The 112,632-nt window shown below is 30.7% G+C and overlaps 3 protein-coding genes and 1 pseudogene across 3 annotated transcripts; 1 reads left to right on the top strand and 3 right to left on the bottom strand.

Moving 5' to 3' along the window:
* Positions 1 to 764: 764 nt before the first annotated feature.
* On the bottom strand, positions 765 to 61,664 carry LOC142329548 (peptide transporter family 1-like). The gene is made up of 16 exons (XM_075374219.1): positions 61,638 to 61,664; positions 54,151 to 54,256; positions 52,875 to 53,016; positions 46,146 to 46,232; positions 38,873 to 39,147; positions 35,938 to 36,020; positions 34,039 to 34,206; positions 33,354 to 33,602; positions 17,725 to 17,979; positions 16,100 to 16,205; positions 8,932 to 9,301; positions 4,982 to 5,110; positions 4,756 to 4,897; positions 2,379 to 2,507; positions 2,168 to 2,275; positions 765 to 896 (listed from the first exon to the last, which is right to left on the bottom strand). The coding sequence occupies exons 1-16, from the start codon at positions 61,662 to 61,664 to the stop codon at positions 765 to 767; spliced, it is 2,508 nt and encodes an 835-aa protein (XP_075230334.1).
* Positions 61,665 to 75,380: 13,716 nt separating this feature from the next.
* On the bottom strand, positions 75,381 to 84,974 carry LOC142329403 (protein phosphatase inhibitor 2-like). The gene is made up of 4 exons (XM_075373978.1): positions 84,750 to 84,974; positions 81,137 to 81,304; positions 78,003 to 78,100; positions 75,381 to 75,657 (listed from the first exon to the last, which is right to left on the bottom strand). Exons 1-4 carry the CDS (start codon positions 84,851 to 84,853, stop codon positions 75,494 to 75,496), a joined length of 534 nt encoding a protein of 177 aa, XP_075230093.1. The 5' UTR covers positions 84,854 to 84,974; the 3' UTR covers positions 75,381 to 75,493.
* Positions 84,975 to 85,059: 85 nt separating this feature from the next.
* Positions 85,060 to 86,731, top strand: LOC142329402 (AP-1 complex subunit mu-1 pseudogene; annotated as a pseudogene).
* A 5,038-nt stretch (positions 86,732 to 91,769) lies between these two features.
* LOC142329549 (uncharacterized) lies at positions 91,770 to 111,589 on the bottom strand. Its single transcript, XM_075374220.1, has 9 exons — positions 111,142 to 111,589; positions 109,994 to 110,277; positions 108,195 to 108,276; positions 106,322 to 106,578; positions 101,405 to 101,532; positions 99,989 to 100,044; positions 97,612 to 97,735; positions 95,213 to 96,239; positions 91,770 to 91,959 (listed from the first exon to the last, which is right to left on the bottom strand). The coding sequence occupies exons 1-9, from the start codon at positions 111,587 to 111,589 to the stop codon at positions 91,885 to 91,887; spliced, it is 2,481 nt and encodes an 826-aa protein (XP_075230335.1). The 3' UTR covers positions 91,770 to 91,884.
* Between the last annotated feature and the right edge of the window lie 1,043 nt (positions 111,590 to 112,632).

Genomic DNA, 112,632 nt, shown 5'->3' on the forward strand with positions numbered 1-112,632 from the left:
CTCTGTAATTCTGCCCTTTTATTTGTTTGCTGTTTGTTAATGGATATCAATCCAATGCAGTGTTCTATATAATAAAAAAAGATACTGAGCACTGTAAGCGTGCATGCACACGCATGCATACACACACACACACACACACACACACATGCATGCATGCAGAGAGAGAGAGGAGAGTGAGTGTACACTGTGTGTCTGTATGTGTGTATGTGTGTCTCTCTCTCTCTCTCTCTCTCTCTCTCTCTCTCTGTGTGTGTGTGTGTGTGTGTGTGTACACATGCACTGTACTTATATGAATAATATAAGCATATTAGCATGCACAATTCAAACAAGAGATCAAAATGTATGTAATTTTATTTATTTATTTATTAACAATTTGACCATTAATCATTAAGATACTGGATTTCAATTTGACAGATAGTTTTATTACTGTTATATGAGATTCTCATAGAAGAATGAACTATTTTCTCAATCACTTAAATGTAAAAGAATGCATCAAGTTAATGAAAAAGTGCACAGAAATCTAATTGATAAGCTGAAAGAATTTAAAAACGACTACAAACAAATCAACATAAAAAACACAACAATTTAACTTCAAAAAAAAAATTCTTATATGTGTATTATAAACTATGAAACAATAATAAGTATAAAACCAATAACAAAACTTTCCATTTCCCAATGGAAAATTTCTAAGTAGACGTATAAATACATCAACCTCAAAGAAATTTTACAACGTAAAGTTTGATTATTAACTGGTATTACTTGATCTATCCCAGTTTTTGTAGACTGATTTCGCAATCTGTATGAGCAGTTGGTGCATAATGATATCGAGATGCCATTATTATAAAAACAGCCATATCAATAAGCATTAAGACAACAAATAAAAAAAATTCATCAGCCTGTAACAGAAATAAAAAAAGGGACTGCATTAATTAAATGTCATCTAACAAAGTAGATGTAAGAAATAAAACTTATTAGATAATTAGTACTAATAATGTTCATTTTATTGCTTATAATAATTAAACATAAGAGCTAATCTTTTGTTTACAAAAGAAAATATCATTGAAATTGATGTATTAATTACAAAAATATAATTTTTTTATGCTTGAAATTAACAAAATAAAACTGGTCAGCATTTTTAATAAAATTATTTAGAATACATTTACCTCTTCTGATACAGACTTTTGAAAAAACTGCTGGTAATAAAAAGATTAATTTTATAAATGTCAGGTATTTTTCAAAATGAAATAAATACTGTACAATAAAACATACAAGGTGTGTCTATTCAATAATTCAAGTATGTTTCCACCTCTTAGAGTAAGCTGTGAAAACTGATTGTGAGTTCTTGGTATGTGACTCTTGGTAACTGATTGTGAGCTTATATGTGTCTGAAACTGGATGACAAACAACACTCTTGGCAATTCAGTAATTGTGAGGCATTGCTTAGTGCAGTTTTGTTTTTTGTTACGTGCCGAAAAAATGTTAAATTTAAAAGTTGAGCAACATGTTAATTTCAAATTATTGGCAAAATTTCACAAAACAGTGACAGAATGTTTTCAAATGCTTATAAGACTTATATGTCTTATAATGCTTATAATGCATATAAGTGCTTATTAATGCTTATTAATGCTTATTAATGCTTATAATGCTTATTATGCTTATATGTCTTGTTTGTGTTAATGCTTGCATGCGCACGCGCGTGCACGCACTAGTCATTACTTACTTTGTAACAGTTTATCAAACGGATATTATACTACAGACAAGGTTTTGTCTTTTTTTACCTTTAATTTCATCTTTCTCAAATACATGTAGCATGGCTAAGGTTAAGATGAATAATAGTATAATGACATAAATAGATAATATCAATAGAAAGCTGTCAGATCATAGCAATTGTTATGAGGAACATATAACAGCTGTGAAATTGTTTTGTAGCTTAAATAGGAGATAATCGTTTTCATTTGCTCTCATACTATTTGTTTTTCAACAGAGAAAAAGAGAATATCATGTCAAAATCATACAAGATACCCCTTGAATAAATAATAATGTTTTAAATTTGATGTTTCATGTTAATTACTGGTTAATGATTTTTCATTAACAATAATGAAAGTTTGATTTTAACAGTAATGATTCCAATAGCATAATTTAAAAAATTGACTAATAGAAAACTTACCAAATTCTTAAAAAATTTTGCATGAGATATTATGACAACAATCAGATTACCAAAAGCAACTGTCAATAACCAACTTGCTGAGAGTACAGATTTCATGCTACCTGGGGCCTGAAAAAATATTTAAACTTTATTTATTTACATATCTAAATACTGATTAAATTATTTATAATCTTTTTTCATTTTTAAAAAACCTATTTGTTTCTATTATTACCTGAGTAAAAGAAAATTCAATTCCAGTAACAACAAACATTATTTCAGCTACTGTCATCACAGCATATTGAGGAAAAAGCCACAACATATGCACTTTGTTAGGTGGTGAAATCGTTACAAGATTTCCACTCTAAAAAAAAAAAAATAAATAAAATAAGTTTTATGACTACTCTTCATTGTAATTATGTAGTTTTTAAACCTTAATACAATTTTAAAATCCTTTCAACCATTTTTATTGGAGAACTTTTAAATAAATTCACATCTGCCATTGGCTATTTTGATTTCTTAAGACTGATATTTCCCAGTACAATTTTCAGAATTGTAACAAATCATTAGATGCCCGTTTTATAAACACTGATACAGCCAATCTATTGGCTGATACAGCCAATCTATACACAAAAGCAGAAGCAGGCCCAGACAAACAAATTTATACTCAAATACGTTAACTTCTTCACAGTGTAGTCTAGTAATGAGATATTAATATAATTTTTAAGAAACAGAATAATTCATTAAGGAAACAGTAAGTACTATCATTATTGTTAAAAAGTATGTCTAATGTTAATTACACGCTAAAAAATTAAGAACAAATATAACATATTCTTTTCTATACTGGGGATTTGACTGAATGGTTTATACTTCAGATACATTTCTAATAATTTTGAGGGTAAGCTTCTTTATGAAAATATGAAGATTAAGAAAATTCTCTGATGGTTTATTAGTATCTGGGTGGAACACAATTAGTTTTTGCGTAAATTTAACCTGGTCAATACAAAGTCAATCGGTAAGTTATTTCCCCATTCAAGTAAAGATAACCTGATCTCCCAAGAAACTGTAAGAAGAATGGACACAACAGGCCTTGGGGGATAAAATCGTCTTAAAGCGCTCTTTGAAGGAATTTTTGGTCTCATTTTGTGGCCCTTAAACAGTTGATTTTATTTTATTCCTTCTTTTTTAGAACATTCGGGGGGTGTTTTGCTCAATAGATCCCTGGTAAGAATGTGTGGATGTGTGGAGTTAGAATTTAGGCAGAGCTGGTCTAGCCCTAATCATCCCAAATTTTTTTTTGTACATTACAATCTATCTAATTCTATAAGGACAATTCTATGCCCTTTATGAGAAGTAGAATCTGATTTAACAAATGACAGCTTTTACAAAGAAAAGAGGGTAATCAAAAGATTATACGCATCTTTTTTTTATTTCTAAATGCATTTCAGTGCATCATATCAATAAAATGGGTCTTCTCAAATACGACCCGTATTTTTTTATATGTGTACTGTCAAGAAACATCTGGTTAAGAAAATAATAAAGAAACTTCAAACTTGAAACTTCTAGATAAAACTTAAGATATTCTATATAGTCTAATAAAAGATCTAGTAGATCTAGTAAGATCCTTATCGGGTTGAATGAGAAGCTTATAGATCTATTATTTGAAGCAGTATTATGTGTCATTCTTACTCTGTACGTCTGAAGTTCAACCAATGAAATCTTAGCCCCCTTTTACTTCTGTTTTAATCATCCCTTAGCGAGAAAGTTACTTTCTTTCAACCCTGAAGTTGCCATACATTTGTATCAGGGAGAAGATGGATTTGCAGATACTGAGTGTAGATTGATTTCCTCTGTTGACAGAGGAAATCAATGATTTATTATTATTGATGATTACACTAAACATCTTTGTTTGGTATTCTGAAACCACTGAATAATTAAACTGATTTAAGCATTTTAAGAGTTGCTAGACGGTCTCTTAGAACAATTTTATATTATACCAAGATACTTCATCTCCAAACAGATGTCTATAGATGAGGATGGTCAAGAGCGCATCAAACATTTACACGCGCAATGCCTGAAGCTAAGGTTAAACAACCCCCTATAGATACCAGGTTATGTTAAGAAAGTAACCAACCACAGGTTTTCTTCAAATTTTATAAACATTATGGGACAGTTACTGTATGAGGAACTTTTTTGCTATTTATTATTTTTACAAAAAAGCTAATGTGAAATGAGATATTTATTAGATAAAGCTGGACCTTCTATATGAAAACATTATGAATTATGAAATATTTTAATACTATATTTGAATATTCAAACATTAATAATCTATTAATAAATATTTTTAATCAAATCAGACAAAATAACTTTTCTCAATTATGTGATTTTATAGTCTTTTTATAAGTCATAAGCTTCATTAACAATAATCTAAATACTTTTTAAACAGGATACTCTGCAAACTGAAAACATACTCTAAGAAAGAAACATTAAAGATAACAGAAAAAATGCACTTAAAGATAGTAATTTTTAATTTAGCTATAAGAGACTACATATTACCAATAACATAATAATTTATTTCAATTAAAATTTATGAACCACAAAGAATAACTTACAATATGAGTTTTATTTTCATGTATAACTAGTGTATAAACTCCACCAGATCCCATTTCAATGTCATCATCATCATCATCATCATTGTGATTGTCATGACCGTTTCTTACATGTATTTCAGTGCCACCTATATAAATCCGGAAACTGAAATTTAAATTATAGTCTATAATAGAAATTATTTAAAATAATTAATTATTTTTAAAAAATTAAATACCAATGAAAATTTACCTTCCAACTAATCCTGGTATTTCTTTCTGTGGTGTATATATATCACTTTTTGTTAAAACAATTGTAGCAGTTTTTTCATCATCTGTTATTTTCAAATTTCCACGATCTGCTGACAGTTTATAAAGAACACTGAAAAAAAAAAATACAAATGTATTAATAATATACATAAATTTACACTTCATTTTTACACTGTCACATTATCAAACACTATGTTTATGGGTTTTCAAATATTTATAATAATAATGCAAAAAATAAAATAGTAAGCAAATAAAAGCAGGTGAGTATGGATAGAATCCTTAACTTTCAGTTGGTGAGGTGATGTTTCACAGACACATATGGTGAGGTGACATCATTTTGATACCCCTTAATTTTTTGTTACTTTTTACATCATTTTTAAGTAAATTTTTTATTTTAGTTATTGTTAAGTGAATAAAGGTTTTTAAAACCCCTTTAATACTTTAAATCACTTTTTAATACAATAAAATACTTTAAAATAGGAAATAGGAAAATAATTTATTCCATACTTCAATTTCACTTTCATTTTGAATATTACGTCTGTTGCCAACTCATAACATATTATGTGCCACAACACAGATATTTCTTCTCGGTTCTACTTTAGACCATCTAAAATTGGATTTATTCAGATAAACATTTTCATCTACTTTTCCATGTTTATCAATCCCTACATTTTCACCACCTCCTGAAACTTCGACCTCAGAATCTGTGTTATGTTCGCTGACAATACAGTCATTCCATTCAACAGCCTGTTCCTCATTTCCTACAGCAACCACCTCTCAATTTCCATTTCTAACCGATTCTTGATTATAATTTGCACCTTGTTCCCTATTTTGACCTATAATTGGTTCATCAACATCTAAATTCATGGTTTTCTGTCCATACAGTTCATGAAGAATTGCTTCTTCAAAATTTTGATATTCACGTTCATTTTTACACTGGAAAAAATTAATACAATTTGCTAATAAAATTGAAACAACTAGATACAAATAAATTAATATTTAAGCAAAAATCCACATTATTTGATCATTTCACGAAAGGAAACTGTACTTACAGTTGTAAGCACAAAATGGTAAGCACACATCAGTTTGACGTTGGACACTCAATTGAGAAAAAGCAGACAATATAAAAATTCTCAGTGGACTGCAATCTAATTATAACTAAAAAATAACCAATTACTACAAAGCACATTTCATTATATGATCAAGGGTGCGGATAATCACATAGCGACCAGACGCACACTGTCTTTTTGACATCACCTCACCAGTTGAGGGTTAAACAAGATGGAAAAACAGAATTTAACTGGTTTAAAGCTATCAAAGCTTAATTTTGGAGTAAAAGAGGAGGGCAGTAGATCTAAAAGAAATAAGCAGGAAGAGGTAGTATAACGGTGTGATGGAGGAAATGGAAGAAAAGTCAGAATGAAGAAATCATAATAGAAAAATGATTTTGGAGAAGGCAAAGTATATTTAACATACCGATCAGGGAAGGCTTGGAATATGAGAATGAATGAAGTAAATATTACAAAAGTTAGCCGGCAAAGTACTATATATTGGTATAGATGATTAAACTGATTTTTTATTAACACTGGATTACATATTACACCTTCAAAAATTTTATTTGCTGGTGTAGCAAATGTCATACTCCATCTATTACAAAACCTTGAAGAAATTGGCCTGGTAGTTAAAAACAATAGGTTGTCACAAAATTGAAGTATTAAATTTTAGCAGTATAAGTCTTTGTTACACTTAAGCATGCCTGTGTCTGAAGGGTTGATTTGTGTAAACAAACACACACTCACATTTTTAAACAGCATTAATGATAGCTGACATAGGTTTCTTTGCTTGTCTGGGGCTGTTACAAGGTATTATAAGATGTTAGTAATGTGGAGTTACATTACATCATTCATGCAAATGAGGGTAAAGAGAGGGCTGATATTTTGGCTAAGGAAACAAGAACTTTATGTATCGGTCCCGAACCGGTTTGTGGAGTAAGCATAAACTTGGACAGAAGAAAATGAAGTAGTTGGGTTACAAGGAAATAAAAAATACTTTGGAAAGCTCAATCTGAGGAAGAATTTATAAACCTAATACAGACCTTTATTGATACTGAATAGGTAGCAGTCTCGTGAAAATAACTAGTTTTTTACTAAATATATATTTTATGTTAAGGATTAATTAAAAAAATCATAGGACTCTGCAAAGAAAACCCTGTTGATAGATTGTGCCAAAAATCTAAAGACACTGCTTGGTACTTATTTCTAGAAAGATGACTAAACCAAACAAACTAATGAAAGGATTAATGCTAGACTACAAATGAAAGTTACAAAAATACAGATTCTACCGACTTGATAATTCAGTATAAAGTTGCAAGAACTGCGGTTTTAATTTAAAAATACCAGAAATATATTTTTTTAAATTAAAAAAAAATCTGATACTAAAGCAAGTAAACAAGTTTTTCATAATAAAGATTTAAAAAAAAATGGGTTTCTTAATTATGTAGCTCCTTGGATGGTCACGACAAAATCACAAAATTAATTAGAAAGAGATAGAGACGTCACTTGTTATCAGAAAAAATACAAAAGATTAAATTGAAAAGATAACAAATGAACATTAAAGGATAATATAAAAAAATAAATTATTACAATAATTTTTTTTTTGCCTGATAGTACTGCCAGATAAGGTTGAAGCATTTGTATGTTTATGAAAAATTCCATGACCAGATTTGAACCAGGGACCCTCCAGATGAATGGCCAAGATGCTAACACTCTGCCACAGAGATCAGCTAATTAAGGGCACTTGCTCAAAAACATTTTTTTTTAAATGTGTATTCTTTTTCATTTTTAAATTTTCCCGCTTTTTCTGTTTTATTTGATTTATAATGCATGGTATTTGAGAGAAGATTTCTGTTGAAAAAATGTTTTTAATAGTTTTGTATTTATTTTGTGACGATTGAATTTTATAAACGTTTTTTTGTAGTTCGATTTTCTTCCTGCTCACATGCGCTTTATTTTGTCTTGTACAGGCTATGTGTCGTACGTTAGGGTAAACGCGTACTACTGCGGCTGCGGCCACGACCAACCCTGGTCGTCGCTGTACTGAATACGGCCAGACATGCGGCCAGCCGGTGCGGCCAGCAATGTAGTGGCCGCGCCTGGCCGCACCGTCGACCTCACTAACAGTCACGAGATGGATGTCTCCGAGGTAGCCGCTGTTGCGTATCTGTATATTAATCGTGTAAAACGCAAGAGGAAACACTGGGTACATCCTGTTTTACGATCTCGGTTGTCAAAAGGAATGTTTTTCTTCTTTTTTTGCGATCTGCGACAACATGAAAAAGAATTTTCCAATTTTACTAGAATGTCAGTGAAAAGTTTTGATCATTTATTACATAAAATCGGTGATAATATAAGAGGCATAGACACAGCAATGCGCATGCGCATAGGAAATGAAGAAAAACTAATCGTAACTTTGAGGTAAGTTTTATTTTTCATAATAACATGACAATATTACTGAACAGAATAATTCAAAATCGTACACAATATCAATTACAGAACAGTGGCTTTAACCTCTAGTAAAATTTGTCTTATTAGTTTTAAAGTAGTTTTGATAAAGTTAAAATTAGTTTTTATTTGTAAAGTTACCGGTCTTGAGACTCATCAAAACAGGTAATTAAAGGCGACCTTCCTTCATCAAGAACATAGTTACTTTCACTAGAAACCGAAGTGGACGTTAATAATGCCTCAGGAGACTGCTTCGTAGGATACGGTTGAGTCGAATAAACCTTGACTGAATTGACCGATTCGAATTTGAGGTACTAGGGTGGTATGGTATCTGTATCGGCTTGAATAACCCTGCGGAGAAGACGCATTGCAGTTCAGCCTCTTCCAGAACACGTAACTTAAACATCGGAGGAATTTTTTTTTAACTAATGACATCATGAACAATCTATCTTCATCGTTCAATAATTCTCTTTCAAGATTAATTTTAGCTTCCGAAGATTCTTTCAACACTTCCACTAGTTTTTCGCCTGCTTCGTCACGCGGCTTTCTTTTTCTGGCAAGCACCCTTGTCTGGTAAGGTCCCGCAGGTGTATCTTGTGAGTTGTCTGAATCTTGAGGGTCCGGTTCTAAACTAGAGTGAGTTGTGGTCGGTTGATTGGTGGAATTTAAGAAAGATAACAAATTAAAATACACGTAAGGAGTTTTTCTGGCAGCCGCAGAACTACTCTTAACTCCACTTAACCTTCTTTTTTCTCTGTTGTAAGAGTCCTTTATGTTCCGCCACTTGTTCTGTAAACTGATACCTGTAACAAAAGGAACAAATAAAATAGATAAGTTTATTTTAAAGCGATTCTTTTAAGAACATACAAAAATCCACCTTTATAATAATATCATTTTACTCAGAGTTTATTCTTTATAAATTTTCTTGCGAAATTTTGTTAAATTTTTGGCAATAATTATACAAAAAATTCAAATAAAAAATAAAAAAGTGTGTTTTATTCCGATTTTGTAAAAAAGTATTGAAGATATAATTTAAGGATTTCTTCTTTTTTTTTAATTTTACGGACACAAAATACATAGGGGCTAAAACTATCAAATTTATAGAAAAATTTTTAAGCAAGTTATAATACAGTAAGCTATAGTTATAGTTTAAGTACAGTAAGTATAGTAACTTTGTACATTTTTAGTGATCTGTGAATCGCTACATTAATTTTTCAATAAAATTATTCTATCAATACCGAATTACAATTATTGAACTAATTTTACAAATTAATGTTTTTGTTTTCAGGTATCTGGCATCAGGAAACTCATTCGTTGATTTGCACCGTGCTTTTCGCCTTGGAGATACTATTTTTACCAATACCTACGAAAGAGGACCGGTTACGAATAGCAAAAGGGTTCGAATATTCAACAATTTCCCCAACTGCCTCGGCGCAATAGACGGCAAGCACGTAAGAATTATGAAACCACCAAACAGTGCGTCAATTTACTTTAACTATAAAAAATACTTTTCGATCGTATTAATGGCCATTGCTGACTCAAACTATAAGTTTACTTATATAGATGTAGGTTCTTAGGGGAAATATGCCGATTCAACAATATGTGAACAGTCAACTTTTTATAAAAGGTTACTAAATAATCCTGAAAACACGCCGATCTCACATGTAAATCCAACACCTTTGCCGTTTGTATTTGTTGCAGATGATGCGTTTTCTAATTCTCACAGAATTATGCGTTCATATGTTGGCAATCGACTCTATAATGAAAAAGAAATATTTAATTATCGCCTAACTAGAGCTAGACGTTTCGTAGAGCGTACGCTTGGGATAATGGCGAATAAATGGAGGATTTTTCACAGGCCCGTAAATGTAGACGTTGACTTCACTTACATTGTAAAGGCTTGCTGCTTATTATATAACTATGTCAGAAGTAGGGATGGTGTAAGATTTCGGGATACGCTCTGCGGATATCCTACAGTATAATCTACATAATTACAGTATATCCTACAGAATTATCCACAGGATAATTCGCCACAAATACAAACGAACCGGCGTAGATGCACTTCAAATAACAGAAAAATTTTTGCCAGTTACTTTGTAAATGAAGCTGCTCTCGAGTGGCAAAACAGATTTATACGATGAAAAAATATATTTAAAAAAAATAACAAATTGTAAATTTATGAAAATAAACTTATATTCGAATACTCACCTGCTTCGTTTTTCTCCTTTGGTGTTCTGCATTCGCTGCCGCCAAAAACCATTGCTATTTCTTCCCGCATCTTTTTCTTTACATTTTTGTTTGCGTATTCATCAAAAGACAAATCCCGTAAAGCAGGCCTTTCTTTCACCTCGAGAATGAACTTTTCAGTATCGAATTCAACGGATGACGTGATTCAATAGTTTTTAAAAATCACAGCAAGGCGTACTTCACAGATAGCTGTCTGATCGCAAACTGGCCGTCTACCGTGTGCGTTGTCCATAAGATTACATGAAACCTTTGGTCGTAACGACCAGCCGGTCGGTAGTTGGTCGCATAGACAAGGAGTGCGCGTTGATTCATGTTTACTCTATATATTTGTGGCCGCATCCGACCAGCCGCAATCGTGGCCGCAGTAGTGTGCGTTTGCACTTAATGAATTTGCAAAAGTTTGTTGATTTTCGTGGTGATTAATAGTTTTACTGTAGTTTTAGTGCGACACTGCGATTTATTTTGATTTTCTTGTACAGTTTAATTTTTGTTAATGAAATTTATCGGTAAACAAGCCTAGTTTGTTTTTTAAATCGGTGCCTAGAATTAAGAAATTAAACAACCGTAAAAACACTGAAAAGAAAGCGAAGGAAAATGCTGTTTGCAGGATACCTGGTTCCAAAATAAAAGCTGAGGATAACTTAGTAGTGATAATTGTTCTAAAAGCAACGCATCTAAAGACTGCAAATTTTCATGTATATATGGTAATTATGATACTCCTACCAACGACTTTGAGTATGACGTATTCAATTTTGATGACTTCAATAAACTTTTATTAGAAATAAGTATGCGAATTTTGCCAAAGCCCCCTAAAATTTTTGTTAATGAAATAAAAACTTCTTATGGTTTGGCTATTTTGAGAAAGATCAGTATCGTTAATGAGGTGAAGACGTGCTATTTTGGCTGGATATTTCCACTTGTCAACTACTAATGGAGAGTCTACCTATGGTTTGTAGCCACAAACTGATGAAACTGGGTGTAAATATGTTGTACAGACTTGTTCAGCCAAAGAACTTTTAGTTTTTCTCAACAACCAGAAAAGATATTTGATCAATTCTTTTTGTGTTTTTTAAAGAAAACAGATCTCTTTAACGCTATGGAAACTTTCAAACAGCACAATAGAACATTTTAAAAATAATTATTTCTCTTTCGAGGCAGAGGAAAAACACAAGTAATTATGGTACAATTAAAAAAAAAAATGAATCATCGACTAAAATAAAAAATCAAAACCATAGCGTTGAATAAAACCCTGTAAAATATGAAGTAAAAAAAGTCCTATTCAGTTTATTTTCTAGTTTTCTGTAAAAGTGTACAACATAGAAAAATTAACTTAGTACGTATAGGGCAATAGTATGAAAATGCCCTTAACTTAGCAGTTCAGCTAACTTTTAAGTTAACTATTTAATATAATAAAAATAAGTAAACGTTTATTAATTAACCTAAATTTTATTAAATGTTAATTTACATCTAAATTATTCTTTTTTTTTTGTCTTCAGACATTTGACTAGTTTGATGCAGCTCTCCAAGATTACCTATCTAGTGCAAGTCATTTTATTTTAATATACCCCCCTACTACATCCCTAACAATTGCTTTACAAATTTGTTTTCATCATTGCTGTCTGCACAGTTTTTTTCCCATCTACCTACCCCGGTAATATCAAAGCAACTATTCCAGGATGTCTTAAGATGTGGCTTATAAGTCTGTTTCTTCTTTTAGCAAACTCTGTTCTCTTGATTCGAACAGTTTGTGCGTTGTAACTGAGTCTTTTTCGGCGCTATTGAAACGGTGGTTAAGTATATACCTTCCCCAGTTTCTGAATATTTGCTGATTGAGAACTGCTGCAACGGTTTTATGCCATATATATTCAGACACGTCTCCTCTGTTTCACAGAGATTCAGAGTTTCAAGGCGTACAATTTGTTCAAGCACCCACCTCATCGCAGCAAAAGAATGAATGGCAACGACTTCTGGTAGTAGAACCCTGTAACAAGCAAAGGAGTTACCCCCTTAGTCCTGCTTGCGTTCTTTTAAGAATGAGGGCCGTAATTCGTGACTACGTGTTTGATCACAATACTTCACATATTTGATCTAGCAGTGGCGAAGAGCTGCAGTGTGAGACAGTAGAATATAGAAGGTTTCCCGTGGCCCGCTGCAGGTTGTAGTCATATTTGTGGGTTTGCCCAAGAGTCTAAATAGAAGGAAGTTAGTGAGCATTTATATTCGCAGATTGTCAGATTAGGGTATCTCCGGCCATGACAGATACCAAAAAGAGGTAGGCAGGAAGTCTGGCTGGAAAAGGGGACCTGATCTTTTTCCATCGACCTCCTCAGTCTCTGGTAATGAAGACTTGGTGGCAGATGTAACACTTGGCTGTAACACCACATTTCAAAGCTTCTAATCTTTTCTTTTAGGTACTCAAATCGTCCAAGTTTTACATTCAAAAAAGTTATTCTCCAAACATATACTTTCAAAAATGTTTTCCTGATGTAAGCAAATAATATTTCTGACTGAAGGCTCATTTCGCCTATGCTATTTGGCATTTTGTATCAGTACTGCTTCGTTCATCTTCAGTAATTCTGCTTCCCAAATAAAAAAATTCTTCTATCTCCATAGTCTTTTCTCATCCTATAATTATATTTAGTGGCCCTTCTACTTTATTTCTACTACATTTCATTACTTTTGTTTTGTGCTTGTTTATTTTTATGTGCTAGTTCATCTTCAGACTTCATCCATGCCATTCACTGTTTCTTTTAAATTTTTTTACTCTCAGCTAGAATTACTACATCATCAGCAAATCGTAGCATCTCTATCTTTTCACCTTGCACTGTTACTCTGAATCTAAACTGTTCTTTAACATCATTAACTGCTAGTTCTATGTAAAGATTAAAAAGTAACGGGGATAGGGAACATCCTTGTCGGACTCCCTTTCTTATTACGTCTTCTTTCGTATGTTCTTCAATTATTAGTGTTACTGTTTGGTTCCTCTAAATGTTAGCAATTGTTCTTCTATCTGTGTACTTGAATCCTAATTTTTTAAAAATGCTGAACATTTTATTCCAGTCTACATCATAGAATGCCTTTTCTAGGTCTATAAACGCCAAGTATGTTGGTTTGTTTTTCCTTAATCTTCCTTCTACTATTAATCTGAGTGCTAAAATTGCTTCCCTTGTCCCTATACTTTTCGTGAATCCAAATCGGTCTTTTCCTAACACTTCTTCCACTCTCCTCTCAATTCTTCTGTACAGAATTCTAGTTAAGATTTTTGATGCATGGCTAGTTAAGCTAATTGTTCTGTATTCTTCACATTTATCTGCTCCTGCTTTCTTTGGTGTCCTGACAATTACACTCTTTTTGAAGTCTGACAGAACTTCCCCTTTTTCATAAATATTACACACCAGTTTGTATAATTTATCTATCACTTCCTCACCTGCACTGCACAGTAATTCTTTAGGTATCCCGTCTATTCCAGGAGCCTTTCTCACATACAAATCCTTTAATGCTCTATTAGATTCAGATCTCAGTATTGTATCTCCCTTTTCAACCTCTTTGACTTTCTCTTCTTCCTCTGTAACACCAGTTTCTAATTAATTTTCTTCATATAACTCTTCAATATATTCCACCCACCAAACATTTCTTTTGTATTATAAATTGGTGTACCATCTTTATATAACACATTATTTAATTTTAATTTATGTACCACAAAATTCTCTTTTACTTTCCTGTATGATCTGTCTATTTTAACAAGGATCATTTCTCTTTCCACTTCTAAACACTTTTCTTTAATCCACTCTTTTTTCACTAATTTGCACTTCCTGTTTATAGTATTATTTCTTAACTGTCAATAGATCCTTTTACCTTCTTTATCTGTAGCGTTCTTATACTTTCTACGCTCCTCCATCAGCTGCAATATATCCTCTGATATCCAAGATTTTCTACCAGTTCTCTTTGTTTCGTCTAACTTTATTGAAGAAGATTTAAGAATTTTCTTTTTTTTAACATTCTTTTTTAACATTCTCCCATTCTTTTTCTATATTTTCTACCTTATCTTTTTTACTCAGACCTCTTGCGATGTCCTCCACAAAAATCTTCTTTACTTCTTCCTCAAGCTTATCTAAATTCCACTGATTCATCTGACCTCTTTTCTTCAGGTTTTTAAACCCCAATCTACATTCTATTATCAATAAATTACGGTTGCTATCAGTGTGCTCCTGGATATGCTTTGCAGTCAATGAGTTGATTTCTAAATCTTTGCTTAACCATGATATAATCCATCTGATGCCTTGCAGTATCACCTAGCTTTTTTCATTGTATATTCTTTTATTATGATTTTTAAACTGGGGTTGGCAATTACTAACTTATACTTCATGTAAAACTCAGTAAGTCCATCCCCTCTTTCATTTACTACTGTGCAGCACATATTCACCCACAACATTCCCTTCCTTCCCTTTTTCGATGCTTGCATTCTAATCTCCAACTTATATTAAATTTTCATCCCCTCTTATATGTTTAATTTCTTCATATACATACACTACCTCATCATCATCATGGGCATTTGTAGGCATATTAGACTTAACAATCATCATCGGCTTAGGTTTTGATTTTATCCTGATCACAATGATTCTATCGCTAAGCTTTTTGAAATACTGAATTAATTATTCTAAAATCTCCTGACCAAAAGTTGTTTTCCTCTTCCCATCGAACCTCCCTAATTCTTACTACATCTACATGTAACCTACCCATTTCCCTCTTTAAATTTTATAACCTGCCGAACTTTTTTAAACTTCTAACATTTCACCCTCCAACTCATAGAATGTTATTTTTTAATTTTCTGGTGACCACTTCCTTAGCAGTCCCACCCGGAGATCTTAACAGGGACTAGTTTACATCCAGAATATTTTACATGAAAATGCAGAGAGCTACATTTTCTTGAAAAAAATACAGCTATAGTTTTCCATTGCTTTCAGCTGCGTAGTACTCGGAAGATTGAGTGATGCTGATATGGCCGTTTATGTCTTCCTGATCTACGCCCTTAGCAGCTACTGAAAGAGCTTCTGCGCTCTTTCAGGAATCATTCCTTAGTTTGGCTCTCAATAGATATCACTCTGATATGATTGCACCTTCGGTGCAGGTACTCTGTATCACTGAACACTCAAGCCCCCCCCACAAACAATCGGCAAGGTCTCATGATTCATATAGGAGGATCTAAATTATAAAAAGAAAATAATTAAAGTAATAATAATAACAAATAAATAATAAAAATATTAAAGATGGGAAGACAAAAAAAATGACAAACAAAATTACAGTGAACTTTGCAACTTAATATAAACTGAATGCTTACCGTAGCCTTGGATTACCAATTTCAGATTTATGAACATTATCAAATCCAGGTATTTTTTCCACAATTATATTTCCTGGCTCATATTCCTCATCATCATTTTTCATAATAAAGTAGGAAACAGCCTGAAGAAAGAAAACATATTTTACATGTACAATTTTGTTTTATATACTTATCAAATTAACAAACATCAAACATCATCTAACGTAAATTTATCACTTTATTATAATAAATTTTTTAATGATTTTATTTTTCATTAATAATAAAATACATTGCTATCATCAGGGCATTATCATCATCACACTTAAGAACTGCTAGTTGACATGATCAACTGATTTAGATATTGAATACAAGTAAGATAGCTAGTAAAACAGGCATGCTAAATTAAATAATTCATAATTTTCAGAAACAGGAATAAAGAAAAAACCTACTACATACTTTATATCTTTTTTTAAGCACTTTAGACATCCTGTATGATAATTTCCAAACAAAATTATCTTTGTTTAGCTTTGAGCATTTACCTTTAGCTTTTTTGTTTACTTCAAATTATCGTATATGTAGTCACTCATGTATTTGAAATGAGTTACTTGATATCTATTTCAGGAGGATAAACACAGCCATTCTGGAATTACAGTAGCAAAGCAAACATACTACCTCAAATACATCACATAAGAAGTGCTTTTGATGATATTTATTTTATTTCAGCAAATCATTGCTTTACTTTTTCAATAATGCCTTAGAATTAAAAGTTTATCCAAAATATACTATTTTTAAGGCAGCACTTAAAATTTTATTAACAAATTTTCACTTTATATTCTCTGAATGTTCATCATCTCGGTGGTGAATCCACTGAATTCAGCTAAATATTATGCAATATTTAGCTTACTTTAGGAATCCATTCCAAAATTGAATTTTTCTCTTGTACAAATTTTTCTAGTTAATAAACGGGATTTTTAAGAGAAACTTTAATATCAAAAGTAATGTTTATATATTAATGCAACTATTTTTGAGAATATCTTGATTATTTAATGTAATATTCTGTTATCTCTTATTTCATAAATCTATAGATAACAAAATTTTACTGTAATTCAATTACAACCTGTAACTTTTTTATTAGCATATTATTTATCACTCCTGTAATTTACTTTTGTCCAATAGAAAAATTTTTATAGTTGAGTTAACTAATACAATAAAATTATACAGATGAGAGAGGTTGTTCATTAAAAAAACTTATCCCTCTACTCAAGTGGCATTTTAATTTCTGAAGGAAAAGCAGTTTTTGGTGAAGCATATATTTAAGCTGATCAATGAAATATCAGTTAGCAGTAAATTGATATCTTCCCCTTTAGAGTTTTATAGATGTATTTTGCACTAAGTCCAGGCTGAAGACAACCAGTGTATTGTGGATGTGTCTGTGGAAAGAATTACGTATGGACAAACCCAAGAGTTCGTGTCATACAGCAGCACAATAAGCCTGTTGTCTTTAATGTCATGGGTCTCCTAATAACTCCTAAAATATATAAATACCAAAACTATAAGAAGGCATGCATGATGCTGTGTTATATTGTATTGAATATGCCTGTTTGATTTGAATTCATTTAAGGAGCAGTTATTTTAAAAAAGTTATCTCATTAAGATACAAACCCTAGCATCAATAGTTGTAATATTGCCAGTCCAAGGTAGTAATCCGGGACACTGAGAAGAATTTGCAGTAGCAGTAACAGTAAGTGAAGAAGCAGGCAAATGAAGACTTTGAAAAGCCTGCAATGTTTCAACTTCTGCAAACAACTGCAATTTATTTTCACCTGTAACTACAGACTCCAAGTTTACACTGCAGTTTAAACCATTAAATATCCGTAGCTGACTTTCACCCATATGTGGAACAACAGCATATGATCCCTGCATAAAAAATTAAATGAATAACTATAATCTATTTCTGTATGATTTATAAAGATACTATGAGAAATATGGTATATGTTTTGAAATCTACATAATTCATATTTGAATTTTACTACTTGAATAAAACATATATATATGTTTCATATATATTTCTGCAACCCTCACAAAAAATTATAATTAATAAAAAATTGTTTGTGTATCTTTAGTATATTTTTTAAATTTAAAAAAAAAAAGTTAATTTTTATTAAACAATAACGGAATTATTTCAATCATGAACGAGGATGTGGCATCTCACGAAAGTACTTTTATGAAAAATTAAGATATGTCTTATCTCAATATTCTGTACTAGGTGGTTTATTTAATAGAATTTAAATTTATTTAACTGTACAGAAGAATAATATGAATCATAAAAAGATTAAGTTCAGTAAAATAATATACACAGGGAGTCAAAAATATAGAAACCCCTCAATAACTTTAAAACCATTCCAGGTAAAATAGTGTAACTTTCAGGATAAGGTGAAGGTCAACTACTTTACCTTTTGACAACAAATAAAATTTTAACCCCTTGGGAAGTGGCCCAGGGGTTGTAACTCAAATATTTTAAATGAGAACACCCTTTTTGTGATACATTGATAATTTAAGAAACTTTTATCACAAAATGAATTTGATAAAATTTGATTAAATGGATATTATTGAATAAATTTAGCATAACATTTGCTTAGTTACTTTTATTTACTTAAAATTTCATTTTAATAAATGTTCAAAATGTCCTGTTTTTTGGCAGTGTGCCAGTCAGTTGTAAAAGGATGACACTGCATTATTCAGTGATTCCCTACCAATATTTTTTTGCTGATTTTCAAATTCTATTTTGTAAATCATCGATAACTTGGGGCTTTTTATGATACGTTTTTTAAGTGGCCCCATAGAAAGGAATCTTGATTGTGACAAGTCAGATGATCTCATTGGACATTCTATTTCACCCCTTTGGCCAATCCATATTTCAGAAAAAAAATTAATTTAAAATTTCATGTACCTGAATACTGAAATGAGGAAGGAAAACATCTCGTTAAAACTAATGTTTTGAATTTGGGGCCAACAACGTTTTGAATGTTTGGAATGATATGGCCAAGAAGGAAAGGCTCATATTTTACTGCATTTAAATTTCCATCAACAAATATAGAAGCTTTCAACTGTCCCTCCAACATTACCTAGCCATACATTTACTTTGACTGGATACTGTATATGTGCACAATACCAGTAGTATGTCACAATACCAATGTGGATAAGTCCAGTATTGACAATTATGGCCACTTACACTGCCATTTCAAAAAAATGTGGCCTCATCACTAAAAAGTACATATGTTGTTTAATAAATCAGGATTTGCAGAAAAATTGTTCATCATAATTTCACACAAGTCTTCAATTGTAGTCATCTTCATAGAGTTCTTGCACTAGCCAAATTTTTAAGAGTTAGAAATTTTCATTTTTTAATGTTAGAATCCTGAACTTTGGCTAATGTTATGTTCTCATCCTGTTGTTCAAGTCGAGGAATGAGGATTCCCAATAAAGTTTTGCATAATCTCTAATGAGTTTTTATTATTTGTTGCAGATTTAGGTCTCTTGTTTTCCCATATAATTAATATTACCTGTTTCTTCAAATGATTGATGGTCTTTGAGCGCTTTTGAAATAGGGTTATGATTATGAAGTGTTGCATTGAACAATTCACCAAGTTCATTATATGACCTAACTATCACCAAAGCCCCTCATCAGTAAAAGTGTGATCCTCTCCTGTTTACAAGTGAAATGTTGATAGCAATGTTAGCAGGCAGCACACAAAAGATTAATTCAGTAAAAAACAATTACAAAAATGGTAAAAAAATGTAAATAACAAAATTGGCTTACAAATATGGTAAAAGCAGATAAAATCAATTAGCCAACTGATCACAATAAATTCTCATAAGAAACTAACAGTGCAGTAATGAAACACTGTAAATACACAACAATGAAGTATGTTTTGCAACAATAGTAAGATACCATCAATGATTAGCTGATCAGTATGATTAGGTGACAATATTTTTATTTATTTACTCTTCTTTTATTAATTTTCTGTGTTAAAAAATAACATTTTTTTAATTTAAAATCTAACTTTTAAAATAAATTTTAACTAAATTAGATTAAATTTTAATTTAATTCAGTTTAATTTTATTATTTGAACTTTGTAAATCTAGTCATTTTCAAAATCAATTTTATCCCACCACCATTTTGAGTTATTTACCTAAAATAAAAAATTGAACCAATGTTTTACTTACACCATTTTTCTTGTTTTAAAAAGACCTTTAAAATGATATTTACACAAAGGATGTTAGCATTTAAGATATTTGAGGTACAACCCCTTGGCCACCCTCCAAGAAGGAGTTGAAATTCTATTTCTGATCAAAGGTAAAGTAGTTGACTGATAGGTTAATCTGAAAAGTTAAGTATTCTATCTAGAACGGTTTTAAAGTTGTTGAGGGATTTCCATACTTTTGACTTGCTCTATATTTACTGCATACATATATATATATATATATATATATATGTCACTTAGCAGGCAAAACCTTTTATGTGTCTTTTTTAAAATTGTTTTGGCCTTTTTCTGACATTTAGTAAGACTTCTTATGTGTTAAACCATGTTTAAAAATGGATAAAAATAATTTTCTAAACCTTCCAAGAGCAAGCTTTCATAACGGTTACTTTGAAAAATGTCTTTCATATTTCACTATTGCTCATTTGAGAATATTTTCATAAAATTGTTGATGTGATGTATTAGCATAAAATTTGTGGTGTGTAAAACCTCCTTTTATGCACCATGCACCTAATGAATTTATAGGTTTTCTGAATTATTGCAGTCTACTAGTGGTAAAGCATCCTATGTGTAAATTATGTATACACACATGAGAAGTAATGTAACATGAGCTAATAAAGAGGCTGTTCAAAAATAGCATAATAACAGTACACTAGACTAACATGACAGTCGGTATTATTATAGTGAAGTTGATCGCATCTTTCAGCTAAATAATGAAGATTGTCAAGCAGATAAACCTACTGACAATGATGAAAAATAAAATAAACATGTAAGACAAAAGGAAACAAGAAAAGCCATCAAAGCGCTAAATAACTTTCCTAAATTTGCCATTGACAGGTTTTTATTTCTAATGTACCATAGGGTTTTAACTTAGTTACCCAATATTTAAATTACAATTACAAAAAAGATCTCACATTGTTCAACACAAAAATATTTCAAGTTGGGGAACCAAAGTTTTAGTCCAATGTTTGCCAAATCGTGTTTCCATCTTTAAAAAGTATTAAGTATTAAAAGTATAATTTTATCATGTCTATTTTGTATCTAGTAATTGACAGTGTATTCTGTGTTGCTGCTCTGATCAATGTTTACCATGAGTTTTTTTCCACAGGTTTCTCTTGATATATAGATATGTGCTCCGTTTTTTAGCAGTGAAGTAGCAATTCCTTGCCACTTCTGACATGATCTTTGTAATGTATTATTATATAACACCTCCTCTATGAAACATGAGACCTTGCCATTGGTGAGGGGGCTTGAGTACTCAGTGATACAGAGTAGCTGGACCGAAGGTGCAACCATATCGGAGAGGTATCTGTTGAGAGCCAGACTAAGGAATGATTCCTGAAAGAGGGCAGCAGCTCTTTCAGTAGTTGTTAGGGGCGTGAGTCAGGACGACTTAAACGGCCATATCAACATCACTCAGTCCTCTGAGTACTGCGCAGCTGAAAGCAATGGAAAACTACAGCTGCTTTTTTCCAAGAAAATGTGGCTCTCTGCATTTTCATATAGCAATGATGGAGGCGCCTTCCTTGGTAAAATATTCCGGAGGTAAACTAGTCCCCCGTTCGGATCTTCGGGTGGGGACTACTAAGGAGGGAGTCACCAGAAAATTAAAAAATAACATTCTACGAGTCGGAGCGTAGAATGTTAGAAGTTTAAAAAAGGTTGGTAGGCTGGAAAATTTAAAAAGAGAAATGAGAAATGGATAGGATAAATGTGGATGTAGTAGGAATTAGTGAGGTTCGGTGGGAAGAGGAAGGCGATTTTTGGTCAGGTGATTTTAAAATAATAAACTCAGATTCAAATAATGGGCAGGCAGGAGTAGGTTTCATAATGAACAAGAAGATAGGGAAGAGAGTAGAATATTTCAAAACGCATAGCAATAGAATCATTGTAATAAGGATAAAATCAAAACCTAAACTGACAACGATTGTTAACGTCTATATGCCTACAAGCACCCATGATGATGATGAGGTAGAGTGTGTATATGAAGAGATTGATGAAGCAATTAAACACGTAAAAGGAGATGAAAATTTAATAATAGTTTGAGATTGGAATGCAAGCATTGGAAAGGGCAAGGAAGGAAATATAGTAGGTGAATACGGGCTGGGCAAAAGAAATGAAAGAGGGGACAGACTTATAGAGTTTTGCACAAAGTATAATTTAGTAATTGCCAACACCCAATTTAAAAATCATAATAGAAGAATATACACTTGGAAAAAGCCAGGCGATACTGCAAGGTATCAGATAGATTATATCATGGTTAAGCAAAGATTTAGGAATCAACTCATTGACTCCAAAACTTATCCTGGAGCAGACATTGATAGCGACCATAATTTGGTGATAATGAAATGTAAATTGGGATTTAAAAACCTGAAGAAAAGGTGTCAGATGAATCGGTGGAATTTAGAGAAGCTTGAGGAAGAGGAGGTAAAGAAGATTTTTGAGGAGGACAAGAAAAGTGTTCAGAAGTGGAAAGAGAAATGAACATTGGTAAAATAGACGGAGCATACAGGAAAGTTAAAGAAAATTTTGGGGTACATAAATTAAAATCTAATAATGTGTTAAACAAAGATGGTACACCAATATATAATACGAAAGGTAAAGTCGATAGATGGGTGGAATATATTGAAGAGTTATACGGAGGAAATGAATTAGAAAATGGTGTTACAGAGGAAGAAGAGGAAGTTGAGGAGGATGAAATGGGAGAAGCAATACTGAGATCTGAATTTAAGAGAGCATTAAAAGATTTAAATGGCAGAAAGGCTCCTGGAATAGACGGAATACCTGTAGAATTACTGCGCAGTGCAGGTGAGGAAGCGATTGATAGATTATACAAGCTGGTGTGTAATATTTATGAAAAAGGGGAAGTTCCGTCAGACTTCAAAAAAAGTGTTATAGTCATGATACCAAAGAAAGCAGGGGCAGATAAATGTGAAAAATACAGAACAATTAGTTTAACTAGTCATGCATCAAAAATCTTAACTAGAATTCTATACAGAAGAATTGAGAGGAGAGTGGAAGAAGTGTTAGGAGAAGACCAATTTGGTTTCAGGTAAAGTATAGGGACAAGGGAAGCAATTTTAGGCCTCAGATTAATAGTAGAAGAAAGATTAAAGAAAAACAAACCAACATACTTGGCGTTTATAGACCTAGAAAAGGCATTCGATAACGTAGACTGGAATAAAATGTTCAGAATTTTAAAAAAATTAGGGTTCAAATACAGAGATAGAAGAACAATTGCTAACATGTACAGGAACCATACAGAAACAGTAATAATCGTAGAACATAAGAAAGAAGCCGTAATAACAAAGGGAGTCCGACAAGGATGTTCCCTATCCCTGTTACTTTTTAATCTTTACATGGAACTAGCAGTTAATGATGTTAAAGAACAATTTAGTTTCGGAGTAACAGTACAAGGTGAAAAGATAAAGATGCTATGATTTGCTGATGATATAGTAATTCTAGCCGAGAGTAAAAAGGATTTAGAAGAAACAATGAACGGCATAGATGAAGTCCTACGCAAGAACTATCACATGAAAATAAGCAAGAACAAAATGAAAGTAATGAAGTGTAGTAGAAATAACGAAGATGGATCACTGAATGTAAAAATAGGAAGAAAAAAGATTATGGAGGTAGAAGAATTTTGTTATTTGGGAAGTAGAATTACTAAAGATGGACGAAGCAGGAGCGGTATAAAATGCCGAATAGCACAAGCGAAACGAGCCTTCAGTAAGAAATATAATTTGTTTACATTAAAAATTAATTTAAATGTCAGGAAAAGATTTTTGAAAGTATATGTTTGGAGTGTCGCTTTATATGGAAGTGAAACTTGGACGATCGGAGTATCTGAGAAGAAAAGATTAGAAGCTTTTGAAATGCGGTGCTATAGGAGAATGTTAAAAATCAGATGGGTGGATAAAGTGACAAATGAAGAGGTATTGCGGCAAATGGATGAAGAAAGAAGCATTTGGAAAAATATAGTTAAAAGAAGAGACAGACTTATAGGCCACATACTAAGGCATCCTGGAATAGTCACTTTAATATTGGAAGGACAGGTAGAAGGAAAAAATTGTGTAGGCAGGCCATGTTTGGAATATGTAAAACAAATTGTTAGGGATGTAGGATGTAGGGGGTATACTGAAATGAAACGACTAGCACTAGATAGGGAATCTTGGAGAGCTGCATCAAACCAGTCAAATGACTGAAGACAAAAAAAATAATTATATAACAATCAGAATAAAAGATCTATTTTAATTAATTTAAATTTGGTGTTATTCGAGTTCATTTAATAGTATTAGCTTTTTGAAGAGCTTTTAACGTTAATTTTATTTAAAATAATAAAATTATTTTAAAATTTACGATAATCAATTAAGTGTATTATTCTTTCCCTTGCAAAAACAAACATCATAATTTTAACACAATATCAAACCACCGATTAATGAAGGTGTTAATGTTGGAAAGTAATATTTCTATTAATTTATTGTAATAAGAAATATGAAAGTCATTAGAAATTATTTATAATCATAAGTGAATAATTTTATCACTGTTTACTAACACCAAAGTTTTTAATAAGATACAGTTTAAATAAGTATTTACTTAAAAATAGTTTATTTCAGTTAAAAAAGTGATTTTTCAGACATTTTTATTGATTCATAATTTGTATCATTAGATTTTTTGATGGATCATTTTGACCCAGTGTTGTAGTTGTAGTAGGTGACATGTAACAGTATCTATTATTAACATGCTTTGATTTTTTTATTTAAAAAATGTTATATTTTAATTTTTTTAAATAAAAGTATATTTATTGTATGTTCTGCTTTATTTTAAATAAATTTAAAATAGTTATTTGTGTTTAGATATCAATCATGATATCTTGATAAATATTCACTGATACTCCTACGTAACATTAAAGAGCAAAACTTCTAATGCGACCAAAAAAAAATTAACTTAGGTATTTATTTATTTAAAGAAGTTCATAACACTCAAAAACATATTTAAAATGACGTTAAAATACATACCAGTTCCATAAAACCACACTTCAAAACATCTACATTGTACTATATTAAAGTTATTAACATTAGTTTCTTTTGGTTATCCTGTAAAATTTTGTTTTAATGTGTAGGAGATTTCATCTGCCAAATGACAATATATATTTTATATGCAGTAGCATGTAAATTAATCTAAACACCATTCTGACCCCAAAGGGGAGACACCCACCATATGACGGATTTAAGCGCCACACCACCCCCTCCGTACCTAGCCCTGAGCGGATTTACCGGAGGTCATCTTCAAAGGCCTCAAGACATATTCCACCTTGCCTCAGACAGGATGCCACCAATCCGACTGCAACACGCAATATTCCCATCGGTGTAAGACACCTGTACAGATCCTAATGTTAACAGAAGTTTTAAACAAGACCTTACCGATTCAGCTGATCCACGAAACCCACATAAAGTAGAGCGAGCCCAATACATAATGCCATCGAGCATACAACAACTAAACAACGCAAACACCATTAAAACAATAACCTAAAAACAACAAACTAAATTAATAAACCAAAAACTTATGCTGTAACCCACAACCAAACCAAATCGAAAGAGAAACCGATTGAAACCTAAACAATCACAAAACAACTAATCGACTCAAACAAGAACACAATTCCAGAGACCTCAGCCTGTAACCAGGTAGCTGCAAATCTAAAAATCAATTTTGCTACGCAACATATCCCGCACACGCACATACGCGGGACATTCATCCGATCCACAATCATGTAACACCAACTTCCCAACTCAAGAACAATTAAGTTATTATTTAATAAGTTACAGTAGGGCTCGGTGGCAGCTCATAGCTAAAATTAGTGGGAGTGCTTCTCCAGAAAATTTTTAGCCTTTGTTTTAAAATTATGTAAAAGGAAACAAACATGTATAAAACGAAAATCCAGAAACTTGATAAAATCCTAAAAGGACAAAATCAAACATTTTTTACTTATTTTAAACTAAATTGTTACAGTTCAAGGTTGATCTATTCGTTTAAAAATGAAATTTATTCTTCTTGTTTTGAAAAAAAATGAATACGCTTTAACACATCCAAGAATATGGTACACGTTTTTTATGCACAACACACACGGAGTAAGAAAAAAATTACCTTCCACTAGCACACCAGGAATGGTACTGCAGGAGCAACAGTGCTCTCTCTCCCTCGCAGCCTTGCGTGCAGCTTAATATGTGCGCATGCGCACAACAGCCAAACACCACGCCACTGCAGCTGTGAAGCGCACAGTTCCATACGAAGAGTTTTGTATCTTTTTCATAAACTGGGGGATGGCTACTGACATTAAGCGTAAGGATTTATATATTGTACAAGAAAGAATTAAAGAAAAAAGAACTTATTATATTAAATGTTATCGATAATATCAAGTGGAAATAGGGACTTCTGCAGTTCCACATTGCCTATACGCGAGCCACCACTGGTAGGGCCTCTCTTAACCGAGGTAATTGGGGAGGTTACCGACCCGAATAACAGAATCTGCGGTTAACAGAGACCTTAAGTTTCGTTCTTAAATTCGGGCAACAAACCATATTAATATTGAATTGGTAGCAGAATAAGCCCCTAATTAAAAATGATTATAACAATATTATTATTTACTTTATTTTACTATATTTATAATAATAGAATCAATAGTCGCTAATCACTCCTGCATCAACTCACAAAATCTTAGTTTGATTTTTAACGAAAAAGTTTGTACTGACAAAAGCTTGTCAAAAGTTATCTTAACATGGTCCACAGCAACGCGATCATAACTCTAATTTCGTTACTGTTAAGTCAAGGAAAGGAACATTCTTTCGTTGTTCTAAATAACGGAGCCCTTTGTGAGAAATACAGTATCTTCATCGTAGCTATTTTTTTTCTTTATTAATCGGTTCATCTTCATCACTGGAGATTTCATTAACCTCTTCTATCACAACTTTCACTATCTCGTCATCTTAAATGTTGGTTACCTTGAATCCGATTCTAATCAGTCTTGCACTTCATTTTCCTTTAGATTTTCTCATTCCAGTTTATTTTCTAATTAAGCACAAAACTACTCATTCATTGGCATAGTACATAAAATTTTCTGATTGTTAACCTGTAGAATATCTGCAATTTTCATGGAGTAGACAGCATCTCGACGAATTTTTTTTTTTTAGTTTTGCTGTACGTCAGACTTTTTGTATCTGAGGCGAAATACAGATTTAAATGATTCGTAGTTTAGTGAAAAGATGCCATGCCTGAGCGGGATTCGAGCCTGCAACCGCAAGATAAAAGGACGATACGCTACTCCAACACAACGGCCGGTCATCTCTCACTGTTCTTTATTTAGAAAAAAGTCATACCGGTGCAATTTGTGAATGTCTAGTAATTAATATTTCTTCTACATTCTTATTCATTTCGCTTACAGGAATAGAGAGACATTAATTCAACAAGTGTACATACACATTTTTTTTATTTCTTCATCATGAAACCATGCCCATATTGTCTCTTTAATGAGGTCAATTTTTATGATGCAGTTCATTTTTAAGAGTCGTTTTTTGAGTACCGCCCAAAGATTTTCAATTGGTTTTAAGTCTTGTAAGTGGCCTGACCTCGAGAATACTAATAAGTTTCGTTCTTCAAAACATTTTCCAGTTTTTTGGCAACATGGCTGGCACCAAATATTGTTGTAATACTCCATTATCTTGTGGGAATTTGTTTTGAAGTTGTGTCATAACCTTTTCCTCCAGAATCTTTTTATATCCATCACTTTTCAACATACCATTTACTAGAAGTAATGAACACCTTCAAATGTGAAACAACCCCAAAACATTTTTTTCTGCAGATGTTAACTGATTGTTGGATATGAGCCAATGATGTATTTTCATCTGATGTTTTTCTAATGTATGGACCCTTTCCCCCTGAACATAAAAATGTGACTCGGAAAACATAACATTTTTCTAGTCTTTGTTTCAGTTAGCATATGATTTAGTCCACAAAAGCCTTCTTTTACAATGACTGTTTAAAAGCTACTTTTTCCGGGGCGATGATAACGTTCAACCGTTTTTCGCCCCAAAAAAAAAAAAGCTACTTTTTAGCAGGTCAACAAGCTTCTTCCGTCCAGCTGCAAGAAGTCAGCGTCTAACAATTGTCACATGTAAATCTGTTCCACTGGCTGCTAATTCTCAATTTAAGTCAACAGAAGATAATTTTGGATCAAGTTTACTCTTTTTAACTAATGACCGATCCTCTGTTGGACTAGTTTTTCTTTGGCCACATTTGCCTTAACTTTGAGGTGAAAAGGAACCAGTTTCTTTAAATTATTTTAAAACAGCATTCACTGGCCCTAGACCAACACCACACTCAGAAGCTATTTGCTGTCACACTGGTTGCCCAAAAAAAAAAAAAAATTTTTTCAAATGCTTTCTTAGAGTTATATTCATATAATCAAAACACACTTTACTAGAAATATGAAATTATGATTTTGTAATAAAACATGAAATAAACTTTCACAAAACACTATTGCATGAGAATTGCTAAATAACCTCACATTGCACAAACAACTTAAATGGGTGTGTGTGTGTGTGTGCGCGCGCATATGTTCAAGCAATGTAGCCACAACATAAAAATAAGCAAAAATTTCCTGTGTTTACATTAAAAACTGCACCCTACTGTATATATACATAATGTTTTTAATTTTATTACATAAGCATCATTTGATATAACATACTGCATACTAATATCCCAGTAACAGAAACACATTCCATTCTTAAAAACAAAGTAAAACAACAAAATACCATAAGAACATAGCTCAGAAGACATAAACTACTAAAGATTATTATAAAACAAAATTATGTTACATTCCAGACCAAATTTTCCACTGGCCTTTCTATTAACTCTCCTACCTAGATGAAATCTTTCTATAATACATGCATACTCATCTACAGCTAATATACTTACAAAATATACTGGCACATATATTCGTTGATGGTACATCATCTTATTGTACGGCAAGATGAAGTGAACAACTGATCATCCTTAAATAAAATTCACCACAAATTAAACCTTGTACCCAAATTCAATCACAAACAAATAAATTTTCTTTATCCCAGTCAACATATAAATTAATAAAAACATCCTTTCAAAATATTAGACAACCAACAATGACAGAAATTCTAATTCACAATATCTCAAATCATCCAACTTTACATAAATATCTGCTTTTAGAAGTATGATTTACAAGCATAAGTATCCAACATACCCATGTCACCTGAAGACCACATAATAAAAATAAAAATGTTAAAATATCTAACACATAACGACTGATATAACTATACATTCACTGATACTGTCTTACTGATACTATTCTAAACTTTTCTAATGATTTTGGACACCAAGTTACCTCAAAACAACAGGATTACAAAAATCAGGAAGTTTTTTGATCCATTACAGCACTCCCTCTGTTCATATAATAAAGTCAAAGAGCCAGGAAGTTATCTGTGTATCAGAGGTAAAAGGCACTGTCACAAATGTTAAATTTTTCAGAACCAGTTGAATGATTCTTTTACATGTTATCTTAAATTTTGCACTTTTATCGACATACTCTTCGTAAACTTTTTATATGGTATAGTACATACAGTTTCCACATATCTAACATACATATTTTAGAGGTGGTAATCTTTAAAAATACTGTTTAATTACTGGACTTAGTGCCTTTTACCTCTGTGATAGCGACTGTATAGGAGATTATTATGCAAGCATTATGTCCTATTAGGAAATTAAATTCAGTTTACAACATAAGATAGTTTTATTTGCGTTCCCATTGTTTTATTACACTACAAAATTTTTGCAAAAAAAGTTGAAAAATGTAACATTAAAATATAACATTTTAAAAAATGTAAAAACGTAATACAAAGTACTAAAACTAAAATTTCAATTTTCATCTACATATGATCTACTTCTTCTTAATCTACATAATACGCAAGATTTGTGTTCCTATTGTTTTATTACCACAAAATGTTTGAAGAAAAAAGTAAACAATGAAAAACAATATCAGGTTTTAAAAATAGTAAAACTAAAATTTCAGTCTCTTCATCTCCTGGATAGTCTGCAGCACTCTTTGTGTATCTCAAACTTTTATAGAAGGGATGACACCATGGATAAAACTTCAGCAGGGATAAAATCTGATTGTATTTTTCTGAAGAAATAGGCCTTTTTTTTTTCTTTTTCCTGTTTAGCCTCCGGTAACTACCGTTTTAGATAATTCTTCAGAGGATGAATGAGGATGATATGTATGAGTGTAAATGAAGTGTAGTCTTGTACATTCTCAGTTCGACCATTCCTGAGATGTGTGGTTAATTGAAACCCAACCACCAAAGAACACCGGTATCCACGATCTAGTATTCAAATCCGTGTAAAATGAAGAAATAGGCCTAGATTCTTTAGCATTTACTTTCAGAGTTTGTGGAAATTCAAAAGCTTTTCAAGTATTTCTCTTTAAATCTACTTCCTTAAAATCATTTTCTGAAGAAATTTTGTAATAAAGATGGCTAGTATTTTCTTGTATCACTTGGAGATGAATACATTATGACAGTTGACGTTTTTCCTTACATCCATTTTTCTGTACACTGTAGGAGAATCTCCTTCACTGTACAAAGACTTAAAAGTTTTTGAAGTCCGGTAATACCATGTTGTGTACAGTGAATTTTTTGGCATTTGGCTAATAGCACTTTGCCAATTGCAAGTTGTTAATATGGTTAAATGTGGAAATGTTTTTGTTTTGTGTTCAACCAGAGCATGGACTGTGTCTGCTTCCATGTGCGTATGACCTCACAGTAGAAATTTATGATTAATTTCTTTAACCTGACTGTATTTATTTAGAATCCAAAAATAATACAAGATAACAGACATATTTATTCTGCCCAAAACAGTTGTCCGTCCAAATAGTTATTTTGTTCGTCACTGAATTTGGAATAACAGTATCTGCCCATTTAAGTATAGCAGAGGCAATCTCATTTCCTCCACATCCTGCCTTTGGCTCATTACACATAATACATTGTGCTGAGCCATCAGATGAATCGTACAATGTAAAGTTGAACGTCCACAACTTTCTTCGGTAGAAACTTTCACTATTTGATAACATTGGTGTTGCAAAACACTTCTGAAGATCAGCAGTTATTACTTTATGGCTAGAGTTTTTCTTTGAATCAGCAGTATCACTAGATTTTTCTTCATATTGGGTTTTTGTCTCTTGGAAATGATCATTATAATTTGATGTGATTTTCTCTTTTTGTTCTTCAGATAAATTACATTTCAACTGAGCAATGTACGAATCACATACATCGCAGGTATCACTTTCAACAGCTTTAAAAGACAAATAGAATTTTTTATTAAAAATATCAGAGTATAGCCATTTTTTTTCTAATACACAGTGGTCTTATATTATGTCAACTATTCCTCCTTCTCGTCTTTTCTTGATTGCATTAATAACTTTATTTTACACACAGAGTATGTTTAAAAACATTGTTTGGCAGATCCTAACTTTTTGTTTATTTATTACAAAACTGTACACCAAGCTTTGGTTTCTACCTTCCTTTGGCCATAAACGGTATATTTCTTTCACCTCAATACGAACTAATAAATTGTCTTTTTAATATTAACATCTTTCCCTTCATGCCAATATTCCTTAAATTATCTCTATTCTTTTATTTTGTGGAATTTTTTTCCCACATTTAAATTTACAGTTACATGGAGGCTTCATTTTTCTTGCAGCAATGTTCTTCCCTCTTTTGTTAATATACTGCTGCATGTCTCAACTTCCACTTGTTACACATCCATTGTAGTGGCTGACGCTGATGTTTTCTACTTCTGTACTTTCTTCATCTGGGCAGTAGTTTACATATTCATCTCTGACATCGATTTCACTTTTACACAAATATAAATCCTCATTCAAGATATGGTATTTTGTCATGGATAATAGGTCATCAATATCTAAACTTCCATCTTTTTAAACAGGAAGACTTTAGTTTGTCCAAAATTAACATTTTCATTTGGTTTAAAGAAGTTACCATCCATAAAATTAGCATCCATTTCATCTGAAATGATTAAAATAATAATTTTATATTATGTTATAATTTAAAACAATCTTTACAAGTTTGTAAATCTTAACAAAGACTGCAAACAAGATTGACAAGTTTGTAAAACTACAGTAGTTATAGATTACTTATTATGTCTCTTGGTGGTAAATCTGAGCAAAATTATTTTGCATTTCATAACAAAAAAGCTACTGAGAATAAATTCCTTTTAAGTAGTTAACTTGCCTTGTAGTTTTTTATTACTCTGGTCTAGAAAGTCATATTTTTTTAGGTTATGAATTTCATAATACATATTGTTTCACTTAATATTATAAGTTAATTTAAAGCAAAAATACAAAGGTATTTTATTCTTGGTATTTTTAGATATAGTATTATTTTGTACTCTTACCTTTATTTTCCTGTATGTTATCTTTTGTTTCCTCCAAAGCAAGGTTTACAATCATCAATTCACGAGAGATTATGACACTTTTACATAAATTACTTTTTGAATTCATTTTAATGATAGTCATATGATAAAGAAGGGAAGCAAACAAAATGTACATACAAATGTATTCGTAATGTTCACAGACAAGTTGGACATAGTGCTAGCTTATTCTCAGTTTCTGGAGGTAAACAGCTACATGTCCATATAGTGCTCTTTACCTCGCAAGCATGTTGGTACATAGTGCCTTCCGGCTAAATCTGTTATTTTTTAGGCTTAGGACGTAATGCTTTGTATCTCTGAAAAAGTAAAAAAAAATTGCATAGGAAACTGTTAAAACCTTCATTTCATAAAAAAATGGACATAGTGCCGCCTTTTACCTCCAATACACAGATATATTACAATTAATTAAAATTGTAACTTTAATATTACAAACATCCTGCAAATACTATCACATTTCAATATATGGCACAACACTTTTAAAAAGGTGATACTAACCTGAGCTTGGAGACGAAGTTCCACTAATGCAGAAATAAAAAATGCAACAGCTGCTAATATGCCTCCAGCAGACAATTTTTGTAATGGTCTAGTCAAAAGTTGACATCTTGCCAAAAGAGGATAAAGAACAGATTCAAATAGTGGAATAAAAACAAGTATTAATAATGGGTTCATGACTTGCATTTGTTCTGGTTTTAATGTATACCAGCCCAATGTTCCATCCATATTTGTTGCTTGGAATGTCCATCTTGAACCCTAAAAGAAGTATGAGATAATAAAATATTTCTTGTAGACAGTACTCGCATAGCAGAAAAAACCATAAAGCACCATACTACATAATACATAAAAGCTTCATTCATAGCAGAACATGAAAGTTTTTATAACTTTTTTTTCTATGGAGCAGAAACTAAAATCTAACAAAAGTCAAAAATAAGAAATTTTAGAGTAATCAGGTTAACATATAATTATGAATTATAATTATGAATTATTTTTTATATTAAACTACAACCTGATTTTAAAGATGTACAAAAACTTTAAACATTATTCTAAAATGAAATATTTCAGATAATATATGTTATAAATTTTATGAACAAAGCTTGAAATTGAGCTGTTTTGATGCTAAAAAAATGTATATTCAACGTTTACAGGTAAGTGATGTGTGTGATGAATATTACATTATTATCATGCGTACCTGCTGATCAAATAAAGCCCAAAAAACAGGAAGTGGAAGATATAAAAACATCACTTGAAGTAGTGCTTTTGTTTCTTCTATAAGTGTTTTATCAAATTTATCTTCAGCAAAATCTAACCAATGTTCTTTATTTTTATCTTTACTAGCTATTCTCTTTTTCACAGCATACTAAAGAAAAGAAAGAAAAAATATTGGTAAATGCAGAATGAATCAGTTCTAACTAAATAACAAAAATGTTTAGTAACATATACGCAGAAAATCCAATAATATGACTTCCATAATTATTAGAGAGGTGTGTTAAAAATAATTTGCAGGACAAATCAGTCCACCCAAAGTTTTGGATTAATCGCATTGGTTTTTCTCTCTCTCACCTTTATCAGACAACAGTAAAGAGAAAAAATACACACAGCAGAATGCAGAATTCATATTTTATTAGAACAATATAAACTGAGCCTGCCAGTTATATAATATTAACACGCTGATTTCTAGGTTAGTTGGTCTTAGATTCAATTTCTGACAAAGGTCATGGAATTTTTCCACTTATTACTTCACCCATCTCATTTTCATATCTAAAACATACATAAATTAAATTAAATAACCAAAATTAAATTAAAAAATAATTAAATAACTTTATTTTTTATTTTTTTTTAATTTGTCAAGAAGCACTTGCCAATTCCACTTCATCCCAACCATAAAAATGATGATTTTTTTCCTAATACCAATCTTATTTATACCCAGAATAATTTTAGTAGTGTTTTTATGATCATAAAAAATGTTATTTTTTTAAATTTTCAAAAACAGCAAGTAGATAGGAATATGAGTAAGCCCAGTTACCATAGTGGAAATATTTTAAAGAAATTTTAAAGGTTTTTATACAAAAACATTTTTATGCTAAAAAGGGGATTTTAATTTTTAATAAATTTTTTAATGAATGTAAGCAGGTGAAGCCAACAATCCTCTTCAAATGATGAGAAAGCACAGATTCAGTTTCATTCTTGAAGGAATGAAACTGAATCTCATCCTCATTTAAAGAGTATTAAATTAAATATAATACAAATTCTACTTCACATATGTATTAAATATATGCATACTTCATGAAGCTTTTTCAGATAAAATACATAAACTTATCATTTTAAAGAATAAATAATAAAATGATATAGTTTTAGACTTCTCTAATTCATTTCTTAATATGGTGCCTCAATTTCTTTTTCGTACTTGATAATTTTCCATAAAATCAAATCAGTATACTAAAAGGAAATATACTTAGCCTTTGAGTTCATAAAGGCCTTTCACCTGCCACGCACAAAGAACAAGCACAACAACGTGACGCATTTTGAACCTTGAATATCATTCGGTCTACGCTAAAGAAATATACATACACTGAAGAATGTGCAATAATTATTCTATAGTTCTTACTAAAGAACTAAAGAATTAAGTGATAATCATAGACAGAAATTGAGCGTCTTTTGACCCAATAGCATTAACTATGAGATATGTGTTCCTCCCCATAAGAGATTGTACAATTTTATTTTAAATTCAATCCCAAAGCATTTATTAGTGTCATTAACCAATATTTTTCCTAAATTTATAATTGTTGCCCTAATTTATCAGAGTTGTGTGGTACTTAAGAATAAAACTGTTCTATGACACTTAGCTGTAAAAGTGTTAAGTTCATGAAATCATGAAATAAACCTGCCTCCATCAACCTCTTTGATGGAGTGGTAGTCTGTTTTTTCATCCTTCAAACAGAAGTTTCCTAGTTTGAACACCTGTCTGGCATTTTTCAGGCATTATAAATATTTCATATCATACTCTCACAATAAAGCTTATACGGGGAATTAATCATCTAATAAAAAAAAATTAATTAACTATATAACAGTAGAGGATGACCAAACTTACAGTAATGCAACAAATAACTCTTAACACAATATTTTCTTGTGGTTTCTTTATAACATAAATATTTTTGCAAATTCCAAACACACCTATAAAAAAAAATAACTGCTTTTAACAATAATAATATACTATTTTATTCATCTGTACCTAAACATGTAGTCTTATAAACAAGTAAAAAATATTCATCATATAAACAGATTTAACCAAAAATAATACTATAAAATAAATGTTGATAATTTGATCATGCAGTAATTTTTGTTTCAAATACAAAAATTAATAAAATAACATTTTAGTAATTTATTTCATAAAACAATCTTGTTAGAGAAAAAATTACACTAAATCAGTTTTAATAGCCTCCTCAAAAAGCCTCCTCCTCTTTACTACTATCATTCCTGTGAATAATACAAAATCTTTCCAGCAGAAATGATTTCAGACTTTTCTCTCTACCAGAATTTCTTCTCTTTACCAGTTTGGCATAAATACAACCTCTGACTTACGAATTTGGATAATTTTTTTGTGTATTTTTAAAATATTTACCCCACAATATATCCATGCGATTATGAATTTATCCAAAATTTTATAAAAACTATTAATAGATTTGGAGACATATAATGAGTAAACAATTAGAAATTGTTTTATTTAAAAAGCTACCGATAAGATTCATTCTATTTCAAGTGGATTATCAACCAAACAGCTTTTGTAGAACAAAAATACTTTATTAATATACTAACTTGCTGAACTCAAAAACTCAATCCTGAAAGCCAAATGAAGGAATAAAATTCCATATTAAAAACTGACAGAAAAATAGTTGGCCAAAATAAAAACACTGCATCTTAGCTTTGGACAAACATATTAAATATGCTCACAGCAGTTTAAACCAGAAATCACAGAAATCAAGAAAGATACCAAGAAATTCTACAGTGTACAGTCTTTTAAAATTACTTCATTATTACAATTAACCATTGATTTTATACTATTCCTAAATTTTATTATATTTAATTTAAGGCTATTTGAATTAAAATATTGAATTAGTGCGTCTAAGATTCAAGTCGACTTTGCCAAGAGTATATGATTGCTGTCATCCTAACAAATCAATAGACACCATCAGTGAAATTAATTATTTTATGTTTTCCAGTTTAGAAAAGTCAGTAATATATACAAGAAAAATTAACATTGAGAAACATTGTAATTTCATGTCTCTCACTTCCTCAATGTCTCTTAAAAAGTGCCTGATTAGATCTAAAAGTAAATAGTGAATTTCAAAGTTAGAAAACTTAGCCAACAGTAAATAGTGACATCATGTCAAATGCTCTTAACAAATAAACAAAGAAGCCAGATAAATTACTGCAGAATTTTTTTTCTTTTTTAAACATTTTTCAGATATTTAACAATCACCTAAGTAGTATTACGATTTTCCCTGAACCCATTTTGGATCACTTAAACTAAACAATCCTTCTTGAACATCTTAGTAATGTTAAAGTAATATGTCTACAACTTTGTTAATCTCCTTATTGCTCTAATTTTTATCAAATTCAAACTATCCATTTAAATTAAAGGACTAATTTCTCAAATTAATGACTTCAGGCTTCCTAAATTTCATAAACATCTACCTAAGGTGAATGAAAACCCTTTACTTTTTCACAATAAGAAAATTACTATTTTTATGATTTCATTTCCTACATTTTACAAATTATTCAATGTCAAACTTAAAAAGAAAAATTTCTGGTGAAAAGAAAATCACACAATGTGAGAAGTAATCTGTATCATACAAAAAAGGCATAAAATATACCTTGCCTCTAGTTAACAAGTGTTATTGTATTAAAAAAAATACACAAAAAGTTTGCATAAACGTTTTATATGAAATGTTTACACTAAACATTTGATTAATTATACAGTTAAATATATGAATTAATAACATGATTAATACTGCACAAACTTAATTTATTAGATTAATAAATTATGTTTTACATTACTAAAGCTGGTAAAGAGAAGTGAATAACTACTTCAGTAACAAGCAGTCCCTCTGAGAATTGATGATTATCTATTTCTATTCTCTGCCTTTCTTTATCCTTCATCCCTTCTTCCTTTGATAGTTGTCACTAGAACTGTGACAGCTGCTGATCCGGTTTCACCTATGGCACCTTCCTTAATTCCTCGTTATTAAAATAGTTGCTTCTTTAATGTGCTCAGTAGGGTGGCAGATATGCCTTACTAGGAACTGAAGAAACAAGTGTTTTTTGTGTAACTATGGTTACAACGAACATAATACTAAACTGTAACCAAAACCATAGGTATGTTGACATACTAAGCAAATCCATCGATTGTTTACACACCAGCACTACTCATAATGAAATGATAACAATCAATAAACATGTTTGCCAACATAAGTAGGCCTTTTTCAGAGGCCAATTTTTTACCCCCTCAACTACACACATTAATAACGATAAGTATAGTAGTCGGCGGGGTCGTCCCTGCGGGAGCCTAGGCTCTTTGTGGGGTCGGCGCTGTCGATTAGAGGCCAAAGGCGTAAAGACCGAGTCCCGGTTCCCTGCTGAGGCGCTGGGGAACGGCATAGCCGGACCTTGGCTCTAAAGCGGGGGATTAGAGGCAGGCAATGTAAAACAAAAGATCCGAGACCGGGGAGGCCAACCTGCCGTGCCGGACGTATAGCCGGCGGGTGGGGGACACCTCCTTTGAGAGTAAAAGGACACTCTCCCCGACTGAGTATACTTAATTGGATATCCGGTCGAGGAGAGTAGGGGAGAAAAAAAAAAAGTATAGTAGCCTCTAACTGGTGTATATATGTGGGTGGGTGGGTGTGTTACTTAACTATATGAAAAAATTTCTATATTTATAAAATCAGCAAACTATGCACATCTAGCTGTGGACACTTTTTGACATATATACTAGTTAAATCAAACAAGATATTTCTAAAACTTACATAATGCAAGTATCATAAGAACTGCTGGTGCACCAAATGCTAAAGGAAAGCAAAAATCTTCCCCAAAACATGAAAAATCTCTTCTAAGCCACGGGATAAGTAATGTTGAAATCAATCCACCAGCATTAAGAGTAAAATAAAAAATGCTGAAAAACTGTTGTAGTTGTTTCTCTTGTTGTGGTAACATAAATTGATCACCACCAAATGCTGACACACAAGGTTTTATTCCACCTGTACCAATTGCTATAAACATCATTCCAACTAAACTCATACCTCTGAAAAGAAATTTACATGAATCATAAATATCATTAAACAATAAATAGTAATAAAACATAACAATAAAATGAATGGTTTATAGTTAAAAACCATGTTAATACAGTCTAAATTGTATTTTTAAATTATAATAAACGAATACATGAAAGGATTCCAGAACAAATCCCTTCCCAAAAAAAGAGTAGTAAAATAATAAGAAGACAGAAGAGAAAAACACTCAGAATGAAAAAAGGAGAAAAACATTAAAAGAAAAAAAAATAAAGCTAAATGAAAGTTTGTGAAAGCAGCCCTCTGCTGGTCAAAATAAAGAGAAAACAAAGATAAATTAAAATATTTCTTACGTAATGACAAACATATTATTTAGACATTTGTTTTACAAGCAAAAACGATTTGTAACACTAGTCAACACAAAATTTGTATTAACATGTTACACAACTTTTTTCACTGTAATTGGGTGCTGATTTCAAATATGCTACTGAAATTATGTTACCACATAAAAAATTTACATACATTATAAATTTGAAAAATGTTTTATAATAAACTCATTTTGATCAACTGCTGGTTACAATTACGAATAGTTTCTGTATTTTTACTTTTAAACAATGTGCATATAAGCTTAATAAAGAAAAAAGAAAAAATATATATATACACTATCATGAGAAATAGACACGCACAAACATGTCTGTGTGACGGCAATATATAGATATCTGTTGTTGCCTACTTCAGAGCTTAAAATCTTATTCAGTCTAGTTTCACTTGTTTATACTGTGTGTTGTGTTCACAGAGTTAATAGTGTTTACTATATTTTCTATCAGTTCTTTATAATACAAGTGATTTTTCTTGTTTTTATTTGCTATAACATGGCTTCTGCAAAAGTTTGTGGATGTTCAAATCATCCAGACAGTTTTTGTTATGTCTGTGGTAAAATTACACCTAAATCTCAAAGAACAGCTAATAAATTTCATTTTGATTGTACATTCAGAAATCAAAATAAAATCTGAGTGCCTCATGTTATTTGCACATATCATGCTCAGTAAGTAACTGAATGGTTGAAGGGAAAATGACAAGCCATGCTATTTGCTGTACCGATGCTTTGATGAGAACCTAAGGACCACTTCACCGACTGCTACATCTGTGTGACAAATATATTTGGATTTTCATTCAAAAATAGAAAGTTCATAAATTATGCAGATGTATTCTCTGCTCTAAAGCTGGTACCACATGGAGAGGAGTTACCGGTACCTGTACCACCATCTAATCTGACATCGCTAGAAGAACAATCTGAAAATAAAGCAGATGATGTAGAGGATGTTGAAGAATTTCTTCCTCTATCTGATGAGAAATCAACTTATTTAATTCAACAACATGAACTTAGTGATTTAGTTTGCGATTTAAAGTTATCAAAGCAGCAAGCTGAACTTCTGGGGTGTAATTCCGCAATCTTTCAGCGGAAAAAACAAAAGTTACTATGTTTAGAACACAAAGTAAAACTTTCAACTTATTTTATTATGAAAAATTTATTGCACGTTTGTACTGATGTCGGTGGCCTGATGAAAGAGCTTGGAGTTCATCATATTCCTGAAGAATGGTGTCTTTTTATCGACTCTTCTAAAGTTAACATGTGTTCCGTTCCACATCAAGCCGTCTGCTGCTGCGATCTAGTGGGTGCTAGCCCTCATCGGAAAGTTAAGTTCGTACTAGTATTCTGTGTCAGAATCCGATCCAGAGCGGTCGTATGCACTTTCAGTCCGGATGGACATGTTCGGATGAACGATTAGTTTTTTTAGTATAAGTTATATGTTATTAAGTTTAATTATATGTGTAAAGTTATGTATTAAATGTTCAATTACACGCACGTTATCATTAAATGTCAAGATGACAATTCATTAAATCATTATTCAACAAGCAACAAGGCGTTGTCTTCATTCATCACCTATGAATATACAGTCCAACCTCACTCTAAAATCTACCACACGTTTCATGGTTCTCACAGGCAGGATCTAAGAACATGAAAGCAGTTTTATTGCATAATGGTAAAACAGCCATCCATTCCATTAGCTCATGCAGTCAGACATTAAAGAAACATATGAATCTATGGCATCAACATTAGAAGCAAAAAAATACAAAGACCATACGTATATGTGGCAAGTTTGTAGTGATCTGAAAGTTGTTGAGTTACTTCTTGGTTTACAAGATGTGTTTATAAAATATTGTTGTTTTCTTTGTCTTTGAGATAGTCACGATACAAAATGTTTAGCAAGTATGAACTGGCCATTGCAGCAGAACTTTCTAGCCGGTGAAAAAAATATAAAACATTTAATTGAGAGTAATAAAATCATATTGCCACCAGCCACTTCACATAAAACTTGAACTCATGGACAATTTGTAGGCACTACACAAAGATAGACTAGTATTTAAGCATTTAAAAATAAGTTCTGAAGTGAGTGATGGTAAGCTCAAGGAGTGTATATTTATCGGTTCACAAATCAAGAAATTGCTGGGTCTCAACTTTTGGTGATAAACATAGCAAATGTGAACTAGCTGCACAGAAGACCTTCAAGATATTGTTGGTGGTTTTTTTAGGCAACAGATAAAATTAAAACTATGTTGTTATGGTTAATAAGCTGAAAACTACAAACATTTAAGATGTAAGATGTCATTAAAAATTCATTTCTTATACTCCCACCTAGACTTTTTTCCCAAAAATTTGAGTTCTGTCAGCAATAACCAAGGAGAGTGTTTCCATCTGGATATTCTGACTGTGGAGCTTCAGTACCAAGGAAGATGGGTTCATGGAATGATGGATAACTATTGTTGATTTTTGTTTAGAGAAACTGATAAAACATTGTATAAGCGTAAAAATTTGTCAGCATATTTTAAAAATTAAAGGTAAGACAATTCCAGTGATTTAAACTATTAGAAACTTTTATTTTAAAATTGTATTAATGTATTTAAATTTGTCTGTCCTTGAATAAGTAACAGTTTAGTTGATTTTTAAACAAAACTTAAATGAATATACATAAATAATATTTTTTTTTAAATATTGATTTCACAATGATTATGCATTTATTGGTAAATAAAGTATATGTCAAAATCATATATATCTAAAAAAAACATGACATAATACAAAAATTCTGGTAACAAAAAACAGTTTTGAATTCCGCACCCCAAAATTGGTTAAAATCACCATGTACAATTACAGACATGAAAAAAATTTTTTTTATTGACCAGTGTAATTACAAGTATTAAGTGAAAATTAAAAAAAGTCTATTACAGAACACAATTACAGCAATGGTTATAGGGTTCTTAAAAATTAATAACTATAAAATCAACAGTAAACTTCACAATAACAATTCCAACAATCTGATGTAGAGGGTATACTGAAATGAAACGACTAGCACTAGATAGGGAATCTTGGAGAGCTGCATCAAACCAGTCAAATGACCGAACACAAAAAGAAAAAAAGATATGAGATACAAGAAACACAAAAATAACTAAATGATATTCTCAATACCAAGCATCACACACCTAGCTGATGAAGAGATGCTTCCATTATGAGTGAAAATGCAAAAATGGGAACCTTCAAAATCATTTTACAAATTCAAATTTATTTTCACTTTTAAACCACAGATTTCAGTAATGTATTTATCACTTTCAATGAAACAGTTTTTTTGCTTATATTATATAATGAATTTAGACTGAAATCAAGGATACATTTTAACATAAATTGCAGATAAAAAGTTCCTCATTCTTTCTAAACGAAAAATTTTTTGACATTCTCTCATTCAGGATTCATTTTGCAAAAAAAAAGAAATTAATTAATTGACATGAATTACAACACATGAATAGAATAACTACCATAGAACACATTTTTATTTGATCTCCAACAGGAGTTTCACTTCCTACTAGTGATATTTTTTTCCATGATCATTCAGTCAGAATATCAGTAAACGAAATATCAATGGAAAAAATAAAATGCTTTTATTTTTTTTTGTAAGTAGGAAAAGTATTTTTATGATAATTTTGAAATTCACTCAACAAAAAACCATTTCAATTATTGCCCAATTTTGATAGCTCATTATACCAGTTCATTTATTTTTGTTTAAGATCAAACATGAACAGCAAAATCAAGCATAATCACCAACATGAATGATGTATTTATCTTAAGTCTGCTGGAGATTATAACTATGTTAACTTGAAAGAGCAGTATCCAGAAAGTAACTTGGTTACAAACATATCATGCAAGTTTTGGGGGTAATGATATTATTATTGTAGCTTGTAGCAAAATAGTGAGACAATACAGGATTATTATTAGTAGAAGAAAGAAGTTTCTATTGTAGAAACTTATTAATTGTAACAGTTTTAAATGTGCGCTGAGTTTGAGAATCCAGCCGATCATTTAGCATGCTCTATGATAAGATTCCTGTTATACAGAAACATTAAAGTAGATATAACAGGTGAAAGTTGTGGGACAATGGTGTGGTATGTTTAGAAAAACAAAGACCGCCTACCATGAAAGATGAACTGCTTAAGAAGATTGACAATATAGTTTGAGAAAAACAGCTTTTCAGAACTTTCTGATAAGTTTCCTCAGATCTGTAGCTTATGAAGAAATCACGTAATACTAGGCTAGCATAAGTTTTGTAGTTAGTGGGTTTTTACACTTCTTTCAAACAGATGGGCTCAGTGTTAACCTCTCTTAAGTATTATAATTCAGTCCTACAAATGGAATAACCACCAAACCTCTATAACTTATTTACATATAAGTCTGCCTTTTTTACATATATATGTTATATAATATTACCTCCATTCTGTACAGGTATCCTCCCCGATTAAACATCTTTCAAACAATCCCAAACAACTTTTTAGAACAATGCTTTATCAGTTTTGGAAAACATTTTTAATCTTCTTCGTTAAAATATATCTGTTCTACCACAATTTGCTATAAATTATGATTATTAATCACAAGTACTATCAATAACTATTATACAAAAGAATGGCAAAAGAGTAAACACTAAGACTTCTCAGTGTAACATTTTTAATAAAATTATCTTAAAATGTAATTTAAGTACTACTGTGATCAAACATTCACAAATTCCACTTCTCAGAAATGAAAATTAAAAATATTTTTTGACCAGAAATACATAATAGGGTAACACAACTTATTAGAGATTTTGTAATACAAGGATATAGTAACATCTATAAAAAATATCAATTTGTTGCCAAATTGAAGACATAACATTAATCTAGCCAAAAATATCACTTATGAAAACTAACAAAATAAACAAGTACCAAAACACCTTAGAAATTTTAACCTTCTCAGTAAAACTGTACACTATACTGTGAATGAAAATTTAATACCCCCTCAGTGGCAAAATTTATTGGTACAAAGAAAAATATTTTAATTTCTTTTTTTACATTATATATGCTGCTATTATGACATAAAAACAGTTTTTGAACCATTACCTTTTTCAGACTGCAAAATACTCAATGTACACTACACTGTACATTTTTAGTCAAACTACACAGGTGTTAAAAAAACTTTTAGAAATAAAAATATATCTAGAAGGTGTACAATAGTTTTCTTGACACAAATTTTCATTTATTACCTAGTAAAAAGAGAATAAAATAATAAATAGTAATTTTATTAAGTACAACATTTCATTATCTTGAGTACAGAGTATAGTCTTAAGGACAGACTATTTCATTATCTTGGGTGACCAACTCTTCACTAAATCCTCTCTTATATTCTTTGAAAAGTACTTTGTCATCAGTAAATGGAGGTTTTGAAAAACAACTTACTCTACCTGAGCCTGAAGAAAAGACCAGTCAAGACTTTAAAATCTGTAGCAAGTGATAATTCATAAAATAATTGTCAAGGTAAAGACAGTGACCTAGTCTACTAAGACTTTTACTGAGCTCTCATACAACAGAAGCCCCCAAATCAAATTGTTTAATTTCATTAAAAGCAAGTTCTGTTGTTCTACCTTAGTATAAATGAAATTGCAGAAAAGACCACTCTTACCACAAAGTAAGAAGTTTTTTATCCCCCAGGATGAGGGCTTCCCCTTAACATGTTATACTGTTTAACACTTATATTACTAGTAAAAGGAATTATATTAACAGATTTTTCTATTACCAATTGTTTGCAACTTCATTTATTTTATTGTACAGAGGTCAAACTTTATGAAATAAGTCAATGATCTGATGATCAGTAACAGCAGCACGAGTATTTTTTATTCATTTCCTTCAGTAGAACAGTTTGTTCCAGGCCTCACTGGACGATTTTCTAAGTTATTAACAAAGTGCAGATTATTTCTTAATTTGAAGAATCTTTCTTTTGACATTCCTAAATCTTGAAAAAGTTCAATTTTAATGTGTGGATCCTAGCAAAGTTCCACTCTGGGATTACACAATGTACCTAATGCAACATGGATGCTGTAAGAGTCTCAATTTCTGCTGCATCACAATATCTATAGCCTATAGAATTTTTCTGTATTGCATACATATTTAGGTTAATGCCTAATTTACAGTGGCAAACCTGTAGCTATAGTATGGTGGCAAATTTAAAAATTATAGAGAAAAATGTACCGAATACTGTACAAACAAGTTCTATTATTGTAATATTCAGACAACTAAAAACAAAGCTATCAGAAATTGTCTGTACAGTATACTGTACAATCCTGGATAATGCTTTACTGAGGAAGTTTAAAAATAATGAAAAAAAGTTTATAAAAAAATGTTAAAACATTAATATCTCCCTAATTAAGTTAATATGTATATGCTCATGCTTCATTGCTGTGTAACAAATAGAACCACAATTTTGTAGACAACATTCATAAAATTTGCAAAGAATTTATTTTAGCTCAATTTTTTTATCAGTAATGTACTAATACTTAATATTTTTATCTAAGTACAAATAAATAATATACAAGATTAATAACCAGTATGTGTAACTACTTTAAAACATAAAATAAAATAAAAATAATATTATACCCACCGTTGTGACAGACTAAATCCCGGAGTTGACGCTACGGACAGGATAGTATTACCAATTGCAAAAACAACTGATAAGTAAAGAATAGTTCTGAAAACAATAATACAAAATATATATATATATATATATAGTGTTTGTTTTATTTTTTATTTCTTATATACTGTTATATACATACACTGTACAGCAATTCCAGCCACAGTGTAATAAATTGGTTGTGATAATAGCATACACTAAGTAATTACCAGAAAAATAAACTATGGATAATTTACACTTCCTTTATTCCTTTAAATTTATATTGAATTAATACATTAAATCACAATAATTTCATACTTAATAATAAGTTCATATTTCATGTGAATTTTAGATAAATTCACATTTATAAATATATGTTATACTGTCTAGCTAGAATAGATAAAATTAGTAACGTTGTTTATTTCATATTTTAAAGGAATGTGAAGTCGTAAGTTATTAATTGCTTAATAATACTTAAACTCACAACTGGTTCATTACTAAAAGTTAAGAAATAAGAAAATGACAGGATATGTTTACATTTTTCAAGAGTATGAAGAAAACATGAATCTGAACATACTGCCTGTCAAAAAAGAGGTTCTTTTTTATAATAACATGAGAATATAATATACAGTACATAAATGTTATATTAATATAAATATAAATATTGTTATACATTTATTATAATACAAGTACATTGTTATAATACAAATGTATACATGTAATTTAATTTTTTTTATAAATATAAAAGTGGTGATCATATATGAATAGTAATACAATAAGAATAATATCACAATGCACAAAATATTAATAACTTTGTAATATACATTAATATATATATATACACACATTTTATTCTTGCACACCTGTGCCTATAATCTATAGAGACTAGGATTTCTTTAAATGTGTTGTTCATGAGGCAGGAGAAGATGGGTCCAATGGTCCAAATAACTATGGTGCCATTGAATAGAAAGTGTAAATAATGTGATAGAATAGTGTAAATAATGATGACATTGCACATTTAGCGACTTATTGCATCTAACATACATACAATGTCTGTGTGTTGTATGTGTGTGTGTTCATGTTGTATGTGTTGTCTGCATATGTGTTTGCTGTGTAGTATACATGTACATGTAAATTTAGCATAATAATTAGTCTGTAGAGTAGAGTTTTAAAAGAGCATATGAGTAAAATATAAATATACAGAATATTATATTAATAATTAACATTTATAAATCATAATTTAAAGCACATTCATAAAATACAATAAATAAATTACAATGATAAGTATAATATTAATTAACAAAATTATTTTAACAATATTCTCAATTAGTAACATGAAGTATTTTTTTTTTATTTTAAATATATAATATTCAATTAATTATCAGACACTGGCAGCAAACAACTTATGTACAGGTCTTCGAAGCTGATCATCAGCAGTCTTTTAATTAATGATTAATTGGTCAAGACCTGGATAAACCTTAGTGATAATTCCAAATTTCCACTGCATTGGTGAACAGTTTTCCTTACAGATTAATACTAAGTCTCCAATAGAAAGATTACGCGAAGGAAAACTTCATTGATTTATTTCTCTCCTGGAGTGTTGGAGATAATAAAGATAGTCCTTGACCATTGTTTTCATATGGATTGGACAAATTTCTGAAGTAAATGCCAATGACCTAGGCAGTTAATTTGAATTTCTTTGTAATCTGGTTCAGGTAAAGACATAAGTGGATAACCAATAAGAAAATGTCCAGGCGATAGTGGTTCTGGGTTCCTATGATTATAGAAACAGTAAAAATAGGATGAGAATTAAGATAGGCTTCAACCTATATTAAAACCAAACCATATACAATTTTTCAAAGTTCAAGATTGTTTATCCTACAACACGATGTAGATGATATTTCACACTTTTAATTGCAATCTCATACAAGCCACCAAAATGGGGCGAACAGAGTGGAATTAATGGCCATGATATGTTTTGTTTGAATGAAAAGACTTGAATGTTTGATTTTAGATTTTCAAAATATAAGAATTAAATAGGAAAAGAATAGAATTAAATATTATTAGAATATTAAAAAATAAAATTATTAGAATATTATTAAATATTATTTTAAATAGGTCATACAAAATATTCCTGGCAGAACGGAAGTTGGAACCATTATCGGAAAAGATTTGGGTAGGAATACCTGTTCATGAAATAAATCTCTTGAGTGTCGCTATGAATGACTGGTCAAATCAGACTAATTCTAAATGAATTGCCTCAGTACAGAGGCATATAAAAAGTGTGATAAGATTTACTTATGGCTTTGGACCACTGCCCACCATGACAAACTGTAAGTGGACCTCCATAGTCAATTGTACAGACAGAGAATAGATAGGAAGGTACTACTCTGAAAGGTGGTAAGTGACCTAATTGTTGCACTTGAGTTTATTAATTCAAGCATTTATTAATGATTGATGAAATCCTTGATTTAGCATTTAAGATTCAGTATTTCTGGCATAATGAATGATGCGTTAATTGTATACCAGAATGTAAAAGACATAAATGTTCAGCAATAATTAATCTATTTATATTTGTCTTTGTGTGTAGGATAATAAGATGTTTAGCTTGATAATATAATAAAGAGTGTTGTACTCTACCTCCGACTTGTAATAGTCCTAAGTCATCCAGAAATGGGTCAAGTGAAATGATTTTACTTTGGTTTTCATTTGATATTTGGATTATACATCTAGTGGCAAAGTATGGGGCAGAAGCGGTTCCATATGTTATAGTTCTAAGTGCAAACAAGAGTCTAACAAGATTGCACAAATGAGAGAATACTAGAAACAACTTCTACATTAGATACAGCAGTAGACAAAATTACATTTTTGTTTAATTGTGAGCAATAGTCATTATTACTAAATTTATCATTAATTAATTTAAAATCAGTTTTATCAGTATGAATGAATGTGTTGTGTCTGTTGACATAAATCGCATAAGTTATTTTAGTAACATTGATTGTTACTATGACCCGGTGAACTGAATCTAAATAAACTTCTTCTATCATCTAGTCATACCCCACTATCACCTCACTAGATCACATCTTGAGTTGTAACTTGGGACCTAGTCTCATCACAAGTGACTACTTAACAGTCATGAAAGGTCTTTTAAGGAGTACTCCACTGGCTGAACCAGGCAACACCAGAGTTCAGAGAAGGCAGTACTTGGATATAGCGAGTAGCCACTTAGAAGATAGCATGCAATCAGAATCACTGGAATGCCTTAACACTGCAAACATGAACAAGAACAATACAAATTCCAAAATCAAACCAAAGCAAATCATCTATATTTTCACATACAATATACATGATGACAAAACCATCTAATAAAAAGTATACTATAATTAACGCTCACACCCCCACCAGTAATAAAAACAAATCTCCAAAAGACTGTAAGGAAACAGAAATGTTCTGGAACATACTCGACCAGACTATAAATAACATCTCTAAAAATCACATTAAACTATTAATAGGAGACTTCAACACTCAACTAGGCAGAGAAAGAAGATACCATGACAGCTCGGAAAATGACCCGCCAAAAAGAGAACAAATAAAAATGGAAGAGACTCATCAATCTCTGCAGAAACCACAACCTAATCTCAAAATTTACTTAATTCAAGAGGAAACTTCAAAAATTCAACCCCGTCTACACTAAAAGAGAATGGCAACTAGATCATGTCTTCATGGACAAACACCACCACAAAGAGATCTACAGTGTAAAAGTTCTCCGAGGAGTACTCACAGGCTCAGATCACTAAATAGTCAAAATTAAAATTAAATTCACTCCCCAAAGAAAGCAACAAAACCAAGCCCCTAAAACTAAAAGAAAAATAGACCCTATCCAATTAATAAAGAATGAAAATTACCAAAAAGCAACCAAAAAAATAACAATCACGGATAAACTTGAAGACCTAGTCAACAATCTTAAACAAATCACAAAAGAATTGGGCCTAATAAAACCCCATAAAAAGCATCAATGGTAGAACAGAAAATGTGATGAAACAGTGGAGAAGCATCATGGTATGGCTATTACACCAACCGCAAAAATCAGAAACATCCTTCAAAAATCTAGTAAAACAAAGAAAAGTGACCACCTGAACCCTAAGGAAAATAAAAAGACAACACCATGAAGACAAACTGAAATCAACAAAAGGAGAATTCAACAAAATGTAATCGAGAGACTACCACAAAACCCTCAAAATACTATTCCAAAAATACAAACCCCCAACCCTACTAATTAAGGATGAAAACCATAATTTGGCTCATAACAATAAAGACAATGCAAAAATTTTAGATTAATCTTTATATTTATTAGGATGGCACAGAAAAAAAATCCTGTCATGCAGCAACACTAATAGAAGATCACACCCTTCTAAAGCAGGGATTGAAATTTGAGTCCTAGCTGGAGCAAGCCAGACCAGTTATTTTGTTGCTGTAGTTCCTCGATATTGTCTATCACCCACCAATCTGTTTTTGGGTTTGAACTTTATCAATCCTTGGACCTCTATGACAGGATTTTTGTACCTCTACTTTTCATCTGATAAGTCCTGTATTCAAATCACAATCAGGCTTGATATTTTTCACGTAATACAAAAATTAATCTGTTTTCAGTGGGTGTAATATAGTAGTTAGCATGTAGTTGCTAACATAAATATATAAACAAACTCTTAAATTGCAAAGAACTGACAGAATTCCTAAACTTCGGCACCACCACCCCAATAACAACATCACCGAAATACATCAACCTTCCTGCTGTAAAAGAAGTCTACCAAGCACTGGGTGAGATGAAAAATTACTAAGAGAAGATCAGACCTTTGTAGAGATTTGGAAACATGCAGGAAGATGACCAAAAAGTGCTCTTCAACAACCTATCAACATCTGGATTAAAGAAGAACTACTGGAACACTAAACGACAACCCCCATCCAGCTCCTACGCAAAAAAGCAGACAAAACAGATCCTAACAACTACAGGGGAATCTCACTCCTAGACAAAACTTACAAGATTCTTTCAACAAGAATCATGCTCATCAGGATCGGTTTACAACTCGAGAAGGAACTAGGAGAATAACAGGGAAGTTTCAGACTCTGGAGGAACTGTCCAGACCAAATCATGAATCTCAAGCTAATAATGGATTACAAGAGAAAAATAAATGATTTTGCCACTACTATTTACTCGGCACTGCCAGGAAATGACATCAACAAAGCTAAATCACAGATATTAGAACCTCAAGACATTGCAAATAAAATTGGCCTCAAAATATCATTCGAAAAGACAGAATTTATGCCCCAAAAATCAATACGATTAAAAGAAGTAAACATAAACGGTAATAAAATCAGAATAGTAACCCGATTTAAATACCTTGGAGAGATAATAACAAACAACCTAAATGAAAAAACCTCGTTCCAAATAAGAAATAACAAACTAGCTAAAGCTCAAAAATTAACCTGTTGATTTACAATAAAAAATGCCGGATGACTATGTCTATCGCTATACTATGTCTACAGTACATAGTATAGGTAAAGAATGCCTATACTCTGCCTATCCAGACGACGAATATAAATGCCTATGAATAAATTCAAAAATAGTACACTGCAACACAGTTACAAAACCGGAAGCCACATATGCAACAGAAACACTCTTCCACCTGAATGAATAATCAAAGAACAACTGACCCAGAAAATCAAAAGAAGAATTGGAAGATCCTGCATCAACAAAAAGTACCAGAAACAGGCAGTGGTGGATCATCTCCAACAAAGTTGTGTACAGAGAGTTACAACCCATTACTGACACCGCATGTAAGAAGAGACTAGGATTCATTCTTTGGCACATCATGAGGATGCAAGATTCGAGACTTCTGAAATAACTAGTACAGTACAATTTCAATTCGAAGAACACCAAAACAGGATGCTGATGGATCAAAGAAATAAGAGAGGATCTGAAGGAAATTGTCCTTAATCAGAAGACACCATAGACAAGATAAAATTAAACAAAAGATTCAAGGATAAAAACAATCACTTCACACTTACAAGAAAGAAACTGACAACATGAACATTTTCAATATCAGAAAAGGGCACGGAGGTCGGAATGTATGAAAAAGTTCTGGGAGGAACAGACCTGAACAGTCCCTTCAAAGAGGCTCGCATAATGGACTGACTAAAGTGAGATCCTGTGCAGTTATAAAAGATGAAAAAAAAGAAGTAATTTATTATAAATTAAAATTTTTACACAAATTTAAAATAAATAAATGAACAATATCTATAGTAAGTAATAAATCAAATAAAACAGATGATGTTCTAATAGACAGATGATTGATTTATAATCAACATATAATCAAGATTCAGGGAAAGAGAAGCCGTAATGATCTCACATGAAAAGAGAATGAAATAAGATATGAGTAGTTTTTCCAGTAACTGGTTGAATGATCTTAGGGACGGATTATTAATATTAGATTATTTTCCTTAACTGACAACCTCATATAAAGAAAAAATATTTTCTGAAAAAAGTACAATTACAGAAAGTATACTCAACTTAATTATTCAAATATTAAAATTACATTACCAGTTGAAATAAAATTAAAATAAAATAATATGTAAAATATTCATGTTATACATCTCATTACAATGAATTGAAAAAAAAAATAACAATGAATATTGGAATTACATTTATTTTACAATTCTCACCTAAATTTTCCAAGAACAGAATCAGCCATTATTGCACCCAATAATGGAAAGAAGTAACAAAACATAGTAAATGCATGATAGATAACTGTAGTGTCATTTGCACTATACTGCAATACACTATGTAGATAAACTGGTAAAATACCTGTTAACAAAAAATAAAAAGTATTTTTTTAAGTATTACAAATTATTAATGATTTACTTCAAAATTAAGAAAACATTATTCTTGCAGAAGGTCTTTACTATTTATAAACTAATTCATAAATGGAGTTACCGATGACAATATTTTTAATGGCACCTTTCTTAAAACAGTTAGCAATCACCTTTAGTAAATTGTCAAATAATAAACTTAATGTACATTGCATATATTTGTTTGCAAGACATTTACCTGAGAACAACCTGCTCCCAGATTTACAGTTCAGTTTTAGGGAGAATCATACATAATATTATCACTACTCTGTTTAGTATTATTCATGATATAATCGTGCATTGAATCCAAATACTGGCAACTTTATTTATAGTCATTGATATCAGTAAAGTGTTTGATTGTGTTTATGATCCCTTATTACCCTCTAAACTTCATTTGACTGAAGTAAGTTAAGTGGTTGAATTTGTGTTTGACAGGCAGCAGTGTGTTTATGCTGATAATTCTTCATAATCTTGGTTGAATGCTGTTATTAAGAGATGTACCGCAATCAGTTTTGGTGCCACTGGTTTCTAATGTTTAAATGAAATATGAATTAATTGTATTTAGATGTTTTATATCTGTCTATGCAAGATCAAAAATAACAAATGCTTGTTGCTAGCCTTGTTGATAGCCTTAACTAAATGAAATAAAACCAAAAAAACGATTAATGGCTATTGTTTATGAGAAACATAAATCTTAATGCTGCCCATAAATAATAAATGGTAAGCAGTTAGTTGACTGATCTTGTAATAAATTTTAACTGAAAATAATTTATTGGACTGGACTGAAAAGGTTAACAAAACTTGCAGAAGGTTCTTTGCTTCACTGGCATTTATTCAATGAAGCAATTAAAACACTTATTACGTTTATATATTAAAGTAATATTTACAAAGATTCTGGTATTCATTTATTTTAATTATTTTTACATGTAAAACATACACTACCCTGATCATTACATTTCAGATAAAAGCAATTAAATAACATGTAAAATTTCATATTACAAACAGGTAAACCTTAAAAATGGGTTTTACAAAGCAAATTAACACAATAATAACAAATTATTATTATAGAACAACATTCAATTGTACTCACTTCGCATTCCATAGTACGAAAACCGCTCACAAAATTCATTACTAACAATAAAAAAGACAGCTTTAGGATATTTATATTCCAATTTATGTTCTCTTGTTTTGCTAACCTAAAAATAAAAACTAAAATAAAATAGCATAAAGTGAAAAGATTTTTTCACATATTAATGCATATATTTAGTAAAATAATTTTACATAATTTATAATTACTGAAATAACAAAACATAGTACATTTTGTTTTCAAAGGAATAATAAAAAAAAAATTGTCGCAAAAAACAATATGTATAGTAGCATAAAACAATGGAGTAATAAGAAACTAATTAGGGGCACAATGAAACTTTGGGAAAATATTTGTTTTGGTTGTAATTTATGAAACCAGAGTTCCAAACCAGAGATGTCAAATAGAGGTGGATTTCTTTTTTTTATTAAGGATTGAAAGTTTTTCATGAATAACTCAAAAACTGTAACCCCTAGGTAATGCCAGTATTTTTTTGAAACCTGCATTAAATTACCAAAAAAACCTTTTTTTGGAACAATTTTCTCCAACCAAAATTGAGTGAATATATAGCCCTTTAAAGTATTTAACCCTCTGAAAAGAGTCACATTTTCACAAATAACCTTTTAACAAAACCTCAGGTCAAAAATATTTCAATATTAAGGGCAGAAGAGTCAAAAAAATAATTTTTCATGATTAAGTCAAAAACTAATAATTTTTGATAATCTATAGGGGGTTTTAAACTTCATGAAATTCCTGTGAAAAACTTTTTTGGATCAACTTTATATGACTAGAATTAACCAAATTCTAACCCTTTGAATTTTTATTCTTTTGAAAAAGTTATATCTTCAAACTAATTTTTTTGCAAATAACATTTTAACAAAATCTCAAATCAAAAGATGTTTCAAATAAAAGTTGTTCAAATGTTTTTAATGACAGATTTCCACTATTGAAAATTATATTGGAATCATCCAGTTAAAGTAAACACAAAAAACTTTGAGTAACTGAATGAAATGGTATGATCTTAATGAGTAATTAACTAAATCAAATGATAATGCAAAAGAAATTCAAGTACTTCATTTTTTGAAGTTCATTGATCATATTTTAAGTTGTTGTAGATAGGGAAAGGATTAGGAATCAAGTTTTCAATGCATTAATGATCAAAATCACCCAATTTTCGGTATATCTAAGTAAATTTTAAAGATAGAAATAAGAGAAAGGATGCAAACTATAAGGAACTGAGCACCCAAAACAACTTTTATTTGAATATATTTTAATCCAAGATTTTATTAAAATGTTATTTTCAAGAGATTAATATGAGGATGTTATGTTTTCAAAGGAATAATAATTCAAAGAGCCAGAAGTCAGTCAATTTTAGTCATATAAAGTCAATCCAAAAACATTTTTGTCAGGAATTTCATGTAGTTTAAAAACCCTTATCAATTACTTAGAATTAATTGGTCAATTATCATAAAAAATTGATTTTTTGACACTTCTGCCCTTAATAAAAAAAACAACCCTACAACCTATCTGACAATTGAAACTCTTCAGCTTTCTGAATTACATGACACAAAAAACATTTTTCTACATAGCACCTCTAATTAGTTCCTTGAAGAAAGTCTATTTTTATGTACTATACATTTTCAGCCAAAAAACTGATTGATCCTCATAGATAATAACACTAACTAAAGACATTAATTTTAAAACTATTTTAGTTATGAATGTTTAACCCTAGACCACTAATGTTCGTAAAATTTATGTGTACAGGTGATGATCAGGCGGATGGAGAGTACTGTGATTCACAGATCACCCCACCCTCCCAGCTATGCTTTGGCAGGTTAGTGTTCTGTAGTGTTTCCATGTTTCAAGTACCTGATGCTGCAATTTGTATTCTTTCATCAATTTGTCCTGAAAGAAGGTACGTAAAACTTGTGTGTAGTTAGTAATTAAGGTGTTTTAGTGTATGTATTATTTACATAGAGTAAATAATACACTGCACTGGTTGAATGTAAATTTTACATAGAGTTAGTATTAACATATAATTTAGTAAAAGTTTTTTTCCTAAATGAGTCAAAATGGAGAAAACTTATGAGCCAGAAGAAATTCTTCAGTTATTAAAAGAACTATCTGCTGAGGTGGAGGAAGGCATGGAAGACATCCTTCCATGAGTACAAGAAGTCCAAGTACAAGAATTGGAGCCTTATGATGACACGGACATGGATCCTGATTACCTATTGGAGGAGGAGGAATTAGAAGATCAAGTTGAGATGGAAATTAAAAACATCGAAGGTGAGCCTGTCCAAAAAAGAAAAAAATCCAAAAGTGAACCAGAATAACAGAATGTTTCAAATGATTTATTGGTTAGTCTGAACGATGATGAACTTATTGGAAAAAATCGCTACATATAGAAGACAACCAGTGGCCCTTGGAGGGGCCAAACCAAGAAACAAAATATTACAATATTTATAATTGACCAGGACCAACCTCTCTAGCTAAAAATGTCGTGGAGCCAAAGAATGCTTCAAGCTTTTTTTAGACGATAAAATAATGGATACGATTGTTCTCCATACAAACGAAGAAATTAGTTTAGAAAGAAATAACTATGCCAACCAAAATAATTCCACTTTGAAGGACACAAACCTGGAAGAAATACATGCACTAAGACTCCTCATTTTATCTGCGGCTTTGAAAGACAACCACCTGACAACAGATACGTTAGTTCATGATTCTTATGGTTCAGGACGCTGTAAAGCAACAATGTCGAAAATGACTGTGTTCATTTCGATGACAAGGATCGAGGCCAGAGAGACAAACACAAAACTCATACCTATTTCATGTATATGGAATATTTTTACAAATAATTGTTGCAAGTCATACACACCAGGGCCGTACCTAACAATAGATGAAAAGTTGGTGGGATTGTGCCTTTGTAAATGTATATCCCGTCAAAACCGAACAGATATATGGCATTAAACTCATTATTATGTGTGAAATTCAATGAAATACATCATTATGAAGTACGCCATATCTCAGAAAAGGTACAGTACCTTCTGAAATTCCAGCGGCAGATTTCTTTGTTGAAAAATTGACAGAATCTGTAAAAGGGAGTCATCGTAACATAACTCTTGACAAGCCTATATGTGGAGAGCTCCAAAAGAAGTCATGCATAAACTGTCTGTAAATAATATCAAATGTTTACTCATTTATTTAATATATTGTAAAAGTTTAATAAAATTGACAATATTTAAGAATGTTTAACGAGAAGTAAAATGTTTTATGTAAAAAGTGTTATGTAAAATGTGGTTCTGGATTTTAATCTAGACACCTGATTATTACTTTTATGTTTTTCTTATCTTATATTATATAATATTATTAATTAATAAATAATATATAGTACAATAACATTAAAAAGTTATTCTGAGAAACCCACTTCTTTAGAATGTACATAAATTTTACATGTAGTTAGTAATTAGGTAGGCATTAATTCATTTAGTGTACTAGGATTAATTAAAGTGGTTCTTTTGTGTGCAAGAAATTAATAAAATTGTGTTTGAAGGATAGGTAATGAGATCTCTCTTGAACACTAAGCCTTTAGTGGGTTCCAAGAACTGGATTTGAGCAAGATTTTACTTCCTTATGTAATAACATATTCATAATGCAATTAAATGAATGTTTAATTTATTTAAAGGCGCATTTAAAGCTGCAAGGTATCATATAGATTATATCATAGTTAAGCAAAGATTTAGAAATCAACTTGTTGACTGCAAAGCTTACTCTGGAGCAGACATTGATAGCGACCATAATTTTAGTGATAATGAAATGTAGATTGGGGTTTAAAAACCTGAAGAAAAGGTATTAGCTGAATCAGAGGAATTTCAAGAAGCTTGAGGAAAAGGAGGTAAAGAAGATTTTTGAGGAGGACATTGCAAGAGGTCTGAGTAAAAAAGATAAGGTAGAAAATCTAGAAGAAGAATGGGAGAATGTTAAAAAGGAAATTCTTAAATCAGCAGAAGCAAACTTAGGCGGAGCAAAGAGAACTGGTAGAAAACCTTGGATTTCAGAGGATATATTGCAGCTGATGGATGAACGTAGAAAATATAAGAATGCTAGTGATGAAGAAAGTAAAAGGAACTATCAACAATTAAGAAATACTATACACAGAAAGTGCAAACTAGCAAAAGAAGAGTAGATTAAAGAAAATTGTTCCGAAGTGGAAAGAGAAATGAACATTGGTAAAATAGACATAGCATATAGGAAAGTTAAGGAAAATTTTGGGGTACATAAATTAAAATCTAATAATATGTTAAACAAAGATGGTACACCAATATATAATACGAAAGGCAAAGTCAATAGGCGGGTGGAATATATTGAAGAATTATACAGAGGAATGAATTAGAAAATGGTGTTATAGAGGAATAAGAGGTAGTCGGAGAGGATGAAAGGGGAGAAACAGTACTGAGATCTGAATTTAAGAGAGCATTAAAAGATTTAAATGGCAGAAAGGCTCCTGGAATAGCCAGAATACCTGTAGAATTACTGCGCAGTGCAGGTGAGGAAGCGATTGATAGATTATACAAACTGGTGTGTAATATTTATGAAAAGGGGGAAGTTCCGTCAGACTTCAAAAAGAGTGTTATAGTCATGATACCAAAGAGAGCAGGAGCAGATAAATGTGAAGAATACAGAACAATTAGCTTAACTAGCCGTGCATCAAAACTCTTAACTAGAATTCTGTACAGAAGAATTGAGAGGAGAGTGGAAGAAGTGTGAGGAGAAGACCAATTTAGTTTCAGGAAAAAGTATAGGTACAAGGTAAGCAATTATAGCGCTCAGAGTAATAGTAGAAGGAAGATTATAGAAAATCAAACCAACATACTTGGCATTTATAGACTTAAAAAGGCATTCGATAACATAGACTGGAATAAAATGTTCAGCATTTTAAAAAAATTAGGATTCAAATACAGAGATAGAAGAACAATTGCTAACATTTACAGGAACCAAACAGAAACAGTAATAATTGAAGAACATAAGAAAGAAGCCGTAATAAGAAAGGGAGTCTGACAAGGATGTTCACTATCCCCGTTACTTTTTAATCTTTACATAGAACTAGCAGTTAATGATATTAAAGAGCAATTTAGATCCGGAGTAACAGTACAAGGTGAAAAGATAAAGATGCTACGATTTGCTGATGATAACGTAATTCTAGCTGAGATTAAAAATGATCTAGAAGGAACAATGAATGGCATGGATGAAGTCCTATGCAAGAACTACTGCATGAAAATAAACAAGAACAAAACAAAAGTAATGAAATGTAGTAGAAATAACGAAGATGGACCACTGAATGTGAAAATAGGAGGAGAAAAGATTATGGAGGTAGAAGAATTTTGTTATTTGGGAAGTAGAATTACTAAAGATGGACAAAGTAGGAGCAATATGAAATGCCAAATAGCACAGGCGAAACGAGCCTTCAGTCGGAAATATAATTTGTTTACATCAGAAATTAATGTAAACATCAGGAAAAGAGTTTTGAAAGTGTATGTTTGGAGCGTAGCTTTATATGGAAGTGAAACTTGGACGATTGGAGTACCTGAGAAGAAAAGATTAGAAGCTTTTGAAATGCGGTGCTATAGGAGAATGTTAAAAATCAAATGTGTGGATAAAGTGACAAATGAAGAGGAGTTGCGGCAAATCGATGAAGAAAGAAGCGTTTGGAAAAATACAGTTAAAAGAAGAGACAGATTTGTAGGCCACATATTAAGACATCCTGGAATAGTCGCTTTAATATTGGAGGGACAGGTAAAAGAAAAAATTGTGCAGGCAGGCAACGTTTGGAATATATAAAACAAATTGTTAGGGATGTAGGATGTAAGGGGTATACCGAAATGAAAAGACTAGCACTAGATAGGGAATCTTGGAGAGCTGCATCAAACCAGTCAAATGACTGAATACAAAAAAATGAATGTTTGTACTACAAATTTAACATATATTTTTATAAATTGTTCGTGATAAATCTGAAAAGGAACTACTAATGAAATAAACTTGATACCCAAATTTTGGCTGATCAGTATACTTTCCCTTCACAGGTATGCTGCTGCACAGCAATAGAGCCATAGTTGGGAAAGTAAAAATGCAACTCAAAAATTGGTTAAACATAGTTTCAATCTTGAAAACGTGCCTGACAGAAATCAATTTCAAAAAGTTTTAATGTTAAAGTAGTCAAGCAATGATGACACATGACTACTTCCAGCAGATCTTTGTAGAAATTAAGCCAGCAAAACAATAATATTTTTATTAGGTTTGCCTCATAGAGGAGAATGCAAAAATTAGATTTTTCACAAACTAAAACCTGCTATGTTAAAAGGACTGACTACTGTCAATGATTTAAGTACTTAATTTGAGCCAGTAAATTAAATCTAATAATTGTCATGGAAAAAAGTCAGTTTCAAGCCAAGGTATCAATTAGTTATTCATATACTAGACTTGGAATAATGAAAACTCATATAATTTCATAAAATCCTTCTTCATTCAAAAAATTATATAATACTTCAGGGCAATAAATAATAGACCTATTAACAATTCATTGTCTTTCTGGAAAATAATATGCATCTTGCCCATCCCTTGGAACAAGCACTCAAAGTTGGTTGTAGTAGAACATTGGATGTTTTTGTATACCTGGATTGACAGTGGAGATACTGCATTTTTTTCATGAAAATATCATTTATACAGGACTATGGTCTCTAAGAGCTGCCTACTAGTGTCCTAGTAGACCTTGTTTTACATCAGACAAGAAGGACACAATTCTTTTTAAAACAGGAGCAATCTACTCAATTTGGAACAGTTAAAGGCAGAAATTACCAGTATCATTCAGAAACAGGAGAAAACTAAGAAAACTTGCTATGTACGTGAAAAAATACATTGATAATTACAGAGAAATGAGAAGACATCATTTCCAACAATTTTATAAGTATACTCTTGCTATACTCAATAAGTATAAGTATACTCAATTTTATACTCTTGCTATACAAATTACTAGAGTTCATTTATAAACTGAATATATTGCTTTACACTAAGTCTAAGCCGTAACAAAAAGGCATAGTAGTCTACAATCTACCACTATATCTTTGTACAACCAGATAATGATTAAATTGTTTGCCAAACTTATGACTTTAGCAGTTGACAACTAGCCATTTACAATATCTGAGAAAGAGAGTTAATACCTAAAAGTAAATAAACAGCAAAATCAATGATCAGTAATAATAATAAACAAAAATATAATTAATGTAAATTCATATTCAACATTCAAATTAAAGGCTGATGTTTGCATTGATGATAAACACACGAGCGCGTGCATGCACATACACACACAAATTAAATTAAAACTAAAAAAATTAATTAAATGAATTATTCATATTGATGACCCATGAACTAAATGAATAAATAAGGTTTTATTGATATATTATAATAATGGGATATCACATAAAAAAGTTATTAAATACCTTAATTGTTCCTTCTTCGTAACTCATGTGGATATAGTTTTGAAAGTACAAAAACAATTACTTTAAAATGTGCATAAACACATTTTATTAATAATTTACACTTAATCTGTACATGGAAAATTAAAACTGATTACACGGGAGGCTAAAATTATTTTAGTTGTGCAATTGGCATAAAACATCTGAGCATAAAATCTTCAACATTTATCTTATCAACAGAATCTTTATTATAACAATTCTGTGTTAATTATACAAGTTCTGAATAAAACTATACAAAAGAGTAATAACAATTTTCTTTACATTCAAGTGATACAGTTTTTAAACGACAGTCCAATGTGTATAATCTGGTAAATTCCCTTAAAATTTATAGTGTCACATAGAATTTTTCTAAATTTTAATTTTATGAGCAAGTGTTTGAATATAATTTCCACATTTTCAACATATGTTTTTCAATTTGTCGCTCTATCTTTTATAAACTGTCTCAAAAATATCTATAAATAGCAAATCATTTTTAGTGTTAATCAGAAATTAAATTAGTAAGCTAATTTCATTACAAAAATAATAAAATAAATATGTCTGTATATCTTTGCATCATGCCAAGTTATTTTTAAAACCGATTTAAAAGATATAGAACAAACAGTGTAAAAATACTTTAATGTACAAATAATAAATTAATATTAAATTTCAATACAACATAAATTATGCAATTATAATTTATTAGATTAATATTCAGGCTTTATGTTGAGGCTCAAGTAGGTAGGTCAATGTATAATTATTTGCTTATAATTTTATTCTGGTCTGACCAGAAATAAAATTACTAGATTAGTTTACCAATTCTTAGTAAACTTGACTTTGTTGTTAAATCTGTTAATGAAAACATTTGCAACTAAATGTAGCATTTATTAAATGTAAATGTAACTAATGTAATATAAATAATAAAAAATTTTTATTCTTCATAAATGCATAATTTATAACAATGAAAATCAAAAGTTTTTATCAATTGATTGACACTGATAATGAGTTATGATTATGATGGTAATTATTTTTGTGTCTGATGGTAGTTTTTATACAATGTGTTATTTTAATTTAATATCATACTCAGCTTAATAATAATGTTCCATCTTTATGTAGTCATGAGGTTTCAGATGTAAACCCAATAAGTTGAAATTTAAAATGCAAGTATTATATGTGATGAAATGAGATTGTTATTAACCTTAAAATTAAACAGTAAAAAAGTTAACATATCAAAATAGCGACTAGGTTAAAATAGTCACTATATCAAAATAACAAAAAAGCAGTTTATAAAATGTATCATATCATAAGTTAAATTCTTTTTTTAATTAAAAAATAAAATTTATATCTGTCAAGTCTGATTTAGTTTCAAAAAAAAAAATCTTATATGTAAACAATATAATATAAAAACACTTTAATGCAAAAATATTATAGTAATTATTTATGTAATTTTTTTTTTTAAACACCCCCAAAGTAACCAGTCCGCGACCCTCTCACAACTCGAGAGTCCTCTATACCATCATCAGGGAGCTCCAACCCCCCCCCCCCACACTTGTGTGTGGGCAGGCTAAAAACATCCTAGGCATAGAGACTATCTCCCTGGCCCTACACGTCGCCATGCTTCGACCCTAGATTTCCTGATTTTTTTTAAGTCTTCCCCATCTGTTTTTCTTCTTTTTTTTTATTATAAAAAATATTATGTATTGCTTTGTTCTAGGTGACAAAACCAGGCAGAAAAGTGGTGGTTTGGTGAACTAAATTTATTTGTAGTGTTATATCTAATAACACTAGTACAATATTTTCTCATAGTAAATAAACTTGTACAATTTTTTTTTTTTTTTAATATTATTCAATCATTTGTAATTAAAACATTTATAACAAAGCATGTTGGAGTATCATGAACGGTTAAGCAGTTCCTTGATATGTGGGAGATTAGTAGTTTAAGACACAGCCAAATAGTTACGTCTTAACGCTAAAACTGCTCCTTAATACTGTCCCCAGTCCCACTCTATTGATGAGCTCTAATTAATAACATAACCTGACCTGGTGATCCAAGGATTTAATAAACTATCAATATATTGACTGCACAAATAAGGGACACAGCTGCTTATAGTCAAGAAGGCATTAGATACCTGTGAACTTCAAGAATATCATACCAATCAATCAATTCATTATGCATTATTTATTGTTATTTTCAAAAGCATTAAGTATTATTCTAATGTACATAATTTAATATATTTTTTTTAAGTAGATGCTTGATTTCCAGATGTTTTAAAATTATTTTAGTGTTATATAAAAAATAATTTGAATAATCCAATAGATAAAATGTGAAAGTTTGTGGCAAGTTCTGTTTGTTTGCAAAAGGATCACCCAAGAACCAACTGATCAATTGCTTTCAGATTTTCAGGATACATTCATGTGATCCGAAGGAAAGTTTTAAACTATAGATTGAAGTCTTAGCTCCCTTCGGGTTAAAGTTTTCCTCGTCAAAATCTGTGTACATTAGTTATTACTATTCTGTATTTTGGAATTTGGTTTCTTTTTCACATATATTTGAAAAGGCTGTGTACTTTAATCTGCTATTTATCAGCATTATTCTTATAACTGTGAGGATAATGAACACAATGGGGATCCAGGGGGCTCCACCCCCTAGCTCGATGGGAAGGGCAAGCCCTGAACGGCTGGTTATTATGAAATAGTAGTGAGTTAAAATTTGTTAATCAATTCAATTAAATAAAAAACAACATATCAGACAGTCTATAAATTGATTTTATATGACAAATAGAAGATTTTATTTATTGTTTAGATTTATAATTTCTCTGAGGCAGTCAGTAACCATTATCAAATTTCAGCTGTTCATTTACTATATTTCCATTATTATTTTTCATTGATATAGATTTAAATTGGTTACTATTAACTTTTAATACTGCCAGTCTCTAACAGAGCTCCAAGAAAAAAAATAAAATCATCATAGCTTCACTTACTATTTCTATATAAAACAGATAGATTTTATGTATCATTTTCAGTTTAATTGCTCATATTACCTGCATGAATAAAGAACTTGGCAAGTATTTTTAACAATTTAGGAAAATATCAAATTAAATCATCAATAAAATAAAAATAGATAGTTATAAAATGTTAAAATTTTATATACATATCTAATTATTCTTTTTGACCTAGAAAAATTCCACTTTGACTGAGTAATTTTTTGTAAAGTGTGCAATTTACATTGTACTAATGTCACAATTAAAGTTTTGTAAAATAATATGATTATAAACTGATTTTTTTTTAGGCATCTGATACTTTCAACTTAATTTGTTTAATACTATTCATTGCTTCTTTCTATTCAATGCTAATAATTTAACCTAAAGATATTTATTATATGATAATACTCAATTATCTGTTTAATGTATTAAACAGATAAGGAACAGACATATAATTAATATTAATATATTTAACAGACAAGGAAGTAAAAATAAATAAAATATAAGAAATCTGATAAATATGAACATATTTTACAATCTGCATTATTTCTGAACTAAATGTTGGGTTAAATTAATACTAGTCTGGAAAAAAGTCAGTATTTAAATACTGTAATTAAACTCAACCTAATAATAGTTATATAAATACATTCAATTAACAAATTTTCTAAAATAAGTTAAATATCGCTATAGTACAAGTCAACGTAGGTAGTATGCATTTAAAATTTATCTTGTAATTCATTCTCATTTTTACTTCCTTTTCAAGATTTTGAAAAGGAAAACAATTTTGAAAATCTGAAAACCAAAAATGGTTTTCAGATTTCAACAGAATATCCATTTTGACTAGTTTTGGCGTGACGTCTGTAATACGTACGTATGTATGAACTTGTATATCTTGCATAACTCAAAAATGATTAGCTGTAGGATGTTGAAATATTGGTTTTAGGACTGTTGTAACTTCTAGTTTTGCACCTCCCCTTTTGGTTGCAATCAACTAAACCAAAAAAGGCCAACATCCAAAGAAATTGGGTTTTGGACATTTTCTTAACTGTCATATATCATATAATGACATATCATTAACTGTCAGAATGATTGCAGAACAGTTGAATTTGAATCATACCACTGTCCAACAAATTTTGACAAACAAATTGGGACGTGAAAAAAGTTTGTGCAAAATTGATCACAAAAAACCTCTCTGTTGAACAGAAATTGTGATCTTGGGCGAATTGAAACCGATCCTGATTTTCTAAAAAAATGTTATTATTGGTGATGATTCTTGGATACTTGAGTATGACCCAGAAACAAAATGTCAGAGAAAGCAGTGGCACACTTCAAACTCACCACGTTGCAAAAAAACAAAAAAGAGCAAATCAAAACCATGCTAATTTGTTTCTTTGATAGTAATGACATTGTCCGTAAGGAGATTTTGCCTAGAGGACAGACTGTAAGTCAATATGATTACCGAGAAATTCTTGAAAAACTGCGGAAAAGAGTTGCCCACGTGAGACCAGCCATCAAAGACAACTGAATGCTGCATCATGACAATGCACCTTGTCACACTGTACTCTCAATTAATGTTTTTGGCAAAGTAAAACATTCCTGCAGTTCCTCAACCACCTTATTCACCTGAATTGAGTCCCTGTAACTTTTCCTGTTCCTGACTTTAAAAAACACCTCAAAGGACACAATTTTATAACATTAAAAAAACATCAAAAAAATCTAACCAACCATCAGAAGGATATTCCAGTTTCTGAGTTCCAACACTATTATGAAGAGTGAGAAAACTATTTGAAGCGTTGCGTGGCTTCCCAAGGAAACTATTTCGAAGGTGATACACGCCATGTATAATTGGATTGTAAATAAAAGGTTTTACTGAACCAATCTCATTATTTTATTTACAGACCTTGTATGTCTCATTCTTAAGAGAGATATAACAGAATTAAATGTTATGAAATAGTATTCACAAATTTATCACCTACAAAAAGAAAATGTATCATCTACAAAAGTTCTGCATATATTCTTCTGTTCTATGGGATGGAACAATATTATTCTGTACCATTAATAAGTTCTGCATCATTACTATCTTCCTTCAAAGCTCACACTTTCTCATTACTATTTTCAAATAAAAGGTTTTTCCTAACTTTTGGAATCGGCAGGACTCCAGTGTGAGGTACAAGTATGATGACTGCCATATAGGATACTTTTCGGGATAAATAATGAATGCTTACATTTAATCAAGTAAATAAAGCAATCAGGAATACAATACTTTTAATAGAAATCCAGTCAAACAAAAATAGCATTTGATATTGAAAATCTTTTGATTCACTCCAAAATACTAAAACTCTTAGTCATCTTTTAGACTGAAAAGTTAGTGAATATTGTAATAGGTAGTTTAGAGTAGTGAGCCTTTTGCACACAAGATAATGTTAGTGACCCAAATCTCAGGATAAATGAAACACAGTAGGTCAGGCCAGAAGTCATTTGAAGCTAATAGATGTGTAAAAAGTGTTGAAATTCTTACACTCAGACGTAAGGTATTGTGCTATGAAGAGAAGTGAACTTTTCGCAAGACTACGGTACATTTTACAATTTTATTTTGATAAAGGCGCAAATGCTGTGCAGGCCCATGAATAAATTTGTGTTGTTTATAGGCAAGATACGTTATAAAAACTCAGACCTGGCATCATCAGTCTGATTTGTTTTGGTCTCTGACTTGCTGAATGGTGTTATCTGTTTCAAAAGAGGCCTGTGAAAACCATGTCACAATTTTCTTACCGGTAATCACAGAATTTCTACAGCAATAGGATATGGTAATGCTGGAAAAATGGCACATCATCGAAAAGACTGGTGCATATGTGGTCCCTATCTTATCTTGATCATCTGTGTTACAGCCTTGTTAAATTTATTTAATTAAAGATGTAATTTTTTTCTTTATGCTTTGGTAAGTTTCTACTTTATTTAGAGGACCTTTTTCATGTAGATCAGGTTGAAGAAAATTAAATATTACAATATTTTAATCAGTTTGTAAGTAAAATTCTCCAATTAAAATATTTTTTTTCTAGTTATAATGAAGTTAAAATATAAATTTCAAAAAATTAATAGACTATTCATTAAATTATCCAATATATTTATCAGACCAAACATTTTGACAACAATAATTTGAATTAAAAAAAAGACTTCATGTTATTTCTATGGTTTGGGTGAAGGATGTGTTTTGTAGCTTTGCAAGGTACAAACCACAAAAGTAAGTACATTACTTTTTTCTAGTAAATAAAAAATTCTGAAATGGATTTAACTCAATATAAAACAAATTATTTCCAACCTTTAACTTGGTACTGGGATGTTTGGTCTTGAAAGAAAAGTAATTGTCTTTGTGATAATTTCTTTGGAAATTGATACCAATCGTAAAATAAAGATGAGTATTCTACATGCTATACGCTATCTTGGCAAAGATAAGTATTCTAAAAAAAAAAAAATGTTAAAAATCACCACTTGGTGTTGGAAAGGACTACCCCGCATTCTTTGGATTTATTATACATATTTACATTCACTGTTTACATCGCTTTATATACTGATAAGTGATCAGAACTAATAATTTTTTTTCTGCTTTATTATACTTTACTGCAGATTACCGTACTATTTCATGAGAGGCAATCTTGGTGTTGGTGATTGCAGGCATAAAACTGACAGATTTATTACATCAGACAGCAGCATTATATAGCTAAGAAATCAGGTAAATTGATAGAATGGCATGGCAAGCCAGATGGTATGAGACAAAGGGTGAGCGTTATATTATGATCTCTTCCCAGATGTTTGTTTGCAGGGTGCCCCTTGGGTTTATCCTAACAAGTATGCGACACAATTTCTTTCTGGTCATGGCGCCTTCCAAGAGAGACTCCAGCGATTTGGCCTGGTGGATTCAGGTGTATGTCCAGATTGTGGACAACTAGATGACACATACCATGTAATTTACAAAGTTGTGTTTACCTTTGCTAAAGTTGTGAAGGTGATCTACGTTAAAGCCCATTAAGGCTTGGTATGGAGGGGGTGGCATGGCGACCAAAACTACCACAAGGAGGGTGTCTTTCCCTACAGAGTCAGGCAGTATAAATCATACAACTCACCGGGTCGGTCTACTGGTGAACTCATCGCAAATCAACAATTTTGATGTCAAGAGTTGTAAGGTTCAAATCCTAGTAAAGGCTACTTTTATACGGGTTTGAATACTAGATCCTGGATACTGGTGTTCTTTGATGGTTGGGTTTCAATTAACCACACATCTCAGGAATGGTCAATCTGAGACTCAAGACTACACTTCATTCATACATATCATCCTTTGCAGTAATACCTTACAGCGGTTCCAGAGGCTAAACAGAAAAAAGGGAGTGTATAAATCAAACAGTAATTTCTAGTATTAAGTCCACTGATATCTTTGCAACTGATTACGAGTTACAATGGAAGGTAAACACCTCTGGGCACACAAATGAAATAGACTCAGGTTTCCATTTACGCCAGGTCAGCTAGACTGAACTGTACGATGGTCATTTAACCATCACAGTATTTTTCCTGATGTGAGAATTATGCAGGTAGTTACGTGGATTTCACCGATCAGCATATTAAAGTTCCTTTTTTAGCATGGAGTTTTTGAGACAGGTTGGCCAGATGTGGTTTGATTAATTCAGACTTGTGTCAAAAGCGTAGAAACATTCATGATGTGCACACCATGTCTTATATGTTTGCCCCAGGTACAAAGCTAAACATACCAAAGTAGTTAGAGAGCTTATGAGTATCAATTTTGTATAAATCATACAAGCAAATGTCTTTCCCTATGCGGTCAGGATGTATAAATCATAAAAGTCACTTGTGTTATAAGCAGGTGAAATTACACAAAACCTGATTTTTTAAATATACTATATATTTATTTTTTGATTTTTTTTACAATACATCTATTATTTCTTAACATAAAAAACTCTAACAAACATTAAATATTACCTGAATAAATAACAACAGTAGAATTATCAGTAGACAATTATAACTATTTTTAAATTATAAAAATAAAATATTTATTTTTTTTAATAAGTTTAAAAAATGTAATCCTACACATATACCAATATACATGCTGTATTCTGGTAATTGTATAAATAATACATGGTAGTACTTACAAAAACATTTGTGAAACAATATATTAAGCAAGAAGCACTTATATTAAAAATATAAAAATTAAAAAACTATTATTAGTAATTATTATTGACAATGAAATAAAGACAAATTCTTGCATAATCATAAAGCACTATTAGTAAAATATATTGATAATTTTTTAAAATTAAGTATTTAATATCCAATGAAACCTATAAAAATTATTATGTATACATAAATTATAGTTTACGTATTAGTAGCATATTGAAATATCAAAAACAAATACTAGTTATTTTAGATAAATTCAATAAACATTCATACATCCATTCATTAAAAATAAACAAGCTGTAAAAAAAAACTGAAGAGATGGGAGTACATCTACAGCATAACTCATAACAGGCAGTATGCATAAAGATGGAAAGTATATTAAGAAAAAGTCTCATCAAAAAAATGACTATTTTCTTAAAAAAAAAAATTAAAAAACAATCCTGTGTTCTTTTAGTTGGCACATATATTTAAAAGTAATTTAAACAGTAATACAAGCTGCAACTACATACAAAGTGAAATCATATAAAAACTATATTTCTAATAAGATTAAATCTTAATGTGTTCAATGCAACAGGATTGTGTGAATTCATTTCTATATCAGTGTTATGTATTAATAATTTCATGCACAGAGCCAACTTATTGCTACTGTATTGGGACTTCTCAATTTTATTAATATTCCCAGTTAATTATTTTTAATGTTCACTTTATCCGGTCGATTGATGGGATTAAAGTGGTTACAAACGAATGGATTATGTGGTAATACAACAAAAAATTTTAATTTAAAAACAAAAACATTAAAATTTAGTAAAAACAAAAAAATATCCCAAGTCTCACTGGAATTTAATTCTAAAAAACTCTGAATGAAAGATTAAACCGATCTGTTAAAAAATGGTTTACTTTTTTTTTTCTTTAAAAAAACAAACTTTCATAGTACAATGTATAAATGTTAAAAATGGTTATGATTTAAATGTTAGAAAAAGTAACAAACTTTTTACAAAAACATTTAATTCACTACTTTGATTTCCAAACAATTTTTAAAATAAAAATTAAAACATACTTTTGCAAAGAAAATATTACATAACAAATATTAGGGTAAAAATTACTATACTAAAGAAGTGTAAATCTTATTAAGATTGAAAAACATACAAAATATTAAATAGGTAATTTTTGTTTTATCAATAGAAGGAAAAAATCAAATTTTTTATTATCCACAACACATCGTCAATAAAAAATTAACAAATGTTAAGTAATTTGTAACTGGCGATACTGAGTTAAATATCTGTTCAATATTTATATTTATAAAATTTGTCCTTGCAGTTAGTTAACAATGCAGTGGTCATGTGGTTCAGCAATGCGTGGTTGGTCGCATGAAGTACTATTATAATCCACAAGAATATTTTTTTTAGTTCTAAATTTTTTTAAAATTAACTTTATCAGAGTTGGGGTTGTGTAAAACAAAGTAAAACACACATTTTTTATATAACTTTCAACTACTGATACTGAAAATTATAACTATTATAGAAAATTGTTTTTAGAAAACAACTGTACTTGTAAACTCCAAAATCTATTAATATTTAGAGCACAAAATAATAATACATATTACATATTTAGAACATAAAACAAATTACAAAAACTATTATTACACATTTACAATAAAAAACAGATCTATGATGAAAAACACTTTGCTGTCATAGTTTTTTATGTAAGTTTAAAATATTTAAGTTGAAAATATTATAATTTACTAAAAATAGGACATGGTATTTACAAAATAAATTTACTTGAAAATTCCAAAATAGATTACATATTTAGAACACAAAGTGACAAACAACATTCTTACATATTTAGAATAAAAATAAAAATCTCTGATGAAAAATGCTTTGCTGTCATAATTTATTCAAGTTTAAAATATTTATGTTGAAAATATAACAATTATTACTAAAAACCAAAAGCAGATATATTTAAATGTGGTGTTTGTGATGTAAATCTAAATACTAGCGGGGATTTTAAATACCAGCAAGTTGGTTCTTTTTTTGCTTACCGATATATAACTCACGTCTATCAAGATGAGACTGAGGACTATGCTCTTCAACAGGATTACTTTCTTCTACTATTTCTATATTTTGAGCTACCTCATAAGCGTTCTCAGTGTCACTGTCCTGAACTGTTTCTTCAACAAAATCCTCCTGAACTTCATCTGGGTCTTCGACGCCAGTTACACTTTCACTGTCACTTTTGGCCTCTTCTAACTGCTGTATCTGTTCCTGATCATGTTCTGACATTTTCAACGCATGTATAACTATTTATACAAAAATAACGAAAAACTGAAAATAACCGATTTGTAAAACCGAGATTCGATTATATAATTGGTAGTGTGGAGTACAATGGTAATCCAAGGGCAAATAAAAAGACTCTGCACTATGTCAGCAAAAATGCTAAAACTGTACTGACACATCTGGTGGATAGTGACGGAAAGGTTGATAACCCTGAAGGTCATATATACTGTCAACTGCTTTACGATTATGCATTTTGTTTTAGTCTTTATACTTTTTAAAATGTCTAAAAAGTGCTCCTTTTATATATATATATATATATATATATATACACACACAAATACAGTACATTCTACTTACTGTGATCAAAATAAATAAAATGTTATCATTCAGTTAATAATCATCATTTATATAAATCCTGATGTAAAGCACTGAAGAACAATACAGATAGGTTGTTTATTGCAACCAACCATTGGGGTTTTTGTCATCACTATTATACCCATTTATTAACTAAATAAAATATATATTTTATATTTGAAGCGAGATTAAAATCTATATTTATCAAATAAATATTTACTACAGAATTTGACCATTCAAAGGTTAATAAAGGTTTATGAAGGTTAGTAACAAATTTTATTTTAGGATACTGTTATTCCCTATGTTCAGTTTTGTAAATTATTCTGTATAAATCGGCAAATCGGTAAATTTGTTTACTGGATATCCTCATTTGATCTTTAAACTACATTTTTGTTAAACCTTCAGTTTATAAGTATAAAAGATGAAGCTTTTGCTAATCGAGCATGAATAGCAATTTTGTAGCTGCCAATGAATGATTAAAACTGATTTAAGAAAATAATTTTTAAGAATTGAAGGAAACAAAGGTCTAAAATTTTGTTAAGATTATCCCCTACAAGGAGTGCAATGCAAATGAAGCTGTGCTTGTTGTTACTATTTTTAAAAATATCAATGTTAAAAGTAGCAGAATATCTTACAAATGCTTAATTGTTTTGTACTTTGATAACATGAATTGAAATAAAAGCGTTTAGCTAAAGTAAAGTGAAAAACTCTACACTGTATCAATGATGTCAATAAAATTACTGAAGGATGACCACTAAAGGTTTTAAGAGTAGTGGGATAATAGGTTGAATCAAAGCATTATCTTTTTAATTTGACAACTCCACAGCACAAGGTGGTATAAGCATAATGATACAATTATTAACATCCATCTGCATGGTAATTGAAGGATATAGTTGAAAATTTTATTAACTTGAAAGAAATTCAATTCACAACTACTAATGAACTGGTTAAAAAAATGAGCAATATGCATACATTCATTTACTTCATTTTAAAATATTTCTCTACACACTATTCTGGACACAATGTTAATATAATTTAAAAAATTAATAAAACATTATGCATTCAACACTTAACTGACCTGGCCCAACTTTAATTACTTAACCCAGCACAAAGAAAAAATGCTGCCTGACCTTTATTAAACAGCATTAGTATTACTTTTGTCTACAATCTGTGATTCAGAAATTTGCCTAGAAAATGCAATAAAATAATTATAATCTGATGCCTATCTTTGGTATTACAATATTTCATCAGTAGAAAAATAACTTTTGAAAATAAAACAGTTTTGATTAGCTGATGTTTATATTACTTCAGTCATATAAATATTATTTATATAAATATTTCATGGAAAGATTCAAAAAGAAATCTTGTGAGCACATTTGCAAAATGACAGTGGCTATAGACAGTACCAATAGGGCAAGTCTATTCAACAATAATTTTTGGGCGGTAGAAGGCAATAAATTAATAAGGTGGTATTGACAGCTTGTAGAGATGTTTATTAATACTCTAAAAAAAGAATTGTTCACTGAAATCTTCCAGTTATATAATTTATTAGAGAAATATTAGTAAATATTAAATCAGTAGTATTTTCAAAAACAATCACAGCTAGCATGGAACAATAACACTGTTACCTTCCACAAAATGAATGTTATGTAAACATTATATATATTCTATTAATTAAGAAGTTATTTCTTTTGTATTAAATAAGAATCTAATTTTATCTAATAAACACACTTTCATATATCACAAAATAATTTTTACAAAATACACTCTGTTAAGCATTAATTATTGACATTGATATTACAAATATTTAATAAATTGAACAGCATAAATTTATTGAACATATTAATTTAAAAAACACATGCACACAACAATCACAAATCTTTTTTATCTTACATTGATCATTAAGTCATTTTTTTTATTATGCGAAAAACATTTAATAATGCATTATTAAGACATTTATTAATATTTATCAACTATGTTTATACCAATAAAAATATTTTTAAATAATTAAAAATCCATATTTACACAAGCAAAACACAAACCACTGCTTATAAAAACACAATATTTACGCACCATGTGTTGTTTTAAATGTATTTATAAATATAGTATTCTTTATTATTAACTAATTAGAAAGCATAACAATATTTCTAAATGTAATCAAATTATTAAATTCATCACAATTGACACATCACAATTTGTACATTACACACACACATGCGCACATGCACACACGCACATACACGATCTGAATTATTTAAAATTGGAATTCATGAGTAACTCCTAATACTGTTTGGGAAATGATATTCATATTCTTATTAACATGAAGAAAAGTTTTCAAAAGGTATTTTTATAATTTTATTTAATAATTTAGTAACTTTTTCTGATTTATTTTCGTATACGCATATCACACATTCTTTCAAAATTAGGCAAACAGACAGACAGGCCATCGATAGATTTTATAAGTTAGATTGCTTTTGCCAAAGCACTCTAGTCTTGCAATACACAATCACAAGTTGAGCAAATTCCATAAAAATAATGCGTACTTAAGTTTATTCTCCAGCGTACTTTTGTTTATTCTCCATGCAAAAAGAAATCTAAATCAGCTGAATAATTTATTTTTACGTCAAAATCAACTGAATTTTAAGTCAAATCAATTAACAATAACTTTGAATACACAGAATGTATTTTCCAATTGTCATTATAAAAAGCTGTTTTACCAGAGAAGCACTTCTTGACAAATATTCCCAATACATAAAATAACCTACTCATGATGTTCAACTAGCATGGGACGCAATTTTTTAGTTTAATAATTAACACATTCATGCAAAAAAAAACACACGCACACGCACACACACACACACATTATAGCCTATAATGGTTTAATAATTTTTTTTTAATTTAAATATTATCTGCCCTATAGTAAATAAAAGTCAACACAGAAATAATAAAATATAATATAATAAATTAAAGTGTACAAAATAAACAATATAAATATTGGGGTTGCATAAATTACACCATTTTCAAAATCACTAATAATAACAAATAAAATGATTCATTATTTATTAGGGCTCGGTTCACTTTCTTTCTCTCCCTCTTGACCATCAGCATCATGATCGTCATCATCATCATCGTCTTCGTCCATTAGCTGCATTGCTAATTTAGCGGCAAAGAATTCATTATAATGAGCCTTTCTTTTCATTTCAAATTCTTTACGTAGAGCTAAACAGAAAATAAATTAAATTAACTTCAGATAAGAGTAAATTTATGAATAAAGAAATTAAACAAATTTAAAAGCGTCTATAAAACGCAAGAAAACATGGACATAACATAAAAGTAAATAAAGAACCTAACAATAGCTAATTTATTCAAAAGCTAATTAGTAAAGAATTTTCCAAAAACAATTTTTCAATTAATAAGAAATAAATTATCAAAATAACTTTATTAATAATGTTTTGTTGCCACATGCATGCAAAGCCTCATATTGGCGAGCACAAAGCTAGCCATTTAGATGTCAGCAGGAGTACAGCATACCTACATGCCTGCAAAACACCACTCCTCACCATTGTGCAGTCAGCTGACCGCACAACACATCCCACCACAGCAGCATGGCGGCCCACCATGCTCTGGCCATCTATATGTATGGTGTCAGTACTGCAAGGGCTAATTCTTTGCCAACCATCACCTTTTCTTTTTCCTGTTTAGTCACCAGTAATTACCGTTCAGGTAATACTTCAGAGGATGATATGTATGAGTGTAAATGAAGCGTAGTCTTGTACAGTCTCAGTTCGACCTTTCCTGAGATGTGTGGTTAATTGAAACCCAACCGCCAAAGAAAATTGGTATCCACGATCTAGTATTCAAATCCACATAAAAATAACTGACTTTACTACGACTTGAATGATGGAACTTTCAACTTCCAAATCAGCTGATTTGGGAAGATGTGTTCATCAATGGACCAACCCGGTGCCAGCCACCACCTGGAGAAGATGAAGATAACAGAAGAAAAACTAAGTTTCCTGGCCCGCCCAGTGTGGGACTTCCTGGCAGATGCCAACATCCTGCTGGAGCAGCATGCCTAGCCAGCCTGCAGAGGGAGCCACTGGACACAGATGCTGCCAGGGAACCCATCAGCAGGAGACATCCCAGCGTGGGATCACTCAGGAGAACTAAACCATCAAAAGACAACAGACACTGACATGACACCATGGAGCTCTGAGGGCCACCACTGCCATGGTGTAGCAAGGACCTGGACTGCCACTGAGAAGAAGCTTGGTCTGATTCCAACAGATGAGTTGCAACTCCCTGACTACAGATAAGTCGACATCACTGGCGACCAGCTTCCAGACCCAACATCCCTTTCTCAGGGCTACCTTGCAAAACACAGAAACTGCACTTTTCAGGGTCACCACTCCAAAAACACGGGGCTAGAGAATTTTTTTGTTTGGCTTTTTGTGGGTAAAAAACACTTTGGCATTATCATTGCCCGAACACACTAATTAAAAATTAACTAAAAATTATGTATTAACTAAAAATTAGTTACATACAAAAAATCTCTAAAAACAATTAAAATACTACATCTTAAGATTAAAAAAATCTGTAGCATATGCTAAGATACAGCAACGAGATGTTGGCAAAGTAAGAAGGCATTTTAATGACAGATTCAAGAGCAACTACATGACTGACAAGACACTCAACCCTGGCAGAAACCACATTGTTTGGGGGGCAATTAAGGATTTTCTCTCAAGGTACCACACTAGATGAAAGTTAGGTACCACTAGAAGACAACGGTTAAGCGATAGGACAATATAACTTGAAGGGCCAGATTTATATTTACCAGGTTTCAGTGCAGGAATCGCTAATGCTTTTGACCAAAAATCTGGAAAAACCTGATTACAAAATATTTTATTGTAGATATACAAAAGATGTAATGCAGTATCCAGGAGATGTGCTAACACCTCCTTTATACTGCACTACATATTGTTAAGGTATCCAGGAGGGGTTAGCCTCCTCCCAATAAAGACCTTCCCATTGTGTACGACCTATCGTTCAATAATCAAAGATCTAAGTACTGCCTCAATTGATCAACTACAGTGCCTCAGGAAGAACATGATGATGGAGCCCCATGAATAGTGATGGGCATTGAAATCACCAATCTCTAAGCAGGACAAAGAAATCTGTAAAAACAGACTGGATAGATCATCCTAACTGATATCAATTTACTTTAAATTTTAAAAAGCATTTACATATCATTATCATATACAATTTTAAATCTGACAAATTTTTCGATTTTGTTACTTTTTACAGTTTGGAGAAAAGAAGAATTTGTTTAGTATGAAAACTGACTAAGACTGAGCTAAGAAAACAGGGAAATGATTGGAGCTACTTCCACTGCCACCAGTGAGAAGAGAATCACAATCATTTTAGCAAATGCTGCACTTCAATAACTAATATTTCATCTATTTGAATGAAAAACATTTTTATTAAAATAATAACAGAAAGTAATAAACTTTACATTTGAGTTGCTACTCCAATGTTACAAAAAAAAAGAAGAATAATTTGTTTACCTCTCTGTTCTGGTGTCTCATCTTCTTCACCATCACTACCAGATGATTCACCACTTAATCTCATTTCCCTAGGCCCTTCATCTGCTGCTAATCTTATCCTATAGAATTCAATATAGTCGTGAATAAAACAATTCTAATAATTAATATAAATAGAAAATTGTCAATATAATAAAAAAATAAATTTTACTTAAAAATAGAAAAACAATTATTTCTTTTAGGCGAAAAATTATAAGCAGTTAACATTAAAAAAAGTAACATGCACATGTTTCATTACAGTAGTGCCTTACAAGTTAAAAATATGCAGAAGTAATGAACCTTTTAATGACATTAAAATTACACCAAGTTTCTTTATCTCAGCTATGCTTAAAAAAGAAATAGCCTTACATCATACTGAAACCTGGTCTATTTTACATTGCTATATGAATTTGAGTAGCCATTTATAAGAAAAGATCATGAAAATCCCCTTTACTTTTTCACTTGGCATTGGAAGTTCCATAGCTTCCTTTAATAATTTTACATAAAAATTCAGCAAATAAATACAGCAGAAAAGAAGTTTATCTCTTCTTTAATTTTTTTAAAAAAATGTTTTGATGGGTTGGTTTCAACATGGCTACTTTAAAAATAGGAAATTTGACTCCAATGAAGTTAATTGTTTTTTCACTTAAATACAGTGACACACAAAATGATCCAATATTTGTTTTGGTAATAATTGTTTAGATTAATAATTATTAAAGTGTTTTATTGTTGGTAGAAGTGACAGCAGTTCATGAATATTAGTTTCTTCTCTTTCTGAATGTGCTGCTTGTATATCGTTCAAAGATGGGTGACAAAGGAAGAATAATCACTGTTGAACAGCGTAAATTAACAGTTGACAACAAACATCAAAGGATGGCATTTTGCTGAACAGGCTGTGAACCAAAACGTATTGTTGAACAATGTTTGGTTTTTAAATGAGGAATTTTCATCTAGACGAGTTTTCAGTTTTGTTTAGACGAGTTTTCATCTAAACAAAATGCATATTTTGTTTAACAAAATATGCATTTTTCGGCTTCTGAAAATCCACATGAGCTTGATGAAAAGGTGCATCATACTCCAAGAATTACAGTATGGACCACTACCTCAAGATGGGATAATGGGCCATTTTTTTAACATACAGTGAACAGTGAATGTTATCTGCATAATGATGTTGCACAAATGTCATTTCAAACCAATTTCCTTATCGTTTTGCGTGTGGACAGATCTGGGCCCCTCAACAATCCTGATTTGAATCCGTGTGATTATTCTCTTTGGGGATTTTTAAGCAAAAAGATTTCCCCTGAACATCCTTATACAGTGATGGAACTGAGAGTGCTGATCATTCAGGCATGCAATGAGATAACCGAGGATAAGTGCCGTCGAGTTATTAACAACATAGGAGAGTTCAATACTAGATGTGATGGTCTTCTTGAACTATGACAAGCAGAATATAATCTCCAGGTATATAATAAACACGTGTTTTAAGTTTCTGTATTGCGATTCAAATAAATATAAATTAACAAAATGAAATATTGCATCATTTTGTGCCCCACTCTGTATCTGGTGGTTTTTCATATACATAATTTCTACAAAAAAAATTATGAAAAAAGATGTAAAGGCAGAATTTTCATTCTGCTGGGAATCTTACTTGTCTGTTAGAAAAACGTGTTAGTGTAGAATATACAGATTACCCTCCATAACTCATTTATTTTCATGGATAACAGTATAAAAAAGCAAATACATGTACAAAGCTAACATTTTTATAAAAAACATTCTTATCTCTCTGTGAACGTTATTGGGCCAATTTGAATTATTTTTTTGCTGATCAAAACATTTTCTTTAATATAGTTTATATAGAAAATCTACCAACAAAAACAGAAAATCTACAATTGGAGATATTGAATACTACCTTTTTTAAATGAACAAAATATCTTTTTTAACTGAACAGAGATAAAACATAATTAATAAACTTTGCAGACTTTTCTTATTTTCTTAAAGTATCAGAGTTCCAATGGAACAAAATGTCAAAATTGCTTTCTTGTTCTAGTAAGTAGAAAGTTCTGAGGTTCAACTCTTGTTTTACACAGATTTAAATACTAGACAGTAGATACCGGAGTACTTTGGTGGTTGAGGTTCATAAATCACATCTCAGGAATGGTCTGCCAGAGTCTATGTAAGACTATTATCTCATTTACATTTCCTACATATCCTCTTCTCATTGGGCTGAGGAGAAGTTGCTTATGCTCACTAGTTGAACAAATTGCAACATACACATTAGAAAAATTATATAAACTTATATACTGATTATTATATAACATTATATATATTGTCATTATATAATAGATTATAAAAATAAAAACTAATTTTGAGATAAAAAAAATAGAAGTGATTAAAGTCATATTAATTATTTAAATATAAACGTGAAATAATATTAAAATAAATACACTAAATAACTTTAACTTTAACTTTTTACTTTTAATTAGACATTTTAGTGGTAGCCACATATACACTGAAGGTCAGGATTGGATAATAAATTGGTCTTGCTGAAAATAATCATGAAAATATCAGTGTAATGATACATTCGTTGTGTTTTCATAAATACATAGTCTTCTCCAGACAGAGAACGGCTTGTTTTTAGAGAGATCACCACTATCATCCTAGGGCTACAATATTTTGAAAATATAGCCAGATAAATCTTAGAAAACCACAGAGGCAAAATAACTTGTGTTATTCATTATGTCAATGCTGTTCACTCAATTGGATAAAGTTACTAGAAACATATACTGTGTATATTAACTCAAAACAGAATGAAGATATCGTTTTAGCCTGTACAGTTCGTACATATACATACCGTACAACTGCAGTATAAACTGTCACCTTAATGTGAAAAAATAACCGAGTTAAACAAAAATGAGTCAGTGAATATGAACATATTCATCCAATAAGCGATTAAACGAATATGCGCGCGTGCACGCACATACACACACACCTATTATCCATTATTAATTTTCAAAGGTCTCAGTACAGGATAAATTAAACAACTTTAAAGACAAATTAAGTTTTCAAAAAAACAATTTATAGTTGTTTAAGTAGATGCAAACATAAATTACATTACTTACTTATCAGCTAAAGCAGCTGCGTCTAGAGCATCACTATCACTTGTTTCTTCTACTGTACGTTCAAATGGTGTAGGAGCTTCATCAATCTTCATGAATCCATAATCTTTGTCAGCTGGATGTAAAGTTGCTATTATATTCATTTCATCCCATTTTGCTGATTTCTTTTTTCTGCAGGCATATAATAAGCATATAAACATACTAGAAATATTAATTTCCTACTTGTATTAAGTTAAACAAAATTATAACATTACCTTTATAATTAGAGAATTAAAAAAAAATAATTCAAAAGTAATATAAAAAAATAATTCAAACCTATAAAGAAATCACTAGAACCATAAAAGACAAATCACAAACATCTCTTTTGGTCCTTAAACAATGTTCATTCTTGCTTTTAAATTATCTTTTATTCATAAACCACATAAATGTTTGCACCTGGTCACAGACAATGCAGAAGAATCTTGTGATTTACAAAATTCTTAATAATTGATTTAATTATCAATTGGCATAACCATACACCCAAGGTAACAAGCATACCATGCTAGGTCTACAAAGAAAAGAGAAATGGTGTTCTGCTGCCTTCATCAATGAGCCAAACATTCACAGTCAACATATTGGTATGATAAAGCCACTAAAATTAAGTTACCCTTAAATAACTCAACAGTTACTCTGCTGAGAACAGGGACCAGATGTACTGGGTGGGCCATAATTATGTATACAATGATGTTTCACAGTTTCATAAAGAAACTAATTTTATTACCAACAACATAATGCAAATAAAATACCATCTCCAACTTTTTTTAATCTCCATTTTCCATGGCGTGGTCTCCACCAATATATCAATAAATCGATACATACCTGAAGATCACACCACCCCTCTCCCCATTCCTAGCCCTGATGACCTAAAGATGAACAGCAACATTGCCACAATCAACTTGACAAGAGCTAACTGTGACAATCAGAATCAGCTCACAGGTATCCTGTGAAATTCTTCTGTGATAGCTGTCCATAGCTCGGCTTAACTGCATATGCAATGTTGATACAGGGTAAATCCATTTGAAGTGATCGAGCGTGATTGTTTGACCAATTAAAACAAAATTTTAACTTACCCACTTGTTTCCTACATGTTTCAGGCAGGACCTAAAAACAATTTTATTTTTATTTTTTATTTCAGTAGTTTACTTGTGGCGGTTACTTTTGTTATGATGCGCATACCTATTTGAGTGGATATTGAGTGGTATCAGTATTCATACCATGAATACTGATTACATTAGGGGTTTCTTGACACAAAGTACATGCAATTACGATGGTTAATTCACAGAACATGGAATTTTGCCTCATCTGTCCAAATGAATGTTCTTCCAAACCTGGATTTCCCTGCAGAAATCTCAGTCACATGTCTGCAAACTGTATGTGCCTATCCAGATCATCACTGTTATAAGGATTTATCAAACAAAGATGAGATAAACCCACTGGGTTGTTCTAGTGGTGAACCTGTCATCACAAATCAGCTGATTTTGAAGTCAAGAGTAAGGTTCAAACAAGTTACTTTTATATGGTTTTGTATACTAGATTGTGGATACTGGTGTTCTTTGGTGGTTGAGTTTCAATTAACCACACATCTCAGGAATGGTCGACCCCAGATGATCACCTTGTAATGCAAGGTGACAATTTTTATTATTAATTTATTTTTATTAATTTTTATGCTCCTTTTTTTATACTACTCACGGGAATTTAGCCTAGAATCAAATTTTCATGAAAATCTATGACAATTTAAGCTGTAACCAAAAATACAAATCGTTAAATATAAATATGCAATTTTCATCATTATAAAATTCATCTATCATTATAGTATCATACTTGTTAAGTAACTTCATACTTCCTTGCTAAGTACAAAACCACTCTATCAGTCAATATAGCAGACTTGTATGTTTAATTTCATACAGCAGCTACATAAATAATAATACAATTGGATCCCCTCACTGAAGTACAGTTTCATTTCATGGTTATAGCAAAATGCTCTTGCCTGGCAGAACCCCACATCTCCTGGAGAATGACCACAACAGTCTTCATGGTTATTGGCAAATCCCACAACTTCATATTGTTTTACAGTAAGCTATTTTAAAACTTATAATCACATCTGCAACTGTAATCACAGCAATAACAAACTGAACATGACATATTGCCTATTAAACTGAACTACTTATTAAACATTGTAGTGATTACCATAAAAGCAAAAGATAAGATATGGTATGTCTTCCATTGATAATAGAAACATATGACCAGAAAATATTAATAAATACTAGATTAAATTTTAAAAAGAACATAAAATCATTCTAATAAAAAAGGCTGCCTGCATGTTAACGAGTAATTTTTTTGGGTAAACGACCAGTTCCTGTTTCTATGAGTGATGGTGCAACTACCATCCATGAGTGTATTACATCCAGGAGATTTAGCATATATACATATCTCCCCTGACATCATCCTGTTGTTTTTGTAAAAGATCCACCAACACAGTGGTGTTGAATATAATGTTTGTGTTTATTTCTTTATACAACCCTGCATTAATATCTATTATTCCAGGGCAAAGCTAACTTAAGTGCAGTTAGTATAACAAATTCCAAAACATATATATTTATGCAGTGATAAGAATAATACATTCCACATTAAGATTAAAAATAAGTTATCAACAATTAATGGGCAATTAATGTTCATCTTAAATATTTAGCTGGTTAATTTATACACTGCTTAAAAATAACTTTTTTCCTAATTAATTAGCTTATTTTAGCGATCATTTGCCAACCATAACAATTATGTATTTTAATCTTTGTGTTTATGGTACAAATAAAATTTTATAAGAACTAACAATGTAAATATATAAAGTAATATTATATTATGAAAAGGTATGTAACTTAAAGACAATCCACTTTTGTTTGTACTATACTGTTTACTGTTAACTGCTTCTGTGGCCAAAATTGGGAACTAACAATGGTTACACTTGTCATACAATTAAAACCATTATTTCTGCACATATAATTGAAAATAATAGAAACATTCATCTTCATTTATAGCCACTAGTTACTATCAGCAAATTTGACTGCAAATTTAGGTTTTGTAGACTTTATATTTATTTTTTGTCTCGAAAACTATAAATTTAACTTTCGTTCAAATTAGCATTGTAACCTATATGTCAATAAGAACCAAGTGACCAAACAAGAAAAACCAGTGTCTGTATGAATCAGAAAAACCTCTCTAGTATTTTCAAAGTCAACATGAATTTCATCAAAGAACTTTTAAGGTAAACTAATGTAAAAATGAACATTTCGTTAAACTAAACTTCGTTACAGAATAAATCTAACCCCAATTTACTATTTTTTTAAACAACGCAAAGAAAGAAACAATTAAATAGTAAATCTACATGTAACTTAAAAATTACGTCTTAAAATATTAACGAATTTAACTTTTTTTATGACATAAAACACAAAATACCAAAATTTTGACAGGACGTAACGGACTTCACAACCAACTTATTGGTTAGGTGAGCAATTTTCTTAACTTTCAGCCACAAGTTCCTTTTGAATTTTCAGTAGAAATTTATGAAAATTACTGGACTTACTTATGCGAACCGTCATGAGCATCAAAACTGGATGATGGTTTTAAAATTCCTCTAACAGTAGATCTCCTGTTACTCTCCATAGTCCCGCTGCAGGTGCTCGCCATATTAGAGGCGGTGGACTCTTGCGTTGGGATTTCATTGTTCTAGGGACAAACGATCAAATTAAAGAGATTAAATATTTTTCACATAATTTCTAAAAGTAAAAAAATATCAAACATTACTACTAATTTACAAAACTTAATAGTGATTATTTTTAATTGCTTTAAAATATTCATTTAACGAATGGTCCATATGTTCGTTACGTCGCTTCTAATTATAGCCGGGTCACTTTGAAGGTATAAGCAAACAATTATGTCTTCATTGTTGTTTATTACTACACCTCCATTTCACATGCACTTATTTTGTCTATATGAATGATTTATTTGCACCTCATGGTATATTTTGATTTATTTTGATCTGTTACAAGTGTACAGTGTAGGTTAGACTAAACTTTGTGCGTGTAAAAATATTTTTACATATATTAACAGCTAACGTTGTAATAATGTCTGCTTCTGCAGTGTATTTTCTGGACGTTAAAGGAAAAGTAATAATATCAAGAAATTATAGAGGTGATATTAATTTATCATTAATTGAAAAATTCATGCCTTTATTGGTTATCAAAGAAGAGGAAGGAATAATCTCGCCATTCGTTCAAATTCCTGAATGTACTTTTGTTTATATTAGGTATAGTAATTTATATATTGTTTTCAGTACTAATAAAAATCCCAATGTTGCCTTATTGTTTATTTTACTATATAAGATAGTACAAGTAATGAAAGAATATTTCAAAGAGCTTGAAGAAGAAAGTATAAAAGATAATTTCGTTCTTATCTATGAACTTTTAGATGAAATAATAGATTTTGGTTACCCACAGACAACTGATACAAAGATTTTACAAGAATATATTACCCAAGAGAGTCATAAACTTGAAATCCAACCTCGGATTCCTATGGCTGTAACTAATGCTATATCATGGCGCAAAGAGGGTATTAAGTATAAAAGAAATGAAATATTTCTTGATATTTTTGAATCTGTTAATGTGCTAACTAATGCAAAGGGCAACATTATAAGAAATGAAATTACTGGTTCTATTCAAATGAAAGTTTACTTATCTGGTATGCCAGAACTACAACTTGTATTAAATGATAGATTTCTTCTTGGAGATGGCACAAACAGCATAAAGTCAAGAACTGTTGTGTTGGAAGATGTTAAATTTCACCAGTGTGTTCGTCTTTCAAAGTTTGAAAATGATCGAACAATTTCTTTTATACCCCCCGATGGTGAATTTGAATTGATGTCTTATCGCATTAATACTTCAACAAAACCACTAATATGGGTAGATTGTACTACTGATTATTATGTTCATAGCAGATTAGAGTATACAATAAAAGCTAAATCTCAATTCAAACATAGGTCTACCGCTAACTATGTTGAAATAATTATACCAGTACCAATTGATGTCGATTCCCCAAAATTTCAAGCTACTATGGGAAAAGTTACTTATGCTCCAGAAGAAAACGCTATCTTGTGGAAAATCAAATCTTTTACTGGAGGTAAAGAATATGTAATGAAAGCACATTTTAATTTACCCAGTATAGAAAGTAAAAATGTTGAATGTAAACGCCCTATTTTAGTAAAATTTGAAATACCATATTTCACTTCTTCTGGGATACAAGCAAATCACCTTAAAGTAACAGAAAAAAGTGGGTATATAGCATCTGCACCATGGGTCCGATATGTAACGCAAAATGGAGAATATCAGATAAGAAGTTATCAGTTGTGATTTGTTTAATTAAAAGTTATTATTTATGTCAATTTCTAACAAGTGCCAAAGAACTAATATTTAAGATTGTAATCAGAACAAGATTATTATAAAAAACTAGATGTACCATTTAATATAAAATCACTATTATAATGCAACAAATAAAAACGTAAAAATTAAATTATTTTGTCAAATACAATAAAAAATTATTATTAAGAAATCTGCTAAAATGGTTGGTAAGGATTTTGTCAGAAAATGTGTTTTTAATTAAATATGTTTTTCCAGTATTAAAACAAAATGTTCACTTATTGTTGAAATATATCTGATCTGTTGTTCTGAAGGAAACTCCTTCCAAAAATACACAATCCCTAAAGTGATTTTAGTGAAATGAAGGTATACATTTTCACTGCCAAGAGAGCATTGCTCTTATATCATTGTATACATTTGCAGACCTACTAGTGAATGTTTACTTTTATAAATGAAGAGTATTTTATTAATTTTGCTCCTGTTGAGGCAGAAAATATTAATTTAGCATTTTATGACAGAAACAGTTTTACTATTGCCTACAAAGGTTTAAATCTGAATAAGTCAAATAATAAAAATAAATAATACTGAACCATTTTATGTTACCTATTTTTCTATAAGATGTATGTGTAAGAATCTTCAAAATACATTCATCATTTATAATTAAAAACAAGCTAACAAAAATAATTCAAACTTGTATCAACTGAAAGGCTGACAATGTATTGATTTAAATCTTACAGTAGTAAATATTGCTTGTACTGTTTCGTTATTTAGAAGGAACAAAAAGTATTTGTTGAATAATTTTGTAAAGATATTGCATACCTTTAATCGATAAAAGTGTGCCTAATTATTTTCTTCTAACAGGTTCTCTGGATTAGTTGCAGATCTACAAATCAAAACTTGTCTTCTTTTCATAAAATTTTAAATAATCTGCCTGTGTAACTCATTTTAATGATTGTTCTAATTTCATTAGTAAAAAAAATAATAAATTCAGGTTTAATATGTTCAGCAAATGTAGATTGTCTTTTTGTTAATCTGTATTCAAGAAACATTAATTTTTTGAATATTTAACAAGCCCTGTTTTGTACATAGGATATATAAATTTTATTTTTGCACAAATTTCTATAATGTGTACTAGTAGTTTATGGTTAAAAAGTAATTTTTACAATGCTTTATCATAAAAATGTGAATGTTGTGTTAAGATTAATTATTACAAAACATAGAATTTATTATAAATTATGTATATATTTTTAATAAGTAATTATTAAATATAATATATATACATACATAAATATAATACATATAATGTATATATTTTTAATAAGTAAAATAATATTTTTTTAGGTTATTTGTTTAGTCATTTTTGGAGCAGTTATTAAAGTAAAATTAATTTATAATAAAATCCTTTTAGTACCTAATTTAGAAGAATAAACTTAATTTGAGAGTGTGAAAAAGAATTTAATTATCAGTTCATTTTTACTAAGGCAGTAAAAATAAGCACAGTGTTTTGTTGATCTGTCTAATTGTTGATCTTTTTACTAATTTCAGTCATTATGCATATATTTTACTTGCAATGCCTGCACTTACCTACAATACACTAATAATAAAATGTACACACTTCTGTCTTTTATTGGATGAACAAAAGACTGGTGTTTAATGCATTCTAGATTAAGGCCTGTTACCAAGTTTTCCGTTCTACCATTAATGTAGTTTGTAATAATTATTGATGTTTTTATACTATTAGGTTAATGATAACTACACTTAGTCTGTGTTAAAAGAATACTTGTTTGCCAATTTCTATTTAACTATTTTACCACATGTGATGCTATTAGATATAAAGAGATGCAAAAATAGGTATCAGATTTGTACAAGGAAGTTTGTAATTGCCTTCCTTTATTTATTAACATTTAAAATTGATTTAATTTTAAAATTATGCCATACTGGAATATTAGATAATTTGTAGCATACAAATTAAAAATGACTATATGAAAATGAATTTAAAAAACTAATCCATATTATTCAGGCAACCAATAATTTAAATAAATTAAAAAACAAAAAATGAGAAATATTCATGAATACATTAAGATTAAATGCAGTGAATACACAATAAATTCTTCAATGGTCAGACAAAGAAAATTCACAGACAGATTTAAGAAACTATTGCTTAAAATATTGCTACAAAATAATAGTGTGCATTGAATTGCATAAGGGTTCAGAAAAAATTTTTAAATAAATATAAGTGGCATTAATGAAATCACAATAATTCAAAATGGATATAAGTACTATCACTATTTAACAAATATTAAAAAATCTGCTGCTTGACAAATGGTATTTTGTGTATGTATATTTGTAGTATTGTATCTTCATCATTCCTTCTGATTTAATACCAATCATGAAACTGATTAATAAGTCGCTAGTTTGATTTTAATTAAGGTGTTTATAACTGTTAAATCCAAAAAAAGATGACTCTAATGATATAAGAAGACAGTTGATGAGAGTAATGTATGAAGATTAAACTGTATAATTAAATTGTGTGAAACCAATGTATAATTAACCATTTATTAGTGAGTTTTGTATTGTATTTAGGAGGGATTAAGAGTTAAGTTTGCCTGGCTTGCCTTTCTTGATTATTTAAGCAATAACATTCTCTTAGAATTACATACAGCCACTTCCTCATTTTATTACAATAAGTTGGTGTAAAGATATATTTGTTGTGAGGTTAGACCTAACAGGAATCTGATTTACACCCAAACAGTTAGAAGATTAAAGATAAAAAAGTGGTAGGATAATAAGAAAGGAAGGTATAAAAAACTGAGAAACCATCATAAATTAAAAACCTCTGAGGATAAATTCAAGAACCTTCTATAAATATTGGGTGCCCAATTACAACCTCCTGGGAAATTAATTGCTTAACATTGAAGTAGTTTGTGTTGCTGATAATGATCAAGTGTGGATTTCCAAGTGGATTACAAAATTAATTAATTACATGATACAAGTCTTGCGCAGTAAAGCAAAAATTCAAACTAGCAACAAGATTATATATATACACGCACACAGATTACATAACTCATAACCATAAATACAATACAAGGATATAGTGATAAAAATTGAAAATTAAATTAATATCAGATAAATTTAGTCACCGATTCCACCCAGAATCACAGGCTAATTAATTAACCTCTTTACATAATCAGTTTTTCTCTTTCAAACAGAAAAAGTCAACAAAAAAATATATAAATATTTTGTTCATAGGCCAGAAGAATGATGTTTCCAAATTAAATATAAATTTGTAATTTTTTTGTAAAGTCTACTTTATTATATTTCTATTATTCACATCATTTCATTATAATGTAATTTAAGTAATATGTCTAACATGGTCTCAAAAAATACAGTGAATTAGATCTTTAATTAAAAAAACTTTTAGTATTGACTTTTTTCCTGAAATAATTTGAGAGATTTTGTATTTCTAGATTGTAGTTTTTTGTACTTTGTAATCATTTCCTGCTTATTATATGGGATATTAATATACTAAATTTTAAAAACAAAGTTACATTTTTTCTAATCTTAACATGGCTCATTTTTATAAAAGTATTTTTGTAATTTAATCAAAGTTTACTGTTCATAAGAAAATTTTTTGAATATACATGTAAATTTTTAATGGTAAATTGCATATTAATTTGCTGATGTTTATTTTTAATTTTATTCATATTTATCTGTTAATTATTAAAATAAAGTTTGCTAAAGATTAATTTCTTAATCTAGAGAAAGTTATATTTATTCATTTATTTTGTGATATTCTTTTCTTTTTTCTTTTCTCTTTTTTCATTATTATGATAATGACTTCTTTTTAACATTAAAATTAAAATGCTTTTAGTTGTGACTTTTAAGGTTGAGTGAGGGGTTTCTTTTATGTTTTTTTAGATTACACAGATGAGCTAAACCTTAGTTGTACCAAAGTAAATAATAACTTTTTATTTCTTTGCAAATATAAAAATATTAACGCAAGCCAAAATTGCATGTTTATACTCCAAGTGTGATTACCTCATTAAAATGTTACTATATTTTTAATGTTTAGTTAAAAATGAACACATTAAGACACTAATGCACAATTTGTAATTCATATTTAGTAAAACAAGTGGTAATAAATTCATGTGAAGAGGATGTCTGTGTAAAGAAGTGCCATTTACAGTTTGTGCCATTTTAAGAGTAAATTTAATATTATGAAGTTAAACATTTTTTTTTCAAAGAAAGCATGTCATCTATAAAAATTAGTAACAAGATATGTGATTTGTCTTGCATTGCTTTTGACATTATAGCTCAAGTGTTGAACTGACATCCATAGGTGCTACCAATGAGCTATAAACAAAGAAATTAATTAAAAGACATAAATTGACAATTTATGTCTAATTTGATTTAATGTGACCTGGTGAGATTGATATTTTATAAATCTTCCAGACTCTCAGAGGATCAAACCCAGAATATTCATTGTAGAAAGTTAATTTATTTTAGATTATATTTTTAATTTATTTTATCTTCAGTATCGAAGGTTAATTAAGATGCTAACACCTGTAGCGATCAAGGTGATCACTTTTTAAATTTTAATTTTAAAATGTATTGTTATACAAATCACATACATATTTTATAGAAATACTTTTTACATTTCATCGTTACTGTGTCTTTTAATTAATGGTTTTCTACACCATTGATTATTGGTAATCTAGCAGAGTAATTGTACATTTTTCTTTTTTCTATTACTAAACTTCCAAAAAACATGGTTTCCTTTATCTCTGGTTAAAAGCCCATTTAATAACTAACATTTAATCATAATAAGAAATAAATATTATATTACATGTCTAAAATAAATCGGTTCTGATAATAGACAATAAAGGATTAACAGCTAAAAGTTATCAAGTCTTATAATTTTGAAGACCAGAATTGAAATAATGCCATACTACAATTGAAATAAATTTATTTAAAAGGAAAAGTAATCAGAATATTTACAGATAACTGTAATTTATAATTTAAACATTACCGTTGCTTTGTTATCCTCTTCATTTTTCATATTTCATTGTACATTCTGAGAAATTATTGCACTTTTTAAATTTAGAGCATTTGTTTACAAAACATTGAATACATTTATTATAAAACAAACAATAATACAGTTAAATATTTCTTCTTTTTTTAAATTATAAACCCTTTATTTTATTTAAATATTAATTTTCATAAAAACAGACATAATATATAATTATATAAAATTCTATATGATTTACAAATTGTTAATTAAAATTATTTTCAATTTTATTTTTAATATTATAAACTCTTTTTTTGCTTTTGCTTTCTGTTTCCATTTTTTTGTTTTTTTGTTTTTAATATTTTTTTATCTACCTGTAAAAACAAAATTAAACATTTATAAAATCACAATTATATTTAAAATACATGTTATACTTAGTTCATATTTAAATGACAAAAACCAAAGCACATTGTAAATACATGGCATATATTTTCAAGCTACATTTTGCTATCGGTAAATACAACATATCTAAGTGAACTGGAATGAAATAAACTAATGAGCCCTTTCTAAACAAATCAACATTAAAAAAAATATGTTTACATATTGCCTCAAACTATTAAAGTGTTTCACAGGATTGTGTTTTGAAGCTATTTTAAAACTTTTTGTGACGAATTAAAATTAAATATTTCACTGCCTCACCCCTGTTTTATCTCCTGATTTGAAATGCATTTTAAGTTATGTTTTCTACAGCTATATTGCTGAAATTATATTCAGATAGTTTGGTTGTTACATAAATGTTGTATTTTTAAAATTATTTCAGTGTTAGTTGTAGCAATAAGAGTAGTACGATTAGATTTGGTATTTCAATCTTGATATGGCATTTTGAAATGCTCCTCTAGATAAGGTTTAAATATATTGTCCCAATACGTAGCAAAATTTGAAAAAACTACTTATGTAAATATGACAGTGGTAAATATGCATATATTACTTTGGCAATACCGATACAACTATACTAACAATTCTGTACTGACAAGTAGTTGTGTTTGTGCTGTAAATGAGGGTAAACAATAGGATAAAGGATTTAGGATCATACCATTAATACAAGCAGTTAACAACTCTTTCTCCAATTTGACCAGATGATTATTAAATATTTTTGGCACAGTCATTTGAAGCAGATTATTCATGGCAGAATTATACATTTGGCTACAAATTTTGGGCGTTATGTGGTGCAAATGCTACCATTATATCTTTGATTTGTATTGTAGGAAAGAATTTGGTTTGAATGATGAATTTGGTGCTCTTGACATACAAGTTGATGAATCCCTTCTTGTTGTAGTAGAAGTTCCCATTGAGCCGTGAAATATTTTTTTATAATTACTTTACTAGTTTTAAATTATTAAAGAAATGTTTGATGGTTTTTGAACAATGGGTTCAATTAGAGAAAATTTTAAAAATTAGTTAGCAAAGATTTTAAGAATAAGAAAAAGGTTCTTTCGATTTTTGTTCTAACGAAAAAATAGTATACTTGTGGTACAATGGCACGACAATAGCATTGCTATTGTGGCTATGATTCTGCTCAAATAGCTATGATTCTGTTGAGCCATTAGCGTCGGTAAATAGACACTGCAAAGAACATAAAATCTTATGTGAACACCACTTGACTTCCTTGTGCACCTATTAAATTACATATACACATTTTTTTAAAATGAAAAGTATATAAAATTTTATTTCATTAATAACTAGTGATATTTTTTTCATAATTTTTTTTTATTGTTAAAATTGAATTACTATTTATCTCAAATTTTTTTACAATCAGAGGTTAATAATTATTAACAAATCAATATATTTAAATTAAAAAAAAGGAGATGAAATTTCATTTGAACCGATATGCCTTTCCCTTATAGGATCCAAATATTTCATTAATTAAAATCTCATTTGTCTATAACTCTGGAACTGATGAAAATAAGTACCGCTTATGATACATCATTAAAAAGCTCTCAATGAGGGCTTATTACTGCAGTTAAGAAAAAGTTCAAAATCCAATTTTTTGGGATTTTGCCCCTATTTGGTTCAGTCGATTGCAATCAAAAGGGCACAGCTAGAAATTACAACAGTCCCAAATCAAAAGATTTCAACATGTTATGACTAATCATTTTTGAGTTATGCAAGATACACACATCACACCGAAACTAGTCAGAATGAATTCAAAGATTGTCAAAATGTATATTTCCATTGAAATATGAAAACCAGAATTTTAAAGAAGATGCAAAATGAAAAACTGCAAATCAAGACCAGACATGACAAAAAAATAATTTGATAAACGGGTTAAGTTTTGTTCTTGATTAAAATTTTGTTTATCTGAGTTGTGAACAGTTTTGATTTCAAATCTTATCTTACAATGCACATATTAAAGAAAGAGATTATTTCGTCCTAGAGCAATCTGCGATATTAAGAGCTTGTTAATATTTCATTTAGTGATAAGGGTGCATAAAGTTATTTTTAATATACCTCTAATTGCAGGGAATGCAAATACTGTGAAATAGTAGTGTTTTTATCCTGAAAGGTGGCACAATTTGTTATGAGTTTATTGAATAGTAACTTTTTGTTATCTCCTGTTTAATAATAGACATGATTACTAAAATTAATAATTGTGATTAATAAGATGTAGGTGAAAGTGTAGCTGTGACTTTCTTCCCAGATTGAGAATAAACATGAATAGCTTTTGTCAACTATGATGGATGTTATATAATGGTTACGGTTCAATATACTGCTGTGAATGGATTATATTTGTATTCCAGACATGAATATTCATAATATAAACACAGGTCACATAATGTCTTCTAATAAAATAATTAATTAATATAATGGATAGCGTTTTAGTTTTGACGAATATACAAGCAGATAAATTGTTTTAAAATGTAGAGTAATGTTTTAAGTACTTTTATCAATCTGTTATTTCATGTAAAATCTGTCAGGTAGATTTTTTTGACTACAACAGCATTAATATAAACAAATAAATATGGTATCGGGTTCGGGTAACAGAGGGTTAACTGATGAATGAGTACCTCACCATAGAAACTATGTGGTTGTGGATAGTTACAAAAAAAGTCATTATTGCAAATCTCCTGACAGGAAATAATCCTATTGAAGCTTACCTCATAATTTATCGGTTCAAACCTTTATAATGAAAATTAACTGAAATTTACTAACTTCAAATTCAGATAGCTAAACAAAAAAAAATTCATATAAGAAGTCATCGATAAGTATGATGAAATCGGGCTGAATTTTTACACAATAAACTTTAATTATCATTCAGTTTCAGAATATAAGGAAATTCACTACTGCTGGAATAAAACTCTGGATTAGTTTTAAAGTACAAATATAAAATTTCCATGTGTTTAGTACGTTCTCACTATGTTTTGTTCACATTCATGTTTATTATCTCTTTCCGTTAAAGGTACAAAAACTTTAACGGTAATGTAATGGCATATTTCTGAATAATTTAATGTAATCTGGACAATTAATTACACAATAAAGTGCTTTTAAACAGTGTGCTTCTAAAATGTTACATCAAATTTCAAATGTTACGTGATACTATAGATTTAAATAATCAAAATTTATACTTACTGTCGGTTGAGAAGCTGTAAATTCTCCTACTAGTATTTCATTAACCGCAGATGTTTTTACATCTGTTATACCATAATCACTATGCGTTTCTGGTGGTGAAGTACTTACAATCGTACCGCTTTTTTCCACATCTTTTGAAGACCACAAAATTAGATTTGGTTGTTCAGGTTCTATTATAGTTGGATGCGATGGTCCCCCGGTTGCTGGCGTAAAACTTTCACCTATTATTACAGAATTAGTACTTCGAAGCGGTTCATAAGATGCCTGTGTTTTTTTGAATTGACAATATTCATAATGTGAACCGCCTGTTGAGCAAGAACATGGACATATTTTACTTCCTCCTACAATGTGTGGACATGTTCCAGAGGGAACACAAGTACAAATTTTTACCGTTTCAGTAGGAGGTTCAGTACTATGAGAACTGCCAAGCTGAGCTTTAGAACTGCCGCTTGATATAGAAGCAGCTCTTGTGGAACTTGTGTCAGATGTGGCTGAAGATTCCTCTTTTTCTAATGTTTGTGGAAGCGCTACAGTTTCTTGTACTTCTGGTTGTGTCACTGAAGAAATTGGTCCTGCTGCTATTGCTGTTCCAAATGTTGTTCCATGAGCCGGTGATATATGTGTTGGCACTGCATGAGATGATGTTACATGCATGGGTGGTGTGTGAGCTGATTGTACATGTGGTGCTATTGCTTTTCCTCCTGATGATTTTTCTTCAATCTCACGTGTTGCTTCCTTCCCACCTGCTCGTGTATGTTCTTCATATTCTTCTACATACTCTTCTCTTTCTTCATTTAAATCTTCTCCATACCTCATTCTATCTGAAGATTTTACCTTTCTTCTAATATGAGCATGCTTCTCAATCGAACTATAACTTTGGTCATCTATCTTTTGTACCTGAGCTCTTGAACTCATAGATTTCAGGTCATAATCTTGTTCGGTTTCAGAACTGTCCATATCTGATGCTGATCTATGATCATCATAACTTACAGGAAATGCTTTTCTATATCCATAATCTGTATCAGGCCTGAAAATAAAATAGCTAACTTTATACACAATAGTATTTATTTTAGTTTGTTAGTGTGATTACTTGTTTTTAATTACTTGATAACAAACATTTCTATAGACGCTAAATTACTTTCTTGTATTATTCTGGTTCACTATACAGAACTTTTTATAAATTTCTTTAATATATTTCTTTTTATACCTCTCATTAAAGTAGTACTCAAAAGAGAATAAAGACAAAAATAATAAAGTTTATATATTAGGATTACTTTACTCTTTTTTGCCTGTTCATCATTTTATTTTTTGAGATTTTTCTGATATTGACATGTGTATATGTCAAATGGAATCAGTAGTACCATTTGAAATGAACATTATTAGTTGATGAATGCAATACTTTCTTTGCTTAGGTAATTATGAATATTTCAAGGTAACCTCTGCTTCATATTATGAATATTTCAAGGTGATCTCTGCTTTATATAAAAGATGTCTGAAAGGGATTCCATCATGGAATATTATTTATTAGGATTTGCAATAGAAGACAGAGACTGTCATGAAGATTCACAACGATTTCAGAAAGATGAAGAAGCATTTTTAAGCATTGTGTGTGTCATATAAACCTAAGACCTTGAAATTAAGCCAGGAATAATGACAAAATTTAATTGCAACTATGGAGAGATTTCAGAAATCAATAGCAGATGGATATGATCTGGTTCTACTGATGGTTAGAATGTATCTATTTATCTAGTTTAAACCAAAACAGATTTTGGTTTATTTGATTAGACAACTGTAGATCCGGGGATTTAATCAGAAGAAAATGTTAGCGGAAGTACATCTTACTTCCTCCAGCAAAACAATTGGGATACCAGCAGTATACAGATAGGTATTTTAAAGATATTCTCTAACTGGCTATAAGACTTCCATCCTTGATGTCGGCAACTTGATGATTAATGTACACAGTTAAATTAATTAAAAGCTGCACAAGAAACTTTTCTAAATTTATATATTGACAGTATGTAAATAACATTTATGTACGAGTTAAAATCTCAGTAGATTAACCGTTAAGCCGTTGCTTAAAGTTTCACTGTATTGCCTGCCGATTCCTGCATTAAATAGAAATATGCACTATACAGAATGGGCACATTATGTTATTTGTTTAAAAACAAAAAAAATGTGTAGGCTATGAATTCAGGTGTTGGAAAATCACTTACAATACTAAAAAATCAGACATACTATAAATTTTATGAAAAATTTTGACCTATTGTTTTTATATAAATATATTAACTTGTAAATTTGAGTAATTTAAGGATGCGCATGCAAAACCAAATCGGTAGTCATAATTGCTGCAGAAGACGTAGCTTCTATTATTGTTATAGACATATATTATGAATTATTACCTGCCATCTTTTAACGGTATTGTTTTATCTACATGAAATGTTCCATAGCAGCACTGGGTCTCTCCACCATCATCTTTCATCATAATAACCACTTTTTCACCTTTCTCATATGGACAAGAATTTCCTGTGACCATCATAGAAATTTTATTGAAAAGAGTTTTTTTAATATATGAAAAAGATAAACATTTAATGAAGTAAATAAATTGTGATATAAGTAAACCGATCACCATCAAATAACTTCTTTAAAAGATGTAGTCACTTGCTTTTATAATGTATGGCATGTGCTTCCAGGTGTCTTTTCAAAATTCTATTATATGTCTCCTTTGCTAATGGAGTTGAAGGTAATAGTAACTACTGTTAATGTTACTTAACTTCATTCGATTAGGAATCTGCTTTAGCATGCAATCGAATGCTTGCTATATTTAAATTGTGTTGTGTTTATTCACCTAATACATTGTTTTTATGAAATTTAGTTCTATTAGTAAATTTCATTTAGTACTAGTATAGTGAGATTAAACCTTTTCTTTGTTACATATAACGTCTACATTTTGAAGTTAATGTCTTTGTGTTTATGTCCTGTTTCAAGGAAGCAATTAGCAAAGATTACTTCTATGATTATATTTGTTGCTTGTAAACGTTTGTCTGGTCTGACTTATGTAGTTTTTTCATTGCTGTTAATGCATTTTAATTTCTGTACTCTTTATCAAGTGTACAATGATTTATGCAGACAGATTACTGTACTGCATCGATAACATTATACTACTACTATAAAAGGGAGACATAAATATTGCTCCTGATGCTTATATACAGATGCGTACATAAATACATTTGTTTCTATCTGAACAATAGAGAGATGGCCTCAGATTTTAATGATATTTTAAGGAGCAAGTAAATGCGATTATTACGCAGTAAGTTTAACAGCTTATCCAACCAAAAGATTAACTAAAATAATTTATAAAAGAATAAAAAAAGAAGGTGAAAGGTATTCAGATGAAAACCAGTCTGGTTTCAGGAAAAGCATGGAAACACTTAGAGAAAGAAGTTTTAGCCCACAGATTAATTTTAGAAGAAAAGTTGATTGAAAATAAAGATATCTCTACACGACAACCATTGTTTAAGATTTTAAGAAAAACTGGGCTGATATTTAAAAAAGTTATTTAAAATTTACACAAGGATCATGTAACCAGAGTATGAAAATCAAGAGATAATTTAAACCTTTCTTAAAGTACATTTAAGTGTATAAAACATAGATTTAGAAATCAAAAGGAATTGTTAAAAATAAATCTGTCAGGCTTATACGGGGACATTGAATGGGTCCATGTTTTGTTACTTACATGCAATAAAACATGTCCGATAAGGAAGCCTTAATATAATACTACCATGGCTTTTGAGATGTGATATTACAGGAAAATATTGATAAAACTGGGTTAATGAAGTACAAAAGAAGAACTTTTAAGATGAATAAATAAACAGATATTTATCTTGTAAAAAGTAGGTTAAGTATTAAGACATACAGGGTAGTGAATTTGGTCCAAAAGAAAGTGTAAGAGGAAAAACAGTAAAGAAATACAAATTCAAATTATCAAACAGATAATTGGGAATACAGGAGGGTAAAGTAAAGTTAAAAGTTTAACACAGAATATAAAGGAACTGCAGTAATATTCAAACAAGTAAGATTTGACAATGTATTTGAACGAGTGATGTAATTAGGAATTTTGATGTAATATTCAATTAGTAACTATTCAAACAAGTGATAAGACAAAAAAAAGAATTTATGTGAATAACTAAACAAAATGCTCTTTTGTGTGTATGTATATATATATATATATATATATATATATATATATATATATATTGTGTGTGTGTGTGTGTGTGTGTGTGTGTGTGCGCACGCATGTGCACATGTTTATCATCTCTTTAAGGTCATGTTATGTTTAATAACAGTTCTATTGAACACTTTTGTTATGATACACTCTGATTATATATACAGCTGAAGAAACCAGTACAAATAATGATAATTTGTATTAAAATTAGTAATGTAATATTAATGTTATCTAGTACATAACAGAAATGTTATATAGATCACGCCTAAAATTTAGTAACAATGATTTTCATAAAAACTTGGTAAATACTGCTTCATTTAATTATAGTAAATGAGGATAAATAAATATCTACTGTATTTGTATTTACCACTGTTGTGGATTAAAGTATGGATGCACATTCACACACAAAACCATATGTAAATAGATACTGTATAACAATAATTTGATTACAATTTAAGAATATTTTTCCCTCAGCTTTGTCAAGGTGAGTTACACATATGTATGAGAGAAAAAGTAAAATAATTAAAATAAAACTTAACATAATTGAGACTCACTGTGTTTAGATTTCCCTCTTGATGACTTTTCTGAACTTGAATCTGTATTTAACTCGCTAAATACAAAAATTGTAAAAATTATATTTCCAATTTAAAAAATATAAGATAAAATATTCATAATAATATAATATATTAGTAAAACTATAAAATAAGAAAAGATAACATAACAGACCAAATAAGATATTAAACTAGTTACTAAAAGATAACACCACACCATTGTTTCACTTAATATTGTAAATGGTAGGAATTCTTCTTGGTAAAAAGTAATTTATTATTTCATTAAATATAATCAAGATAAGTTTCCAGTTTTTTTTTTTACTTCTAACCTTCTTAAACATTACTCTTAGATAAAATTCTCTTTCCAAGTTAATAATAAGTTGTAATTCTTAAATTCATCAGCTTCAAATAAGTTTACTTTCATTGTACAGCTTGTTTATAGTCTTTGTGTCAAACATTTACTGTTTTATTGGATGTTTTACGGATTAAAAGTGTTAAACTTGTTAAATTTTGTATAATTCAATTAATGAATGTGCCTTTAGTCTATTTAATATCCAATATACTGAAAATATTTTAATACTGCAATAATGGTTATCTGCCAAACAATACAAAACACTATTTTTAGCAGTGTTAAAAATTCCATCAATAGAATGGTGACTTGATTATCATGAAACAATTAACCAGTCATTTAGTATCATGAAATATAATTAATCCAGCTAGGCCTCAAACTCTGTTCCTCCTGCGCAGGAATTCAAGCATTCTTTGCCCTCTCTAAATCTTGTGAAGTTCAATGAGTAACAGAATTTGTAATACAAAGAACTTTTTTCACAAAAGCTCACTGGAAAATATTAATCTTTATTGACATCATATAATAATGAAGTGCAAGAATAATAAACAAAGTTTAAACAGTGAAGATCAGGTAATCCTGGGAAAGACCGACCATTTTGGACATCTCTTGTGTGACTAATGAACTGACCAAACTTTTAAGGACTGTCTTAATTTTTGGAAAATTTGTATGATTTTTCCAGATTTCTTCTTTAAAAAATTGTTGTAACCTATCTTGAGTTCAATAAATTTTCATCAGCTGGGTTCCTCAGCCACTTACCAATAAGCAATAAACAGTGTCCGTAAGCAAGCACTGATCAAAAGTGACAAAAGTAAAACAAACTACTGGCCGAAAAAATGCACATTTACTATGTAGTGAATTTTGTTTAATTTTCCTTACAGTATTTTTTATTTTTCTCCAGTAATACAAATTTTAATTTACCTGCTAATGTTTTCTGAATACTACATTTATCAATTAAACTAACATCACATGTAAAAGACCAAAATATAACTAAATACTTTCTTACTATTTTAGAAAAATTTCATTATATATATTTTTTTGAGGTAAAGTTAGTCATAGCAAAGTAACCATACCTTTCACAAATTTCACTTTTCCTCTTCCTGTAAAAACAAGCAATACAAAGTGACCCAGCTATAATCCAACTGGCCAGAAATAATGAAAGAAAAAATGCAAATATGGTTGTTAGTCTGTCTGAAGATAACTGAAATTGTTAATAAAAATGTTATGTATTTTTAATTATCTAAAATTTTGTAGGTTTTATATCAAATTAAAAATAGTTTTACAAGATAAATAAATAGAATGTTATGCCTTAGTTGTTCTTTATATTCTTTTGATCAAATGTTTTTTTCTTTTAATATTTTAAGTTGACATGACTACCTATAGTAATTAATGAATGTCAACTGCATTAAGTAAAATTATTATTGGAATTGTTTGACTACGGTGCTGTACAGAAATTAGTTTATTAAACCTAGCTTCATCTATTGAAATTTTATCCTTACTTCCCAACCTTTAATCTTTAAAATGGTACTTTTGCTGATGTTCAATTCAAATGCTATTACCATCAGATTGTTAGAATCTAGTTTACTGTCTTATCCAGATAATGAAATGTTACTTTTTTTTAAGCAACATACTTTCTATTACATGCATTTGTATGTGAATGAAAGAATATATTTTGGTAATTCTGTTGTAAAATACATGTAATTGCCTGTTGTACATTTAAATTGCCTAATTAAATCAAGAAACGTTAAAAGAATGCCAATGATGAATTAAGAAAACTAGTTATGACACATTGGTTTGCTTGGCATTTCTCCCGCCACCACCCCATTCAGTCACCCTAAAGCATAAGACTGAATGTCTCACATATGGCAACTGAGCCTCAAACAGTTAGCTCTAGGAGCTATGTTAGTATTCTAACATAGCTCCTAGAGCTTATCTAACAGCGTGAATGGACTAAGCGTGGTGCCATACACCATTGGCTTACGTGTCCCAACCGCTCACATGTCATATATTTGCTAAAATGGGTAGGCACACCTCGTCAGCTACTAAAAATATATATGACATCCATAATAAAATTTGTTTCATCTAGGCAGCAATTCGCTGCAATGCCTAGGTCGCTGAATGCCAGCAAATACCTGTCCATTATTTTATAGCACTGAGAGCCATAATAATTGGCTGGTGGTGAGCCATACTCAGGGTTAGCTTCCCATGTGGTAAGTCTTCCCTTAAGCAAAATATGGTTGCCGGTTGAACAAACCAACCACATCTAGGAACTCCCACACGGTCTGACAATGCAGCTCTCGCCACATTGACTCGCTGCTTGTGAGTGGCCAATTTTCCCCTTGACCTTTAAGTTCCAGGGTGGCCTTTCCGGTCACCCCGAAGGGCAGCCTGGAGGTCTTTTTTCAGCTGACTGCTGGACACACAGTCCTCTGCTCTATTAACAAATGCAACTTCAGGTTTCTTAGAGGACTGGCTGGTTCCATGTCCGCCTCTGACCACCTCAGCATACCTACGAGGTTGCATCGGAGCCAGGGTCGGTTTCTGAGTTACAGCTACTTCTGCAAGCTTCGAATCCCTCGGCGAGAGCTGTGAAAGCCGCTCGGAAGAATTCGAGTCCGGGCAATAATCTCCTCTTGGTAGCAGCACTAGTACACTTGGGCGTTCGCTAAATAGGAAGACAAGCCACCCAGTTTTGCCAAAACAACAAGGGCCAAAGGAGCAGAGCTGCCAGGCCTGGCCACGGCTAGCAAATCTTAGCAATAAGTGGGTTCATATCCTCCCGGTTGGTCACCCCTATATCTACCTCTGAACTATCGTTGTCGGGACCAGTGTTCCAGTAAGTCGAAGGATAAGGCTCCCGCCCCCCTCCTCGGGCTAGACTTCTTACCTACCTCACTAACATCTGTCATAGTCTGAGATGCCCTGACCTAACAGTATACGAACAAAATGCTCGCTCTATTCCTTCTAATTAGATGTTGGGCTCAGGTGCACAAGCCCACAAGCGCGACGACTACCCGACTTTTCACCGCGATGAGACGAGTGCTCGAACAAATTCTGCGCCAAAATCTCTGAATCCCCGTGAAAAGGATTATGAATCGTCTATCAATAAGGGCGCAAAATCGTTGTAACAGCTCTCAGATACATGTAACAGATCGTGAACCTGGGGAAGGTACACACTCGACCACCAGCTCAAAAATAGCACTGAAAAAGACTTTATACAACGCAATCTCTGCTCGTGAAAAGAGACCAAAGCCACTTTCTAACAAGTCAGGAAACAGACTCAGCTTAGGCACCCCGAGAACAGCCTGCCAAGCGGCTCTCTTATGACAGGCAGCAGATGATAGAATATATGCGGGTCAAGTGGTCAATCCTCTACGCCATTTTCAGTGCCATTGGAGGAATCACTCGCTCTATCAATGAGATCGACAGCCCGTACGCCAGGGAAGGGCATAGCTCCCTCCTTAACGCTGACCTCTACTTCACCCTCCGGAGAATCTGGAAACGAGTATCCAAGAACTCCTAGGAAGTCGCCACAGATGTTAAAGTGGGGTCACGACCACCAAACCCGCATCTAACTCTGGACAGCACGTGCAATGGCTTTGGCCGGTAACATGATTTTACGAGCTGCCAGTGTTTGCGCTGCAACTTACGCATGAAGTCCTGCCCTAACTTGAGACTGGCTTCCTTGATGGCATGAACATACTCGTTAAGGCGCACCGCTTGATCCTCAGTTCCTCAGCGCGCATGTCATCAACGATAATCCCCGTTACGGGGCGACGCTGGTATCTCCTAGCAGACTTAACTCTTAGCTCTTGTGCACAGCACGCTAAGGTCCGAGGACAACCTCTTTTTCACGGGGTTCCCCCTGCGTTTAACAGACGGCTCCGCGGAAGCAGCGGTCTTGACAGCTCCAGGCACTCTCCGATCAGTGAACTGGCCACTACCTCAGGGTCCGTCCATTGGCCGAGGCCGCCGTAGGATCCTATCGCAGCCAGACTATCAAGATTGGCTGCGATAGGATCCTACGCAGCCAATCTTGATGGTCTGGCCGAATTGTTCAGTCATCAATTCCACCGCCTTTCCTGTGCTCCGTGCGCCATTCCAACCCCTGCAAGGAAGCTGCGCACTCGCGCCGCAGCCTGTCCTGATCCAGGCTCCTTAGGTTATAACGACCCGAATCTGGAGCTCTTATACCGCCTCCGTAAACGAACTCATAGGTTATAAGCTTATGATCGCTCACACTGGCCTCGAGCCAGATAGTCCTACTACTTGTACTCCGCAGCAAGTTGCCCGTCACCAAAGTGACGTCGATGTAACTTTCCCCCAGTTCGGAAGAGAAAGTTGGCTGTTGTTCTGCATCGTTAACCAAGTAGAGGTTCCTGGCTTCAACGAACTGTTTGAGACCAGCGCCTCTGGGGTCAGTGAGTGGGGCCTCACGGCCCTGAGGATTTCGGGCTTCTCTACCCTTATCGCCCTTGGCATATCATATACCAATATATGCGGCCTACGCTCTACCAGCAACTAAGCCTTTAGCTCGTTCTTCTGCAGAACGTCACCCTGCAGCAGTTGCTTCGCCTGCCGCTCACTAACAACTTCCAAGATCACGCCACGGTCCCTTGTTTTAGTGACCTGGGAGACTTGGATCCTTTCTCTCCGCGGGTCCAGAACTTTTTTCGGGTTAGCTCCGTCGCTACCGACGAAGCCCCTGGACCAGGTATTTAAGCGGGACTACCTTAAGCGGACCCGCTTAATTTTTGTCGCCGACGCCTGAACTGGCGGCGGATGACTAATCCGCTTAGGCGTAGCAGCAACTGAGGCAAAAGAGACAGGCTTCCTAACCATCTCTTCCACCCGTTGAATGGATTTCTGGAGTTCGCCCAGAGCCTCACCCATCACTGGTTTGAAACGACGAACTCCCTCCACAACTTAGTCGACCTTCCCTGACAGTCGCGAAACGACTGAATCCAGGGCAAGGTTGGCGCCTTGGAGTCCCTCGCATTTTAATGCCAGACCCGCAACCATCAAATTACAGACGATTAAAAAGTAGTCTGCCGAAACGCCAGTGCCACAAGCAACTCTTTCTTAGAGGAGACTTTGGACCATTTGACCGCATCTCCTCGATACAATCGGATCCGGAGATCACTTGCCTCACAGCAGGCTTCACCCGGAGACCTCCCGCACCGAGCCGATCTCCACATCGCCGTATTCCGCTTTCCCTGACTTCGTGGGGAGCCGCCCTTCGGCCTTGGCTCTCCCTTCACTACCGCGCACTCTCTTGCACAGTTCGTAGCGGAGGTTTCGGCAGGATAATTAATCCACATAACACAATTTCGTCTTTCAACACTTCTACTAAACAATCAGCAAAAATAATGTATCATCATATCACATCATCTATTGACATACGACACCTTGCCTTTCATTTGGAAGGTTCTAGAAATGAATGGTGATCAGGTTTGACATTTTTTCCATTCTAAAAAATTAATTTCTTATTAAAAAAAAAAAAAAAAAACAATTAGTAGCTAGCTGTAATTGGGAATAGGCCTACAGTTACCAGAGGGAAAGTTTAGGAAAAAAGTTGTAATAATGTATGAATTTTCAAGTTCTGGTCTGTTGACTTAAGAATGTGAATCTGTTATATCGATATTATTAATACAACTTAAGTGAGTCCATAAATGACTTTAATTCATTAAAGTAATATCCTAATTGCTAGATTAGAAGTAAAAATATGGTTTTCTAATATACTACAAATCAATTACTAATAAACAATATGGTTTCAAAAGACATTACTATAACTTAATTCCAGATAATGGAATTATCAGAATCATCATTCTGAAATTATCCAGAATTCATTATTTGTTATATATAATTAATTATATAACAGAAACCAACTTTTCTGAAAATTACAAATAAAATTCAAAATTTACACATCAGTTTTGAGAAAAATTTGATACGAGCAATTTGATTAAATTATTAAATGTTATTTCACTTACATCTGAAGTGTCTGTTGTTGAGTTTAAAGCAGTTGCACTTGGTGAATCGGCTGAATCAAGTGAGGTGATATTACCTTTTTCATTAGATCTTAAGAATTCATCATACTCGGGTAGACCAGTAACATCTCGATTAGTTACACCCTTATGTGCCAAGTTTTCTAATGAAGATATAATATTAGGATCACCTTTCCCACGATCTTTCTTTACAATTGTTGCCCTTCTTTTATTAATTCGATCAATACAATCATTTGCATATCCTATGAAGTATTTGAAATAAAAAGTATTTATATATTACACGAGCATTTTTGTTGTATTAGTAATACTGAAGTTCTTTTAATAGTTTTGTGAAAACTAGACATTAATTACTTATATAATAATGATTAATGATAGGTATATTAGTTATTTGCTACAAGTAATTTTTCACAAATGTGTGTAGTGTAATGACTGCATATGAATAATGCAGATTACACACATGCTTGCACGTGGACACATTCACACACACATAGACACATATTCAAATGAAAACCCTATAAGTCAAACTTATAATCATTTATACTGGGTCTAGTGAAAATCAAACTATAGCGGTAGAAACCAGCCGGTTAAATATAACACCGTTATTTTCTAACAGGACCTTTTTACAGAACTTCTTTCTAAAAGTAAATTTAGAATCAATTGTCCCTTGATTGGCTATAATATTTCCTGGCATGATTGTTTAATTGGACAAAACATTTTGCATATAACACTCAACATTCATTCTAATAAATTATTTTTATAAATTATTTTCTAACAAATTATATGCCTGATGAATGCTGGCTGTATTAGTGCTAAAAATACCAACGTGACTTGGATCCCAACCGAAACTGACAATTTTAGCCACATATTCAGTTAAAATAATGCCACTCTGTGTGCTAATTTAAATCTTTGATGCATTGCTATATAAAGCATATAGTCAAAAAGAATATGATGTACAGTTATTCAAGGGACATACTGGACCGTCATGAGATAACTAAATGAATCCATAACGTGTATCCCCAAATACAGACAATGAATTTTTTCACGGTAGTTGTCTCATATTGGTAACATCCATGCTAATAGCTTTAATTTGCCGCTACTTATTGTTAACCAGAACTCATTTTATCAAACATAGCTGACATTTCATAAAGCATGTATGAAATGTGTAATGAAAACATGTAGAATGGATAACATGATTTATGAAAGTCAACTAAGTCCAACAATCCTTAGCAGCTACCTCAATTCATTCACCATTTGGGATTTCTTACATCATTTGAAATCCAGCCGCAGCAGAAATTGCAACACATGTGTAGCAGTTGCTAAGAATAGAAACAGAATCGAAAATACAGAATGTTAGTAAATATACTAGATAGTGTTTACCGCTTGCTGGGTTATAATAGCATGATGATGATGATGTTGGCATCAAAAAACAAGATTACTTTAAATATTAAAAATTTTTAAACTTCTTGAGTTTAATTTGACAATTATTATAACAAAAACACTTGTATAAATTTCCAAAATTGACACTTTATAAAAATACTATATAGCTACACTGATTCCAGTTGAATCATCTTCAGTAGTATAATATTAAAATTTTTATTATTTTGTTCAATAGCTGTATAGTGTTATATAAAGTGTCAATTTTGGAAATTTATACAAGTGTTTTTAAGAATAGTATAAATTACAAATTTAACAGAATTTATTAATAAGTATATTCACATGTGCCTTTAGTACACGTGTTATTTTTGTTAAAAAGTAAAAGTAAATTTTTCTTTTAGTTTACGGTGTGCTAATTTTGCATAGTGAATAAACAAATAATAAACAAATTTTAAACTGTAGAGTAAAATAAATAACTAATTACCTCTATCCTCCATAGTTTTTACAATTCTAAGCACTCCATTAAAAGCAGGATAGTACTGATGATTTGAAACATATGGAATAACCTGAAAAAAGTCTTCTTATTGAAAAAATTTCTTAAAAATTACATTATGTATTGTTCTATTAATAAAAAAAAATACTTTAGTCACCTATTTCCCTTGTACCTATTGGTTTTTCTATGCGATTAAAATTATTTACTAAAATATTAATTAGCACTAATAGTGATTTAAGTTTTTCTAGTAACAAAAAACTGTCATAACTTGCCAAAAAGACATTACTAAAAGTTTTAGTCACAAAGTTAAATAATCTTCACTCTATACCCTTTCTTACACCGTTCAATTTTCAAAAGTAAAAGATAAAGCGAGTTGAAATTTGATATGATAAAAACATTTAAAGCAATGTAATGTAATAAATTAACATTAAAATACAATATTAATTTTTTGCTTCATAAATTGATACTGTATGTCGTAAGAGCAAGATGACTTATTATCTGACTATTATTCTTTTAGAAGTACTTAAACATCTGTAATTAACATAGTCGGTTTATGATCTAGGTACAATCAGTAACGACTGCTTTAGAAACAGTTTTGGTAATTATTTTTGATAAAAGTGATTTTACAAATATATGACAGTAACAAAAAATGATTTTTAAAAACGCTTGTGTTATCTTATAATATCTAAGTTATAATTAATTTTGCACTATGAAGTTTACTTAAGCCATATGTAAGTTAAATACACTCTTCTAAAGGAAAAATTCAAAACCCTTGAAAGTTTTCCAAACTTACCATCTACTCATTAAAGACTACTATTCACAATTAAAAAAATAAATTGTTATTTTGCTATTAACATTTATTATTTAGTTTGCATTAATGGAAATTGCTTTTATAGTTTCTTACAAACAGGTGAAAATACATTATTTGGATAAATTGATGACATCTAGTTTGTGATTCATCAAGATCTTTTTAATAAATCATCATTAGATTGTTCATTTATTTCCTTTTCATTTGATTTATTAACAGTTTGTGAACAGTTAATAATTTCCATGCGGTTGTAACAAGTATTGTGGAGAAGTATAGACAGTATTTTCATCTATGTGAAACAAATGAATTGATCAAAAACTAAGTCACTGTTCTGTTTAATATAACTTCAATTTATTTGTCATTATCTTCTTTATTATTATCAAATAGATTTAATCATGAAAGTTAGGTCAGAGACTTGGAGTAAAATGTCTACTACATCTAAACTGGTTCATTTTTGAAAAAAATTAGAGAAATTAAAATTAAATATCTGGAAAAACTGTACATAATACATAATTAGGGAGTTGCATGGTCTACAACCTAGAATGTTTCATTAACAATTTGAAGTAATCAGTTCACTAAAAAAAAGCAATTGATTTTTATTTGACTGCAAATTCAGATAAAAAAAGAGCAAGCAGTGAATGGAAAAATCATAAAATCATATTCTTTGGTGCAAGGAAACTAATTCCTTCAGTAACTACAGATTAATAAATTAACAATCAGTAAATAACTAGTTATGCCTATGATCTGACTAATATTACCAACATTAAAATACAAATTTCTCAGATAGATTCAGGAGGTTTACATTTTAGTTAAACAAACAAATTTGCCAGTTACAATTTCTCTCACAACCAATATATGATATCTTGGTTACATCATTAGGAATTGACAGTACAATTTTATTCACGAGTACATGTCAGTTATAAAACAAAATACTTAAGATAACAGTAACAATAATAAAAAAACATTGATTTATTGAAATTACCTCTTTTTCTATCCACTGACAAAATGATTTATTGAACTCAGATACTTCTCTTTTATTATATCGTTTTACAAGCATCAAACATTTCATTGATGTAATATAGTAATTAATTAACACATCTCTTGAATCTTCATTTGTTACTACATAGATCGATTGAGATCTCAATGGTACTGCTAATGAATCAGGAGTTTTATGTACTTTTCGAAGGATAGGTGTTGGAATAAATTTTGTAATTTTACTAATTGTACTGTTGCTAATGTTTTTACCATTTCCAACTGGTTTAATTACTATAACCGAAAAATAAAAATTCTGATAAGTTAATTCAAAATATTATATTAATAAAGTAAATTTATTAATTAATTAAATGATTAATTTTTCAATTAAATTCTAAAATAAAAACATTTTTAATAATATCCAATTTTTTTCTATTTAACAAAACACTTCAAAAAATGTTGCAACAGTATCGATGTAATTGTTTAGATAAAAAATGTTTTGATGTAATTGTTTAGATAATTGATTGCATTCAGTACAGTTTATACAATTAATATTTTATCAATAACTTTTAATATTCTGGATTATGATCATGGTTGTAGTGTAGATAAAAAATAAATACATTCTGAGAATATCAATAACAGGTTTTATTTTAATATAAGGAAAATCAATAACACGTATTGTACAAGTGATTTTAATACTGAAACTGCATACACTATAAGTTCAGTCCCAATTATTTTTTGTTAGTATTATAACTCCTTGAACTTAGCTTTATAAATTTTTATTTTAATTAGAAGATAGCTGAAGTGAAGATAAAAAAATTTCAAACCGTTACTAGGAACTGAATATAAATATATGCCTAAAAAACTGCTAGAAATAACATCAGCTGTCACCAGGTCAAAAATCAATCGATCAAGACAGCCATAAAAGTAATTTATTAAATTTAAGTTTGCCATTAAAAATTTATGTAGTTTTAAATAATTTTCAATGCTAACCAACATGGACATAAATCTACAAAGAAATAAAATATCACCGTGAAATTAATTTTTGGTTACAAAGCTGAAGAATTAACTTGTAAAAATATTTTTTATTATGGCACTGTGCGTAGCACAACACAATGAATGAACTAAAATCTATAGATACACTATTTTAATGCTTACCTGAAGTTTTATTTTTAAAAATTAAAGAATCACAAGCTTCTTTTTGTTCATTTACAGTAGCGATTATTTTTAGCGGTGAAATTTTTGTTTTACCAGGAGATCTATTTAATCTATTTCCATATGTATCATATCCACAATAATACTGAGCTTGAAAATCAGGAAAAGAAAGTTCTATAAATTGAATTTCATTTATAATGTCGTATAAATTGTCAACAATATCATAATCAATATTTCCATTATAATATTCAAATTTTACTTCAGGTAAAACAGAGTTGATACGACTCAATAATGTGTCTAATAACCTTCTTTTATCTGAAGTTTCTAGTAATTCAGTTGCTTGAAGACACGATCTAAAGTAATAAAGTAGCAAAGGAATATTTTGAGGATCAACAAAAATATCCTCATCGCCCCAACAAACATCTGACATTTTAGAACTGTTTGGTAACATATTGTAACATATTTCATTATAATTAAACACTAATAAATTCAACAAAAGAAATTGATTAAAATCCATTTAAATTGGATCATTTATTATATTTTATTCTAAAAGGGAACATAAATAAATGATTCAATTTGTCCTCTTTTAATAAATTCACTAAATGATTCAATTAATTAATTTTTATATAAATGAAATTATGTGCATTTTATTTAGGCCAAAATATATCTATTTTCAAATTATTAATCGAATAAATTACACTTCTATCTTTGTTGCTTAGCTACCAGCGGAGTGAGATAAGAGAAACATTGTTATTAAAAGGATATTTATTTATCCTGGTCTTTGGTACCGTTAATAGTGAACATTGTAATAGGCAGTTCCTCATTTCATCTCCAGAATTGCTATGGTCACCTTCTTCAGAGAAAATTTTCCAATAACAAAGTTGGAAAAAAATCATTAAATGCCAAGGAAGATCTGTTAACTAGTAAAATCTCATAATAAATGTCTTCCTTTCAGAAAGATTCACCATGAGTGTTTTCATATAAAATATCTGCTCTATAACATGGTGTTATTATCCCATATAAACTTTTCTCCATTAAAATATTCAAAGAAATGAGTGTGAAATGTAACTCGCATTAGAACTTTTTATATTACAACTGACTGCTATTTTGGCAAGCCTAAATTACACGTGTATTAAAAAAATATTTTGATTTAACGAGTACTTCATCAAAATACTCATTAAGTATCGCTTAAAGCTAAGAAATTACAGCTGAGTTTTACATTTCTAAAAAAATGTTAAAAAGGTTTTTAATTTTTAAAGTTTAATGGTGGCTGAACAATTTTGTGCATATTATGATGAAATATGACATTGTGTTTGATTATATGCATACTCATGTCTACGGCTCATGTTCTTGTCGAAGAAATATTCTATCATCGATAACTGAAGGTGAATGTTTTTGTAATACATTGTTTTCTTTCTTTTTCCTGTTTAGCCTCCGGTAATTACCCTTCAGATAATACTTCAGAGGATGATATGTATGAATGTAAATGAAGTG

The sequence above is a fragment of the Lycorma delicatula genome, chromosome 8, assembly GCF_047948215.1.
Source record: "Lycorma delicatula isolate Av1 chromosome 8, ASM4794821v1, whole genome shotgun sequence".
Classification (NCBI taxonomy): Eukaryota; Metazoa; Arthropoda; class Insecta; order Hemiptera; family Fulgoridae; genus Lycorma; species Lycorma delicatula.

Bases quoted from the DNA above. Each gene is read 5' to 3' on its own strand.
- LOC142329403 (XM_075373978.1), bottom strand. From the start codon at position 84,853: ATGGCGAGCACCTGCAGCGGGACTATGGAGAGTAACAGGAGATCTACT. The intron at 78,101-81,136 runs GTAAGTAATGTA...TGAATTCTATAG, and splicing joins GCAGCTGCTTTAGCTGATAA to GATAAGATTAGCAGCAGATG. The intron at 75,658-78,002 runs GTAAACAAATTA...TTTTCTGTTTAG, and splicing joins TGAGACACCAGAACAGAGAG to CTCTACGTAAAGAATTTGAA.
- LOC142329549 (XM_075374220.1), bottom strand. From the start codon at position 111,589: ATGTTACCAAACAGTTCTAAAATGTCAGATGTTTGTTGGGGCGATGAG. The intron at 106,579-108,194 runs GTAATTAGTTAT...AATACTTCATAG, and splicing joins AAAAACTATGGAGGATAGAG to GATATGCAAATGATTGTATT. The intron at 91,960-95,212 runs GTAAGTATAAAT...TTGTTTTTACAG, and splicing joins TTACAGCTTCTCAACCGACA to GTAGATAAAAAAATATTAAA.
- LOC142329548 (XM_075374219.1), bottom strand. From the start codon at position 61,664: ATGAGTTACGAAGAAGGAACAATTAAG. The intron at 34,207-35,937 runs GTAAGTTTGGTC...TCTTTTCTTTAG, and splicing joins GAGTTATTTGTTGCATTACT to TATGCTGTGAAAAAGAGAAT. The intron at 16,206-17,724 runs GTTTGTATCTTA...TTCTTTCTTCAG, and splicing joins TTACAACTATTGATGCTAGG to GCTGTTTCCTACTTTATTAT.